The sequence below is a fragment of the Ahaetulla prasina genome, chromosome 2 (assembly GCF_028640845.1).
Source record: "Ahaetulla prasina isolate Xishuangbanna chromosome 2, ASM2864084v1, whole genome shotgun sequence".
Classification (NCBI taxonomy): domain Eukaryota; kingdom Metazoa; phylum Chordata; class Lepidosauria; order Squamata; family Colubridae; genus Ahaetulla; species Ahaetulla prasina.
This window is the reverse complement of record NC_080540.1, coordinates 27,556,842-27,700,513: the sequence shown is the minus strand read 5'-3', so window position 1 is coordinate 27,700,513 and position 143,672 is coordinate 27,556,842. Positions and strand designations below refer to the sequence as shown.

General features: G+C 45.1%; 3 protein-coding genes across 4 annotated transcripts; 1 reads left to right on the top strand and 2 right to left on the bottom strand.

The window, feature by feature from the left end:
* Positions 1-2,275: 2,275 nt before the first annotated feature.
* On the bottom strand, positions 2,276-16,800 carry LOC131190451 (major histocompatibility complex class I-related gene protein-like). The gene is made up of 6 exons (XM_058167774.1): positions 16,671-16,800; positions 14,609-14,700; positions 9,636-9,840; positions 5,635-5,910; positions 4,263-4,550; positions 2,276-2,280 (listed from the first exon to the last, which is right to left on the bottom strand). Exons 1-6 carry the CDS (start codon positions 16,798-16,800, stop codon positions 2,276-2,278), a joined length of 996 nt encoding a protein of 331 aa, XP_058023757.1.
* Positions 16,801-53,089: 36,289 nt separating this feature from the next.
* LOC131190450 (major histocompatibility complex class I-related gene protein-like) lies at positions 53,090-86,868 on the bottom strand. The gene is made up of 6 exons (XM_058167772.1): positions 86,793-86,868; positions 85,812-85,907; positions 63,925-64,176; positions 63,356-63,631; positions 62,758-63,045; positions 53,090-53,163 (listed from the first exon to the last, which is right to left on the bottom strand). The coding sequence occupies exons 1-6, from the start codon at positions 86,866-86,868 to the stop codon at positions 53,090-53,092; spliced, it is 1,062 nt and encodes a 353-aa protein (XP_058023755.1).
* On the top strand, positions 86,639-103,712 carry LOC131192340 (zinc-alpha-2-glycoprotein-like). 2 transcript variants are annotated; one of them, XM_058171394.1, is made up of 7 exons: positions 86,639-86,953; positions 89,601-89,846; positions 92,259-92,534; positions 94,581-94,868; positions 97,102-97,173; positions 99,367-99,509; positions 100,105-103,712. In XM_058171394.1, exons 1-7 carry the CDS (start codon positions 86,881-86,883, stop codon positions 100,375-100,377), a joined length of 1,371 nt encoding a protein of 456 aa, XP_058027377.1. In that variant the 5' UTR covers positions 86,639-86,880; the 3' UTR covers positions 100,378-103,712. The 2 variants fall into 2 exon arrangements, with proteins under 2 accessions (XP_058027377.1, XP_058027378.1); XM_058171395.1 differs by lacking the exon at positions 86,639-86,953 and having other exon boundaries at positions 89,707-89,846; positions 92,102-92,534.
* Positions 103,713-143,672: the final 39,960 nt, after the last annotated feature.

Here is a 143,672-nt window from a genome sequence, read left to right as displayed (position 1 = left end):
GGATCGTCGGAACCTTTTAAAAGCTTTTTTCCCTCTGGTGATCCCAGCTAAGTTGCCTGATCATCACAAGCTTTAAAAAGCATTTTAAAATATTTTTTATAAAAATGTACATGCTTTAAAATCATTTTTAAAATGCTTTTAAAAGTAAAAAAAAAGTTGGCCACACCCACAGAACCCGTAATAATAAATTTTACATTTCACCCTGGGTGTGCTGGTTTTACTCATTAGGAGGGAGGAGGCTGCCTCCTTGCAAGTAGCCTCACCAACCTCCTTTGTGCCTCCCTCCATTCAGTCCTATGGTGGAGGAGGCAGTTCCTCCTCATCCTTCCTGATCGGCTGCAGCTGCAATCCTTCTCCATCCTGGGCTTCTGGCTGGGTCTGTGTGTGAATCCTCCAGCTGCATCTGCGTCTCTCTCTTCCTCCCCTTTCCTCTCCAGCCAGGTGCTCATCCGCTTGTTCCTCTGAAGGATCTGGACTCACTTCTTCCTCCAGCCCTTCCATTCCTGGCTTGGTGGCCTCAGCATCTTCAAGATGTTCCTCTGAAATCTCCACAGCTGGTCCTTCCTTGTTGTCTGAACTGGCATCCGGGGAAGCCCTCGGAGGTGTTTTCTCTCCTTCCCTTAGTTCTGTCTTCTGCCCACACCAACCCTGTGGGGAAAGAAGCAACCAAAGAAGAGAAAGGTTTGCACTGCCCATCACCGGTTTCAACCGGTGTAACAACCGGTTCACTTTGCGCACAAATTTCATGTGCTCATTGCATTTCCGAACAGCTGAGGCAACGGCAATACGCTCTTCCGCATCTAACAGCTGGGCTTAAAAGGTGTAGGAAGGAGGGCCCAGATGTCAGTTGGAGTGAACCAGTTCGCTCTCAGCTCACCATCAGTGCTACCGGATTGCCCAAACTAGGGCGAACCGGTAGGAACCCACCACTGCTGCCCATCCATACAGACAAGAAGGGGTCATCACTTCTCCCCCCAGTGTTTCCTCCTCTTGTCTCTCTCATACCTCCAGCTCATCATCATCAAGAAGCCTTTATTCTAGACGGCCTCCCCTTGCTTTCTCCCCTCCCCTTCCTGGACAGAAACCCCCCATTTTCCCAGGGTGCCCCACTTATTGCTCCCAGCCCCTTTCCTGTTTCAGTCTCCTTCCTCGGAGCTGTAGGGCCAGAGAAGCTGAGCTTTGACTGATTTCCCCTTGTACAGTAGTTGTTCAGAGGGTCCCAAGCTGGAGGGACTGAGCCCTAGAGGAGCCCCAGACAGCCCACCATCCCTCTGTGGCTGCCTTGGACTTTCAGGATGAATTTTCCACCCCAACAATCCTGAAGATGCTGGTTCTCAAGTATTCTCCAAGCCTCTTGTCTCTTAAATAGACTCCAGCAATAGTGAGGGCTCACCTCTGGTGTCATTTTGGGTGGGAGCATCGCCACTGATTGAATCTCATCTTCAGTGCCATAAGTAGGGGAAGAACGAAGTTTTTCTAAAGGACAGTGATCAAAGTGAGTTTTCACTGCCTGATGGAGTTTCTTCCTCTGGTTCAGCCCGTAGCCTGATGGATGGCAGAGAGAGAAGGGAGCTAGTTTATTTCTGGGGCAGCAGCTCCTGCCTGAGATGGATTTAAGCTGAAGACTCCAAAAGGTGGTCAGGTGGTAAAACTGCCTGGATTATAACTCAGCATCTTGATTTGCTTATTATGGATGAAAGGCAAAATTGCTGGCTGTCTAGAGGTGCTGACCATGGGGAAGTAGAAGGGACATTCCTGGGGGTATCCCAAACGACAGCAAGGTTGAACATTCTGAGATTTACAGGAAATGGGAAAAAATGGCTGCACAGTTTCTTCTTCCTTTTTAATTCTCATTCAAAATGTGGGCAGGGGCCTTGTGGAGATCCTGGCTGCAAATGCCAGGGAGGCTCTCTCCCATCGCACCAGATCAATCAACACAAAAAGACACAGAGTTTGGGGTCAAATGAATGCATTGCACTTACGGAACAGGAAGAGAATCAGAACTCCTAGGATGATGATAATCACAGCTGCCACAAAACCATATGACATCATAGCTAAAGAAAGAGAAACGTGGTTCTGCTTAGACAGATCCTGATTTCCTTGACATGGAGATGCTGAGCCATGGAAACATTTCCCAACCTGAACTGACCTCCAGGCAGTGTCTCCCCCTGAAAGAAGCCTCCCTACCCCCTGAGGCTGAAAAGGGCAGAGCAAATGGCCTTGAAGGCACAAAGAAAGAGACACAACCAAAGCAGCAGTCGGATGATGGGGGGCTTCAGCCTGGGCCAAGAAATCAGCTTAAGTACATGGGTCAAACAGGCCCTTCTCTTGTTCACCTGTGTCATGTCCCACTCCTCCGCTGACGGCCGGGTCAGGGAAATTGCCTCTGCAGCTCTGCCCAAAGTCCTAGCAAAGTCCTCAGAGCAGGCAGGAGACCAGTAAGTGACTTCAGCAAGATAAGTTCGACTTTTGCCTGACTCAGAGACTGCCAGAAAGCAGATCCTTTATATAGGCCATGGGGTGTGGCTCCATGACTCAGCACTCATTAAGGCCTGCCCCTTCCTTCCTTCTGTTGCCTCCGCCTATCCAATCTTCTGATGCAAGGGTCACTCCAATCAGCTGTTGTTGGGAGTAAACCCTCCTCAGGCTCACATGCTGAGGAGGAGGGGGAGGGGTCTAGCTGCTCCGTTTGCCTGGGCATGGAGTCAGGGCTGGGGCAGAGAGGTGCTCCTTCTTCTGCAGTTTGTCTGGGCATGGAGCCAGGACTGGGGTCGGGAGGCATACATTCCTCCATGTTCGGGAGCAGATAAGAAGGCCCCGGCTGCTCTGAGGGCGGGCAAGACACAACAACCTGAAGATAAATGGAGGGAGGCAGAGGCATTTTCAAATGTCAAGATTGTACATGACTTTGGTTTCTTATTCCGGTCTCCCTTGTTGGACGGATGTCAGGAAATTGTTATTTGCCTAACTGGTTGGTCAGGCAATATATAAACTAACTATGTCTGTTTATAGAAAGGCATGATATTGCTTTAAGGCTGTGCTGCATCATTGCAAGCATCCTGATTGGTTGAGCTCTGTAGCCAATATATAAAAGGACTACTAAATTATGGCTTGTGGGGAAATTACAGGGACGCTACAGCATTGTAACCTGATGACATGCTGCAACTGTCTCTTGTTCACCTGAAGATAAATGGAGGAGGCAGAAGCATTTTCAAATGTCAAGATTGTACATGACATTCGTTTCTTATTCCGGTCTCCTTTGTTGGACTGACAAAGGGCCAAACTCCCCCCTGCTGAAAAAGGCATTGAACCAGTGGTGGGATTCAGCCGGTTTGCACCACTTCAGGAGAACCGGTCGTTAACTTTCTGAGCAGTTTCCTGATTGGTTGAGCTCTGTAGCCAATATATAAAAGGACTACTAAATTATGGCTTGTGGGGAAACTACAGGGACGCTACAGCACTGTAACCTAATGACATGCTGCAACTGTATATTTGAGCTTTATGATCGTTGCTTGATCATGGCTAGTTACTGATTCCTCAAGATACTGACTGTTGTGAATTGAACTGTGTTTTGCTGAACTGAAAGAAGACCTTGTTTGTTGTGCAAGTCTTTGTTTGGTAAGAAGACTTTGTAACATCCCTAACTGGCTTTATATGTGTATGACCTGGATTGTTTTTGGACTATGTCTTTGCCTTTTCCCTAAAAGTAAAGGAATATCAAATCCCAGTTTGTCTCAAGTGACTGTTACTGTATACAACCAGTCTCAGTCGTTTTCATGCGTAGGGTACTCTGCTCAACAGTCCACAACCTTGGTTGTGAACCCAGATTACCCTTAACAGCAGACAAAGGGCCAACCTCCCCTGCTGAAAAAAGGCATTGAACCTGTTGTGACCCAGGCCCAAGTAGGTAGTAGTAAACGCACTCAGTTCAAAAACAAACAGACTTTATTAGAACAGCTGAGAATTAACTCATTCTGAGTGTCATCCAAACTAAATTAAAACAAATTCCTCCGATGCAGAGTCCTCATCCGGGCCTTCCCCAGCCTCCAGGACTGGCCCGTGTTCTTCCTCAGCCTCATCGCTGTCTGACTCTGTTGCCAGCTCTGCAGGCTGCTGGCAGACCACAACAGAATCATCCAACAAAGGTGAACAATCTACTTGTATTTGTATTGCTTTATTTGTATTGATGTATTTTATTTAATAAATTTATATGCCACCCATCTCACCATGAAGTGACATATTGCAAATGCTGAGCATCTCACCTTTTTCCTCCTTCACAGCCAAGACCAGGGGCTCCTGCAAGCCCTCGTGCTCCAGGTGACACTGAAAATGGTTCCTCTCCTTGGGGTCGATCTCAATGCTGAGCCGGACATAATAAGTCCCATCTGAGTTGGGGGCCACGTTCCTATGGAGGGTCCCATACTCGCAGACCTCTCTGTCCCTGGTCCAGGTGGCCTGGATCTCCTTGGGGTAGAAGCCAAAGGCCTGGCAGATGAGGACCTCTAGGCTGTCATCCACTACCTTGCTGGTCACCTGCCCAACCGGGGGCTCTGCAGAAACAGCAACACCAGGGATTTTGAGAACTTCTGGCAAGGTGATTGAAATAGCAAGACCTCATTTGTTCTTCCTCTCCTTCTGCTCCCTCTCCTTGCCTCATCCTGTGGAAGCCTCAAAAAATGGGGGATTGAAGCTCTTTAGCTTTATTTTTGAAAGGGATACATAGAATTTAGGGTAATGTTCTCACATAGGCCTACGTAATTCTCAATTTAATGGACTGATTGAAATTTAAGCCCCCAAATTGAAATTGTGACAGTTGTTCAGATGGAAATCTGGAACAGACCGATCATTTCCTTCCGACCCAAAGGACCTTAGTTTCTTCTGCTCTGCAAGACTTTCACAGGGAAATAGAAGGAGATCTTCACCATGAATTTCTTCCTCAGTTTCTTTTCTTTTTTTTAAAGTACTTACTTTGGGAGGCACGGAAGGTTATTGTTGTGTCTGTGCCCCCTGAGCCAGGCCCTCTGCCAGAAAGTGACTTGGAAAGTGAGGGGGAAGGGCCCCTAGGACTTACCTCGGGAGCACCAGCTTCCCTGCTCAGCTCCAGGAGCCAGAGGCAGGCCAGGTGGAGGAGATAACGAGGCCTCCGTCCCTTGACTCTTTCCCTCCCAGGCCACACCTCCAGACCCGGCTGAAGGCAATCAGGCCTGGCTGGACCCTAGGTTTCGTAGGCAGGAGAGGCGGGAACAACAGAAGCAGGGGTGGGGCAGGCCTAGGAAGTGCTGAGTCATGGAGCCACACCCCACAGGATATAAAAGCAGCAAGGGCTGCTATATCTCTTCGTAGCAAGCAAATCAACTGCTTAACTAGAGCTGAAGTACTGTTTGTTCCTGGTTGACTCATCAAGAGAGATAACAGAGACACTTGGCAGACGCTCGCTAGTTTGCTGCCAGAGCTGATAGTGCCGGCTAATTAAGTCATCGCACGGACTGAGATGAGGGGGACAGAACAGTTATTTTCCTTCTGTAATGTTATGTGGGATGCTATTCTGCAAATATGGCTGTTTAGGATAGAAACAATATGAGGAATGCAGAGCCTACAGGAGCCTGCTCAATGGAGCCCCCCTTTGCCACTCACCTGTCCTCTGCAGAGTCTTGTTCTTGTAGGACAGGTGTCTCTGCAGCCCCTCAATGCAGGTCTTCTCCAGGAAGGATTTGTTTCTCTCAGACCATCCTGGATCATCCTCCCACTTCTCCTTCACCTTCTGGGCCTGGGGCTGGGCTGCCACCCATCTGAGGGTCTCCTTGTCGAAGCTGATGAAGTCCCATCCATTGTAGCCATAGTGCAAAAATCCTCCTTTGCTCCCGTCTTCCCTGAGCTCACAGCCCAAAACCGCCTGCCAGGTGTGATGCCCTGAAGGAGGCCCAGAGAAGGGTGGGTGTGAATGAAAAGGGTCCAGGATTCCTTTTCCTAGACAGCATTAGAGTCTACCCCTCTACCCACTTGTGGAAAGATACGCAATTTCTCTTTCCCCCCTTTATCACACAGGGAGAAACATCTTTTACTTCAGTTAACTCTGGCTGGCATCAGGCCATGTAGAATTTCTAGCTGAGGGAGATAATTGGGTGTGTGTGTCTTTCCTTTTCAGGAAAGAAAACCTCACAATTACATCCCCTGCAACCACTGGAGGCCATGCATGCTAAATCCGGGAGACTTAGGGGATTTTTAACTAATTGTTTTAATAGATTTTTTAAGGGGAGTTTTAATGGGGATTTTAAGGGAGTTTTAATGGGGATTTTAAGGGAGTTTTAATGGGGATTTTAAGGGAGTTTTAATGGGGATTTTAAGGGAGTTTTAATGGAAATTTTAAGGGGGAGGGAAACCGACGGGTTTGGGTTGGGGTGGGTGGGAGGGTTAGGTGGGTGATGGGGTAGCCCGTCGGGAGGGAAACCAGTTCCAGCGCATGCTCGTGGCGACTATCAAATGGGTTCGGAGGTTATGGGGAGTGTGTTCCTTTGTGTGAGGGTGAGTCCATCTGCACGGTAAGTGGAGGGGCAGATATGGCGGAAGGGGGATCGATCGGTTTAGGGGTCACGCTCGATGTATACAGGCGATCGCGTGCCCCGATCCCCTGACTTCTCCGTTCCCGGATGGTCAAGACCCTCAGAGCCTGGGCCTCGCCTGATGTTATGCAACGCACGGTCCGTGGCCAAGGCCCCTAATACATGATCTGATTCAGGGGTGCCGCGGATATTATAGGCGCACGGAGACCTGGTTGGGCACTGAAGGGGCGTGCCCTGGTTGAGATGTGCCCACCGGGTTTCCGTGCATTCCATCAGCCGAGGCCCAGGGTAGGGGTGGGGGTGGCGGTTGTTATTAAAGAGAGTCTAGAGCCGAGGGAGACCACTGTACCTCAGATTGCCGGGTGTGAATCCTCTTGTGAGGTGGGGTCATAGATGTCAGATGGGCTTGCTGATCGCGTACCTGGCTCCTTGCTGCGTGACAGCCGCCTGCCCGAGCTCCTGGAGGTGCTTGCCGGGTGGCAGTGGAGACCCCAGACTTTTAGTCATGGGGACTTTAACTTGCCATCTGCTGGCTCATCGACAGTAGCTCGGGAGTTCATGGCCTCCATGACGGCCCTGGACCTGACTCAAGTAGTGGATGGCCCTACTCACATTGGGGGAGGCACACTGGACCTGATTTTTATCTCTGGTCAGTGGTTGAAGGATCTGGACTTGGGAGATATAGTCACAGAGCCTTTGTCATGGTCAGATCACTCTCTCCTTCGCCTGGACTTTCTGCCGGCCCCCCAACACCGCAGGGAGACGGAACCTTTCCGTTGGTCCCGCCCCAGGCGCCTGATGGACCCAGAGAGGTTCCGGACGGAGCTTGGGCCATTCCCTGAGGGTCTGGCTCACGGCACGGCAGAGGAACTAGCTGCAGCCTGGGAACGGGCTGCGGCTGGGGCTTTAGACCGTGTCGTGCCTCTGCGGCCTCTGACCCGCGCAGATCCCAACCGCCCTTGGTTCTCCGAGGAGCTGAGGGGGATGAAACGCCGGAGAAGACGCCTAGAGAGTTCTTGGAGGTCCAGCCGTTCAGAGGCTGATCGGACACTAGTTAGATCCTATACTAGGACCTACCTAGTGGCACTGAGGGAAGCGAGGCGTTGGTACGCCTCCTCCTCATTGCGCCGGCAGATAACCGCCCAGCTGCCCCAGCCTGGGTGACCCGCCTCCTTCACCAGGGGGAGCGGGATGACCCGTTGCAGGGACGTGCTGAGGAGTTTAACGGTTATCTATACGATAAAATCGTTCAGCTTCGGGACGGTCTGGACCAAAATTGCGACGATTCAGATGAGGCGTCTGAGGGTGGTCTTGGTGACATTTTCTGGGATGAGTTTGACCCTGTGGCTCCCGAGGACATGGACAGGTTGTTGGGTAGGCTGAATGCCACCACGTGTTTACTGGACCCGTGCCCCTCCTGGCTGGTGCTGGCCACTCAGGAGGTGACACGAGGCTGGCTCCAGGGGATTACGAGCGCTTCCTTGTTGGAGGGAGTCTTCCGCCGCCTTGAAAGAGGCGGTGGTGAGGCCCTCCTCAAGAAGCCTTCCTGGACCCGCTGTTTTAGGTAATTATCGTCCGGTCTCCAACCCGCTCGCGAAGGTTGTAGAGAGTATGGTGGCATATCAGTTTCCCCTGCACCTGGAGGAAACTGTCTATCTAGACCTGCTCCAGTCCGCTTCCGCCCGGTTACAGCACTGAGACGGCTTTGGTCGCGTTGGTGGATGATCTCTGGAGGGCCAGGGATAGGGGTTGTTCCTCTGCCCTGGTCCTATTAGACCTCTCAGCGGCTTTCGATACCATCGACCATGGTATCCTGCTGCGCCGGTTGGAGGGATTGGGAGTGAGAGGCACCGTTTATCGGTGGTTCTCCTCCTATCTCTCCGACCGGCCGCAGACGGTGTTGACGGGGCAGAGGTCACCCGCGGCGCCTCACTTGTGGGTGCCGCAGGGTCGATTCTCTCGCCTTCTGTTCAACATCTATATGAAGCCGCTGGGTGAGATCATCAGTGGCTTCGTGTGAGGTACCAGCTGTACGCTGATGACACCCAGCTGTACTTTTCCACACCGGCCACCCCAATGAAGCTATCAAGTGCTGTCCCGTGTTTGGAAGCCGACGGTCTGGATGGGGAGAAACAGGCTCAAGCTCAATCCTCCAAGACGGAGTGGCTGTGGATGCCGGCATCCCGCACAGTCAGCTGAGTCCACGGCTGACTGTTGGGAGTGAGTCATTGGCCCCGATGGAGAGGGTGCGCAACTTGGGCGTTCTCCTGGATGAACGGCTGTCTTTTGAAGACCACCTGACGGCCGCCTCCAGGAGAGCTTTCCACCAGGTTCGCCTGGTGCGCCAGTTGCGCCCCTTTCTAGACCGGGATGCCTTGTGCACAATCACTCACGCCTTGTGACGCCTCGCCTGGATTACTGCAATGCTCTCTACATGGGGCTCCCTTGAGGGGCATCCGGAGGCTTCAGTTAGTCCAGAATGCAGCTGCGCTGGTGATAGAGGGAGCCCTCGTGGCTCCCGTGACACCTATCCTGCGCAGGCTGCACTGGCTACCTGTGGCCTTCCGGTGCGCTTCAAGGTGTTGGTGAACGCCTTCAAAGCGCCCATGGCATAGGGCCGGGCTATTTACGGGACCGCCTGCTGCTACCGAATACCTCTCACCGACCTGCGCCTCACAGAGAGGGACTCTCAGGGTGCCGTCGGCGCGACAGTGTCGCCTGGCGACGCCCAGGGAAGGGCCTTCTCTGTGGGGCTCCGCCTCTGGAACGAACTCCCCAGGACTCGTCAACTTCCGGACCTCCGAACCTTCGTCAGCGAGCTTAAAACTCACTTATTCATCTGCGCTGGACTGGGTTAGTTTTAAATTTATGGGTTTTAATGGGTTTTATTCTAAATTTTTAACCGTGGCCAATTCAATAAGTTTTTTAATTATATTTTAATCGTATGTATATTGTATTATTTTGTATTTTTACCAGGCTGTGAACCGCCCTGAGTCCTTCGGGAGAAGGGCGGTATAAAAATTTAAATAATAAATAAATAAATAAAAATAAATGGATGACGCTGCCTCTGCTCACCTTCAGCCTGGTGGTTCAGTTTTGATAACTTCTCCAGGCCAGCTCTGAAGATCCATTCAGGGCCCAGAAAGGCCTCCTTCTCCACCTCCTCCTCCTTTATCCAGGGCACCAGAGGCTCCGTCTTCCTGGTGAGGCTGTCAAAGCGGGTGATGGGCTGGTCGTCCAAGTAGCTCCTAATGAGGAACTGCGGTAGCCTCTCGCTGGCCTTTGAGAGTTGCAGATAGAAGTAGGACAGGGAGTATGAGAGGAAGCCTGGAGAGGGAGGAGGGAGAAGGGAAAGTGAGGGGGGTCTACGCTGCAGCTCCATCTCCTCTGACATTTTATTGTCACCCAGCTGCCCTCCTTCTGCTCTGTTTGGGAAGGTATCTTCCCAAACAAAATGGTCAAAATAGGCAGTGCCCTATCATGTTGAGACTCTAGAAAGAGTGCAGAGAAGAGCGACGAAGATGATTAGGGGACTGGAGGCTAAAACATATGAAGAACGGTTGCAGGAACTCGGTATGCCTAGTTTAATGAAAAGAAGGACTAGGGGAGACATGATAGCAGTGTTCCAATATCTCAGGGGCTGCCCCAAAGAAGAGGGAGTCAAACTATTCTCCAAAGCACCTGAGGGTAGAACAAGAAGCAACAGATGGAAACTAATTTTTTTTTTTTTGTTTACATTTATACCCCGCCCTTCTCCGAAGACTCAGGGCGGCTTACAGTATATAAGGCAATAGTCTCATTCTATTTGTATATTTTTTTACAAAGTCAACTTATTGCCCCCCCAACAATCTGGGTCCTCATTTTACCTACCTTATAAAGGATGGAAGGCTGAGTCAACCTTGGGCCGGGCTCGAACCTGCAGTAATTGCAGGCTACTGTGTTCTTAATAACAGGCTTTTACCAGCGTGAGCTAAACCGGCCCTAATCAAGGAGAGAAGCAACCTAGAACTAAGGAGAAATTTCCTGACAGTTAGAACAATTAATCAGTGGAACAACTTGCCTGCAGAAGTTGAAAATGCTCCAACACTGGAAATTTTTAAGAAAATGTTGGATAACCTTTTGTCTGAAATGGTGTAGGGTTTCCTGCCTGGGCAGGGGGTTGGACTAGAAGACCTCCAAGGTCCCTTCCAACTCTGATATTATAATTATAATAATAATAATAATAATAATAATAATTATTATTATTATTATTATTATTATTATTATTATTATTATTATTATTATTATTATTATTATTATTATTATTATTATCAAATCCTGCTCCTGTCAATAGCGGTGTCCCCCAAGGCAGCATTCTAGGACCAACACTCTTCATATTATACATTAACGACCTCTGTGACCATATTATAAGTAATTGTGTTCTCTTCGCCGATGATGTTAAACTATTTAATACCACCAATAATGCAGCTACCCTTCAAAAAGACCTTGACTTTGTGTCAGAATAATCAAAAATTTGGCAACTCCAAATCTCAACCAACAAATGCTCTGTCTTACACGTTGGAAAAAAGAATCAGAACACTAAATACAAGCTTGATGGACATGACCTTGTAGATGACCCTCACCCCTTCAAAGACCTTGGAGTTTTCATATCAAACAATCTAAGTGCCAAAGCCCACTGCAACTACATCGCCAAAAAGACATTAGGAGTTGTAAACCTAATCTTGCACATCTTCTTCTCTGGAAAGATTACACTACTAACCAGAGCATACAAAACATTTGCTAGACCAATTCTCGAGTACAGCTTGAACCCACACTTCATTTCAGACATTAATACAATTGAGCGTGTCCAGAAATATTTTACAAGAAGAGTTCTCCACTTCTCTGAATACAACAAAATACCTTATGCCACCAGACTTGAAATCCTGGGTTTAGAAAACTTAGAACTCTGCCGCCTTCGACATGACCTGAGTATAACTCATAAAATCATCTGCTACAATGTCCTTCCTGTCAAAGACTACTTCAGCTTCAATCACAACAATACACGAGCACACAATAGTTTTAAGCTTAATGTGAACCGCTCCAATCTTGATTGCAGAAAATATGACTTCAGTTCAGTAACAGAGTTGTTAATGCCTGGAATGCACTACCAGACTCTGTGGTCTCTTCCCCAAATCCCCAAAGCTTCAACCAAAAACTGTCTACTATTGACCTCACCCCATTCCTAAGAGGTCTGTAAGGGCCGTGCATAAGAGCACCGTTCCTATCCTAATGTTCCCTTTGGTTGTATTCAATTTCTATGGTTATTTCATGCTTATGCTTATATATATTGTTGTGTTTGATAAAATAAATAAATAAATAAATAAAATAAAGTATCTGCCTTTAAAGCTAAGGAAGAAGCCCCAGCATCCCTTGGCTGACCTTACAAACATCTGGGCAGATCCACCTCTGGTTAAGGTACCTACCCCCCCCCCAGCTTTTCTGGGCCCCCAAGATTCCCAGCCAGCTGCTTGGGTGCCTGACTCAGATCGGAATGTTCCTTGCTAACCACCCAGGGAGTGAGACTGGCACAGGGGAAGGCTGACCTGGAGCTTCCTTGTTAGAATCCTGGCTGGTCTCCAGAGGGGCAGCCCAGCCCCTCCCCCACCCCCACCCCTTTCCCAGCGGACTCTACTTTCTGATCAGTGTGTGGGCTGCATGGAAGGGAGCCCCGCCCCGTTGCCAGCCCAGGAGGGGAAAGAGGTGGGAGAAAACGGGTTGAGGAGGATGAGGGGCACCATTGCCACTCTGGCCTGGCACTCAAATGCAGTTTGGCTGCCCCAAACCACCACTCCCCATCTCATACCACCTCTGTTCTCCTGATGCCCCCCCCGCAGGTCCCACCCCACAACCCGGCAACGCCAGAAGTGGCGCGCCACCTCCGTTCGCCTGCCGCGGAAGCCGCGCTGCCTTGCTCGTCCGTTCGTCCCCCCCTCCACCACTTTCGTTAGATCTGACTGAGTTGCAAGCCGAGCGAACAGAGTCTTGCCTGTCTCCCGCCCCACCCGGTGACTCCCCTCCCAGTCTCTGTGGTCGACCGTCGCATGCTGCCCCTCCCACCCCAGTATCATTGCTTCTGCCTGCCACCTGGTTGGCTGGGGGCTATTTGCCCCTTGCAGCCAAAGGCCCGGTGTCTGGATGAATGGGCAGGGGCGGAGGGCCAGGGGACCATTGACCGTGAAAGGGCCAGCAGAGAAGGAAAGTTGGGTGTAAATGGGCTGAGGCGGGTGGCTGGCGGCAGAGGGAGCACAGCCAAGGGTCCGTGTCTAAAGGTCCCATTCCCCCTCCATGCTGGGAAAATTATAAAATAATAAAACAAAGCTGCAAACTCGTCTACAAAGAGCCCCTCCTTTTCTTCGCCCCTCCGGTCTGTCCCCCAACTCTCCTGATGCAACCGCTTCTTTTCCCATCGCCCTCCAGCCACGCGCGCCTCTTCACCTGCAACCAGGTATGTCAAGGAAAGCCCCGCCACTTTTGTCCCTCCAGGAAAGTCCTGGTGGGTTTTCCCTCCTGAAAAGCCCCTTCCGTCCCCCAACTCTCCTGATGCAACCTTGTTTCTTATTACCCTCTAATTTTCCTGCTCCCCCTCCCCCCACATATAAATCAGACCAGTCCCAGGATAATCCATAACTCACTCTTTCTTTCTTTCTTTCTTTCTTTCTTTCTTTCTTTCTTTCTTTCTTTCTTTCTTTCTTTCTTTCTTTCTTTCTTTCTTTCTTTGTCACAACAGTATATATAAGCATAAGCATGAAAAACTATACTATATAAAGCATATATATAATCGTAAGTATGTAATAACTATATGAAATTGGATACTATCAAAGGGAACATTAGGATAGGAACGGGTACGTTGGTGCTCTTATGCATGCCCCTTACACACCTCTTAGGATCGGGGTGAGGTCAATAGTAGACAGTCTTTGGTTAAAGCTTTGGGGGTTTTGGGAAGAGAGCACAAAGTCAGGTAGTGTATTCCAAGTATTAACAACTCTGTTGCTGAAGTCGTTATTTTCTGCAATCGAGATTGGAGCGGTTCACATTAAGCTTAAATCTATTGTGTGCTCGTGTATTGTTGTGATTGAAGCAGTAGTCTTCAACTGGAAGGACGTTGTAACAGATGATTCTATGAGTTAAATTCAGGTCACGTCGAAGGTGAAGTAGTTCTAAATTTTCTAAACCCAGGATTTCCAGTCTGGTGGCATAAAGTATTTTGTTGTAATCAGAGGAGTGGAGAATTCTTCTTGTAAAATATTAAACTCCAACCTGGCTGAGTTTTCGCTGCCCAAATAGCCTTTCGCTCTCTATTACGCTAGTTTCTCCTAAATACAAATAGGAGTTGATTACCAATGAAATATCAAAAGGTTTTATTTATTTATTTATTTATTTATTTATTTATTTTTATTTATTTATTTTGTCACAATATATGTAACTATCATACAGAAAGGTTATATAGTATATAAAGGTATAAGCATATTCATATATATATATATATATATATATATATATAGGAAGAAGAAAAGAAAAACAATAGGACAGGAACGGTAGGCACGTTTGTGCGCTTATGCACGCCCCTTATGGTCCTCTTAGGAATGGGGTGAGGTCAATAGTAGAAAGTTTTTGGTTAAAGCTTTTGGGATTATGAGAAGAGGCCACAGAGTCAGGTAAAGTATTCCAAGCACTGATGATTCTGTTACAGAAGTCATATTTTCTGCAATCTAGATTAAAGCGGTTGACATTAAGTTTAAATCTATTGGTTGCTCTTGTATTATTGCAATTAAAGCTGAAGTAGTCTTTGACAGGAAGGACATTACTATAGATGATTCTATGAGTTAAACTTAGGTCTTGTCGAAGGCGACGGAGTTCCAAGTTTTCCAAGCCCAGGAAATATATTTATACGACCTAACGAAACACGAAAGGAAAGGAACTTAAGAGGGGGAGAGACCCAGCCCAGGACAGGCTACCCCTCCCCTTTCTTCTTCCTACCCTCCGGGTCGCAAGTCCCTCCAGGCACTCACCGCAGCAGCCCCCACGGAAGGAGGCCCCCAGCACCGCTCCCAGGAGCCAGAGGGATGCCCGTGGCTGCCGCATCGTCCTCCAGCCAGGTGCGCTTTTCACCTGCAACCAGAGAAGTATGCCGAGGTCTGGCAGCTCCTTTTGTCCGTCTCCTTTTGTCCGGCGCTCCGCCCCTCGTGCCCCGCAGCGGTGACCCTCCTGAGCTGAAATTTTCTCCCCACCCCCGCACAAAGTCAGCGGGTCCGCGAAACTACGCCGCCCTTTTTCTGTCTTCCGACGCCCAGGCAAAGAGGCGCGGGGTCTTAGCCGGACGCCGCCCACAAGGCGCGGCGATTCACTCTAGAGGATGGCGACCTGCCAAGTTTAGCCATGCAGACGATCCCCGTGACGCGTGTTGGGTGAACGCAGCCACAGCGATGCCCTCCTTGCTTAATTCTTCTTGCGGGGCCCCCTCCGAGAGACACCTCCCCGCCCATCAACCCGCCGCTTCTTCTGAGGACCTTTTGGTGGCTGTGAGTTCCTGGTGCAATTGGACAGTTCGGGATTCTAGGAGTGGACAATGGGCATTTTAGTCATATGAGTAGAGACTGGAGAACTCCGTGTTCGTTTATTGATAAGACTTTAGGCAAGTGGCCCAAATAAATCTCCTCCCCTCCCCTAACATTCCTCCTCCCCCACACTCCCCTTCACCCTCCCCCTCCCCTCTGTTCCCCTCCCCATCTCAATTCCTGGCAAATAGATGGGGAAGAAATGGAGGTAGTGACAGATTTTATTTTTCTGGGCTCCAAGATCACTGCACATGGGGACTGCAGCCAAGAAATTAAAAGGTGCTTGCTCCTGGGGAGGAAAGCTATGGCAGATTTAGACATTCACGAAACTTCTCGATGTGGTGGCCGCCCATCTGGGGGCATAGCTCATCCAGCTGTTGTGCTATCTAGACGGCATACTGATCATATCATCATCACATCAACAAGCGCTTCTGGGACCTCCAACTCATAATCCGAACCCTTCAAGACCCCAGGTTCACTGGTGGCAGAGACATCACCCTGCCAACAAAAGTGCGTATAGTCAAGGCCATGGTTTTCCCAGTTGCAACTAACGGCTGTGAAAATTGGACCATAAGAAAGGCTGAGCGGCAAAGAATTGAGGCCTTTGAACTCTGGTGCTGGAGAAGACTCCTGCGAAGTCCCTTGGACTGCAAGGCGATCAAACCTCGAGGAGGTCAGTCCTAGAGGAGATCAACCCTGACTGCTCTTTAAAAGGCCAGATCCTGAAGATGAAACTGAAATACTTTGGCCACCTAATGAGAAGGAAGGACTCACTGGAGAAGAGCCTAATGCTGGGAAAGATTGAGGGCAAAAGAAGAAAGGGATGACAGAGAACGAGGTGGCTGGATGGAGTCACTGAAGCAGTCGGCGTGAGCTTAAATGGACTCCAGAGGATGGTAGAGGACAGGAAGGCCTGGAGGAATGTTGTGTCGGACATGACTTCGCAACTAACAAAAAACAACAATTCTTGGATCGTTGTGTACAACAAAAAGGGCCAATCGTGTCATGCCGGATTGCTGTTTATCACGCAGAAGTGAGACTTTTGAGAGAGAGAAGCAGGAAAAGAGGTTCTTGGGCTGGAAGATCCCCAAAAGCTTAGACTGCCAGGTTGTTCCCTTGGCTGCCCCTGGAAACTGTCTAGGGAGGCTCCCAGAAAGACTTGCTTATTTATTTATTTATTTATTTATTTGTCACAACAGTATATGTAAGCATAAGCATGAAATAACAATATATAAGCATATATATAAGCATAAGTATAAAAAAAACTATACGAATTGGATACAATCAAAGGGGACATTGGGACAGGAACGGTAGGCACATTGGTGCTCTTATGCACGCCCCTTACGTGCATAAGTAGTAGGCAGTTTTTGGTTAAAGCTTTGGGGATTTAGGGAAGAGACCACAGAGTCAGGTAGCGCATTCCAGGCTCTGCGCATGCGCAAGATGGCGCGGCGCTGAAGACTGTGCTCCGGCGTTTTAAAACGGCCCCGTGGATGGCGATGCCTGGGCCGCCTGCCTAGCTGCCTGCCCTTCTCGGTCTGGAGGACCATCTCTCGGGCAGCCGTGGGAGAGGTCTTTGGACCTTTTAGCACCCGCGGCTGCTGAGAACGGGACCGGGAAGGTGAGCGGTGGATTGCGGCGGCCATGTTTTCCAGGCCCGGAGGTGGGGCGGTGAATCAGCATTTCCGGGTCGGCTGTTTCGGCCGATTTTCGGCCGGTTTTCCCAGCCTGGTCTTCGGTTTGCTCCTTTGTCGTTCCTGCTCTGCCTTGGTCGGTTTGGACTGCGGGGATGTTTTATCTGTTCCATCTGCCACGATGTCTTCATTTGTTCCATCTGTTGTGATGTCGTGGCTTCTCCGGTTTCCTTCCTGCTGCCATATTTGGACTTGGCGTCCTTCACATCCTCCAGCCTCTCGGAGAGGTTCCAGCCCTTTGGATGGGCTTGGACACTTGGAGGGAGAGGTTTGGAGAGTTCTGGCTCTCGAAATGGCTGGATATACTAGGGGGGTGATAGAGATGGAGGTGACCCCCTGGATGGTATTTCTGGCTAATTCTGGAGGCGGATGCTGGAGGACTGCGGGGAGGCAATGGAGGCATTCCCGATTTGTCCCCATCTAGTCATCCTGCGACTGTTGCAGTACCATCTTGTCCCTTTCTGGCCTTTTGGGATCTCTATGGCCGTTGTTGGTCCTGTTTGGACTAATTTGGGAGTACGTAGGAGACTTGTTTGGGGACGGAGGAGGACACAGTTTGCGACCAAAATACCCCCACCCCCTGTTCCATGATGTCTGGACAAAGATTGGACAGTTTACCATCTAGACTGTCCTCCTGTTTTCCATTCTATATCCATCCTTATTCTGGACTATTATCATATGTTAACATCTTATCCACTTGGAGATGGAGCCTTTTTATCGCCGATTTTTATCTTTGCAGTTTTTCTTCAGTTGTCATGCGCTATTCGTCTTGTGAACTCTTGCGCCTGCGAGGTGCCCCCGCCTCGCAGGAATGGCCCGCTTCGTTACCAAGGGCCGGCCTCAATGACGGGTCTTGGGACCCACAGAGGTGGCATGCGAAGAGAAAGAGCCTTTGGGGTTTTTTAGATAGGACATTTTTAAGGGGTGGGAGGGTTAGGGCGGGTGTTGGGGGTAGCCCGTCGGGAGGGAAACCAGTTCCTGCACGTGCTCGCGGTGGTTATTTAACGGGTTCGGAGGTTATGGGGGGGGGGAATGTGTTCCTTTTTGTGAGGGTGGTTCCATTTGCACGGTAAGTGGGAGGGGCAGATATGGCGGAAGGGGGGGATCGTATCGGTTTAGGGGGGCGCGCGCTCGATGCTTGCAGGCGATCGCGCGCCCCAATCCGTCTGACTTCTCCTGTTCCCCGGATGGTCAAGACCCTCAGAGCCTGGGCCTTCGGCTTATGTTATGCAACGCACGGTCCATGGCCAATAAGGCCTCCCTAATACATGATCTTATTCAGGGGGGCGCCGCAGATCTTATAGGCGTTACGGAGACCTGGTTGGGCACTGAAGGGGGCGTGCCCCTTGTGGAAATGTGCCCACCGGGCTTCCGCGCATTCCATCAGCCGAGGGCTCAGGGTAGGGGTGGGGGGGTGGCGGTTGTTATTAAAGAGTCTAGAGCCGAGGGAGACCACTGTACCTCAGATTGCCGGGTGTGAATCCCTCTTTGTGAGATGGGGTCATAGGTGTCAGATGGGCTTGCTGGTCGCGTACCTGGCTCCTTGCTGCGTGACAGCTGCCCTGCCTGAGCTCCTGGAGGTGCTTGCTGGGGTGGCAGTAGAGACCTCCAGACTTTTAGTCATGGGGGACTTCAACTTGCCATCTTCCGGTTCGTCATCGACAGCAGCTCGGGAGTTCATGGCTTCCATGACAGCCTTGGACCTGACCCAAGTAGTGGATGGCCCCACTTACATCGGGGGAGGCACACTGGACCTGATTTTTATCTCTGGTCAGTGGTTGAAGGATCTGGACTTGAGGGATGTAGTCACAGAACCTTTGTCATGGTCAGATCACTCTCTCCTTCGCCTGGACTTTCTGACCGCCACTCAACACCGCAGGGAGATGGAACCATTACGCTGGTTCCGTCCCAGGCGCCTGATGGACCCGGAGAGGTTCCGGACGGAGCTTGGGCCGTTTCCTGAGGGTCTGGCTCACGGCACGGCTGAGGAACTAGTCGCGGCCTGGGAACGGGCTGCAGCTGGGGCTTTAGACCGTGTCGCGCCTTTGCGGCCTCTGACCCGGCGTAGATCCCAACCGGCTCCTTGGTTCTCCGAGGAGCTGAGGGGGATGAAACGCCGGAGAAGACGCCTAGAGAGTTCCTGGAGGTCTAGCCGTTCAGAGGCTGATCGGACACTAGTTAGATCCTATAGTAGGACCTACCTAGTGGCACTGAGGGAAGCGAGACGTTGCTACGCCTCCTCCCTCATTGCGTAGGCAGATAACCGCCCAGCCGCCCTGTTTCGGGTGACTCATTCCCTCCTTCACCAGGGGGAGCGGGATGACCCATTGCAGGGACGTGCTGAGGAGTTTAACGGTTATCTATATGATAAAATCGTTCAGCTTCGGGACGGTCTGGACCAAAATTGCGGCGATTCAGATGGGGCGTCTGAGGGTGGTCTTGTTGACATTGTTTGGGATGAGTTTGACCCTGTGGCTCCCGAGGACATGGACAGGTTGTTGGGTAGGTTGAATGCCACCATGTGTTTACTGGACCCGTGCCCCTCCTGGTTGGTACTGGCCACTCAGGAGGTGACACGAGGCTGGCTCCAGGCGATTACGAGTGCTTCCTTGTTGGAGGGAGTCTTTCTGGCCGCCTTGAAAGAGGCGGTGGTGAGGCCCCTCCTCAAGAAGCCTTCCCTGGACCCGGCTGTTTTAGGTAATTATTGTCCAGTCTCCAACCTTTGCTTTGCAGCGAAGGTTGTTGAGAGTATGGTGGCATATCAGTTTCCCCTACACCTGGATGAAACTGTCTATCTAGACCCATTCCAGTCCGGTTTCTGGCCCGGCTACAGCACTGAGACGGCTTTGGTCGCGTTGGTGGATGATCTCTGGAGGGCCAGGGATAGGGGTTGTTCCTCTGCCCTGGTCCTATTAGACCTCTCAGCGGCTTTTGATACCATCGACCATGGTATCCTGCTGCGACGGTTGGGGGGATTGGGGGTGGGAGGCACCATTTATCGGTGGTTCTCCTCCTATCTCTCTGACTGGTCGCAGACGGTGTTGATAGTGGGGCAGAGGTCGGCCCCAAGGTGCCTCACTTGTGGATAGATTCAGGTGGGATGGCGGAGACAAGTCTTGAGAATGTTATCTGGGCTGAGTTCGATCCTGTGACTCCTGAGGACATGGACAGGTTGTTGGGTAGGTTGAACTCCACCACATGTTTATTGGACCCGTGTCCCTCCTGGATGGTGCTGGCCACTCAGGAGGTTACACCAGGCTGGCTCCAGGAACTTACCAACGCTTCCTTGTTGGAGGGTGTCTTTCCCGCCGCCTTGAAAGAGGCGGTGGTGAGGCCCCGCCTCAAGAAGCCCTCCCTGGACCCGGCTGTTTTAGCGAACTATCGTCCAGTCTCCAACCTTTGCTTTGCAGCGAAGGTTGTTGAGAGTATGGTGGCATATCAGTTTCCCCTACACCTGGATGAAACTGTCTATCTAGACCCATTCCAGTCCGGTTTCTGGCCCGGCTACAGCACTGAGACGGCTTTGGTCGCGTTGGTGGATGATCTCTGGAGGGCCAGGGATAGGGGTTGTTCCTCTGCCCTGGTCCTATTAGACCTCTCAGCGGCTTTTGATACCATCGACCATGGTATCCTGCTGCGACGGTTGGGGGGATTGGGGGTGGGAGGCACCATTTATCGGTGGTTCTCCTCCTATCTCTCTGACTGGTCGCAGACGGTGTTGATAGTGGGGCAGAGGTCGGCCCCAAGGCGCCTCACTTGTGGATAGATTCAGGTGGGATGGTGGAGACAAGTCTTGAGAAGGTTATCTGGGCTGAGTTCGATCCTGTGACTCCTGAGGACATGGACAGGTTGTTGGGTAGGTTGAACTCCACCACATGTTTATTGGACCCGTGTCCCTCCTGGATGGTGCTGGCCACTCGGGAGGTTACACCAGGCTGGCTCCAGGAACTTACCAACGCTTCCTTGTTGGAGGGTGTCTTTCCCGCCGCCTTGAAAGAGGCGGTGGTGAGGCCCCGCCTCAAGAAGCCCTCCCTGGACCCGGCTGTTTTAGCGAACTATCGTCCAGTCTCCAACCTTCGCTTTTTAGCGAAGGTTGTTGAGAGTGTGGTGGCAAATCAGCTTCCTCAACACCTGGAGGAAACTGTCTATCTGGACCCGTTCCAGTCCGGTTTCAGACCCGGTTACAGCACCGAGACGGCTTTGGTCACATTGGTGGATGACCTCTGGAGAGCCCGGGACAGGGGTTGTTCCTCTGTCCTGGTTCTATTAGATCTCTCAGCGGCTTTTGATACCATCGACCATGGTATCCTGCTGCGACGGTTGGGGGAATTGGGGGTGGGAGGCACCGTTTATCGGTGGTTCTCCTCCTATCTCTCTGACTGGTCACAGACGGTGTTGACAGGGGGGCAGAGGTCGGCCTCGAGGCGCCTCACTTGTGGGGTGCCGCAGGGGTCGATTCTCTCGCCCCTTCTGTTCAACATCTATATGAAGCCGTTGGGTGAGATCATCAATGGCTTCGGTGTGAGGTACCAGCTGTACGCGGATGACACCCAGCTGTACTTTTCCACACCGGGCCACCCCAACGAAGCTATCGAAGTGCTGTCCTGGTGTTTGGAAGCCGTACGGGTCTGGATGGGGAGAAACAGGCTCAAGCTCAATCCCTCCAAGACAGAGTGGCTGTGGATGCCGGCATCCTGGTACAGTCAGCTGAGTCCGCGGCTGACTGTTGGGGGCGGGTCATTGGCCCCGATGGAGAGGGTAGCTGCGTCGTCCTGGATGAATGGCTGTCTTTTGAAGATCATTTGACAGCCATCTCCAGGAGAGCTTTTTACCAGGTTCGCCTGGTTCGCCAGTTGCGCCCCTTTCTAGACCGGGATGCCCTATGCACGGTCACTCACGCCCTCGTGACGTCTCGTCTGGATTACTGCAATGCTCTTGAGGGGCATCCGGAGGCTTCAGTTAGTTTAGAATGCGGCTGCGCGGGTGATAGAGGGAGCCCCTCGTGGCTCCCATGTGACACCTCTCCTGCGCAGACTGCACTGGCTACCTGTGGCCTTCCAGGTGCGCTTCAAGGTCTTGGTAACTATCTTTAAAGCGCTCCATGGCATAGGGCCGGGCTACCTACGGGACCACCTGCTGCTACCAAATACCTCTCACCGACCCGTGCGCTCCCACAGAGAGGGACTCCTCAGGGTGCCGTCGGCTAGGCAGTGCCGTCTGGCGACACCCAGGGGAAGGGCCTTCTCTGTGGGGGCTCCCACCCTCTGGAATGACCTCCCCCCAGGATTTCGTCAACTTCCGGACCTCTGAACCTTCCGTCGCGAGCTTAAAACACATTTATTCATCTGCGCAGGACTGGATTAGATTTTAAATTTATATTGGTTTTAATGGGTTTTATTATTTATATTGTTCTTTTAAAGATTTGGCTGTGTAGAATAAGTTTTTTTAACTGTTATTTTATTCTGTATTTATATGTACCTTTTTATTTGCCTGTGAACCATCCTGAGTCCCTAGGGAGATAGGGCGGTATACAAATATGATAAATAAATAAAATAAATAAATAAATAAAATTAACAACTCTGTTTTCTGAAGTCATATTTTCTGCAATCAAGATTGGAGCGGTTCACATAGGGCTTAAATCTCTTGTGTGCTCATGTATTGTTGCAATTGAAGCTGAAGTAGTCTTCAACAGGAAGGACGTTGTAACAGATGATTCTGAGTTAAGCTCAGGTCATGTCGAAGGCATTCTAAATTTTTTAAACCCAGGATTTCAAGTCTGGTGGCATAAGGTATTTTGTTGTACTCAGAGGAGCGGAGAACTCTTCTTGTAAAATATTTCTGGACACGCTCAATTGTATTAATGTCCAAAATGAGGTGTGGGTTCCAGACAGGCGAGCTGTATTCAAGAATTGGTCCTTCCTGGAAGCAGGCAGGAGAAATCAGCAAATGTGGAAGAGAGGCGATCTTAAGGCAGACATTCTCTGGCCCTTGGAAAGAAGCCACGGGAGTCCTCCAAGGGGGATTGTGAGCCCAGGGGATTTCCTTCCTACCCCTTTTGTACAGGGCTCTCTGTATTTGTGGAAGCATTGATTCATCCAAATGTCCCAAATATGGGAAATATTGTTAGCTATACATACATTTTGAATGAAATGGGGGCGTTCAAAACTAAGCAAGAAATGTGTGAGCAAGGGATCGATATTGTATAGTTACTTATTGGGTATAAAGTTTAAAGAGGAACAAGTAAAAGAAACAATGATAGCAAGAGCGAAAATTTTTGGCTACACAATAGAATTAGATAAAGGGCAGAAACTATAGGAAAAGAATTATAAATTAACGATGTTGACTGTATGACTGTAACTTTGTTGCTGGCAATCCTTATGATTTATATTGATATATTGATCATCAATTGTGTTGTAAATGTTGTACCTTGATGAATGTATCTTTTCTTTTATGTATACTGAGAGCATATGCACCAAGACAAATTCCTTGTGTGTCCAATCACACTTGGCCAATAAAAAATTCTATTCTATTCTATTCTATTCTATTCTATTCTATTCTATTCTATTCTATTCTATTCTATTCTATTCTATTCTAAAGATAACTTGTATAAGATGTTTTACAGATGGCATCTACCACCGGCAAGACTGGAGAAGATGTTTATAGGTAAGTCAGCTAAATGTTGGAAATGCCACCATTGGATTCCTGGATCTTACTATCATATGTGGTGGACATGTGTAGAAGCAAAAAATATTGGACAAAAATAGACATGGTTGGAGAAGATGATAAAGCAATGCATTGAGTTAAAGCCAGAAATATTTTTGCTGGGGATTTTACCTGAAACTAAAGAGAATATCTATTTAATTATCCATGTATTAACTGCAGCTAGAATTGTATTGGCACAACATTGGAAGAGTGAAGTGATTCCTACTGATGAGAAGGAAAATATTAGAATGTGCAGAAATGAATAGATTAACATTAATAATTAAAGAGAAAGAACATAAGATACGGGAAGTATTTTATCAATGGTTAAAAGGGAAATTGGAAATGAGGGAAGAAGACTAAAGAAGAATAGAAAATATGTTAAGATAGAGGTATAAACAAGATGATAATTGTTACTATTATGATGAGGAAGAAAATTAAGTTTACTGTTAGTATTGTATTTTTATTAGAAGATGTGTTAAGAGGAAACTGAATAGGTTAATAATGTTCAATTGCTTAATATACTGGAATTTTAAGATTAGAGAATTAATATTATGTGAATGATGTTGTAAATGTTGAAAGCTGTTGCACAGAGATATTTGTACGTAGACGACACACTGTTTAAGAAAATATAAAATGTTTATATGTTGAAAAATAAAAATGTTTTTTTAAAAAAGCATTTATTTTCATTTCTCCACACAAGAACCCTGCAAGGTAGGCTGAGCTGAGAAATGAAGTTCTAGGGCTGAGAGTGAACTTCAGCCTCAGTGTGCCCAGGCCATGCAGCACCCGGCAGGCATCGCCTGGGCCTGGAATCTAAACCAGATCAGGCTTGTCTCCCGCTTGCAGGCTGAGATCCTGGAGGAGGAGATAACGCTCAGGTAGAATCAGATCCCTCTCAAACGTCTGAGAAGGAAACAAATTCTTGGCACATGGGCAGCCTTTTTTTTCCCCCTCCAGGAAAAGCAGCAAAACTATTGAATTCCTTTGGCGCTAATAAAAGATTAATATATTCAGACTTTCTCCCCAATAATTATATTTTCTATCAAAAGTTAAAATACTAAATCCAAAAGGAAAGGAAACAAGAAAACAAAACAAAATGTGTATAAAAAGAAAAGAACAGATATCACACTGATACCCCCAGTTTAATACTGAGAAGTATCTTTCAACAATAAAAGTCCCCCCACTCCTTTGCAAAGCAGCTACACCATTTATGAACTCCTTCCTGCTCTATTTACTCAACCAAGTCGACCTGCCAACTCACTCCTGTAAAAAAAAAAGTGATTGATCCATTTGTCCTGACCTCAGACTCTTTTCAAAGGTCAGCATCTTAGTTCAGTGACGTAAGATGCTGAGCTTGTTGATGGAAAGGTTGGCAGTTCAGTGGTTCGAATCCCTAGTGCCCTGTAACGCTCCCGTGACTTGTCCCAGCTTCTGCCAACCTAGCAGCTCGAAAGCACATAAAACATGCAAGTAGAAACATGCAAGTAGAAAAATAGGGACCACTTTTGGTGGGAAGGGAACAGCGTTCCATGCTTTAGTCATGCCGGCCACATGACCCACGGAGATGTCTTCGGACAGCGCTGGCTCTTCAGCTTTGAAATGGAGATTAGCACCACCCTCTAGAGTCGGGAACAACAAGCACATATGTGCAAGGGGAACCTTTACCTTTTACCTTTTTAAGACTCTTTTCAAGGGGTGTGTGTGTGAGGGAAGAGATCCCATCCCGTCACTCCCACTCCCCTTGGGTGCGGCCAAAGCCTGAAGGTCTGAGAGCATCCGGACTCCCCGCAGGCTCTCCGGCTGCCCTCGCTCACTCTCTCCGGCCTCCTACGATATTCTAATATTTTGAGTTTCACCTGTATAAAAGGTTTTTTTATTTTTTAACAAACATACACAAACAAACAAACTGCATTTTTTCTGAACAGAGCATTGGTCCAGTCACAAATGTGTACAGCTTTTAGTTATCTCCCAACATAATTTATATATTTCACATAATTTATATTCTTTCTCTCTAATTTTTATTTTCTTTTCCTTAATTCTGTTATACAACTAATCTTATTTTTCGCCCTAATTTCTAATCATTAACCAATTTTTCTTTTTTTCTCTCCTCTCATTACTTCCTCCAAGTTAAAACCCTTTAGTTTCAAATCAATCATTTTTCTAATATTTAACCCTAATTCTAAATCATCCTATTCAAATATTTTCTCATTACTCCCTTTTCACAACATAATATAGTTTCACGTATTTTCCCTAAATTCCATTATTCCAAACACAAAAATAAATATTCATACAATTTTATATATACAACTGACCCAAATATTACAATCAAATACCTTACTGCAATTCACTTAATTATATAAAATTAAAATCATTCATTTTGGGACTTCTGGCAGTGATGTCATTGTGGAGCAGGGTGAGGGAATGGACTTCTATCCTTAAACCCTGAAAAATCTTCGCTAAGAGCCTGCTTTTAGATTATTACCGATCTTGGAGGGATCGATAAACTAACCAGAGCATATAAAACATTTGCTAGACCAATACAGCTCGAGTGTTTGGAACCCATATCCAGAAATATTTTACAAGAAGAGTTCTCCGCTCCTCTGAATGCAACAAAATACCTTATGCCACCAGACTTGAAATCCTGGGTTTAGAAAACTTAGAACTCCGCCGCCTTCGACATGACTTGAGTTTAACTCATAGAATCATCTATTACAATGTCCTTCCTGTCAAAGACTATTCAGCTTCAATTCAAATAAGCCTGTTATTAAACACAGCTGCTTGCAATTACTGCAGGTTCTAGTCCCACCAGGCCCAAGGTTGACTCAACCTTCCATCCTTTATAAGGTAGGTAAAATGAGGACCCAGATTGTTGGGGGGGGGCAATAAGTTGACTTTGTATATAAATATACAAATAGAATGAGACTATTGCCTTACACACTGTAAGCCGCCCTGAGTCTTCGGAGAAGGGCGGGATATAAATGTAAATCAATTAAAAAAAAATTGCAACAATACATGAGCACACAATAGATTTAAGCTTAATGTTAACCGTTCCAATCTTGATTGCAGAAAATATGACTTCAGTAACAGAGTTGTTAATACTTGGAATGCACTACCAGACTCTGCGGTCTCTTCCTAAAATCCCCAAAGCTTCAACCAAAATCTGTCTACTATTGACCTCACCCCATTCCTAAGAGGTCTGTAAGGGGCGTGCATAACAGCACAAACGTGCCTACCGTTCCTGTCCTATTGTTTCCTTTCGTTATATCCAATTAATATAGTTATTACATACTCATACTTACATATATGCTTATATATTGTATAGTTATTTCATGCTTATGCTTATATATATTGTGTGACAAAATAAAGAAATAAAATAAAATAAATAAAGAGGAAGCTCCGTAGGTGCTGGGGGTGGAAAGTAACCACCTAAGTAGTCAGGAGAAGCACTCTTAAACTGGCAGAGAGGAAGTTGGTCTTTATGCCTGGCCTGGAGCGATGACAGCTGCATAAGTGGGAAGAATAGAGTGAAACGCAGCAGCAGCCGTTTGACAGATGAAAATCCCCAGAAGGTGAGAAGTGTGCAATAAAGAGACGGGCGGGGAAGAGAAAAGGCAGAGAGAGTGTGACACAGCGTGTCTGGGAAGGTGGATAAAATGGAGTGAAGATTATAAGTTGATTGGTTGCCATTGTACAGGAATAATGGTAGAATTAAACAAGTTGGAATGGTGTAAAGTCGGGGCTGCTCGGTAACCACTCCCGAAGGGAAAGGGTAAGGAAAGAGGAGTAAAGAAGGAAGAAAGTTGGTAGGCAGGTGGGTAGGTAGGAAAGAAGGGAGGGAGAAGAAAGGATAGGAGGAGAAGAAGGAGGAGAAGATAGAGGGTTAGAAAGGATGGTAGTGAGAAGTGGGAAAGAGGAGGGGAAGTAGGAAAGCGAGGAGAAGGATGGTGGGGAAAGTAGAAGAAGGATGAGAAGGGTAGAAAGGATTAAGGGAGGGAGTGGCGGTCGAGTAGCCCGGATTGAGCATAATTTGAGTATAGGATCGATTGTTGTATAAGTGATTGTATTGTACACTGGTCAAATTGTGGGAATTATTATGGAAAAAAAATTTTTGCCCTTAAAAAAAATAAAATAAAAAAATGGAGTGAACTGGAGATCGGAGAGATAAAATAGACTGAGAACAGTGCACAGCAGCTTGGAGCCCAGATTGAAATCCACAAATCGCAACGATTGGTGACTTAAAGGAAAACGAGCGGGAGAGAATAAAAGGAGATGAAGAGAATTTGAAAACAATAAATAAGGACTGATTAGAACTAAAGATTAAAATTTGAATCGGAAAATAAGAGATTAAAAATACTGGCTAATGAAATATGATTTGGCAAGACAAAGGATTTGTGAAACTTGAACTTTGATGGACAAACCCTGGTGCAAAACGGAATAGTGGATTGATTGGAGTTATAGAAAAGGGGGGAAAATAAAAAGAGGAGAAGAAGCAGAAGAAGAAATAAGAGGAGCCATCTGGTGAAATTGCGGATATATTAAAAGCTGAGTTTGAAGGGGAAATTGGAAAAAAGACTGATGTAGTATTGCAACACATAGGATCTAAAACAAAAAAAAAAAAAGGAACAGATGATAAACCAAATAGAACTGAATGTATTAATGAACTGAATTAAGTCGATTATTGGACTAACTGGAAAAATATTGAATTTATATTGACAACTCTATATATTTATATTTATGTTTAGTAAAGAAATATAGTTAAAGGTAATTTAATTATAAAAATATATATAAGTATAATATGTATAAGAAAGTGTTAAGAATAAAAGTATATTAGACAAGTTTGGGAGAAGAAAGGGGACAATTGTATAAAGAACAATAGAGATACAAAGATTGTAAAAAATAAGATATATTTATGTATTTAATATATATTTTTTAAATTGAATTTATATCTCGCCCTTCTCCGAAGACTCAGGGTGGCTTACAATGTGTTAAGCAATAGTCTTCATCCATTTGTATATTATATACAAAGTCAACTTATTGCCCCCAACAATTTTATTTATTTATTTTTTATTTATTTATTTTATTCGATTTTTATACCGCCCTTCTTCCGAAGGACTCAGGGCGGTTTACAGCCAAATAAAAATTCACAATATACACTTTAAAACAAAACTAAAACAAAACATATTACAAGATGGCCAAAATTTAAAACAGTTTAAAACCCTAAAATATAAATAGCCCCAGTTAAAATTTAGTAAAACTTCTAAGCCAGTCCCGCTTGAATAAATAGGTGCGTTTTCAGCTCACGGCAAAAAGTCCGAAGATAAGGCACTTGACGTAAACCAGGAGGAAGTTCATTCCAAAGCGTAGGAGCTCCAACAGAGAAGGCCCTACCCCTAGGGGCCACCAGCCGACATTGTCTGGCGGACGGCACCCTGAGAAGGCCCTCTCTGTGTGAGCGTACGGGTCGGTGGGAGGCATAGAGTAACAGCAGGCGGTCCCGTAAGTACCCGGGCCCTAAGCCATGGAGAGCTTTAAAGGTGGTAACCAGAATCTTAACGCGCACCTGAAAGACCACAGGAAGCCAGTGCAAACTGCGCAGGATTGGTGTTACATGGGAGCAACGAGTTGCTCCCACTATTACCCGCGCAGCTGCATTCTGGACTAGCTGCAGCCTCTGGGTGCACTTCAAGGGCAGCCCCATGTAGAGAGCATTGCAATAATCCAAACGGGAAGTGACAAGAGCATGAGTGACCGTGCATAAGGCATCCCGGTCAAGGAAGGGGCGCAACTGGCGAACCAAGCGTACTTGGTGAAAAGCCCTCTTGGAGACGGCAGCCAAATGATCATCAAACGACAGCCGCCCATCCATGACCATGGTATCCTGCTGCGCCGGTTGGAGGGATTGGGAGTGGGAGGCACCGTTTATCGGTGGTTCTCCTCCTATCTCTCCGACCGGTCGCAGTCGGTGTTGACAGGGGGGCAGAGGTCGGCCCCGAGGTGCCTCACTTGTGGGGTGCCGCAGGGGTCGATCCTCTCGCCCCTTCTGTTTAACATCTACATGAAGCCGCTGGGTGAGATCATCAGTGGTTTCGGTGTGAGGTACCAGCTGTATGCGGATGACACCCAGCTGTACTTTTCCACACTGGACCACCCCAACGAAGCTATCGAAGTGCTGTCCCGGTGTCTGGAGGCCGTACGGGTCTGGATGGGGAGAAACAGGCTCAAGCTCAATCCCTCCAAGACAGAGTGGCTGTGGATGCCGGCATCCCGGTACAGTCAGCTAAATCCGCGGCTGACCATCGGTGGCGAGTCATTGGCCCCGATGGAGAGGGTGCGCAACTTAGGCGTCCTCCTGGATGAACGGCTGTCTCTAGAAGATCATCTGACGGCCGTCTCCAGGAGAGTGTTCTACCAGGTTCGCCTGGTACGCCAGTTGCGCCCCTTTCTGGACCGGGATGCCCTATGCACGGTCACTCACGCACTCGTGACGTCTCGCCTGGATTACTGCAATGCTCTCTACATGGGGCTCCCCCTGAAGGGCATCCGGAGGCTACAGTTAGTCCAGAATGCGGCTGCGCGGGTGATAGATGGAGCCCCCCGTGGCTCCCGCATAACACCTATCCTGCGCAGACTGCACTGGCTACCTGTGGCCTTCCGGGTGCGCTTCAAGGTTTTGGTGACCACTTTTAAAGCGCTCCATGGCATAGGGCCGGGCTATTTACGGGACCGCCTGCTGCTACCGAATACCTCTCACTGACCCGTGCGCTCTCATAGAGAGGGACTCCTCAGGGTGCCGTCAGCGAGGCAATGTCGTCTGGCGATGCCCAGGGGAAGGGCCTTCTCTGTGGGGGCTCCCACCCTCTGGAACAAACTACCCCCCGGACTTTGTCAGCTTCCGGACCTTCAGACCTTCCGCCGCGAGCTTAAAACATACTTATTTAATTGCGCAGGACTGAGTTAGATTTTAATTTATGGGTTTTAAATTGGGTTTTATTTTTATATTTTTTAATTATCGGGCTTTTAGAATAAGTTTCTTAATTGTTTTTATATTGTATTTATGTGTTTTTTAAGTGCCTGTAAACCGCCCTGAGTCCTTCGGGAGATAGGGCGGTATATAAATATGATCAAATAAATAAATAAAATAAATAAATAAGAGGACACCCAAGTTGCGCAATCTGGGTCCTCATTTTACCTACCTTATAAAGGATGGAAGGCTGAGTCAACCTTGGGCCTGGTGGGACTTGAACTTGCAGTAATTACAAGCCGCTATGTTAATAACCGACAGACTTAGTCTGCTGAGCCACTAGAGGCCCTAGAATACTCTGTGTGAAAAATATTTAAAAAAGAGAATACCTAGATATACTTTCTTATATGTGAAGGAGGGAGAATTTTTCCCAAACGATAAAGATGACAACTACAGCAACTATCACTAAAGTAGGTTAAAAAAATAGCGACAATCCCTTCACCTATTACAGATTTTAAAATAATTTACAAATTCTGTGACAACAATTTAGAGACTCTATCAACTGCAAACCTTACTATTCACCTCTGAATTTTCTTCATTTCTTCTAATTGCTGTTTATGTCCCACCACAAGCCTGTGTAAACAAGGCATTACGAACTCTAGCTGACCAAATCATGGAGGCTGAAGCCAAACACCCTGATTCACTGGCCATTGTTTTGGGAGATCTAAACAAGGCAAACTTAAGGAAAGAGCTACCAAAATACTTTTAGCATGTCAATTGTCCCACCAGAGGCAAGAATACTCTAGACCATTGCTACACAACACTAAAAAATGCCTATCGGTCTTTACCACGTGCAGCTGTAGGACACTCTGATCATTGCATGATTCACTTTGTACCTGCTTACAGGCAAAGACTTAAAGCCACAAAACCAATAATTAAATCAGTGAAAACCTGGACGGAGGAATCAGAATTAAAGCTACAGGCATGTTTTGACTGCACTGATTGGAATATTTTTAAAGATACCTCTGCAGACCTGGATGAACTCACAGATACTGTAACATCATATGTCAGCTTCTGTGAAGACCTATGTGTACCTACAAGGAACTTGCGAATACACAGTAATAACAAACCTTGGTTTACACCTAAACTTAAGCAGCTGCGACATCGTTTCATAGTTCCCATCACCAATCTCTTTCCACTTATGACTGTATGACTATAACTTGTTGCTGGCAATCCTTATGATTTATATTGATATATTGATCATCAATTGTGTTGTAAATGTTGTACCTTGATGAACGTATCTTTTCTTTTATGTACACTGAGAGCATATGCACCAAGACAAATTCCTTGTGTGTCCAATCACACTTGGCCAATAAAATTCTATTCTATTCTATTCTATTCTATTCTATTCTATTCTATTCTATTCTATTCTATTCTATTCTATTCTATTCTATTCTATTCTATTATTTTCTTAAACATTGATCAGAGGCAAGCTGACAATATCTTTTTTCAAAAAGTTGAGAAACAGAGAGGAAAAGAGGAAGTGGCAGAACCTACAAGCCTGCAAATGGGCAAGAATCAAGTGATCCAGCTGCATTCCCACTCATCCCACCAATCAGAGCCAGAGCACCAACCACAACCTGTTGTGACCAACAACTTGGCCCACCTTACAGCATGACATTGGAATGTTTTTAAGGCTGCAACTGGTGCAGTTGTGAGTCCAGGAGAACCCCTAAGTTGTGGACCAGATCTGTCTGGAGTAGTCAGAACTAATGTAGAACTAATCCAGATCTGTCTGGAGTAGTCAGAACTATCCAGAACTGGGGGACTTCCGGTTTGGCACCGTAGGTGATGGCGGTGATCTTTACGATCACCAACCTCTGGATTATGTGGAATCGCTAGGACAGCTTAAATCTGCTGTCCAGCGGTTCGGAAAACCCCCTCTTCGGGAGAAGGAGAAGGTGGTGAGCTGAGGGCAGAGGTTGAATTTCCCTAAAGCCCCTGAGAAAAAAGGGGTTTGAAGGGTTAAGTTCCCTCCAGTAACCCGAAGTGCTCCAGATCCGAGGATTCTTCTGCTTTGGTGGAACCAATCACCACGACCAAACGCCGAGATTTATTTTGGACAATAAAGGATTATACCGGACAGAACGAAAGTGGGAGAACTTTAAGCAAGTAGCCAAGCTGATTCCCCGATACTTTGTAACAAGCTTGAAAACAGCAAGAAAATGGAGTCGAATTGTTAACAAGTTAACGAGTGGAAAGCGAAAGTGATACTTTCAGTGTGCTCTGCAGTTGGTAATTGCATGTTACTTGCTGCTTTAACTCTTTGCTGCCTGCTGATAGAATCTAGGAGATTTTTAAATATTGCTTTAAAAGACTGTGTTTCTCAGAGTTAAGAAGATTTAAAGTGAATATTAAGTTGGAAATAAATAAATAAATAATTTTATAGAAGATGGCAGCCAAACAATTAAAGTCTACTGTAACAAAGAGCTCTGGAACTTTATCAGCTGGTGCCTCCAGCTCATACAGCAGAGACTAGAACATTGAATTTAGAGGCGCAAGAGAACTTAAAAGGCTTTATAGAAGAAAAATTTAAAGTAATAACTGATGAGATGTCTGAAATGAAAGAGCAGATATCAGAAATTCAAGTGGGAAATAAAGAAGTTAAAGAAGGATTTGTAATGGCAGTACAAAGTTTGGCAACAATGTGATTTTATTAGAAGAGGAGGTTGAAGAATTACAACATAATTTAAAATTAGAAAATAAAATGGATGAATTTCAAAGTAAAATGGAAAAGACAGGATGAAATAGTTTTGATACAATACAGAAATATGGAATTTGCTCTTAGAATCGAGGTTTGAAAGAAAATAAGGAAGAGAATTTAAGGAAATTTTTCTGAAGTATTTGCTGAGATATTAGCAGCTCGTCCAGCAGATGTGGCTTATCAAATTGATAAAATATATCGTGTGAATTCTTGGATAGCAAGGCAAAAAGTTGCCAAGGGATGTTGTTATTTATTTTACAAACAGAACAGTGAGAAATCAGATTTTGCAAGCTTCATATAAGGGGAGAAGATTCAGATTGCTGGTCAAGATATTTTGATATTAAAGGAAATTCCACCAAAATGTTAAGGGCTAGGAAGGAATTTGCCTTCCTGGTGAATGAACTTAAAAACATCAGATTGAATATAGATGGGATATTCCAACTGGTATAATAGTATATTATGCAGGAAAGTACATCGTCTCAATACAGTTGGAAAAGCAAGAGAATTTTATGTTGAGGTATTAAAGTTGGAAGTCTTCCATTGGAAGCTAGAAGAAGGGAGGCTGAAGTGAAGGAAAGAGAAGTGAAGCAGGTACAAGAACAGATTGTGATGGAAGAAGATTTATTACAAGTGTTGGAAATACCTACGACGGGTTTAGATTCAAAAGAACAAAGGCTGACAAGAGCTGCTGCTAAACGCAAGGAACAAGAGATGAAGGCACAACAACAACTGGCATCTTCTACTACGGAAACAGTGGGAGGTGCATGGCCTATAGTAAAATGTGATCTGTTGGTGTTCCAAAAGTTTCCTTTGGCCGATAATGGCAATTAAACTATTATCTTGGAATGTTAATGGCCTGAATTCACCGCAGAAGAGAAGGAAAGTATTTCATTATTTGAAACAATTTAAAAATGACATTACCTGTTTACAAGAAACACATATTAGATCTTTAGACCAGAAATATTTGATAAACTCAAAATTGGGGGTACATTTTGTTGCCTCCTCTTTGGAAAAAAAAAACGGTTTAGTTATATACATAAAAAAGGACATATCAGCAAAATTAAATATATTACAGCTTCAAACGTTAAATTATATAAAAATAATTATGAGGTATTGTGGCAGAAGAGATAAAAGATCAAAAGACAACAATGATTATAATAAAACATATAAGAAATGAGAATGGTATGTTAAAAAAAGAAGGAAAAATGATAGAGTGTTCAAATCTTAAAAATAAACTTTTGAATGATAGAAAAGAATTGGAAATATGGAAGAAAATGAAAAGAGATTTAACATTGACTTAAAAAAATGAATTGTGAATGTAAAAAATTTGAAAATTTTGATATATAGATTATTTTTCATTGAACTAGAAATAAGGTTAATTGATTTGTTATATTGATGGAAAGAAATGGAGAGTTAAGAAGTTAAACTATCCTTTTGGGAAGAATCCTATAAAATGAATGTTTGAGGTTTTATTTTATTTCAAATGAAGGTGCTTAAGAATGATATCAAATTACAGGAATGGCAATTAAAATTGTATGATGGGCAAAACCAAGAAATTAAAAATAATGGGATACAAGAAAGGGGGTCTTAAATGAACTTGAAATTGTATTATGAAGCATTGTTTTATCATTAATTTCTGATTGATTAATTTAACTGAGGAAAGAGTTTTGAATACAGAAGGGTATGGTTTGTTATATGGTGGAGCCTATATATTATATGATAAGAAAGTAGATAAAATATTTAAAATAATATAATTAGAAATGCATTATTGAGGGTTTGGAGGAAATATCAATATAAATTAGATGAAAGATTCCAATATGGGCAATAGACATGATAGAAAATATAAATATATATCAAAAGATGGAGGAAGTTATAAAGAACTTCTTATGGAAAAGAATTAAAAAGAGAAAAGATAAGAAGGAAAAATTATAGGTTCCAATATGGACAATTACAAGCTAGATGGAAATTAGATCAAAAGATAGGTGTTACAACTGAGGATAATTTGTTAAAACAAATGAGAGATCAAGGCCAAACAGCATATTGAGGTTGTATAATGTATTATTAGAAATAGACTGAGTAACTAGTTAAGATATGATTAATACAAAATTTTCAGCAACCAATAATGTTGAAACTTGGGAAAGAATTTGGGTGAGGAATGTTAAATTTACAGAAATATGAGAAAATTTTTATAAGATGTTTTATAGATGCATTTAGACCCCAAAAAGTTGTCATGTATGTATCCTAATGTACAGGCTAAATGTTGAGATGCACAGAAGATGATATTACCATATATGGTGGACTTGTAAAAAGTTGCATTTTGATTAAAGTATGGTGGATCATGCAGAATATTTTGAAAAAGAAAATTAAGTTTACTCCGCAGTTCTTTCTACTAGGAATTATTATGGACTGTACAGCTATAGAGACTAAATTGATTTTGAACTTAATAACAGCCGCAAGACTTTTAATTGCTCAGTATTGGAAGAAAGAAGAATTACCTTCAATTGAAGAATGGACACTCAAAGTATCAAATCTGGCAGAGATGGCAAAAATCTCCGCTTACTTGAAAGACTATACACTAGAAAAATATATTTTAGAATGGAAAATGTGGATTGATTATATTCAAAATAAGTATCAGTTAAAAAAATACCGAATAGTGTTAAGTTCGGGAAGTAATGAGGCAGGAGACCAAGGTAGTGACAACAGCTCTTTAATATAGGGTGAACCCAGCAAACAGGCTGGGGAAAAACCTCTCCTTTTATACTGTTTCACCGGCGGCTTCAACCAATCAGCAACGTGCTTGTTTCCCGCCAAAACATTTAAAGATACATAACACTCCTCCCCTCCCAGAAAACACTTTACCTATATTTACATATTATTTACATGTTATTTTTCGACGTAGTCACGCAAATAACTTGGGCGTCTCCTGATTCTTTCTGACCTGCGCGGTTCAGTCCTTGGGAGTGGGTTGAGCTGGTCGGAGGGGTTGTTTGCTCCTCCCAGCTCTTTCTCTAGGCCATCCGGCCCTGGATTACTTGCCGGCTTTTTCTCTAGGCCATCCGGCCGTGGATTATTTGCAGAGCAGTCCCTGCTGTTTTCTACGGGAACCTGATGGCGTCGCTGGACTTCTGGTGGCTCAGCTAAGTCTTGCGCCTCTTCCGGGTTTAAACCAGCTGCGGGTTCAAATAGTGTGTGGTCAGGGTCTGTTTCAAATAGCTCGGATTGTTCAGCTATTCGTTTTCGTATCTGATCTATGTGTCGCCTCCATACTCGGTTGTCTTTTAACTCAACCAAGTATGACTTTGGACCGTTTACTTTTATGATTTGCCCTGCTAGCCAACTTGGGCCGTCCCCATAGTTGCGTGCCCACACTCGGTCACCTATTTCCATTTCTCTAGTTTTCCCAAGTTCCCCCTTGTAACCCTCTGGTGTGTAGTGGGGATTTAAGCGGTCAAGTGGGCACCGGAGCTTCCGTCCCATTAGCAATTCGGCTGGGCTTCTGCCTGTTGCAGTGCTGGGGGTTCTATGCTGGACGGCCAGAAACAGGTCTATCTTTGTTTGCCAGTCGCCTGGCTTGAGTCTTGACAATGCCTCTTTTGCGCTCCGGACGGAACGCTCTGCAAGGCCATTCGACGCAGGGTGGAAAGGCGCAGAGAGGGCATGCCGGATGCCCTCATCTGCCAAGTATTCCTCAAACTGTGTTGCCGTGAATTGCGGGCCGTTATCGGATACTAGCGTGTCGGGCAAACCGTGGGTTGAAACAGGTGCCGTAGGGCTGCGATTACGGCCTTGGCTGTCATGGACCTCATGAGTATGATTTCCAGCCACTTGGAGAAAGCGTCTACTACCACTAGGAAAGTTTGGCCGTGGAAGGGGCCGGCAAAATCAATGTGGATTCTTGACCAGGGCCCTTGGGGTTTTTCCCATTCCCTGACCGGGGCCGTTGGGGGTAGTGGTCTGGATTCCTGACAGGCCAGGCATTTCCCTACCCTCTCAGCAATTTCTGAGTCCATTAAGGGCCACCAAACATAGCTTCTCGCTAACCCCTTCATCCTTACGATCCCTGGGTGACCCTCGTGGAGGAGGTCCAATACCTTTTCCCTCAATTTCTCCGGGATCACCACTCAATCCCCCCATAGCAGGCACCCCCCTTGAGCCGATAGTTCCCTCCGCTTCTTCACAAACTCTTTAAAACGCTCGCCCGGCGCAGCGGGCCACCCTCTTTGTACCCAACCAAGTACAGTTCTCAAGACAACGTCCCGGTAAGATGCCCTAGCCACCTCCTTAGATGTGACTGGGCCAGAGTCCAGAGAGTCAATTAATAGTACGGGTGTTCCTGGAGTGGGGTCCTCGATTGCCCCTGGAAGTGGGCATCTGCTTAATGCGTCCGCATGCCCCAACTCTTTTCCTGGTCGATGCTGCAGTTTGTAGGAGTAAGCGGCCAAAAAGATAGTCCATCTGGTCAGTCGGGGTGAAAGTGCCACAGGCGTTGGGCGGTCGCCAGCCAATAACCCTAACAGTGGTCTATGGTCTGTGACAATTTCAAAGTCTCTGCCAAACACGTATTCATGAAACTTCTTTACCCCTGACACTATAGCTAGGGCTTCCTTATCCAACTGACTATAGTTCCTCTCAGTTGAGGACATTGTTCTGGAGTAGAATGCGATTGGGGCTTCTGTGCCATTTGGGAGTCTGTGGCTGAGCACAGCCCCCACTCCATAAGGGGAAGCGTCACACACTAACACTAATGGCATTTTGTTGTGGTACTGAATTAGCAAGCTATCGCTCGAGAGTAGGTTTTTTACTGCTTCGAAAGCTTTGGCTTCTGACTTCCCCCAAGCCCAAGCAGCCTTCTTTCCCAGTAACTTATGTAGCGGTTCGGCAACGGTTGCCTTGTTTTTCAAAAAAACCGCGTAAAAGTTCACTAGACCCAGGAAAGCCTGTAGCTCTGCTTTGTTTTTTGGCGCTGGCGCCTTTCTTATCGCCTTGACCTTGCTCTCAGTGGGGTGAATTCCCTCTTTGTCTATTCTGTAGCCCAAGAATTCTACGGATTCGACCCCTATTTGGCATTTGTTCTCTTTGAGCTTTAAACCGGCTGACCGGAAAATGCTCAGAACTTTTCTCAACCGCTCTCCCAATTTCTCCAGATTTTCTGCCGATACCAAAACATCATCAAAGTAGGGAACTACTCCGGGGAGCCCTTGCAGGAGTCGCTCCATTAAATTTTGAAATAGACCTGGTGCCACACTCACCCCAAACTGTAAACGGGTACATTTGAAAGCCCCTCTATGTGTCACGATTGTTTGGGCTTCGGCTGTGGCTGCGTCTACGGGTAGTTGTTGATAGGCTTGTGCCAGATCTAATTTGGCAAAAACTTGCCCTTGCCCCAGCGAGTGCAGCAAGTGTTGCACTACGGGAACTGGGTAAGCGCTCTTTTGCAAGGCTTTGTTTAACGTTGCCTTGTAATCAGCGCAGATTCTCACTGACCCGTCTGGTTTCACTGGGGTGACGATTGGCGTCTCCCATTTGGCATGGTCGACTGGTACCAGTATCCCCTGCCCTATGAGCTTGTCTATTTCCTTATCAATTTTGGGTTTAAGGGCAAAAGGTACCCTTCTTGCTTTTATCCGGATGGGGGCTACCTGGGGGTCTAAATTGAACGAGATAGGGGTCCCCTTATACTTGCCCAGGCAGTCCATGAACACATCCTCGAATTCACTCATCAGTGCATCTTTAAGGTGAATGTCACTTCTGTAGATGCCAGTCACTCCCATGCCCAATGCCCGGAACCAGTCTAGTCCCAACAAACTCGGCAGGGTCCCTTCGATGGGCAGGGTCTTCTTGTGTGGTCCGTACTCGACGCGGACAGAGGTGGTCCCTCGAACAGGGATGCGATTCCCTTGGTAGTCGTGGACTCGTAGCCGTTGTGTTTGCAGTTTGCGGTTTGCGACTTTTGGCAAAGCTTTCGCAAAAGTGTCCCAGGACATGATTGTGATCGCTGACCCGGTGTCCACTTCTAGTCGGCATGGCACTCCTTCTATTCTGGGTTTGGTGAAGATTTTCTTCTCCACCCTGGTTGCGGCGCGGCCTATTACCACGGTCGTTCGTTTCAAGTTCGCGCCTTTTTTGCTTGAGCCAATCACGGGTCGCCTTGCCGATCCCGCGCTCTGATTGGCTGGTTTGAATTTTCGGCGGGAAGGTTGGGGTGCTCGACAGACTTGAGCTAGGTGCCCCTTCTTCTCGCACCGCCGACATGTAGCGTCCTTGAATTTGCATTGTTGACGCGGGTGTTGTCCTCCGCAACTTCCGCATTCCTCCCGGTCGTCTTTTTCCACGTTGCACGACAAACCCTTCCTCATCCTCGCCGCCTGAATCGGTCTGGATCTCTTCTTGGTGCACCGTTGATTTGTGCTCGCCGTGTTAGTGGCTTCTGCAGGGTCTCCGCCGCTGGTGGACATTTCATGCGCTCTGGCTTGTCCAGGCGTTTGCCAGCGTTAGATTGCTTTTCGATAGCAGCCGCCCGCAAACGCATGTCTCTGACCCCACGGATGAGTTGTTTAGCAGCGCCTCGTCCAGGTCTCGGTACCCACAGTCTTTGGAGGCTTTCCGCAGGGCGGCCATGTAGTCGCTGATGGATTCGCCTCAGCTGTCGGCGCCTCCAAATTCAAAATGCCGCACGTATTTGGACGGCGTTGGCGAAATGGTTTTTAGCAGGGTTTGCAGAGTTTGCCACGATACCGATTGTACCGGGCGCTGGCTCTGCCAGGGCTTCCGCGATGTCAATGACCTCGGACCGCAGTGGCTCAAGAAATATGCCCGTTTGCGGTTGTCTGGAACTCCTTGCAGTTCGCTTGTTTAGGAAGCCAAACGGGTCATGTACGTTCCCCATTTCTCTCTGGCTGGGTCAAACGGTGCGGGCGGAGTGTAACTGGCCATCTCCGCGTTTCTGTCCTGGGTTTGCTGGGTTCGGTTCTTCCGTGCTTCAGCTCGGTTCTGGTGCTCCTTAGCCTTGATATCCCACCCTCGTCGCCAGTGTTAAGTTCGGGAAGTAATGAGGCAGGAGACCAAGGTAGTGACAACAGCTCTTTAATATAGGGTGAACCCAGCAAACAGGCTGGGGAAAAACCTCTCCTTTTATACTGTTTCACCGGCGGCTTCAACCAATCAGCAACGTGCTTGTTTCCCGCCAAAACATTTAAAGATACATAACAAATAGCATATGAGTAAATTTAGGAAATATTTTGTATTAGATATATTTTTGAAGGAGAGGGGAATTGAGAGTGTGACTAAGTGTGGTGTGACTAGAGTTTACAATTCAGGAATTATTTTAGATTATGATTGTTAGTTTTGATACCCTGCATTTTGTTCTGGGAAGTCGGGGTGGGGGGTGGGGGGTATGGGGAGGGAATTGGGGGTTTGGTAGAGATGGAGTGATGGTTAATGTACAGGGATTATTGAAGATGTATAAATATAATTAGTGCAGGGTCGGGTCTGCCCAGTTACCATTTTAGAACGGTGGGGAGGGAGAAAAGAGAGAGTAGGAGGTAGGAAAGAGGAGAAGAGGAAGGAAGAGGGGTAGAAGAGGGAGAAGGAAGGTGTAGGGTGGAGGGAGGAGAGGATGTAGATAAGAGAAGGAGAGGAAGGTCTGGAAAGTAGAAGAAGGTAGAAGAGGGAAGAGTGTTAAAAAGGGGGGTGGTGACTGGGCAAGCCCGACTAATTGTATATAACTGTACATTGGATGAATTACTTGATATGATTGTAAAAATAAAACTTTTTATAGAAGACGAATACACAGTAACAACAAACCTTGGTTCACACCTAAATTTAAGCAGCTACGACATTCCAAAGAGGAAGCCTACAAAAAAGGTGATAAAATGCTGTACAATGAGGCCAGAAATGCACTAACAAGGGAGATCAGAGCAGCAAAAAGAAGCTACTCTGAAAAGCTAAAGAATCAGTTTTCAGCAAATGAACCAGCAAACATGTGGAAAACTCTTAAAAATATCACCGGCTATGGCAAACCTCCTTCCCAGGCTGAAGGTAATCAACAACTGGCAGATGACCTGAATGAGTTTTACTGCAGGTTTGAAAAGAAGCTACAGCCACCTACCTCCACAACCCCCATCTCAGACACACCAACAACAGCCAAGCCTCCTACAACTGACCCCATTTCATTGGGTTCACAACCCCTAGTGATCACAGAAAAGGAAGTGCAGGACCTATTTCACAGACAAAAGCCAGGAAAAGCTCCAGGCCCAGACAAGATAACTCCTTCTTGCTTAAAAGTCTGTGCTGATCAATTGGCCCCCATCTTCACCCATATGTTCAATAAATCACTAGAGATGTGTTATGTTCCTTCTTGCTTCAAATGCTCTACCATCATCCCAGTGCCGAAGAAGCCCACCATCAAGGAACTGAATGACTACAGACCAGTTGCTTTAACATCTGTAGTCATGAAAACCTTTGAAAGGCTAGTGCTTTCCTACCTGAAAACCATCACGGATCCGCTGTTAGACCCCTTGCAATTTGCATACCGAGCAAATAGATCAACAGATGATGCTGTTAATATGGCTCTGCACTACATCCTACAACATCTTAAGTCTCCAAAGACCTATGCAAGGGTCCTTTTTGTAGACTTTAGTTCAGCATTCAATACCATCATTCCAGACATTCTTCTAACTAAGCTAAACCAGCTACAGGTACCGGAACAGACTTGTAAGTGGATCACAAGCTTCCTAACAAACAGGAAGCAACAGGTAAAGCTAAGCAAGATCACATCAAATACCTGTACAATTAGCACAGGGGCCCCCCAAGGCTGTGTGTTCTCCCCACTTCTCTTCTCTCTGTATACCAATGACTACATCTCCAATGATCCATCTGTTAAGCTACTGAAGTTCGCAGATGACACAACAGTGATTGGTCTCATTCGAGACAATGACGAATACGCATATAGACAAGAGGTTGAACGACTAGCCTTGTGGTGCAACCAAAACAATCTGGAACTGAACACACTCAAAACCGTAGAAATGGTGGTAGACTTTAGGAGAAACCCTTCCATACTTCCACCTCTCACAATACTTGACAACACAGTATCAACAGTAGAAACCTTCAAATTTCTAGGTTCTATCATATCACAAGATCTCAAATGGACAGCTAACATCAAAAACATCATTAAAAAAGGACAACAAAGAATGTTCTTTCTGCACCAACTCAGTAAGCTCAAACTGCCCAAGGAGCTGCTGATCCAGTTCTACAGAGGAATTATTGAGTCTGTCATTTGCACCTCTATAACTGTCTGGTTCGGTTCTGCAACCCAACAAGAAAAACAGACTTCAGAGGATAATTAGAACTGCAGAAAAAATAATTGCTACCAACCTGCCTTCCATTGAGGACCTGTATACTGCACGAATCAAGAAGAGAGCCGTGAAAATATTTGCAGATCCCTCGCATCCTGGACATAAACTGTTTCAACTCCTACCCTCAAAACGACGCTATAGAGCATTGCACATCAGAACAACTAGACACAAGAACAGTTTTTTCCCGAAGGCCATCACTCTGCTAAACAAATAATTCCCTCAACACTGTCAGACTATTTACTGAATCTGCACTACTATTAATCTTCTCATAGTTCCTCTTTGTAAAAAGTTTTATTTTCATTTTCCAACAACCTATTCAATATACAGTCTCTTATTCAACATTAATCATTAATTTTCATTTGTTACTTATTCGGGCCTGCCCAGCTACCACTTCTTTCCTTAACAAACCTTTCCTCCTCCCTTCTCTACTTTTTTCATCCTTCCTCTCCTTCGCTTTTCTACGTCCTCTCCTCTTTCCCTACTCTTCTCTTCCACCCTTTCTAACCCTCTCTCTTTCCCTTTCTTCTTCCTCTCCTTTCCCTTTTCTACCTCTCTCTTCCTACCTACTTTCTTCCTTCACTCCTCCTCTCCTTTCCATTCCTTCTGAAATGGCAGCTGAGCAGCCCCGCTTTCATTTCAAATTATTTCTATTTCTTAATTACATATCTTCAATCATTCCTTTACATTGATCCTTCATCTCCCCCCCTCCCCTTCCTCCTCCCCTCCACCCCGAGACTTCCCAGAACAAAGTACAGGGTATAAAATTAACAATCATAAATTAAAATACAACATAATTCAAATCCATAGTCACTCCTCTCTCTAAGACCTTAACTCCCCTTCCAGAAACAAAAAGGTACATTCTTCTTCCAGTCCATTATTATATCAGTCCATTCCACTCCTATAATCTTCAGAATCTTCCAATTAAATTAATATTTCCAGTTCATCAATAATATCCAATCTTCATCAATCAAGACCAAAACGATATTCCATCTTCCAGTATTCATCAGAAATTCTTCTATAATATATCTTTCTTCCTTAAACAGTGTCCCAAATATAATTCATATTTCCAGCTTAAATTCTTAAATTTTTATCCAGTCTCCAAAAATAAACAATATTCTATCTTCTCATATCTTTAATATCACTTACATAAATCAAATAACATTACTAATATTAATATTTCTTCAATTTACCTTACATCTGTCAAATAACATTATTAAAATTATAACTTATATCCAAAATATATCAATTATAACAATTAAATTCTATTTAACCAAATACCAACATTACATCCTCCAAAAGTTGAACAATATTCCATCTTCCCATTCCTTTATACCTCACGTATATCAAATAGTAACACCTTATACCCAAAATAAGTCAGTTGTAAAAATTAAACCCTATATATATATTTTTTTCTAAAAAATACCATCAAAATCACATCTTAAGCATTTCTCCTTGTCTTCTGTCTTACAATTTCCTTACACATTTTCAATCTCCAAAAATATCACTTACATAAATCAAATAACATTGCAAATATTAATATTTCTTCAATTTACCTTACATCTATCAAATAACATTATTAAAATTATAACTTATATAACTTATATCCAAAATATATCAATCATAACAATTAAATTCTATTTATCCAAATACCAACATTACATCCATAAATTTTTCTATCTGTCCTCCAAAAGTTAAACAATATTCCATCTTCCCATTCCTTTATACCTCACATATTTCAAATAGTAATACCTTATACCCAAAATAAGTCAGTTGTAAAAATTAAACCCTATATATATATATATATATTAAAAAAAAGAAAATACCATCAAAATCACATCTGAAGCATTCTCCTTCCCCTTGTCTTCTATCTTACACATTTTCTTACACACTTTCTTACACATTTTCCACCATCTGCTCACCAATCAGCTTAACATCTAACAATAAAGAATTTCCAATTTTTAATATATTGGTGTAAAAATCTCTTGTTTAAAAACTTATTAAGAAAGGAACTCCAAAAGTTCCTATAAAATTTTTTTTCCATATTTGAAATGAAGAAGTTTACAAGATTTTAATAGTTCTGTTTGCTTAAAAGCCATTCATAAACTATAAAATCTACCAAAAAGAGAGAAAAAAAATTCAATAAACTTTTCTCTTAAACATTGTGATAAAGAAAAAGGTAAAAAGAGAAAAAAAAATCATTAACAATTCTTGTTCATTCCATTTAAATAAATAGCTTGTTATATTCTTCTTCCTTTGTCTTTTTTCCATATTTGAAATGAAGAAGTTTGCAAGATTTTAATAGTTAGTTCTGTTTGCTTAAGAGCCATTCATAAACTGTAAAATCCACCAAAAAGAGAAAAAAAAATTCAATAAACTTTTCTTCTTAAACATTGTGATAAAAAAAAGGTAAAAAGGTAAAAAGAGAAAAAAAATCATTAACAATTCTTGTTCATTCCATTTAAAAAAGTAGCTTGTTATGTTCTTCTTCTTTATATTTTCACTTTCCTTTGTATATTGCAAACACCATTTTAAATCCACTCAAGTTGAAAGTTAGTTCAAAGGAAAGCTATTTAAGAGCTGAAGTTACGTTTTATTACTTGCAAATTCTTGCTAGTCCTCCTACTTTGTTCTGTCTGTGTTGAATTCTCTTTAGAAATAAATCTTGGCACAGAGGTGGTCGCGGCTTCTCGTTCTGTATAAACAGAAGCACCCTGGGCACGGAGCTTCGTCAGGCTAAAGGGGAGCTCTCACCCTTCGATCCCCTGGTTAAATTCCAGGGGCTCCTGGGGAGCTCTACCCAAAACCTGACCACTCTTCCCTCCCCCTTCTCCCGGGGGAGAAAATTCCAAACCGTTTGACAGCCCATTTACGCTGTCAGGGACGGTTTGACGAAACCCAGGGCAGACGATCCCAAAGGAACGTCCACGAAGCCTGCGTTGCCAACCGGAAGCCCCGATCTTCTCATAGTTCCCATCGCCAATCTCTTTCCACTTATGACTGTATGACTATAACTTGTTGCTGGCAATCCTTATGATTTATATTGATATACTGACCATCAATTGTGTTGTAAATGTTGTACCTTGATGAACGTATCTTTTCTTTTATGTACACTGAGAGCATATGCACCAAGACAAATTCCTTGTGTGTCCAATCACACTTGGCCAATAAAATTCTATTCTATTCTATTCTATTCTATTCTATTCTATTCTATTCTATTCTATTCTATTCTACAGCTTCACCAACAAGTCAAAAATCAAGAACGACCGTAAATTGGCAAAGATAAATCAGATCCGGCAATGATCTTGCAAAACATGCAAATAATGTTACAAACAATACAGGAAATAATGAATAAAACTCAACTCGGATCGTTGGAACCTTTTAAAAGCATTTCCCCCCCCCTTCTTGCGATCCCAGCTAAGTTGCCTGATCATCACAGGCTTTTAAAAGCATTTTTTAACAACCTCTTTTGCCAAAGAGATTGTAGAAAAAATGCTTTTAAAAGTAAAAAAAAAAAAAAGTTGGCCACGCCCACCCAGTTGCATTACCACCACCCCACCAAGCCACACCCACAGAACCCATAGTAACAATTTTTACATTTCGCCCCTGGTGTGCTGGTATTACTCATTAGTAATGCAACTGAGTAGCCTCCTCAACCTCCTTTGCGCCTCCCTCCATTCAGTCCTATGGTGGAGGAGGCAGTTCCTCCTCATCCTTCCTGATCAGCTGCACCTGCAATCCTTCTCCATCCCGGGCTTCTGGCTGGATCTGTGTGTGAGTCCTCCAGCTGCATCTGCATCTCTCTCCTTTCCTCTCCATCCAGGTGCTCATCCGCTTGTTCCTCTGAAGGATCTGGACTCACGTCTTCCTCCAGCCCTTCCATTCCTGGCTTGGTGGCCTCTTCAAGATGTTCCTCTGGGCCCCACTCTGAAATCTCCACAGATGGTCCTTCCTTGTTGTCTGAACTGGCATCTGGGGAAGCCCTCGCAGGTGTTTTCTCTCCTTCCCACAGCAACCCTGTCTTCTGCCCACAGCAACCCTGTGGGAAAAGAAGCAACCAAAGAAGAGAAAGGTTTGCACTGCCCATCAGTGGTGGGTTTCAATTGGTGTAACAACCGGTTCACTTCGCGCACACATTTCATGTGCTCATTGCATTTCAGAACAGCTGAGGCAATGGCAATACGGTCTACCGCACCTATCAGCTGGGCTAAAAAGGAACGAATATAGGTAGGTATAGGATGTGTAGGCATGAAGGCATGAAGGCCCAGACGACAGTTGGAGTGAACCGGTTCGCTCTCAGCTCACCATCAGTGCTACCTGCTCGCCCGAACTGGGGCAAACCGGTAGGAACCCACCACTGCTGCCCATCCATACAAACAAGGAGTCATCCCTTTGTTGTGACCCAGGCCCAAGTAAGTAGTAGGAAACTCAGTCAGTGTAAAAACAAACTTTATTAGAACAGCTGAAAATTAACTCGTTCTCAGCATAGTCCAACTAAATTAAAGCAAATTCCTCCCAACACAATTCCTCAGTCCTATCACCAGCCTTGGTCCAATTAGGCAAACTGCCAAAGGCCTTTCTTGGCAAGAGTTCAGAAGACACCGATATGAAACAAATGCAACAAGACAGAGCTATCAACATTGTTTTCTAACAAAGAGCCCAAACGCCGTTGCTGGTCTTTTAAGCCTTATGGGAGGGGCCAATCATCTCTTGACCCTACTCCCGAGTCGTCCTCTTTACTTGAGCTGCTCTTGCCTTCTGGCAGCTCTTCTCATGCGTGCATTAGGAACAGGCTCCTCCTATTCCTCTGCATCACTACTGTCAGCTTCTGAAGGCTCCGGAGTCCACATATCACTCCCCGATGGCCCTGGCCCCACCTCTGCCTCCAACGCAGAGCCCTCATCTGGGCCTTCCTCAGCCTCCAGGACTGGCCCATATTCTTCCTCAGCCTCATCGCTTTCTGACTCTGTTGCCAGCTCCGCAGGCTGCTGGCAGACCACAACATTATCTGTGTCCTTAAGGTCACCTGAGTAGTGCAAATGTTCCTGTAGTCCACAGTTTTTCTCTGGAACTCCCTTCCTACTCCCGCACATTGCCAGCTCCACAGGCTGCTGGCAGACCACAACACACTTCTCCCCCCAGTGTTTCCTTCCTCTTGTCTCTCTTATACCTCCAGCTCATCATCCCCAAGAAGTCTTTATCCTAGATGGCCTCCCCCTATTTTTCCAACCCACCATCGCTTTCTCCCCCTCCCCTTCCTGGACAGAAACCCCCAATTTCCCCAAGGTGCCCCCCCCTTCCGGCTCCCAGCCCCTTTCCTGTCTCAGTCTCCTTCCTTGGAGCTGAAAGGCCAGAGAAGCTGAGCTTTGACTGGTTTTCCCTCATACAGTAGTTGATCAGAGGGTCCCAAGCTAGAGGGGCTGAGTCCCAGAGGAGCCCCCGACAGCCCACCATCCTTCCATGGCTGTCTTGGGAAGACTTTCAGGATGAATTTTCCACCCCAACAATTCTGAAGATGTTGGTTCTCAAATATTCTCCAAGCCTCTTGTCTCTTAAATAGACTCCAGCAATAGTGAGGGCTCACCTCTGATGTCATTTTGGGTGGGAGCATCGCCACTGATTGAATCTCATCTTCAGTGCTATAAGGAGGGGATGAACAAAGTTTTTCTAAAGGAAGGTGATCAAGGTAAGTTGTCATTGCCTGATGGAGTTTCTTCCAGTAGTTCAGCCCGTAGCCTGATGGATGGCAAAGAGAGAAGAGAGCTAGTTTATTTCTGGGGCAGCAGCTCCTGCCTGAGATGGATTTAAGCTGAAGACTCCAAGGGGCCCAGGTGAAGCTCAATTGAGGAGTCACTTCCTACATCTCACATCTCTTGCTCTGAGCCAAGCAAGCAGTGACTCCTGCATGGCTGGACCTTCCCTTCTGTCCTTGTCTGTCCCTCCAGTATGATTGCAAGCAGGGGCAGAAAATATGGGTCCGCTCCAGGGGGGAAATGTAATATTTGTTACTACTGGTTCTGTGGGCGTGGCTTGGTGGGGGGGCGGGTAATGTGACTGGGTGGGCGTGGCCAACTTTTTTTTTGTTTACCTTAAGAGCATATTTTCTACAACCTCTTCGGCAGAAGAGATTGTAAAAAAAATGCTTTTAAAACCCTCTGATGATCAGGCAACTCAGCTGGGATCGCCGGAGGAGCCGAAGAGGTTGTAGAAAAAATTCTTTTAAAAGGTTCTGATGATCCCAGCTGAGCCACACGATCATCAGAGGCTTTTTTTTTTACTTTTAAAAGCATTTTTTCGGCCAAAGAAAAATGCTTTTAAAAGTAAAAAAAAACAAAAAAACACCTCTGATGGTCACGCGGCTCAGCTGGGAATGAGAGGGGGGCCAGGGATTTTTGCTACCAGTGTTGTGTCTCGTTCGCTTTCCCCGCAGCCGGGCCCCTCTTATCTCCTTCCGGACGCTGAGGAATGTCCTGGCATGCCTCCAGGCCCCAGCCCTGGCACCATGCCCAGACAGGCCGAGGAAGAAGAAGTGCTTCCAGCCCCCAGCCCTGGCTCCATGCCCAGGCAAACGGAGCAACTAGACCCCTCCCCCTCCCCCACAGCATGTGAGCCTGAGGAAGGTCAATTACCAACAGCTGGAGCCTGGAGCGACCCTCGCTTCAGGAGAATTGATAGGCGGCCTCAACAGAAGGAAGGGAGGGGCAGGCCTGGATAAGTGCTGAGTCATGGAGCCACACCCCATGGCCTATATAAAGGATCTGCTTTCTGGCATTCTCTGAGTCAGGCAAAGTCTACCTTATATTGCTGAAGTCACTTCCTGGTCTCCTGCCTTGAGAACTTTGCTAGGACTTTGGCAGAGCTGCAGAGCACGCCTGATTGGACTTCCTGACCCGGCCATCAGCGGAGGAGTGGGACACGACAACCAGTTCTCCGAACCACCTGCCGCCATCACTACCGGATCGGGTGATCCGGTCAGAACTGCGAGCATTTCACCCCTGGTCCCCTCTCTCCACAACCCCCACCTTCTACCAGAGCTTCCCTGAAGGTCCTTCTTGCCAGGCGAGAAGGCACTGGGATCATCATCAGGGCAAGATTATAGCTTTTCTGGCATTTTAGAGATTATTTATTGGACTTTTCTGAACCCCTGATATTTGATATTTGCTCTGCAGAAGAAAGTCCACGGAAGCCAAAGAGGCTCCCTCTTAAACAACAGCAAGGTTGAAGATTTACAGGACATGGAAAAAATGGCTGCACAGTTTCTTCTTCCTTTTTAATTCTCATTCAAAATGTGGGCAGGGGCCTTGTGGAGATCCTGGCTGCAAATGCCAGGGAGGCTCTCTCCCATCGCACCAGATCAATCAACACAAAAAGACACAGAGTTTGGGGTCAAATGAATGCATTGCACTTACGGATCAGGAAGAGAATCGGAGCTCCTGGGAAGATGATAATCATAGCTGCCACAAAACCATATGACATCATAGCTAAAGAAAGAGAAACGTGGTTCTGATTAGCATCAGATTCTGATTTCCTTGACATGGAGATGCTGAGCCATGGAAGCCTTTCCCCACCTGAATTGGCCTCCAAGCAGTGTCTCCCCATGAACGAAGCCTCCCTCCCCTCTGAGGCTGAAGAGGGCAGAGCAAATGGCCTTGAAGGCACAAAGAAAGAGACACAACCAAAGCAGCGGTCAGATGATGGGGGGGCTTCAGCCTGGGCCAAGAAATCAGCTTAAGTACATGTGTCAGACAGGCCCTTCTCTTGTTCACCTGAAGATAAATGGAGGGAGGCAGAAGCATTTTCAAATGTCAAGATTGTACATGACTTTGGTTTCTTATTCCGGTCTCCCTTGTTGGGCGGATGTCAGGAAATTGTTATTTGCCTAACTGGTTGGTCAGGCAATATATAAACTAACTATGTATGTTTATAGAAAGGCATGATATTGCTTTAAGGCTGTGCTGCATCATTGCAAGCATCCTGATTGGTTGAGCTCTGTAGCCAATATATAAAAGGACTCCTAAATTATGGCTTGTGGGGAAACTACAGGGACGCTACAGCATTGTAACCTAATGACATGCTGCAACTGTCTCTTCTTCACCTGAAGATAAATGGAGGGAGGCAGAAGCATTTTCAAATGTCAAGATTGTACATGACATTCGTTTCTTATTCTGGTCTCCTTTGTTGGACTGACAAAGGGCCAAACCCCCCCTGCTGAAAAAGGCATTGAACCAGTGGTGGGATTCAGCCAGTTCGCACCATTTCAGGAGAACCGGTCGTTAACTTTCTGAGCAATTTGGCAAACTGGTTGTTGGAAGAAATCATTAGGCAGAGAACCGGTTGTTAAATTACTTGAATCCCACCACTGCATTGAACCTGTTGTGTCCCAGGCCCAAGTAGGTAGTAGTAAATGCACTCAGTTCAAAAACAGACTTTATTAGAACAGCTGAGAATTAACTCATTCTCAGCGTTGCCCAAACTAAATCAAAGCAAATTGTTCATAACACAATTCTTCAGTCTTATCACCAACTTTGGTCTAATTAGGCAAACTGCCAAAGGCTTTTCTCAGCAAAAGTTCAAAAGCAGAAGATGCCGACGAGAAATAAACACAGCAAGACAAGAAGCAAGACTATCAAGGTTGTTTTCTGACAAAGAGTCCAAACACCGTTGCTGGTCTTTTAAGCCTTATGGGAGGGGCCAATCATCTCTTGGCCCTACTCCCGAGTTGTCCTCTTTGCTTTAGCTGCTCTTGCCTTCTGGCAGCTCTTCTCATGCATGCACTAGGAACAGGCTCCTCCTGTTCCTCTGCCTCACTACTGTTAGACCCTGGAGGCTCTGGAGTCCGCACCTCACTCCCCGATGGCCCTGGCCCCATCTCTGCCTCCGACACAAAGCCCTCATCCAGGCCTTCCCCAGCCTCCTGGACTGGCCCGTGTTCTTCCTCAGCCTCATCGCTGTCTGACTCTGTTGCCAGCTCTGCAGGCTGCTGGCAGACCACAACAGAACCATCCTACAATGGTGAACAATCTACTTGCATTTGTATTGCTTTATTTGTATTGATGTATTTTATTTAATAAATATATATGCCACCCATCTCACCACAAGGTGACGTATTGCAAAGGCTGAGCCTCTCACCTTTTTCCTCCTTCAAAGCCAAGACCAGGGGCTCCTGCAAGCCCTCGTGCTCCAGGTGACACTGAAAACGGTCCCTCTCCTTGGGGTCGATCTCAATGCTGAGCCGGACATAATAGGTCCCATCTGAGTTGGGGGCTACGTTTTTATGGAGGGTCTCATACTCGCAGACCTCTCCATCCCTCATCCAGATGGCCTGGATCTCCTTGGGGTAGAAGCCAAATGCCTGGCAGATGAGGACCTCCAGGCTGTCATCCTCTACCTTGCGTGTCACCTTCCCTACCAGGGGCTCTGCAGAAACAGCAACACCAGGGATTTTCAGAATCAGAGATTTGTAGCAGAAATGCTTTTAAAAGTTAAAAAAAAAAAGTTGGCCACACCCACCCAGTCACATTACCCCCAAGCCACGCCCACAGAATCAGTAGTAACAAATTTTACATTTCACCCCTGCACGGAAGGTTATTTTCCTTCTGTAATGTTATGTGGGATGCTATTCTGCAAATATTTTAAAGGTGGCTTGGCTGTTTAGGATAGAAACAATATGAGGAGTGGGGAGCCTCCAGAAACCTGCTCAATGGAGCCCCCCTTTTGCCACTCACCTGTCCTCTGTGGAGTCTTGTTCTTGTGGGACAGGTATCTCTGCAGCCCCTCAATGCAGGTCTTCTCCAGGAAGAATTTGTTTCTCTCAGACCACCCTGGATCATCCTCCCATTTCTCTTTGAGCTTCTGAGCCTGGTGCTGAGCTGTCTTCCATCTGAGGGTCTCCTTGTCGAAGCTGATGAAGTCCATCCCATCGTAGCCATAGTGCAAAAACCCTCCTTTGCTCCCATCTTCCCAGAGCTCACAGCCCAAAACCGCCTGCCAGGTGTGAACCCCTGAAACAGTCCCAGAGGATGTTGGTGTAAATGAAAAAGGTCCAGGATTCTTCCCACTTGTGGAGAGATACGTGATTTCTCTTTCCCCCCTTTTTATCACACAGGGAGAAACATCTTTTACTTCAGTTAACTCTGGCTGGCATCAGGCCATGTAGAATTTCTAGGAGAGGGAGATTATTGGGGGTGTGTGTGTGTGTTGGGGGTCTGTGTGTCTTTCCTTTTCAGGAAAGAAAACCTCACAATTACATCCCCTGCAACCACTGGAGGCCATGGATGATGCTGCCTCTGCTCACCTTCAGCCTGGTGGTTCAGTTTTGATAACTTCTCCAGGCCAGCTCTGAAGATCCATTCAGGGCCAGAAAGGCCTCCTTCTCGCCTCCTCCTCCTCCATCCAGGGCACCAGAGGCTGCATCTTCCTGGTGAGGCTGTCATAGCGAGCAATGGGCTGGTCGTCAAGTAGCTCCTAATGAAGAACTGAGGAAGCCTGGCTGGGCTCTGCCAGTTGCAGGTAGAAGTAGGACAGGGGTGTGAAGAAGCCTGGAGTGGGAGGAGGGAGAAGGAGAGTGAGGGGTCTCGCTGCAGCTCCATCCTCAGGCATTTTATTGTCACCCAGCTGCGCTCCTTCTACTCGGTTTGGGAAGGTATCTGCCTTTAAAGCTAAGGAAGAAGCCCCAGCATCCCTTGGCTGACCTTAAAACATTTGGGCAGACCCACCTCTGGTTAAGGTACTTACCCCCACCCTCCATAGCTTTTCTGGGCCCCAAGTTTCCCAGCCAGCTACTTGTGCTAGACTCAGATCAGAATCTCCTCGCCAACCACACAGGGGTGAGACTGGCACAGGAGGCTGACCTGGAGCTTCCTGTTAAGAGTTAGAGACCTGGCTGCTCCAGAGAGGCAGCCCAGCCCTCCCACCCTCCAGTCCTTTTCAGGGACTCCACTCTACTCTCTGATCTGTGTGGGCTCCATGGAAGGAGCCCGCCCGTTGCCAGCCCAGGAGAGGAAGAGGTGGGAGAAATGGGTTGAGGAGGAGGGGCACCATTGCCACTCCGCCTGACACCCAAAAGGCAGTTTGGCTGCCCCAGCTCCCCATCTCATACCACCTCTGTTCTCCTGGCCCCAGGTCCCTCCCACAACCCCGCCAGAAGTGGCACGCCACCGCCTGCTGGAAGCCGTGCTGCCTTGCTTGTCCGTCTGTCCGTCCCCCCTCCACCACTTTCTCAATTTAAATTTTTTTATTTCCATTTTCCAACATCAACTCATCACATCATGAGTTTAAGAAACATCAGATATATTGTAGATGGGAAGTTCCAAGGATTTTCCCCTGGGAGCTTCCGGTGGCTCCGCTTCATTAATGGCGGGCTATTTCAGACCGCCAGTTCTGTGTGATTCTGTAGAACTGTTTAGACAGCGTTAATCTGCTGTCAAGCAGCTTGTAAATCTCTTCCCTCGGGCAAAGAGGGGGAGGTGAGCATTCGGGCTGAAGTAGAGCCCCCAAGCAAAGCCCCAGGAAGATTTCTGGTGATTTGTTGGGAACACTCCTTCTATAGCCCGAAAAAAGCTCCAGAATCCAGAACGCTTCTGCCAAATGGCAAAACAAATCACAGCGTCCATCTCCGTGACTGAAATGGATTACTGAAGGATGGCTAATGTGGACAGAGCTGAAAACAGGAGCGTTGGCATTTGATTGTAAGATGATTTTAACTCCCTGACAGAGAAGGTATTTGTATTCAAGAGTGGAGATGATGAAAGATGGCGTTTTGTGTACTGGAAGTGACAGTTAAACTAAGCGAAAGCTAAGGAAATGCTTATTACAATTGCTGGCGTGGAACCTTTAAGAAGAATATAACAAGATATTTTTTTAAAAATGGAATTTTTTTAAAATCTCTTTTTTTTATTATCTTTTTCTTACAGTGTTTAAGAAGAAAAGTTTACTGATTTTTTTTCTTTCTTCTTCTTCTTCTTCTTCTTCTTCTTGGTATTACTTAGTTTAAAAATGGCCTTCAAGCAAAGAGATTTAACCACTTCTAAAATATTGGAAATTTCTTCACTTCAGATATGGAAATTGAAAGAAGATATTAAAGAAAGTCTAAGGAATTTTTTACAGGAGCTTATGGAGGCTCATCTTTCAGAAATAGATCAAAAATTTAATGAAATGGAGAAAGAAATACTGGATTTTAAAGATATGGTGGAAGAGCAGAGGAGGGAGATGAAAAAAATAAAGGAATCAGTTACCCCATTATTGTTAACTAGTATTCAGACAGAAGAAAGACTGAATGAACTTAACCAAATTAATTTAGATTTGCAAAGGAAAATAGACGAAGTTCAAATTGATTTGAATTTAGAAAATAAAATAGATGATATTCAGGTTAAGGTAGATAGGGCAGATGAAGAAAGGGTTATATTACAATATAAATTAATGGAATATGCTATAAGGGTAAGGGGTTTAAGAGAATGTAAAGAGGAAAATTTGAAAGAGATTTTTATTCAGGCCTTTGTCAGATAGAGGGAGTGGAACCAGAAGATTTTGAAGTTAATATTGAAAAAATTTATCGTGTTAATTCTTGGCTGGCAAGGCAGAAGTGTTTACCGAGAGATGTGGTTATTTATTTTACAAATAAGAAGATTAGGTATGGAATTTTGCAAGCATTTTATAAAATAAATTTCAAATATTAGGACAAGATATAATAATGATGAAGGAAATTCCTTCTAAAATGTTAAGAAAGAGAAAAGAATTTGCCTTTTTAGTGGATGAGCTTAAGAAACATCAGATATATTTTATATGGGAGGTTCCAGCTGGTTTAACAGTGAATTTAACAGTAATTTCTCAATACAGTTTTTAAAGCACGAGATTTCTACACTAATGTATTAAAGATTGGGAACCCTTTATTAATAGATGTTAAGTTGAATGGTGAATAGATGGTGGAAAATGTAAGACAGAAGAAGGGAGGAGAATGTTTAATTCTATTATATATGATTATGGTTAATTTTTGTAAATGATTTATTTTGGATATAAATGTGTAATTTTAGGGGTACTATTTGATATATTTGAGGTATAAAGGAATAGGAAGATGGAATATTGTTTAACTTTGGAGGATAGATAGTAAAATTTAGGAATTTGGATTAAATATTATATTTAAGAGATGGATGTAATGTTGTTATATGGCTAACTAGAATTTAATTGTTATAATAGATATATTTTGGATAAGTTATAGGTGTAATTTTAATAATGTTATTTGATATAAGCAAGGTAAAGTGAAGATTTTAATTATTACAATTGATATATTGGATATTTGTAATATTATTTGATGTATATAAATGTCAAAGATATGAAAAGATGGACTATTGTTTACCCATGAAGGTTGGACAGAAAAATTTAAGAAATTAAGTTGGAAATATGAACTATTCTTGAGAGACTGCTTAAGGAAGAAAGACATTTTAGAAGAACCCTTGGTGAATATTGGAAGATGGAACGTTGTTTTAATATTGATTGATGAAGGTTGGATATTAAAAACTATGTACTTTATTCAAGAACAAACACCAACTCAATCGGAAATTTCTGAGAACTCTAGGAGTGGAATGGTTTGATATATAATGGATTGGAAGAAATGTATTTTCTTTGTTTTGGAAGGAGTGGAGGTTTTAAGGTGACTATGGATTATGATTTGTGTTATATTTTAATTTTGTTGTTAGTTTTATACCCTGTATTCGGTTCTGGGAAGTCCTGGGGGTGGGGAGGAAGGGAGGGGAGGGGGATGAGGTAGAAAATGGATTGATGGTTAATGTACAAAGATGATTGAAGATGTATAATTAATGTAAGATCGGAGCTGCCTGGCTACCATTTCAGAATGATGGGAAAAGAAGGAAGAGAAGGAGGTAGAAAGAGAAGATGAGGAAGAAGAAAGGAAGGAAGAGGGATAGAGGAGAAGAAAGGAGTAGGGAGGAAGGAGGAGGATGTAGATAAGAGAGGGGAGGATGGTTGTGGAAAGTAGAAGAAGGTAGAGAAGGGAAGAGAATTAAAGGAAGGGGGTGGTGACCGGGCAGGTCCGATTAATTGTATATGATGGTACATTAAATATGTTATTGGATATGAAAAAAAAAAAGAAACATCAGATATATTGTAGATGGGAAGTTCCAATGGGTTTGTCATTGAATTTTAGAGGCAGAAAGTATTTTCTTAATTCAGTTACGAAAGCAAGACATTTCTATATTAATGTTTTAAAGAGTGGGAATCCTTTGTTATTAGATGCTAAGTTAAATGGTTTGGAAATGATGGAAAATGGAATAGGAGAGGGGAGGAATGTTTAAGATGCAAATATGATGATTATGGTTAATTTTTTTAATTGATTTGTTTAGGATACAAATTATAGGATTTTTGTTATTTGCCATTTGTATGGTATAAACCTATGGGATGATATTATTTAACTGTGAAGGATGGAAAGTAAAATTTATGAATTTAGATAATGTTGTGGATGTAATGATTTTAATTGTTTACTGTTATATTGTGGATGTAGCTTAAATGATTATTTGTTTTAATTGACACGTTTATAGATAGTAAAAGCTCCCTCCACCACTTTCGTTAGATCTGAATGAGTTGCAATCCGAGCCAACAGTCTTGCCTGTCGGCCGCCCCCCCCCCCCCCGTGACTCCCCTCCCAGTCTCTGTGGTCGACCGTCTCATGCTGTCCCCCACACCAGTATCATTGCTTCTGCCTGCCACCTGGCATTGAACACCCCCTAGAATGCAGCCCCCCAAGACTGAACTTATGCAGAGAGAGAAACGGAGAAAGTGGGAAGGGCAATAAGTTATCTGGGTGAATGGGCAGGGGCGGAGGGCCAGGAAGCCATTGGCAGTGAAAGGACCAGTGGAGGAGGAAAGCTGGGTGTAAATGGACTGAGGCGGGTGGCTGGCGGCAGAAGGAGCGCGGCCAAGGGTCCGTGTCTAAACGTCCCATTCTTTCTTCATGTTGGGAAAAATTATAAAATAATAAAACAAAGCTGCAAAGTCGTCTACAAAGAGCCCCTCCTTTTCTTCGCCCCTCCGGTCTGTCCCCCAACTCTCCTGATGCAACCGCTTCTTTTCCCATCGCCTTCCAGCCACGCGCGCCTCTTTATTTTTTATTTTTATTTTTATTTTTATTTATTTGTTATAACAATATATGTATATAGGAAGATATGTATCATACAAAAAAAGATTATCTAATATATAAACACATATATGAGTAAATATAAGGAGGTATAAGCATATATGTATATAGGAAGAAGAAAAGAAAAAACAATAGGACAGGAACGGTAGGCACGTTTGTGCGTTTATGCACGCCCCTTATGGTCCTCTTAGGAATGGGGTGAAGTCAATAGTAGAAAGTTTTCGGTTAAAGCTTTTAGGATTATGGGAAGAGACCACAGAGTCAGGTAAAGTATTCCAAGCACTGATGATTCTGTTGCCAGCTCCGCAGGCTGCTGGCAGACCACAACATTATCTGTGTCCTTAAGGTCACCTGAGTAGTGCAAATGTTCCTGTAGTCCACAGTTTTTCTCTGGAACTCCCTTCCTACTCCCGCACATTGCCAGCTCCACAGGCTGCTGGCAGACCACAACACACTTCTCCCCCCAGTGTTTCCTTCCTCTTGTCTCTCTTATACCTCCAGCTCATCATCCCCAAGAAGTCTTTATCCTAGATGGCCTCCCCCTATGTTTCCAACCCAACATCGCTTTCTCCCCTCCCTTCCTGGACAGAAACCTTCCGGCCCCAGCCCTTTCCTGTCTCAGTCTCCTTCCTTGGAGCTGAAGGGCCAGAGAAGCTGAGCTTTGACTGGTTTTCCCTCATACAGTAGTTGATCAGAGGGTCCCAAGCTAGAGGGGCTGAGTCCCAGAGGAGCCCCCGACAGCCCACCATCCTTCCATGGCTGTCTTGGGAAGACTTTCAGGATGAATTTTCCACCCCAACAATTCTGAAGATGTTGGTTCTCAAATATTCTCCAAGCCTCTTGTCTCTTAAATAGACTCCAGCAATAGTGAGGGCTTACCTCTGATGTCATTTTGGGTGGGAGCATCGCCACTGATTGAATCTCATCTTCAGTGCTATAAGGAGGGGATGAACAAAGTTTTTCTAAAGGAAGGTGATCAAGGTAAGTTGTCATTGCCTGATGGAGTTTCTTCCAGTAGTTCAGCCCATAGCCTGATGGATGGCAAAGAGAGAAGAGAGCTAGTTTATTTCTGGGGCAGCAGCTCCTGCCTGAGATGGATTTAAGCTGAAGACTCCAAGGGGCCCAGGTGAAGCTCAATTGAGGAGTCACTTCCTACATCTCACATCTCTTGCTCTGAGCCAAGCAAGCAGTGAGTCCTGCATGGCTGGACCTTCCCTTCTGTCCTTGTCTGTCCCTCCAGTATGATAGCAAGCAGGGGCAGAAAACATGGTTCCGCTCCAGGGGTGAAATGTAAAATTTGTTACTACCGGTTCTGTGGGCGTGGCTTGGTGGGGGGGCGTGTAATGTGACTGGGTGGGCGTGGCCAACTTTTTTTTTGTTTACCTTAAGAGCATATTTTCTACAACCTCTTCGGCAGAAGAGATTATAAAAAAAATGCTTTTAAAACCCTCTGATGATCAGGCAACTAAGCTGGGATCGCCGGAGGAGCCGAAGAGGTTGTAGAAAAAACGCTTTTAAAAGGTTCTGATGATCCCAGCTGAGCCACACGATCATCAGAGGCTTCTTTTTACTCTCAAAAGCATTTTTTTTTTTGGCCGAAGAGAAAATGCTTTTAAAAGTAAGAACAAAACAAAACACCTCTGATGATCACGCAGCTCAGCTGAGAATGAGAGGGGGCCAGGATTTTGCTACCAGTGTTGTGTCTCATTCGCTTTCCTGCAGCCGGGCCCTCTTATCTTCTTATACCTGCAACCAGGTATATCAAGCAAAGTCCCGCCACTTTTGTCCCTCCAGGACAAAAATTCCGCTATTTTCTCCTAAATATAAATGGGAGTGGATTACCAATGAAATACCAAAAGGTTTTTTATACGAGACCTAACGAAACACGAAAGGGAAGGAAGGCCAGGAAAGGAACTTAGCGGGGGAGAGACCCAGCTCAAGACACGGCCCCCCTCCCCTTTCTGCTTCCTCCCCTCCGGGTCACAAGTCCCTCCAGGCACTCACCGCAGCAGCCCCCCCGCAAGGAGGCCCCCAGCACCGCTCCCAGGAGCCAGAGGGATGCCCGTGGCTGCCGCATCGTCCTCCAGCCAGATGCGCTTTTCACCGGCAACCAGAGAAGTATACCGAGGTATGCCTAAAGCCCCGCCCCTTTTGTCCCTCCCCTTTTGTCCCGCGCTTCGCCCTACGCGCTCCGCAGCGGTGACTCTCCTGAGCTGAACTTTTCTCCCCCCCCCCCGCACAAAGGCTGCGTGGCCCCGCAACTACGCCGCCCAAGGAAGGGGCGCGGGGTCCAGCCGGGCCCTCTTATCTTCTTCCGGACGCTGAGGAATGTCCTGGCATGCCTCCAGGCCCCAGCCCTGGCACCATGCCCAGACAGGCCGAGGAAGAAGAAGTGCTTCCAGCCCCAGCCCTGGCTCCATGCCCAGGCAACGGAGCAACTAGACCTCCCCTCCCCACAGCATGTGAGCCTGAGGAAGGTCAATTACCAACAGCTGGAGCCTGGAGCAACCTCGCCCAGGAGAATTGATAGGCGGTGTCAACAGAAGGAAGGGAGGGGCAGGCCTTGATAAGTGCTGAGTCATGGAACCACACCCCATGGCCTATATAAAGGATCTGCTTTCTGGCATTCTCTGAGTCAGGCAAAGTCTACCTTATATTGCTGAAGTCACTTCCTGGTCTCCTGCCTGCCTTGAGAACTTTGCTAGGACTTTGGCAGAGCTGCAGAGGCACGCCTGATTCGGACTTCCCTGACCCGGCCATCAGCGGAGGAGTGGGACACGACAACCAGTTCTCCGAACCACCTGCCGCCATCACTACCGGATCGGGTGATCCGGTCAGAACTGGGAGCATTTCACCCCTGGTCCCCTCTCTCCACAACCCCCACCTTCTACCAGAGCTTCCCTGAAGGTCCCTCTTGCCAGGCGCGAAGGCACTGGGATCATCATCAGGGCAAGATTATAGCTTTTCTGGCACTTTAGAGATTATTTATTGGACTTTCCTGAACCCCTGATATTTGATATTTGCTCTGCAGAAGAAAGTCCACGGAAGCCAAAGAGGCTCCCTCTTAAACGACAGCAAGGTTGAAGATTTACAGGATATGGAAAAAATGGCTGCACAGTTTCTTCTTCCTTTTTAATTCTCATTCAAAATGTGGGCAGGGGCCTTGTGGAGATCCTGGCAAATGCCAGGGAGGCTCTCTCCCATCGCACCAGATCAATCAACACAAAAAGACACAGAGTTTGGGGTCAAATGAATGCATTGCACTTACGGACCAGGAAGAGAATCGGAGCTCCTGGGATTATGATAATCATAGCTGCCACAAAACCATATGACATCATAGCTAAAGAAAGAGAAACGTGGTTCTGATTAGCATCAGATTCTGATTTCCTTGACATGGAGATGCTGAGCCATGGAAGCCTTTCCCCACCTGAATTGGCCTCCAAGCAGTGTCTCCCCATGAACGAAGCCTCCCTACCCCCTGAGGCTGAAGAGGGCCTTGAAATGGCCTTGAAGGCACAAAGAAAGAGACACAACCAAAGCAGCGGTCAGATGATGGGGGGGCTTCAGCCTGGGCCAAGAAATCAGCTTAAGTACATGTGTCAGACAGGCCCTTCTCTTGTTCACCTGAAGATAAATGGAGGGAGGCAGAAGCATTTTCAAATGTCAAGATTGTACATGACTTTGGTTTCTTATTCCGGTCTCCCTTGTTGGGCGGATGTCAGGAAATTGTTATTTGCCTAACTGGTTGGTCAGGCAATATATAAACTAACTATGTATGTTTATAGAAAGGCATGATATTGCTTTAAGGCTGTGCTGCATCATTGCAAGCATCCTGATTGGTTGAGCTCTGTAGCCAATATATAAAAGGACTCCTAAATTATGGCTTGTGGGGAAACTACAGGGACGCTACAGCATTGTAACCTAATGACATGCTGCAACTGTCTCCTGTTCACCTGAAGATAAATGGAGGGAGGCAGAAGCATTTTCAAATGTCAAGATTGTACATGACATTCGTTTCTTATTCTGGTCTCCTTTGTTGGACTGACAAAGGGCCAAACCCCCCCTGCTGAAAAAGGCATTGAACCAGTGGTGGGATTCAGCCAGTTCGCACCATTTCAGGAGAACCGGTCGTTAACTTTCTGAGCAATTTGGCAAACTGGTTGTTGGAAGAAATCATTAGGCAGAGAACCGGTTGTTAAATTACTTGAATCCCACCACTGCATTGAACCTGTTGTGTCCCAGGCCCAAGTAGGTAGTAGTAAATGCACTCAGTTCAAAAACAGACTTTATTAGAACAGCTGAGAATTAACTCATTCTCAGCGTTGCCCAAACTAAATCAAAGCAAATTGTTCATAACACAATTCTTCAGTCTTATCACCAACTTTGGTCTAATTAGGCAAACTGCCAAAGGCTTTTCTCGGCAAAAGTTCAAAAGCAGAAGATGCCGACGAGAAATAAACACAGCAAGACAAGAAGCAAGACTATCAAGGTTGTTTTCTGACAAAGAGTCCAAACACCGTTGCTGGTCTTTTAAGCCTTATGGGAGGGGCCAATCATCTCTTGGCCCTACTCCCGAGTCGTCCTCTTTGCTTTAGCTGCTCTTGCCTTCTGGCAGCTCTTCTCATGCATGCACTAGGAACAGGCTCCTCCTGTTCCTCTGTCTCACTACTGTTAGACCCTGGAGGCTCTGGAGTCCGCACCTCACTCCCCAATGGCCCTGGCCCCATCTCTGCCTCCGACACAAAGCCCTCATCCAGGCCTTCCCCAGCCTCCTGGACTGGCCCATATTCTTCCTCAGCCTCATCGCTGTGCAACTCTGTTGCCAGCTCCGTAGGCTGCTGGCAGACCACAACAGAACCATCCTACAATGGTGAACAATCTACTTGCATTTGTATTGCTTTATTTGTATTGATGTATTTTATTTAATAAATATATATGCCACCCATCTCACCACAAGGTGATGTATTGCAAAGGCTGAGCCTCTCACCTTTTTCCTCCTTCAAAGCCAAGACCAGGGGCTCCTGCAAGCCCTCGTGCTCCAGGTGACACTGAAAACGTTCCCTCTCCTTGGGGTTGATCTCAATGCTGAGCCGGACATAATAGGTCCCATCTGAGTTGGGGGCTACGTTTTTATGGAGGGTCTCATACTCGCAGACCTCTCCATCCTTCATCCAGATGGCCTGGATCTCCTTGGGGTAGAAGCCAAATGCCTGGCAGATGAGGACCTCCAGGCTGTCATCCGCTACCTTGCGTGTCACCTTCCCTACCAGGGGCTCTGCAGAAACAGCAACACCAGGGATTTTCAGAATCAGAGATTTGTAGCAGAAATGCTTTTAAAAGTTAAAAAAAAAAAAAGTTGGCCACACCCACCCAGTCACATTACCCCCAAGCCACGCCCACAGAATCAGTAGTAACAAATTTTACATTTCACCCCTGCACGGAAGGTTATTTTCCTTCTGTAATGTTATGTGGGATGCTATTCTGCAAATATTTTAAAGGTGGCTTGGCTGTTTAGGATAGAAACAATATGAGGAGTGGGGAGCCTACAGAAACCTGCTCAATGGAGCCCCCCTTTTGCCACTCACCTGTCCTCTGCAGAGTCTTGTTCTTGTGGGACAGGTATCTCTGCAGCCCCTCAATGCAGGTCTTCTCCAGGAAGAATTTGTTTCTCTCAGACCACCCTGGATCATCCTCCCACTTCTCTTTGAGCTTCTGAGCCTGGTGCTGAGCTGTCTTCCATCTGAGGGTCTCCTTGTCGAAGCTGATGAAGTCCGTCCCATCGTAGCCATAGTGCAAAAACCCTCCTTTGCTCCCATCTTCCCAGAGCTCACAGCCCAAAACCGCCTGCCAGGTGTGAAGCCCTGAAAGAGACCCAGAGGATGTTGGTGTAAATGAAAAGGGTCCAGAATTCTTCCCACTTGTGGAGAGATACGTGATTTCTCTTTCCCCCCTTTTTATCACACAGGGAGAAACATCTTTTACTTCAGTTAACTCTGGCTGGCGTCAGGCCATGTAGAATTTCTAGGTGAGGGAGATAGTTGGGTGTGTGTGTGTTGGGTGTGTGTGTGTGTGTCTTTCCTTTTCAGGAAAGAAAACCTCACAATTACATCCCCTGCAACCACTGGAGGTCAAGGATGACGCTGCCTCTGCTCACCTTCAGCCTGGTGGTTCCGTTTTGATAACTTCTCCAGGTCAGCTCTGAAGATCCATTCAGGGGCCAGAAAGGCCTCCTTCTCCGCCTCCTCCTCCTCCATCCAGGGCACCAGAGGCTGCATCTTCCTGGTGAGGCTGTCATAGCGAGCAATGGGCTGGTCGTCCAAGTAGCTCCTAATGAAGAACTGAGGAAGCCCCTGGCTGGGCTCTGCCAGTTGCAGGTAGAAGTAGGACAGGGAGTGTAAGAAGAAGCCTGGAGTGGGAGGAGGGAGAAGGGAGAGTGAGGAGGTCTACGCTGCAGCTCCATCCCCTCAGGCATTTTATTGTCACCTAGCTGCGCTCCTTCTACTCGGTTTGGGAAGGTATCTGCCTTTAAAGCTAAGGAAGAAGCCCCAGCATCCCTTGGCTGACCTTAAAAACATTTGGGCAGACCCACCTCTGGTTAAGGTACTTACCCCCCACCCTCCGTAGCTTTTCTGGGCCCCCAAGTTTCCCAGCCAGCTACTTGTGCGCTAGACTCAGATCAGAATCTCCCTCGCCAACCACACAGGGAGTGAGACTGGCACAGGGGAGGGCTGACCTGGAGCTTCCTGTTAAGAGTTAGAGACCTGGCTGCTCTCCAGAGAGGCAGCCCAGCCCCTCCCCCACCCTCCAGTCCTTTCCAGGGGACTCCACTCTACTCTCTGATCTGTGTGGGCTCCATGGAAGGGAGCCCTGCCCCGTTGACAGCCCAGGAGAGGAAAGAGGTGGGAGAAAACGGGTTGAGGAGGAGGGGGGGCACCATTGCCACTCCGGCCTGACATCCAAAAGGCAGTTTGGCTGCCCCAGCTCCCCCATCTCATACCACCTCTGTTCTCCTGACGCCCCCCCCCAGGTCCCTCCCCACAACCCCGCAACGCCAGAAGTGGCACGCCACCGCCTGCCGCGGAAGCCGTGCTGCCTTGCTCGTCCGTCCGTCCGTCCCCCCTCCACCACTTTCTCAATTTAAAATTTTTTATTTCCATTTTCCAACATCAACTCATCACATCATGAGTTTAAGAAACATCAGATATATTGTAGATGGAAAGTTCCAATGGGTTTGGCTCCGCTTCGTTAATGGCGGGCTATTTCAGACCGCCAGTTCCGTGTGATTCTGTAGAGCTGCTTAGACAGTGTTAATCTGCTGCCAAGCGACTTGTAAATCTCTTCCCTCGGGCAAAGAGGGGGAGGTGAGCATTCGGGCTGAAGTAGAGCCCCCAAGCAAAGCCCCAGGAAGATTTCTGGTGATTTGTTGGGAATGCTCCTTCTATAGCCCGAAAAAAGCTCCAGAATCCAGAACGCTTCTGCCAAATTGCAGAACAAAATGCAGCGTCCATCTCCGTGACTGAAATGGATTATTGAAGGATGGCTAACGCGGACAGAGCTGAAAATAGGAGCATTGGCATTTGATTGTAAGATGATTTTAACTCCCTGACAGAGAAGGTATTTGTACTCAAGAGTGGAGATGATGAAAGATGGCGTTTTGTGTATTGGACGTGAAAGCGAAGCTAAGCGAAAGATAAGGTAATGCTTATTACAATTGCTGGCGTGGAACCTTTAAGAAGAATATAACAAGATATTTTTTTAAAAAATGGAATTTTTTTAAAAAATCTCTTTTTTTTATTATCTTTTTCTTACAGTGTTTAAGAAGAAAAGCTTATTGAAATTTTTTTTCTTTTTTCCCCCCTTTTCTTCTTCTTCTTGGTATTACTTAGTTTAAAAATGGCCTTCAAGCAAAGAGATTTAATCACTTCTAAAATATTGGAAATTTCTTCACTTCAGATACGGAAATTGAAAGAAGATATTAAAGAAAGTCTAAGGAATTTTTTACAGGAGCTTATGGAGGCTCATCTTTCAGAAATAGATCAAAAATTTAATGAAATGGAGAAAGAAATACTGAATTTTAAAGATATGGTGGAAGAGCAGAGGAGGGAGATGAAAAAATTAAAGGAATCAATTACCCCATTATTGTTATCTAGTATTCAGACAGAAGAAAGATTGGATGAACTTAACCAAATTAATTTAGATTTGCAAAGAAAAATAGACAAAGTTCAAATTAATTTGAATTTAGAAAATAAAATAGATGATATTCGGGTTAAGGTAGATAGGGCAGAGGAAGAAAGGGTTATATTACAATATAAATTAATGGAATATGCTATAAGGGTAAGGGGTTTAAGAGAATGTAAAGAGGAAAATTTGAAAGAGATTTTTATCCAGGCCTTTGCTCAGATAGAGGGAGTGGAACCAGAAGATTTTGAAGTTAATATTGAAAAAATTTATCGTGTTAATTCTTGGCTGGCAAGGCAGAAGTGTTTACCGAGAGATGTGGTTATTTATTTTACAAATAAGAAGATTAGGTATGGAATTTTGCAAGCATTTTATAAAAATAAATTTCAAATATTAGGACAAGATATAATAATGATGAAGGAAATTCCTCCTAAAATGTTAAGAAAGAGAAAAGAATTTGCCTTTTTAGTGGATGAGCTTAAGAAACATCAGATATATTTTAGATGGGAGGTTCCAGCTGGTTTAACAGTGAATTATAAAGGAAGAAAGTATTTTCTCAATACAGTTTTTAAAGCACGAGATTTCTACACTAATGTATTAAAGATTGGGAACCCTTTATTAATAGACGTTAAGTTCAATGGTGAATAGATGGTGGAAAATGTAAGACAGAAGAAGGAGGAGAATGTTTAATTCTATTATATATGATTATGGTTAATTTTTGTAAATGATTTATTTTGGATATAAATGTGTAATTTTAGGGGTACTATTTGATATATTTGAGGTATAAAGGAATAGGAAGATGGAATATTGTTTAACTTTGGAGGATAGATAGTAAAATTTAGGAATTTGGATTAAATATTATATTTAAGAGATGGATGTAATGTTGTTATATGGCTAACTAGAATTTAATTGTTATAATAGATATATTTTGGATAAGTTATAGGTGTAATTTTAATAATGTTATTTGATATAAGCAAGGTAAAGTGAAGATTTTAATTATTACAATTGATATATTGGATATTTGTAATATTATTTGACGTATATAAATGTCAAAGATATGAAAAGATGGACTATTGTTTACCCATGAAGGTTGGACAGAAAAATTTAAGAAATTAAGTTGGAAATATGATATTCTTGAGAGACTGCTTAAGGAAGAAGGACATTTTAGAAGAACCCTTGGTGAATATTGGAAGATGGAACGTTGTTTTGATATTGATTGACGAAGTTGGATATTAAAAACTATGTACTTTATTCAAGAACAAACACCAACTCAATCGGAAATTTCTGAGAACTCTAGGAGTGGAATGGTCTGATATATAATGGATTGGAAGAAATGTATTTTCTTTGTTTTTGGAAGGGGAGTGGAGGTTTTAAGGAGTGACTATGGATTATGATTTGTGTTATATTTTAATTTTTGTTGTTAGTTTTATACCCTGTATTCGGTTCTGGGAAGTCCCGGGGGGGGGAGAGGGGGAGGGGGGGGGGGGGGGGGATGAGGGTAGAAAATGGATTAATAGTTAATGTACAAAGATGATTGAAGATGTATAATTAATATAAGATCGGAGCTGCCTGGCTACCATTTCAGAATGATGGGAAAGAAGGAAGAGAGAAGGAGGTAAGAAAGAGAAGATGAGGAAGAAGAAAGGAAGGAAGAGGGATAGAAGAGGGAGAAGAAAGGAGTAGGGAGGAAGGAGGAGAGGATGTAGATAAGAGAGGGGGAGGATGGTTGTGGAAAGTAGAAGAAGGTAGAGAAGGGAAGAGAGATAAAGGAAGGGGGTGGTGACCGGGCAGGTCCGATTAATTGTATATGATGGTACATTAAATATGTTATTGGATATGAAAAAAAAAAGAAACATCAGATATATTGTAGATGGGAAGTTCCAATGGGTTTGTCAGTGAATTTTAGAGGCAGAAAGTATTTTCTTAATTCAGTTACGAAAGCAAGACATTTCTATATTAATGTTTTAAAGAGTGGGAATCCTTTGTTGTTAGATGCTAAGTTAAATGGTTTGGAAATGATGGAAAATGGAATAGGAGAGGGGAGGAATGTTTAAGATGCGAATATGATGATTATAGTTAATTTTTTTAATTGATTTGTTTAGGATACAAATTATAGGATTTTTGTTATTTGCCATTTGTATGGTATAAACCTATGGGATGATATTATTTAACTGTGAAGGATGGAAAGTAAAATTTATGAATTTAGATAATGTTGTGGATGTAATGATTTTAATTGTTTACTGTTATATTGTGGATGTAGCTTAAATGATTATTTGTTTTAATTGACACGTTTATAGATAGTAAAAGCTCCCTCCACCACTTTCGTTAGATCTGAATGAGTTGCAATCTGAGCCAACAGTCTTGCCTGTCTGCCGCCCCCCCCCCCCCCGCTCCCCGGTGACTCCCCTCCCAGTCTCTGTGGTCGACCGTCGCATGCTGCCCCTCCCACCCCAGTATCATTGCTTCTGCCTGCCACCTGGCATTGAACACCCCCTAGAATGCAGCCCCCCAAGACTGAACTTATGCAGAGAGAGAAACGGAGAAAGTGGGAAGGGCAATAAGTTATCTGGGTGAATGGGCAGGGGCGGAGGGCCAGGAAGCCATTGGCAGTGAAAGGACCAGTGGAGGAGAAAAGCTGGGTGTAAATGGACTGAGGCGGGTGGCTGGCGGCAGAGGGAGCACAGCCAAGGGTCCGTGTCTAAACATCCCATTCCTCCTCCATGCTGGGAAAATTATAAAATAATAAAACAAAGCTGCAAACTCGTCTACAAAGAGCCCCTCCTTTTCTTCGCCCCTCCGGTCTGTCCCCCAACTCTCCTGATGCAACCGCTTCTTTTCCCATCGCCTTCCAGCCACGCGCGCCTCTTTATTTTTTATTTTTATTTTTATTTATTTGTCATAACAATATATGTAGGTATCATACAAAAAGATTATATAATATATAAACACATATATGAGTAAATATGAGGAGGTATAAGCATATATATAGGAAGAAGAAAAGAAAAAACAATAGGACAGGAACGGTAGGCACGTTTGTGCGCTTATGCACGCCCCTTATGGTCCTCTTAGGAATGGGGTGAGGTCAATAGTAGAAAGTTTTTGGTTGAAGCTTTTAGGATTATGGGAAGAGACCACAGAGTCAGGTAAAGTATTCCAGGCACTGATGATTCTGTTACAGAAGTCATATTTTCTGCAATCTAGATTAAAGCGGTTGACATTAAGTTTAAATCTATTGGTTGCTCTAGTATTATTGCAATTAAAGCTGAAGTAGTCTTTAACAGGAAGGACATTACAATAGATGATTCTCTGAGTTAAACTTGGGTCTTGTCGAAGGCGACGGAGTTCCAAGTTTTCAAAGCCTAGGATTTCAAGTCTGGTGGGGTAAGGTATTTTTGTTGTTTTCAGAGGAATGGAGAACTCTTCTTGTACCTTATCTTCTTATACCTGCAACCAGGTATATCAAGCAAAGTCCCGCCACTTTTGTCCCTCCAGGACAAAAATTCCGCTATTTTCTCCTAAATATAAATGGGAGTGGATTACCAATGAAATACCAAAAGGTTTTTTATACGAGACCTAACGAAACACGAAAGGGAAGGAAGGCCAGGAAAGGAACTTAGCGAGGGAGAGACCCAGCTCGAGACACGGCCCCCCTCCCCTTTCTGCTTCCTCCCCTCCGGGTCACAAGTCCCTCCAGGCACTCACCGCAGCAGCCCCCCCGCAAGGAGACCCCCAGCACCGCTCCCAGGAGCCAGAGGGATGCCCGTGGCTGTCGCATCGTCCTCCAGCCAGATGCGCTTTTCACCTGCAACCAGAGAAGTATGCCGAGGTCTGGCCGCTCCTTTTGTCCCTCCCCTTTTGTCCCGCGCTTCGCCCTACGCGCTCCGCAGCGGTGACTCTCCTGAGCTGAACTTTTCTCCCACCCACCCCCCAAAGTCTGCGTGTCCCCGAAACTACGCCGCCCAAGGAAGGGGGCGCGGGGTCCTAGCCGGGCGCCGCCCACAAGACGCTGCGATCCACTCTAGAGGATGGCGACCTGCCAAGTTTAGCCACGCAGAGGACGCGGGTTGTGTGAACGCAGCCACAGCGATGCCCTCCTTGCTTAATTCTTCTTGCGAGGCCCCCTCCGAGAGACACCTCCCCGCCCATCAACCCGCCGCTTCTTCTGAGGACCTTTTGCTGGCTGTGACTTCCTGGTGCAATTGGACAGTTCGGGATTCTAGGAGTGGACAATGGGCATTTTAGTCATATGAGTAGAGACTGGAGAACTCCGTGTTCGTTTATTGATAAGACTTTAGGCAAGTGGCCCAAATAAATCTCCTCCCCTCCCCTAGCGTTACCCCTCCCCCACACTCCCCTTCACCCTCACCCTCCCCTCTATTCCCCTCCCCATCTCAATTCCTGGCAAATAGATGGGGAAGAAATGGAGGTAGTGACAGATTTTATTTTTCTGGGCTCCAAGATCACTGCACATGGGGACTACAGCCAAGAAATTAAAAGGTGCTTGCTCCTGGGGAGGAAAGCTATTTAGACATTCACGAAACTTCTCGATGTGGTGGCCGCCCATCTGGGGGCATAGCTCATCCAGCTGTCTATCTGTGCTATCTAGACGGCTTACTGATCATATCATCATCACATCAACAAGCGCTTCTGGGACCTCCAACTCATAATCCGAACCCTTCAAGACCCCAGGTTCACTGGTGGCAGAGACATCACCCTGCCAACAAAAGTGCGTATAGTCAAGGCTATGGTTTTCCCAGTTGCAACTAATGGCTGTGAAAGTTGGACCATAAGAAAGGCTGAGCGCCAAAGAATGGAGGCCTTTGAACTTGGTGCTGGAGAAGACTCCTGCGAATCCCTTGGACTGCAAGGCGATCAAACCTCGAGAAGGTCAGTCCTAGAGGAGATCAACCCTGACTGCTCTTTAAAAGGCCAGATCCTGAAGATGAAACTGAAATACTCTGGCCACCTAAGGAGAAGGAAGGACTCGCTGGAGAAGAGCCTAATGCTGGGAAAGATGGAGGGCAAAAGAAGAAGGGGACGACAGAGAACGAGGTGGCTGGATGGAGTCACTGAAGCAGTCGGCGGAAGCTTAAATGGTCTCCAGAGGATGGTAGACGACAGGAAGGCCTGGAGGAATGTTGTGTCGGACATGACTTCGCAACTAACAAAAAACAATACTTGGATCATTGTGTACAACAAAAAGGGCCAATCGTGTCATGCCGGATTGTTGTTTATCACGCAGAAGTGAGACTTTTGAGAGAGAAACGCAGGAAAAGAGATTCTTGGGCTGGAAGATCCCCAAAAGCTTAGACTGCCAGGTTGTTCCTTTGGCTGCCCCTGGAGACTGTCTAGGGAGGCTCCCAGAAAGACTTGTTTATTTATTTATTTCTTTTATTTATTTATTTGTCACAACAGTATATGTCAGCATAAGCATGAAATAACTATATATAAGCATAAGTATAAAAAAAACTATACGAATTGGATACAATCAAAGGGGACATTGGGACAGGAACAGTAGGCACGTTTGTGCTCTTATGCACGCCCCTTACAGACCTCTTAGGAATGGGGTGAGGTCAATAGTAGGCAGTTTTTGGTTAAAGCTTTGGGGATTTAGGGAAGAGACCAGAGAGTCAGGTAGCGCATTCCAGGCATTAAGAACTCTGTTACTGAAGTCATATTTTCTGCAATCAAGATTGGAGCGGTTCACATAAAGCTTAAATCTCTTGTGTGCTCATGTAATGTTGCGATTGAAGCTGAAGTAGTCAGAATAGAATAGAATAGAATAGAATTTTATTGGCCAAGTATGATTGGACACACAAGGAATTTGTCTTGGTGCATATGCTCTCAGTGTACATAAAAGAAAAGATACGTTCATCAAGATACAACATTTACAACACAATTGATGGTCAATATATCAATATAAATCATAAGGATTGCCAGCAACAAAGTTATAGTCATACAGTCATAAGTGGAAAGAGATTGGTGATGGGAACGATGAGAAGATTAATAGTAGTGCAGATTCAGTCAATAGTTTGACAGTGTTGAGGGAATTATTTGTTTAGCAGAGCGATGGCCTTCGGGAAAAAACTGTTCTTGTGTCTAGTTGTTCTGGTGTGCAGTGCTTTATAGCGTCGTTTTGAGGGTAGGGGTTGAAACAGTTTATGTCCAGGATGTGAGGAATCTGTAAATATTTTCACGGCCCTCTTCTTGATTTGTGCAGTATACAGGTCTTCAACAGGAAGGACGTTGTAAGAGATGATTCTATGAGTTAAGCTCAGGTCATGTCGAAGGCATTCTAAATTTTTTAAACCCAGGATTTCAAGTCTGGTGGCATAAGGTATTTTGTTGTACTCAGAGGAGTGGAGAACTCTTCTTGTAAAATATTTCTGGACACGCTCAATTGTATTAATGTCCGAAATGAGGTGTGGGTTCCAGACAGGCGAGCTGTATTCAAGAATTGGTCCTTCCTGGAAGCAGGCAGGAGAAACCAGCAAATGTGGAAGAGAGGCGATCTTAAGGCACACATTCTCTGGCCCTTGGAAAGAAGCCACGGGAGTCCTCCAAGGGGGATTGTGAGCCCAGGGGATTTCCTTCCTATCCCTTTTGTACAGGGCTCTCTGTATTTGTGGAAGCATTGATTCATCCAAATGTGGGAAATATTGTTAGCTATAAATACATTTTGAATAAAATGGGGGAGTTCAAAACTAAACAAGAAATGTGTGAGCAAGGGATCGATATTATATAGTTACTTATTGGGTATAAAGTTTAAAGAGGAACAAGTAAAAGAAACAATGATAGCATGGGCGAAAATTTTTGGCTACACAATAGAATTAGATAAAGGGCAGAAGCTGTAGGAAAAGAATCATAAATTAACAATGTTGACTGTATGACTGTAACTTTGTTGCTGGCAATCCTTATGATTTATATTATTATTATTTATTATTATTTTATTTGATTTTTATACCGCCCTTCTCCCGAAGGACTCAGGGCGGTGTACAGGCATAATAAAACCAACAATACAATATACAAATTTAAAATACGATTTAAAAAACTTATTTTAAATTAGCCCAATGATTAAAATTTACCATACTAAAAAACCCCGTTTAAAATTAATAAATTTAAACAATAAAATCCCATTTTAAGCCAGCCCCGCGCGGATAAAAAGATGAGTCTTGAGTTCGCGATGAAATGTCCGAAGGTCGGGTATTTGGCGTAAACCCGGGGGAAGCTCGTTCCAGAGTGTGGGAGCCCCCACAGAGAAGGCCCTTCCCCTGGGGGCCGCCAGCCGACATTGTTTGGCGGACGGCACCCTGAGAAGTCCCTCTCTATGGGAGCGTACAGGTCGGTGGGAGGCATGTGGTAACAGCAGGCGGTCCCGTAAGTACCCAGGTCCTAAGCCATGGAGCGATTTAAAGGTCATAACCAACACCTTAAAGTGCACCCGGAAGGCCACAGGCAGCCAGTGCAGTCTGCGCAGGAGCGGTGTTACATGGGAGCTACGCGTAGCTCCCTCTATAACCCGCGCAGCTGCATTCTGGACTAACTGAAGCCTCCGAGCGCACTTCAAGGGGAGCCCCATGTAGAGAGCATTACAGTAAATATTTGTTGCAATATATATTTGTTGCAATATAGCCATACGGATTCCATCTGAGAGATCGCCTATGTGCTAGATTAGCATGGGATTCTCCCAGCTAGTTGAATCACATAGGTAGAAACTTCTTTGATGTTAAAGTCACATCAGAGGAGCAGGATATTTACCTCTATGGTGTGAAGATGCATTTACAGTTTTACATCCCGTTTTCTTTACTTGATAAGATCTTCCTCACAAAGATCTAAGGAATCCCTTTATGTGAAGATCAATTGGTATGCAAGGTTAGGATGTCACAGGATGTATTGCTATGTTTTGCTACATGATCGATATACAAGATTTTGTTTGATGTATTGCTTTCTGATAGACTCTCTTTGATGTGTGTGCCTTCTGATGTTATTGTCTTTTATGCAAATGCTTTCCTGTAAGAATCCTAATAAAAGGAGAGGCTTAGATTTTGTTCTGGGCTCTCATCCCAACGAAAACTTTGCTTCTGGCTCATTGCTTCATGAGAGACCACTGCAACTGGTGACCCTGGACGTGATTACCAAGATTTTGCTAAAAGAATACTTCTCTCAATGCGATCCTGCAAAAGATCTTTTTCTTTCAGCGTGATCCCATCAAGGATACGCTCCCAAAAGATCTTTTCTTTCAGCGTGATCCCACCAAGGATACGCTCCCAAAAGATCTTTTCTTTCAGCGTGATCCCATCAAGGATACGCTCCCAAAAGATCTTTTCTTTCAGTGTGATCCCATCAAGGATACGCTCCCAAAAGATCTTTTCTTTCAAAGAGATTCTACCAAAGGATACGTTCCTGGCACATCCTTTGACCTCCCATCCTTACCGCCTGGGATAGGCTTGGTGCACCTCATCCGTTCATCGCTGGCGAACAACGGACCTTTCGTAAGTATGGGAGGGAAATTCTCTAAGGCTCAGGAGAAACATTTACGTGAGCTGAGGGAACTAACCAAATCAAATTTATTCTTTTTTAACTATGCGGACAAGGAACAAGTAACAAAAGGAAAACTGAAGGATTTGTTAAAATATATTTGGCATCATTGTCTTTCTTATCCTGAGGCAGGCTCTTTAAAACCAGCAACGTGGAGACAGATTGGCAAATATCTCCATGCATCCCCACGAGCCCCAGCCTCTATCTTAAGTACCTGGAAAATAATTATGGAAATCCTAGCAGCTCAGAATCAGTCTCTCCTTGAGCCTTTGAAACAACCTTCACCACATGAAAATGCTGCTACTAAATTGACCACTCCTGCCCTGGAGGATATCCTTTCCCGTCCTTCGGAGCCCCTTTTTGATACTAACTCTTCAAGTTCCTCATCTTTGCCCTCCCCCCTGATAGCAGAAAATCCTCCTGCATCCAAAACCCCTTGTGTTTCCTCCCCCCTCCCCCCTCCTCCTATTTACCCTTCTATCAGTGCAGTGTCAGAAGAAACCTTCACGGAGGGTAATGAAAGAAAAAAAACTGATCTATTCCCCCTCTCTGTGTCCTCTTTTTCCCCCCACCTTTCTGAACTCTCAAAACATACTGAGCTAAAAATTAACCCTGTGCCTGCTGTCCCTTCAGCCCCTTGCCTCCCACCTCCAAAGCATATACCTGCTTCTTCCATCCCTGCTTTGAAAACTGCCTCCTTTCCCCTGCCTGCCTCCCTCCCCCCAGAGCGCCTCTCCCTTTCCCCCATGGGTATGGTCACTCAGACTATAGCCCAACCAATTTGGTTCAATTACTTCCCTATATTTGAAAACAAGCCGGAAAAGGTGCTCAAAGTGACTACATGGAAGAAATTGGCAACCTATTTCCATGAAAGTCCAAGAGCCCCTGCAAAAATTCTGTCCACGTGGCTCATGGCCCTTGAATGCCTCATTTTACATGAAAAAGGACTTGCAGATGTCACTTAGAAAGTTGTCAGGACCTCCTCCTTATCAAAAAATGACTCAAAAGGATCCACAATCACATTCATGACTTAAACTGCTGAGTTTTCTCACTTGAGGGAAGAAGATTTAAAGAGGCAACTTCCCCAGGTCTGCAAATGTTGTTTGATGATATGTGTGCGAGTGTATGTATGCAGGTAATCATTTCCAGACCTGCATAAGAATTGTAGAGATAATTGTGATGCTTGATTTGCATGGAATGTGTGTATGTGCAAAACTCATTGAGAAGGTGTGAGATTTCTGTGTTGTCTTTTGGATTTGCAAGAAATGTGTGTGTGTGTGTGTGTGTGTGTGTGTGCGCGCGCGTGCGTGTGTATCTAGAGTGTTTTTACAAGAAATATGTGCCTGATTGCAATATGTGTGTGTGTATCTGAGCCAGGTTGGGAGGGTGAGAGAAAGGAGGGGCTGGAATACAGCCATTTCCCCCTCAGGGTGGACTTTTAAATTTTTTTTTTCTCTCTGTCCTCGCTGGCTTATCTTAACTACTTCCCCCCCCCCTTGTTGAGCCAGGGGAGGGGGTGGGTGAAGAGGGAAAACCATTCATCTCCCCCACCTTTTTTTCTCTGCTGTGCCTGTCTGAGAAGGGAGGGACAAATATGCAGATATATTTTCTTTTCAACCCTGAAAACAATTTTGATTTTGATTTTTAACCCTGCATACAATTTTGATTTTTGATTTTAATTTTTAATTTCTGCCTGATATACATTTATAAATGTTTTCAAAGCACAGAGTTGACTCAAAATGTGTCATTTAGCTTTGTATTTTTGAAGCTGTTAACATACATAATAAGAGTTGAAAGGGACCCTTAGAGGTCTTCTAGTCCAACCCCCTGCCCAGGCAGGAAACCCTACAGCATTTCAGACAAATGGCTATCTTCTTATGTATGGATGCAATTTTTTTTAAGCAGAAATCTTTTTTTTGGGAAATGCACTCAGGTTTTCCACATAAACAGACTCACCCAAAAGCTTACAAAATGTTTTTCTTTTTTGAATCAGACTCAAGGTGCCTCCTATTTGCTGTTTGTATTGTTTATCTTTATTTTTTAGCAGCACAAGATGTGCCCTGGTTTAGGAACTATTTCAGAGATAAATTAGAAAGTTACAGGATGTGAAGAGAGATTTAGAAGGATGATCAGATACTGGTACTGTGAAGGATTTAATTCGTTAATGAAGTTGAAATAAAAGTTTAATGTTAGGAGTTAGGAGTTAGAAAAGTTTGTTTTTGGCAGTTTTTGATAGTATGGATTTGTTAGTGAACAACTTCCACACATGAATAAAAAGGGGGGGAGTTGGGCTTTTGTTGATTGTTTATCTTTTTCTCTGTCTTCCACATAGTACCTTTGTTAAAAAACAAAACTGAGATTTGTGTGTAAACCCACCCACCCCAAGTTGTGTCATCTCTTCTTTGTCCTTGCTTTTGTGTGGGTATGAATTTTAAAAGTGCTAGAAAGAAGAAAAATGACTTTTTGCCCAGGATGGACCGGCTACCTAGACAGGATGAAGAACAGAGTTCAACTTTCTTTCTTCTCTGTACTTTTGTTTAAATGATTTTACCTGTTCATCTCCTGAAGCATGTGAATCCAGCTACCTTTTCTCATATGGGAATATATTATACCAGTTTATCTGTTTAAATGCTAATCTGTTGTTGTTTCTTTTCAAGTTCTACCTGCAAGCTATCTATTCCCCCTTGGCCCCCTCCCTAATCCTCCAACGATGCCTTTTCTCACCCAGAAAGGGAGGAGGAGGGGATCCCTTCTCATGTCTTTTAGTCCTGCAGATGACTTCAACCTGTGGAAGTCGAATACATGGGTCAAGATGCTTTCCCCAAAAGAGACACTTCCCAATAAAGAAATGGACATGTAATGAGTAAACATGTAACGATCAAAAGACTTTTTTCAATTCCCAGAAGACAGTTTGGTTCTTTCTTGTTTTATGTATTCATGTAAGGACTGTATTTGAGATTTCTGTCAGCAGCTGCCATCCAAATCAATGGTGAGACTTTGTGGGTCCCTGGCCGACATATCCGTCCCTACCATCAAAAAACAAAAACAGGGGACCTTCCCCCATCTGACACCATTGACATTTCTCTGCTGCAGAGTCATACCGGCAATTGACTCTCTTCCTACAAGAGACATCTACCGCTCCTTTGGCCTTCTCTTCCTCCAAGAGGGTGGATTGTTTGTGGCTCCAAAGGAAGAATGCTGCTTCTATGCCGACCATTCTGGCATTGTACAGGACTCTATGAATAAACTAAGGGACTTAACTTTGAAGATGCCTTTTCAGGATGGTTGCCTAAATTACCTGGTTTACAAGCTATTATAGTTTTAATTGGTATGATTGCATTAGGATGTATAATTTTACTTTGTATTCTACCTATTTTTGTTAAAACAATTTCTAAAAGTCTATCTTTACTAGCAGAAAAGAAAGCAACTGCACAAGTCATGGCATTGTGGCATAAGCATGATCCTGCCCGTTACCAATTGCTGACCGTAGAGGAACTCAAAGATGATTACATCTTGCCTGCACCTAAAACCTTTTGCCTGGATGATGACTCAGAAATAGACAAGGATAGTATGGCTAATAATGAAACCGACTGATTGTCTGGCCTTAAAAAATAAAAAAGGAAGAGATGTTGCAATATAGCCATACGGATTCCATCTGAGAGATCGCCTATGTGCTAGATTAGCATGGGATTCTCCCAGCTAGTTGAATCACATAGGTAGAAACTTCTTTGATGTTAAAGTCACATCAGAGGAGCAGGATATTTACCTCTATGGTGTGAAGATGCATTTACAGTTTTACATCCCGTTTCCTTTACTTGATAAGATCTTCCTCACAAAGATCTAAGGAATCCCTTTATGTGAAGATCAATTGGTATGCAAGGTTAGGATGTCACAGGATGTATTGCTATGTTTTGCTACATGATCGATATACAAGATTTTGTTTGATGTATTGCTTTCTGATAGACTCTCTTTGATGTGTGTGCCTTCTGATGTTATTGTCTTTTATGCAAATGCTTTCCTGTAAGAATCCTAATAAAAGGAGAGGCTTAGATTTTGTTCTGGGCTCTCATCCCAACGAAAACTTTGCTTCCGGCTCATTGCTTCATGAGAGACCACCGCATATATTGACCATCAATTGTGTTGTAAATGTTGTACCTTGATGAACGTATCTTTTCTTTTATGTACACTGAGAGCATATGCACCAAGACAAATTCCTTGTGTGTCCAATCCCACTTGGCCAATAAAAATTCTATTCTATTCTATTCTATTCTATTCTATTCTATTCTATTCTATTCTATTCTATTCTATTCTATTCTATTCTATTCTATTCTAAAGAGAACTTGTATAAGATGTTTTACAGATGGCATCTACTACCGGCAAGACTGGAGAAGATGTTTATAGGTAAGTCAGCTAAATGTTGGAAGTGCCACCATTGGATTCCTGGATCTTACTATCATATGTGGTGGACATGTGTAGAAGCAAAAAATATTGGACAAAAATAGACATGGTTGGAGAAGATGATAAAGCAACACATTGAGTTAAAGCCAGAAATATTTTTGCTGGGGATTTTACCCGAAACTAAAGAGAATGTCTATTTAATTATCCATGTATTAACTGCAGCTAGAATTGTATTGGCACAACATTGGAAGAGTGAAGTGATTCCTACTGATGAGAAGGAAAATATTAGAATGTGCAGAAATGAATAGATTAACATTAATAATTAAAGAGAAAGAACATAAGATACGGGAAGTATTTTATCAATGGTTAAAAGGGAAATTGGAAATGAGGGAACAAGACTAAAGAAGAATAGAAAATATGTTAAGATAGAGGTATAAACAAGATGATAATTGTTACTATTATGATGAGGAAGAAAATTAAGTTTACTGTTAGTATTGTATTTTTATTAGAAGATGTGTTAAGAGGAAACTGAATAGGTTAATAATGTTCAATTGCTTAATATATTGGAATTTTAAGATTAGAGAATTAATATTATGTCAATGATGTTGTAAATGTTGAAAGCTGTTGCACAGAGATATTTGTACGTAGACGACACACTGTTTAAGAAAATATAAAATGTTTATATGTTGAAAAATAAAAATGTTTTTTTAAAAAAGCATTTATTTTCATTTCTCCACACAAGAACCCTGCAAGGTAGGCTGAGCTGAGAAATGAAGTTCTAGGGCTGAGAGTGAACTTCAGCCTCAGTGTGCCCAGGCCATGCAGCACCCGACAGGCATCGCCTGGGCCTGGAATCTAAACCAGATCAGGCTTGTCTCCCGCTTGCAGGCTGAGATCCTGGAGGAGGAGATAACGCTCAGGTAGAATCAGATCCCTCTCAAACGTCTGAGAAGGAAACAAATTCTTGGCACCTGGGCAGCCTTTTTTTTCCCCTCCAGGAAAAGCAGCAAAACTATTGAGTTCCTTTGGCGCTAATAAAAGATTTATTAATATATTCAGACTTTCTCCCCAATAATTATATTTTCTATCAAAAGTTAAAATACTAAATCCAAAAGGAAAGGAAACAAGAAAACAAAACAAAATGTGTATAAAAAGAAAAGAACAGACATCATATTGATACCCCCAGTTTAATACTGAGAAGTATCTTTCAACAATAAAAGTCCCCCCCTCCTTTGCAAAACAGCTCTACAATTTATGAACTCCTTCCTGCTCTATTTACCCAACCAATTCGACCTGCCAACTCTCACCTGTAAAAAAAAACAAAAAGTGATCGATCCATTTGTCCTGACTTAAGACCCTTTTCAAAAGGTCAGTGGCTCAGTGGCTAAGATACTGAGCTTATCGATTGAAAGGTCGGCAGTTCAGTGGTTCGAATCCCTAGTGCCGCATAACGAGGTGAGCTCCCGTGACTTGTCCCAGCTTCTGCCAACCTAGCAGCTCGAAAGCACGTAAAACATGCAAGTAGAAAAATAGGGACCACCTTTGGTGGGAAGGGAACAGCATTCCATGCTTTAGTCATGCTGGCCACATGACCCACGGAGACATCTTCGGACAGCCTGGCTCTTGTGCTTTGAAACGGAGATGAGCACCGCCCCCTAGAGTCGGGAACAACAAGCACATATGTGCGAGGGGAACCTTTACCTTTTACCTTTTTAAGACTCTTTTCAAGTGGGGGATGAGGGAAGAGATCCTGTCCCATCACTCCCACTCCCCATGGGCGCGGCCAAAGCCTGAAGGTCCGAGAGGGATCTGGACTCCCCGCAGGCTCTCCGGCCACCCTCACTTATTCTCTTCGGCCTCCTCCATCTCCGCTTGGGGCCTCCCTGCAACTCCGACGCTGTCGTGTCCCACTCCCCCTCCAATGGCCGGGTCTGGGAAGTCTGTATGAAGCATGGCCATGAAGCCTCTGCAGCTTTGCCAAATTCCTTTCAGATTTCTCAGGCCAGGCAGGAATCCAAGGTGTGACTTCAGCAAACCAGATGAGACTTTGCTTGACTCAAGGAATGCCAAAAAACAGATCCTTTATATAGGCCATGGGGTGTGGCTCCATGACTCAGCACCTATCCAGGCCTGCCCCTCCCTTCCTTTTGCTGACATTGCCTCTCAATTCTCCAGAAGTGGGGATCCGTCCACCGTGAACTCCCTTCCTCCTGATCTGCTGCCGGCAATTCTAGCATGTGGCTGGCTTCGTGCTCACATGCTGTAGGAGTGAGGTTTGTTTGTGCATTCCTGACATTCTGTCCGGGCATGGTGCCAGGGCTGGGGGCTGAAGGCAAGCCAGGCCGTTCCTCTTCATTATCAGACTCTGAATCGGATAGCAGGAGATGGGAGGGGCCCGGCTGAGGAGAGGAGGGCGGGCGAGGCACAACAGACGCCTAGCCTGGCACTTCTTCCCCCCTTGTACAGGGGCGCGGCGGTTTCTCCATCCCCCTGCAGCCTCCGTTTCCACGCCGCCATCGCAGGGCAAGAACTGGGAATCGCGGAGCGTCCGCCTGGTTGCCACCCTTCCCGTCGCCCGACTCTGCGCCTTCCTTCAGGGCTTCCTCTGGAGGGAAGACTTTCGTGCCTCCCTCCCACCCCTCATTCCCCCCCCCCCCGACCTTCAGCTCCTTATTCGGGTTTTTTTTAAAAAAAATTGAATTAATATCCCGCCCTTCTCTGAAGACTCAGGGCGGCTTACACTGTGTTAAGCAATAGTCTTCATCCATTTGTATATTATATACAAAGTCAACTTTTATTCCCCCCAACAATCTGGGTCCTCATTTTACCTACCTTATAAAGGATGGAAGGCTGAGTCAACCTTGGGCCTGGTGGGGCTTGAATTTGCAGTAATTGCAAGCAGCTGTGTTAATAACAGACAGAGATTCTGGGCAGCAACCTCGCCAAGGCAGCCCTGCCACCGTTTGGGCCAGGGGTGAAATCTAATTTTTTTGCTACTGGTTCTGTGGGCGTGGCTTGGTGGGCATGGCTTGGTGGTGGGGTCATGTGACTGGGTGGGCGTGGCTATGCAAATGGGGATCAAAAGGCAGAAACTCATTAGCAATGTCCTGCTGGAACAGGGTTGGATTAGATGACCTCCAGGTCCCTTCCAGCCCTGGGTTATCCTCTGAAGCTGCCTCTAGTGCCAGGTTTGTACTTCTTCCTCCCTCCCTCCCTCCCTCCCTCCCTCCCTTCCTTCCTTTCTTCCCTGCCTCCTTTCTCTCTCTCTCTCTCTTTCAAAAACGAACCCCTCTCACACCCAGTTTTTCCTCCCAGCAGGTTCCCAGTGGCTTCCCAGTGGCATGGCTTAGTGGGCGTGGCTTGGTGGACATGGCATGGGAAAATAATGTAAAATCTCCATTCACTCCCCACTCCAGGGGAAGGTTACTGCAAAATCCCCATTTCCTCCCGATCAGCTGGGACTTGGTAGGCAGAGAATAGATAGGGGCGGGGCCAGGTTTATTACTGGTTCTCTGAACTACTCAAAAATCAGATTCTGCTGAAAACCCACTTCTACTGCAGGCCCCCCACTGTTCCCACAGGCCTCGTAACCTTGCCTTCCTCCCATGGCTGGTGGTAGAGGGGAAAGCATGCCACAAGGAACGTTGTTGTTAAGGAGGACGGCTCCTCGGCCCCAGCCATGCGTTATCAAGCCCAGGCTATTGCAATAGCTTTTCACTCCAAGCAACCTGGGCTTGAAAACGCATGGCTGGGGCTGAGGAGGGGGTCCTCCTTAACAACCTCCAAAACTGCTCCAAGCCTGGGGTCCTCGTGGGCGCCTTCAACCTGGTTGCTTCTTTGTGCCTGGCTTTCCGGATGGGTCCCCAAAGCGCTGTGCTGCCAAAGACGCTCCCCCAGCAAGAGAACGGAGGAGAGAAGAAGCAGCTGCTGATTTGCTAAAAATGCCAACACAGTTCTGGGCTGCATAAACAGAGGGATAGAATCAAGATCACAGGAAGTGTTAGTGCCACTTTATAATGCCTTGGTAAGGCCACACTTGGAATACTGCATTCAGTTTTGGTCGCCACGATGTAACAAAGATGTTGAGACTCTAGAAAGAGTGCAGAGAAGAGCAACAAAGATGATGAGGGGACTGGAGGCTAAAACATATGAAGAACAGTTGCAGGAACTGGGTATGTCTAGTTTAACAAAAAGAAGGACTAGGGAACACATGATAGCTGTGTTCCAATATCTCAGGGGCTGCCACAAAGAAGAGGGAGTTGGGCTGTTCTCCAAAGCACCTGAGGGTAGAACAAGAAGCAATGGGTGGAAACTAATCAAGGAGAGAAGCAACTTAGAACTAAGGAGAAATTTCCTGACAGTGAGAACAATTAATAAGAGGAACGACTTGCCTGCAGAAGTTGTGAATGCTCCAACACTGGAAATTTTTAAGAAAATGTTGGATAATCATCTGTCTGAGATGGTGTAGGGTTTCCTGCCTGGGCAGGGGGTTGGACTAGAAGACCTCCAAGGTCCCTTACAACTCTGTTGTTATTTATTTATTTATTTATTTTGTCACAACATCATACAAAAAGATTATATAGTATATAAACATATAAACATATATAGGAAGAAGAAAAGAAAAACAATAGGACAGGAACGGTAGGCACGTTTGTGCGCTTATGCAACGCACCTTATGGTCCTCTTAGGAATGGGGTGAGGTCAATAGTAGAAAGTTTTTGGTTAAAGCTTTTAGGATTATGAGAAGAGACCACAGAGTCAGGTAAAGTATTCCAAGCACTGATGATTCTGTTACAGAAGTCATCTTTTCTGCAATCTAGATTAAAGCGGTTAACATTAAGTTTAAATCTATTGGTTGCCCTTGTATTATTATTATATTTATTATAATTATTGTATTATTGTTGTTATATTATTATTATTATTATTATTATTACTATTATTATTACATGGAGCGTTGTTCTCCGGTGACCTGTTTTATCTCCCCACCCCACACCCCGCTCTCTTGCCGACAGAGCGAGCGAGGCTTTGGGTCCTGTAAGTGTAAGTCCCATCCGGAAAGCCAGGCAGAGAGAAACAGGTTGAATGCTGGTGAAGTGCAGTGCTGTGCAAAACTGTCTCTCTCTCCCAGCGAGAGAGCGGGGGAGAGAAAACAGGTCGCCAGAGAACACCTGTTTTGGGGCTTTTCGCCAGCTGTTTTTTTTCTCTCTCTCTCTCTTCCTTTTGGACAGTTGGGCTGGCAGAGCAACGAGCGCAACCTGCGGAGGAGGCTTCCCTCCCCCCTCTTCCTCTCGCCCCTCCCCCCCACCGGCTGTGGCAGGAACGGGAAGGTGCGCACGCATGAGGGGAGGGGGAGGGGAGCCTCCGCCGCCTGGCTTTCCAAAAGGAAGGGGGGAAAAAAAACAGCTGGCGAAAAGCTCCAAAGAGAGCACGCACGGCTGCAAGGCTTTCCCAGAGTGAGAAGAGACGGAGGCAGGGAGCGAGAGAGAGAGAGAGAGAGAGCGAGCCGGGGTGGGGGGTCCTCTTCCCCCGGGAAACGAAAGCAAACAGAAATATAGCTCTTTCTGAAATAGAATAGAATAGAATAGAATAGAATAGAATAGAATAGAATAGAATAGAATAGAATAGAATAGAATAGGAGAGCATTTCACCGAGGCAGTCTTCGTCGGCGCTATCTTGAAGAACATCTTGAAGAAAGCTGAGATCAGGGAAGGCACAGGAAAGAGAAAGCGGCGCGGGCAGGGGAGCGCTTCCCCATGCGGTCCCCTTCTTTCTCTTGGCCTCCGCCGACAAGGGAGGAGGAAGGCCAGGCTTGGGGGATGGCCCCCACCCTGCAAGATTTCCCCCGCCGTTCTCTCCCAGCAACCTCTGATGTTGGCAACGGCAAATGTACCAGACGGAATGCTGTTGCCGTGCAAAGCCAAGGGCAGGGACGCTTTGCTCCCGCACTAAGGGTCGGGCCATGCCACTACGGTGACAGGGTGACAGGGAACCACGGCAGAGGGCCTAAAGAGCCACATGCGGCCCCGGAGCCGCAGATTGCCGACCCCTGGACTAGACATGCCCAGTTCCAGCAACCGTTCTTGATATGTTTTAGCCTTCACTTAGCAACAAATATGTTGGGCTCAATTGTGGTTGTAAGTCAAGGACTACCTGTATTATTATTGTTGTTGTTGTTGTTGTTGTTGTTGTTTTCATCATGGAGGTAACTTCAGAGCTCAACCTCTTTTCACCCACCTCTTTCCTCTCCTGGTCTGGGAAATGGGGGGGGGGGCTATCTACTTTCACACTCCTCAGAAAATAAGAGTTTCCTGGCAAGAGGCCGAGGTTGGGGGAGGGGCTGGGTTGCCTCCAGGTCAACCCCCTCCCTGTGCCTGGGACACTCCCCATGGCTGGCAAGGGAGATCCTGATGGGAGTCAGGCACACAAGCAGCTGGCTGGGAATCCCTGGAGTCCAGAGGAGATGTAACCAGATGTGGGCCTGCCCAGATGTTTTTAAGGTCAGCCAAGGGACGCTGGGGCTTCCTCTTTAGCTTTAAGAGAACCAACCTTCCCAAGCAGAGCAGAAAGGTTGACTCAGCCTTCCATCCTTTATAAGGTAGGTAAAATGAGGATCCAGATTGTTGGAGGCAATAAAGTTGACTTTGTATATAAATATACAAATGGATGAAGACTATTGCTAACATAGTGTAAGCCGCCCTGAGTCTTCGAAGAAGGGCGGGATATAAATGCAAATTAAAAAAAAGAAAGAAAGAAAGAAAGACCCTGACAGTGGGATGGGGCAGATTTCAGTTGTCCCCTTCCCCAGTTAGCCTCCTTGTCCTGGGGGTAGCAGATGACCTGCCTCAGTCTCCTCCTCCTCCTCTCTCTTCCTCCCCTTCTCCTCCTCCTCCTCTCTCCTTCCCCTCCTCCTCTCTCTCCTCCTCCTACTTGCTCTCCAGCAATTCTTCAGCCACCAACAGGGCTGCTCCTGGCTGGTTTCTGACACTTTCAGGTAGAAATAGCACAGGGAGCGCCTGGGAGAACCTGGAAGAGGAAGGGGGTGAGGGCAGAATTAGAGGGGGTCTGGTCTGCACCGCTATCCCTCCCCCCATATTAGCCTCCACTGTACTGAATGCTAAGATCTTCTTTTTATTGGGTCGGTGTCTCTGTTGGGATGTTTTTTTTTATTTCTTTTTGTCACAACAGTATACACAAACAATTGTTGTAGATAAAACAACATATTTTGAAGAAAATATATACATATATGTAAAAAAAATATGCATCAACTATATCAGTTTGATATGATGAAGGGAACAATAGGACAGGAACAGTAGGCACTTTTGTGCTCTTATGCACGCCCCTTATAGCCCTCTTAGAAATGGGGTGAGGTCAATACTAGACAGTTTTTGGTTGAAGATTTTGGGATTTTGAGTAGAGACTATGGAGTCAGGTAACGAGTTCCAAGCATTAACAACTCTGTTGCACAAGTCATATTTTCTGCAATCAAGTTTGAAGCGGTTGACATTTAGCTTGAATCTATTTTTTGCTCTTGTAATATTGCGATTGAAGCTGAAGTAGTCTTTTAGTACTTTTAGTAGTTTTGCCAAAAAGAAGAGCCGGGGTGGGGAGGGGGAAAGGGGTCGCTCCGGAGGAGTCGTGCAAGAAGAATTAGGAGGGAGGGGCTCACTCTGGCTGCGTTCTCACACTAGGCGTAACCAGGTCGTTCGCAGGCTAAACGGGGCTGTCCGGGAGCTTAAGAGGATCGCTGCGTGTTGTGGGCGAAGTAAGACTAGGCGCCTGTGATGGGGCGTGATAGAAGCGCGGAGTTTCGTTTTCGTCCCTTGCTGTTTATTTTTTCCGTCTCTCGGGGAGTTTGGGCGGGACATCAGCTGAGCTCGGAGCGGAGGACAAAGCTCCAGGTCAACGCACTGCAACCGTTGGCTTTCAGTCTCTGGGTGCGAAGTGAGGGGGGGGGGTCTTCGATCGCAGGTACGAAGGTGCGCATGGCCGGAGGGTGATGCCGCTGCACCGGACGCCCCTCTTGCTCCTGTGGGCTGGGCTGGGGTCCTTCGTGCCGGGGAGCCGCTGCGGTGAGTTTCTGGAAGGGTTTGAGACCCCACATTCACCCTCCGTGGGAAGTTTCTTTTCCCACAGGAAACAGTCTCCCGTCCCTCGTCCTTCGCTCAGCCTTGCTTAAGCCCTTCTTGTATTCTAATGGTAATTCCTCTTGGTATTTGAGCAAGGAAGTAAACGAGGAACGGCGAACTTTCAGATTCAGAGTCTTTAGCCTTTGGTTAAATTCACTTCCTCTATTTTTTTAATTCTTTTGTTTTATTTCCTGCTTTCAACATATGAACGAGGTTACACGTGCACAATACGAGGAAGGTTTGAACAAATCGTGGCTTTTGTGGGACATGATAACATTTGGTGTTTAATTTGCCGTCAATTCTAAGTAAAATTATAAACACTCAGTGAAAGTCACAAATGTTTACAAGTCAGGCAGACTCCTCCTCCTCCTCCTCCTCCTCCAATCAGGCAAAGGTTGAGCCTACAATCAGCTGCCCCTTGAAGAGTAAACAAACTCAGGATGACGTGTCTTTCTGTGTGTAGTACAGCAAACCTATTGCACCGTGTCAATTTATTGCACATTATGATTATGATTATGATTTTATTATTTTTCGTATTTTTATACCGCCCTATCTCCCTAGGGACTCAGGGCGGTTCACAGCCAGATAAAATACATATAAATACAGGATAAAACATACATTAAAAAACTTATTCTAAATGGCCAAATAATTAAAATAGCAATACACATAATAAAATCCCCAATTAAAACCAATTCAAAATTTAAAAATCTAGTCCAGTCCTGCGCAGATAAATAGATGTGTCTTAAGCTCGCGGCGAAAGGTTCGGAGGTCAGGAAGTTGACGGAGTCCTGGGGGAAGTTCGTTCCAGAGGGTGGGAGCCCCCACAGAGAAGGCCCTTCCCCTGGGCGTCGCCAGCCGACACTGTCTGGCCGACGGCACCCTAAGGAGTCCCTCTCTGTGAGAGCGCACGGGTTGGTGAGAGGTATTCGGTAGCAGCAGACGGTCCTGTAAGTAACCCAGCCCTATGCCATGGAGCGCTTTGAAGATAGTTACCAAAACCTTGAAGCGCACCCGGAAGGCCACAGGTAGCCAGTGCAGTCTGCGCAGGAGAGGTGTCACATGGGAACCACGAGGGGCTCCCTCTATCACCCGCGCAGCCGCATTCTGAACTAACTGGAGCCTCCGGGTGCTCCTCAAGGGGAGCCCCATGTAGAGAGCATTGCAGTAATCCAGACGAGACGTCACGAGAGCGTGAGTGACCATGCATAGGGCATCCCGGTCTAGAAAGGGGCGCAACTGGCGAACCAGGCGAACCTGGTAAAAAGCTCTCCTGGAGACGGCCGTCAAATGATCTTCAAAGGACAGCCGTCCATCCAGGAGGACGTCCAAGTTGCGCACCCTCTCCATCAGGGCCAATGACTCCCCCCCCCCCGCCCTGCAAGTCAATCGTACTATGTTGCTGTAAAGTTTATTTTTTGTTTAGGAGACTGACAGCCCATGGATAAAAACTGTTCTGAATTCAGCTTGTTTGTGCGGCTGCCTGTGCTTCTGTAGGAAGTTAGCATCCACCCGTCTCCTAGAAGAATGAAATATTTTAGAAAATATTAAAAAGGGGAGAATCATATATTTCCCTGGATGAGAAATGGAGAAACATGTTTTAAGGACAAAGCAGCTCCCTGGAGCTTCCTGCCTCCCTCCACCTTTGTCAATGGGCCAGAGGCGGAAACTCATTTTTCCTACCTTTGTCAATGGGCCAGAGGCGGAAACTCATTTTCCCCACCTTTGTCAATGGGCCATCATCTGCAACACAATAGGACCCATCTAGCAATAGAAACTCACCACATGGCACCTGGGAAGATTACACAAGCCAGAAGGGCTAGCTAAGACCCCCTACCCCCTGGGAGTCTGACAACCAATCAGGATACTCTTCCTGTGCCCCAGGAAGTTCAAAACTCAGAGAAAGCATAAAGCCAGGGCGTGCTCAGCATCTTGTCTCGTTTCTGTTCAGGAACTCAAGCCATGTGATCCTGACCACCATTAAACCATCTTTCCAAGCAGTCTCCATGTTTCCAGTGTCTTTTTCCCCACTTGGAACTGAAGCCGGATGCACATTTCTTCCAACACTATGTTGTTGTTGTAAAGTTTATTTTTAGTTTAGGAGTCTGACAGGCCATGGATAAAAACTGTTCTGAATTCAGCCTGTTTGTGTGTCTGGCTGTGCTTCTATACCTCCTTCCGGATGGTAGGAGAATAAAGAAGGGCTGACCAGGGTGTGAGTTGTCCCTGAGGATTTTCCTCGCTCTTCTAAGGCAGCAAGCGGACCTGAAGTCTCCATACTCCAAACCCTGCTCTGAAACTCCAAGCAGCTCCTGTCCTGCTGGTCCTCTGGGCAGTGGGCATGTAGGGTGAGATGGCGGTCAGGTCCACAAGCAGCTGTATTTACCTGGAGGTCTCCCTCACCAGATGTGCCCAGCTGTCTCCAAAGTCAGCCAAGAGTTGTTTGGAAACTTCTTTCAGGGTTGATAATCTCATGACTGGAATCCTCCAAAGTTGGTCTCCTGTTTGAGAGCTGCTTTGCATGATAGCATCGAGGGAGGAGCTGGAGCTACAGACCCTCCTAATTCTGTCCTTCAATCTCTTCCCATTCCAGGCTCCTCCAGGCACTCCCTGTGCTTTTCCTACCTGAAGGTGTCAGAATCCAGCCGGGGGCTGCCCCAGTTCCTCTCCATGGTCCACCTGGATGATCAGCCCATCGCTCGATATGACAACCACACCAGCAAGATGGAACCTCTGGTGCCCTGGATGGGAGCAAAGGAGGCAACAATCCCTGTGGCCCTTGAAAGGGCATTCAGGGCTGACCTGGAGCAGCTATCAAAACTCAGCCGCCAGACTAGAGGTGAGCCGAGGCAGATCTGCCTTCAAGCCCCAAATTCTCCCTCCAATCTTACTTTTTGCCTCTTGTCACTTTAATTATCAGGAGAGGCCAGCAGGCAAAATCCGGAAGGTGTTTTTGCCAAACGTCCAAAAGTTTTGGAAAAAGCAGCTTTTTTTTTTAATTTGCATTTATATCCTGCCCTTCTCCAAAGACTCAGGGCGGCTTACATTGTGTTAAGTAATAGTCTTCATCCATTTGTATATTATATACAAAGTCAACTTATTGCCCCCAACAATCTGGGTCCTCATTTTACCTACCTTATAAAGGATGGAAGGCTGAGTCAACCTCGGGCCTGGTGGGACTTGAACTTGCAGTAATTGCAAGCAGCTGTGTTAATAGCAGACAGACTTAGTCTGCTGAGCCAACAGAGGCCACTTTGGGACAACCATGACATGGATTGATTGAGAATCTTCAGAGTGGGCAAAGAATAGAAAGTGGCTAACTGGGGGCTTGGATGGTTTTCATGATTTGGAAAAGAAAATATCATTTAACTACCAAGGGCTGCAAGGGGCATAATAGTGAGAGATCCTTTCCTGTAAAGGAAAGAAAACACGCTTACCCCTTCTCTCTCATGGTCTTCATGATCTGGCCCCAGCCCAAAAGATTAAGTGCAGTCCCTGATCACAGAAAAGATCCCCTCCCTGTTGTGGTCTGCCAGCAGCCTGCAGAGCTGGCAGCAGAGTCAGACAGTGAGGAGTCTGGTGTCGGCGTTCCAGAAAACCCCCTTCCCAAGTAAAGACTCCGAAGCGAGCATCTTTCAAAGTTCTTTTACTAGGGTAGGTAAACTGGCACATCTGGGAAAATCCGAATCTGAGAGCTCCGGGTTTTCCCTCAGCAAATCAAAAACCCCAAAACCGCCCCCTGACTCCTCTGCCGATCACAGGCTCCAATCGCCAACCGTCCCATCTTGAGACAGCACTCTGACTACTCCTTCTCCAGATGCAGGATCGGCCTGACCTTGACCGGCAGGAAGAATGTTATTGTGTCTAATGGGCCCCTCTACTAATTCCCCTTCCTACTTTCCCACACATGAGAAAGTGGCAGCACGGCACCTTCCAGCCTAATATGGCTTCCAAAGCTGACAGGGAGGAATATGGGCCAGTCCTGGAGTCTGGGGAAGGCTCTGACGAGGGCTCTGCGTCAGAGCCAGAGATGGGGCCAGGGCCATTTGGAAGTTATGTGTGGACTCCAGAGCTTCCAGAGTCGGACATCAGAGAGGCAGAAGAACAGAGAGAGCCTGTTCCTAGTGCACGCATGCCCGCATGCGCAGAGCTGCCAGAAGGCAAAAGCAGTTAAAACAAAAGGGACAACTCAGGAGTAAGGCTTGGAGATGATTGGCCCCTCCCATAAGATATAAAGGAAGAGCAAAGGCATGTAGGCCTTTGCAGGAAGAAACGTTGTGGATGGTGTCGGTTTGTACTTCGAAGCTCCGTTTTTGACTCTGTGTTTCTGTGTGGCCTTGCCAAGATAATTGCCAATTAGGTCTTTGGCAGTGTGTCAAAGAATATAAAGGTGGGTGTTTACCAGCCTTATCTGAAGGACTGTGCCAGACTTCTGTTGGACTATTTATAAACTCTTGGTGATTCGGCATTCTGCTGTGAATGAAAGTATTCACAGCTGCTAAAATAAAAAAAAGGGGTTGTTTTTTTAATTTGAATTTATATCCCGCCCTTCTCCGAAGACTCAGGGCGGCTTACATTGTGTAAGGCAATAGTCTCATCCATTTGTATATTATATACAAAGTCAACTTGTATTGCCCCCCCAACAATCTGGGTCCTCATTTTACCTACCTTTATAAAGGATGGAAGGCTGAGTCAACCTTGGGCCTGGTGGGACTTGAACCTGCAGTAATTGTAATTGCAGGCAGCTGTGTTAATAACAGACTGCATTAGCCTGTTGAGCCACAAGAGGCCCAACTAATTGTTTTGGGACTAATTGTGTGTTTTTTACTATATCAGGAAGCCTAGATCAGACCATTCCCATTGAAAGAAAGAGGGGATCCATTTTCCCTCACTTGGTGGGGTTGTAGTTCACTTGCTAGGTCGCGTCCAACTTTTGACAAGCCCATGGACCACAGCACACCAGGCCCACCCCCTGTCTTCCACTGTCTCCCAGAGTTTGCCCAAACTCAAGTTCACTGTGTCAATGACCTTGCCTAACCATCTCATCCTCTGCTGTCCCCTTCTCCTTTTGCCTTCCGTCTTTCCCAACATCAGGTCTTTCCCAAGGAGCCCTCTCTTCTGCTCTGGTGGCCAAAATATTTGAGCTCCAGCTTCAGCTGGTGGGATGAGGGGAAAGAAAACACTTGAATGGCAGTTTGCAGGGTATCTAAGGGAGAGGAATACTCTCCCTCACCATCTGGGGATCTTTCAGGTCTTCACACCTGGCAGGCGGTTTTGGGCTGCGAGCTCGGGGAAGACGGGAGCAAAGGAGGGTTTTTGCACTACGGCTACGACGGGATGGACTTCATCAGCTTCGACAAGGAAACCCTCAGATGGGTGGCAGCCCAGCCCCAGGCCGAGAAAGTCAAGGAGATGTGGGAAGATGATACAAGGAGGTCCCAGAGGAATATAATCTACCTTGAGGAGACATGCATTCAGATGATGCAGAAATACCTGCCCTACCAGAAGGAGTCTCTGAAGAAGACAGGTGAGTGACTAAATGGGCCCTGGTGGTACAATTTTTTTTCTGGGCTCCCTCCTCTCTCCCTCCCCCATATTTTTCTACCCTACTGAGGCAAGTCAGGCTTCATACGCCTGACAGGAAGAGATCTGGCCATTTACCAAATCAAACTGCAGATGGACAGCAGGGGAAATCGCCTTCAGTGCCCCCGAAAATAAGTTTTTCAAAGAGAAAAACAACCAATGAAACTAATTAAGCATTTCCATGCTTAATTTCCATGAGGAAACCTTGCAAAGCAGAAGAACGTCTCAGTTCTCACATCCTGCGTTTGGGGCTGAAGCAAAAAGTGATTTTTTTTAAAATTTCCATCTGGAACAACTTGAACAAATTCAATGTGGGATATGAAAACTAAATCAGCCCCCAAACAATACAATTAGATCTACAAAAAGATCTTGACAGACTTGAACATTGGGTGCTATCTAACAAAATGAAATTCAACAGTGAAAAAGGTAAGGTTCTACATTTAGGCAAAAAACCCAAAATGCACAGATACCGTATATGTGGTACCTTGCTCAATAGTAGTACCTGTGAGAGGGATCTTGGAGTCCTAGTGGATAACCATTTAGATATGAGCCAGCAGTGTGCAGCAGCTGCTAAAAAGGCCAACACAGTTCTGGGCTGCATAAACAGAGGGATAGAATCAAGATCACGTGAAGTGTTAATGCCACTTTATAATGCTTTGGTAAGACCACACTTGGAATATTGCATTCAGTTTTGGTCGCCGCGATGTAAAAAAATGATGAGACTCTAGAAAGAGTGCAGAGAAGAGCAACAAAGATTAGGGGACTGGAGGCTAAAACATATGAAGAACGGTTGCAGGAACTGGGTATGCCTAGTTTAATGAAAAGAAGGACTAGGGGAGACATGATAGCAGTGTTCCAATATCTCAGGGGTTGCCACAAAGAAGAGGGAGTCAATCTGTTCTCCAAAGCACCTGAGGGCAGAACAAGAAGCAATGGGTGGAAACTGATCAAGGAAAGAAGCAACTTAGAACTAAGGAGAAATTTCCTGACAGTTAGAACAATTAATAAGTGGAACGACTTGCCTGCAGAAGTTGTGAATGCTCCAACACTGGAAATTTTTAAGAAAATGTTGGATAACCAACTGACTGAGATGGTGTAGGGTTTCCTGCCTGGGCAGGGGGCTGGACTAGAAGGCCTCCAAGGTCCCTTCCAACTCTGTTGTTATATTATATTATATTAATTATTTTGGTATGTGTCCCTTTCAAAAAATAAAGCTAAAGAATTCAATGCCCCCATCTCTGAGGCAGTGGTGAAATTCAAAATTTTTCGCTACCGGTTCTGTGGGCGTGGCATGGTGGTCATGTGACTGGGTGGGCGTGGTTTGGTGGTCATGTGACCGGGAAAACCAATTATCACGCTTTACACACAAAATGTCACAAAAGCTACACAACTGACTCACACACAATGCAAAAGCAGCCTGGACTTCACACAAAATGGCCCCTGCAACAAGCAGGAACAGAGTCACAGAGAGCTCAAAAAGAAAACAATTACATTTTACACAAAAATACAGGTTCAGGCAATAGGTAGTAAAAAAAGTTTCAAAAAGTAAAAAAAAAAAGATCACGAGACACAGCTGATTAACACAGATGATCTTGGAACCCTTTTTAAAAAAACTTTTTAAAGCATTATTTTACTACCGATTCGCCCAAACCGATAGTAAAAAAAACAAGAATAGAATATTCTATTTTTTTACCGAAGTAAAAAAAAATGCTTTAAAAAGTTTTTTAAAAGTTCCAACAATCAGATGTGCCATCCGATCTTGGGAACTTTTTTGTTTACTTTTTAAAGCATTTTTTTTATTACCAGTTCAGGCAAACCAGTAGCATTTTCACTACCGGTTTGGGTGAACCAGCCCGAACCGGTAGCATTTCACCCCTGCTTTGAGAGTCCCAGAAATTCAGAAGAGGAAAGGGAGCAATGGGAGAGGATGACCAAATGAGGACTTCTCTACTATTAAATCCCAGGAACTCAGATTTTGCTGTTTCTGCAGAGCCTCCGGTGGGGAAGGTGAATTGTAAGGTGGTCGATGACAGCCTGGAGGTCCTCATCTGCCAGGCCTTTGGCTTCTACCCCAAGGAGATCCTGGCCACCTGGACAAGAGACGAAGAGGTCTGCGAGTATGAGACCCTCCATAGGAACGTGGTCCCCAACTCAGACGGGACCTATTATGTCTGGCTCAGCATTGAGATCGACCCCAAGGAGAGGGACCGTTTTCAGTGTCACCTGGAGCACGAGGGCTTGCAGGAGCCCCTGGTCTTGGCCTTGAAGGAGGAAACAGGTGAGAGGCTGAGAAGTTACAAAATGTCATCTCTTGGTCAGATGGGATATAAATGTATTAAATAAGTAAAGGAAATAAACATCAATGTAACAGTAGGTTGTTCACCAATGTTGGATGGTTTTCTGCTGTCATCTAAAATTTTCAGAGGGAAAGGAGGAAGTTTAGGATTGTGTTTCGTGATGGTAAAGGAGTGATTATTGAGAGGGGAGTTGGAACTGGAAGCTGTAAGAACAAAGGTGTGAAAATAGAATAGAATAGAATAGAATAGAATAGAATAGAATAGAATAGAATAGAATAGAATAGAATAGAATAGAACAGAATTTTTTATTGGCCAAGTGTGATTGGACACATGAGGTATTTGTCTGTGGTGCATATGCTCTCAGTGTACATAAAAGAAAAGATACATTCATCAAGAATCATAAGGTACAACACTTAATGATAATCATAGGGAACAAATAAGCAATCAAAAAACAATCTCAATATAAATTGTAAGGATACAAGCAACAAAATTAAAGTCCTACAGTCATAAGTGGGAGGAGATGGGTGGTGGGAACGCTAAGATTAATAGTAGTGCAGATTTAGTAAATAGTTTGACAGTGTTGAGGGAATTATTTGTTTAGCAGAGTGATGGCGTTCGGGAAGAAACTGTTCTTGTGTCTAGTTGTTCTGGTGTGCAGTGCTCTATAGCATTGTTTTGAGGGTAGGAGTTGAAACAGTTTATGTCCAGGATATGAGGGATCTGTAGATATTTTCAGGGCCCTCTTCTTGATTCGTGCAGTATACAGGTCCTCAATGGAAGGCAGGTTGGTAGCCATTGTTTTTTCTGCAGTTCTAATGATCCTCTGAAGTCTGTGTCTTTCTTGTTGGCTTGCAGAGCCAAACCAGACAGTTATAGAGGTACAGATGACCGACTCAATATGATATGAAGATAAAAGATATGAAAGATACAAAATGTTGTTTTGCTTTCTGGCAGATTTATCTGATGGGACAGTTGCACCTGGTCATTCAATGCCCCTTTCAGCAGGGGAGGCTACGCTTTTCTCAGCCCAACAAGACAAAAATCCAATGTCAGCTACTTCAGAGCTATTCTTTTTGCAAAACTATATTTGACCTATTGCAATCCGCACATGCTTCCTTCTCCCTCCATTTACCTTCAGGTGAACTAGAGAGGGATCAGTCTGATACATTTGCTTAACCTGATCTTTGCCCAGGCTGAAGCACTGATGAAATGTAAAATTTGTTGCTACCGGTTCTGTGAGCGTGGCTTGGTGGGAGGGTCTGTTACTGGATGGGCGTGGCCAACTTTTTTTTAAACTTTTTTAAAGCATTTTTTACTACCTAATCGCCACAACCGGTAATAAAAAAATGCTTTAAAACAGTAAAAAAAAAAAAGTTCCGACAATCAGCTGTGCTGCACGATTGTTGGAACCTTTTTTTCCCTTGTTTAAAGCATTTTTTTTTACTACTGATTCGCCCAAACTGGTAGTTTTTATCACTACCGGTTCATGCAAACCGGTAGCATTTAACCCCTGGTCTAAAGCCTCTGGGCCCTCTGCACCTTTGGAGGGGAGGGACTTCCCTCAGATGGGGGCACTTCCTGGAGGCCAGTGCTGTTGAGCCCAGCTCCGGCTCGACACATGACGCTACAGGGATCCGGATCATGGGACCAGCCCCTAATCAAAGATCCAAAGGGATGACATATCAAGGATTTTTTTCAAGGGGTGCAGGGATCTGCATTTGGGAAGAATGGGCAGGGAATCAGCACACTGGCGGCCGGGATAGAGGGAGATGAGAACTGGGCGTTAGGAAGAGCTGCTTTAGTTCCGGGATTTGGTAGATGATGTGGCAGCTGAGGCTGTCAGACGAGGAGGGAGAGAGTGGCCGGGCGTCCAATCAACGGAGCAGTTCAGCCATGGGGCGGGGCATGAGCAACACAGGATGTTTAAAAAGGGGCTGAGAGGCAGAAGCTCTCAGCGCTGACTTTGTACAGAGAGACCTCGACTTTTACTGAGACCCGGGTTTGTAGCCGACCCAATAAACGAAGTCACTATCAGAAGGAAAACCAAGTTGGCTTGTTCCTTCTCGCGGCGTCTGACACAACTGTGGCTGAGCTAGCCGAGAAGTGCAGGTTGGGAAACGCTTCCCTTGATCAGCATCTCCACTTCGGGGAACTCAAGCATCTGTCTAGTCAAACAGATTCTCCTATTCTTCTCTTCTATTTCTCCTTCTTTAGCTAGACCACGGTGGAGTCTTTTCGGAATTGTCGCCGTCATGATCTTGGGACTTTGGATTCTCTTCCTGAGATGTAAGTGAAACAAACTCATCCACTGACTCAGCTCATGTCCTTCTGTGTTGACTGAGCTGGTTTGGGTGGGGACAGACCTTCTCTGAGAGTTGCAGCCAGAATCCCTGTGAGATCTTCCCTACAGACAACGTTTTGAACACGGGTGAGAAAGGAAGAAGCAGCTATGCAGCCACTGTTGCACTTCCTGCAAATCTCAATGCATTCCTGTTGTCTGGGAGAAAACCTCTTTGGCCTTAGCAGACTTTCTTCAGAGGAGCAAATATCAGCAGCTCAGGAGTCCAGGAAAAGTCCCTGAAATGATCTGAGAACTACTAGAAAACCCATAATCCTTTCCCTGAAGAAGACCTATTTGCCATGTCACCTGGCAAAAGGAAGCTTTGATGGAAGGGGAGGTCCATGGAGGGGAGGGGACCAGGGCCTCTGCCCCTGCTAGTAAATCACACCTGGGGACAGGCAAGAGCAGGGAGGAAGGTCCAGTGGTGGAAGTTCCTGCTGCTGCTTCTGCTCCCACTCAGAGCAAGAGACGTGAGAGGGAGGAAGGATGCAGGACGTGTCTCCTCAATTGAGTTTCACCACGTTTTTTTTTTTTATTTATTTACATTTATATCCTGCCCTTCTCCAAAGACTCAGGGTGGCTTACAGTGTATAAGGCAATAATCTCATTCTATTTGTACATTTACAAAGTCAACTTATTGCCCCCCCAACAATCTGGGTCCTCATTTTACCTACCTTATAAAGGATGGAAGGCTGAGTCAACCTTGGGCCAGGCTTGAACCTGCAATAATTGCAGGCTGCTGTGTTCTAATAACAGGCTTCTTACAGCCTGAGCCACCACGGCATCTCAGCACCTCCTTGTAATATTCTCAGCAAGAATTTGGAAGTGCTTTGCCATTTCCTTCTTCCTGGATGGACTTTCTGATTGGCTTGTGATTCTCTGATTTGTCTGAAATGGTATAGTGCCGTGATGGTGAACCTATGGCACGCGTGCCACAGGTGGCACGTGGAGCGATATCTGTGGGCACGCAAGAATTGCCCTAGCTCAACTCCATCGCACATGTACGTGCCGGCCAGCTGATTTTCGGGCCTTCCTGGCCCATCAGAAGTCAGGAAATGGGCCTTTTCTGGCCTCTGGAGGGTCTCTTGGGGGTGGGGGTGGGGAAGGCCATTTTTACCCTCCCCAGGCTCCTAGAAAGCCTCTGGAGCCTGGGAAGAGGGAAAACGGGCCTACCGGGCCCACCTTGCCATTACGTGCCAAAAGCAGTGGAAGCATGTGTGTGTCACACGCACAGGCACAGGGGGACAGGGCGCATTGAATTATGGCTTTGGGCACATGTGCGCATGGCCCCGCCCCCTGCTTTTGGCACTCGGCAGCAAAAAAATTACTCATCACTGGTATAGGGTTTCCTGCCTAAGCAGAGGTTTGGACTAGAAGACCTCCAAGGCAGTGGTGGGTTTCAAATTTTTTTACTACCAGTTCTGTGAGTGTGGCTTGGTGGGCATGGCAGGGGAAGGGAACTGTAAAATCTCCATTCCCTTCCCAATCCAGGGGAAGGATACTGTAAAATTCCTCCTGATCAGCTGGGACTTGGGAGGCAGAAAAGAGATGAGGGCGGGGCCAGCCAGAGGTGTTATTTACCCATTCTCCGATCTACTTAAAATTTCCACTACCGGTTCTCCAGAACTGGTCAGAATCTGCTGAAACCCACCTCTGCTCCAAGGCCTATTCCATTCCCTTCCATTCTCCTATGCCCTATCCCCATTCCATATTCTATTCTATTCTATTCTATTCTATTCTATTCTATTCTATTCTATTCTATTCTATTCTATTCTATTCTATTCTACTTTCTATTCTACTTTCTATTCCATTTTCTATTCTCTAACCCAGCCAGACCCAGCTTAGCCTTCCAAGATCAGTCAAAGTTGCTGGTTCTTAGATCTGGCAAGGTTAAGATTGGGTCACAAAAGTTGTGACATTTGAATTAAGAACTTCTGATTCCAGAGTTTATGGCAAACATCGTCTGTCTTGTAGCAGTAACAAGAATCCAAGAGGTTTAGCATCATTGTTGTAGAGTAATTGATGGGGATTCAGTGCAGATTCCTAGGGAGGCGTTCAGAATAAATCCTTCTCCAGCTCAGCCAGGAGCTGCTGCCCCTGAAATAAACGAACTATCTTCTCTTTTTACCATCTGTCAGGCTGGTGGAAGAGACTCAGAAAAAATCTATATCAGGAAGTAACATCCTTGCATCTTCCACAAATCCATCTTTCTCCCTCTATGGATGGTACAGAAGATGAGATGAAATCACAGACTTTGCCCCAACCTAAAACAACATCAGAGGTGAGTCTGAATTTGAAGAGACAAAACTCCGGACTTGGAATGTACCTGAGAACCAAGACCCTCAGGGGGGTTGGGGTGGGGAATTAAATTGTTCCAAAGTTGTCATGTGGGGATTGTGGGGGTTCCTGGGCCTCCTTCTCTGATGGGCCACTCTGCAATGGAAGATGCAGCTCAGCTCAGCCTCTCTGGGGCCCATCAGCTCCAAGGGAGGAGTGAGAGATGGTGAAGGACCCAGGAGCAGGAATTGGGGCACCTGGGAGAAATGGGTTTCTGTCCAGGAAGGACTGGAGAGGAGGGGAGGGGGAGAAGGAAAAGGGCAGCTGGAAAAGCATGAAGGGGACTCCTTGGCCATGATAAGCTGGAGGCATTAGAAAGCCTGGGGGAGAAGTGAGGTGTTGTGGCTCCGGCCCCCCACCAGCAGCTCTTTGTCCAGAGAGAGTTATCCTTCCTTCTTCTTTGGCTGCTTCTCCTCCTGCCTGTGGAGGTTGCAGTGGGGGAGGGGGGAAAGAGAGCTGAGGGGAGGAGAGAAGAAACACGCCCCTCCCCCCATGCAAACGGTGGTGTTGACATTCTTCATTTTTTTCTCTCTTTGAAGCACAAGGCATCCGATGGACCGCGGAGGATAGGGCGTGATCTAGAAATCACTGTGTTGTCATTGCACAGGCAAGAAGGAAAGGAACCTCCAGCATGGAAAACTTGGACGTGTTATCCGAAAGCCAAGATCAAAGCAAGATCTAAGTCCAAACCAACGAAAGCCCTCCAAAACATCCGAAGTAAACCAAAAGACCCAGCAGCCCTAGAAGGAGAACCAGGATTCATCTACAACGTCATACACTGTAAGGACTGCAACAGCCAGTATGTAGGATAAACAGGCAGAAGACTAGCAAAGCGCATCCATGAACACCAACCGGCGGTCAGAAGACGAGATGAAAACCCCTTAATTTCATAATAGAGGGATAGATTCAGTGGTGAGATTCTGTTGTGTCTTGCCCGCTTTCACCGCAGTCGGGGCCTTCTTATCTGCTTCCGAACGCTGAGGAATGTCCTAGTATGCCTCCTGGCCCCAGCCCTGGCTCCATGCCCAGACAGGCTGAGGAGGAGGAAGCACCTCCAGCCCCCAGCTCTGGCTCCATGCCCAGGCAAACAGAGCAATAGACCCCTCCCCCTCCCCCACAGCATGTAAGCCTGAGGGAGGTCAATTACCAACAGCTGCCGACTGGAGTGACCCTCGCTTCAGAAGAATTGATAGGCGGCGGCGACAGAAGGAAGGGAGGGGCAGGCCTGGATAAGTGCTGAGTCATGGAGCCACACCCCATGGCCTATATAAAGGATCTGCTTTCTGGCATTCTCTGAGTCAGGCAAAGTCTAACATATCTTGCTGAAGTCACTTTCTGGTCTCTTGCCTGCCTTGAGAACTTTGCTAGGACTTTGGCAGAGCTGCAGAGGCATGCCTGATTCGGATTTCCCTGACCCGGCCATCAGCAGAGGAGTGGGACACGACAGATTCAGCCAGTTCGCACCACTTCGGGAGAACCGGTGGTTAACTTTCTGAGCAGTTTGTGAACTGGTTGTTGGAAGAAATCATTAGGGCAGAGAACCGGTTGTTAAATTATTTGAATCCCACCACTGGATAGATTCAACCATAGTTTCAATTGGGAAACTGTGAATACCGTTAGATCAAGCCAAATCCACAAAAAAGGAAAAGAAGGGGCGGGGGGGGGGGGAGAGAAATGCCAGATAATTCCTGGAGCCCTGGCACTCGGACAAATTGGCCATCAAGAGGTACACAGAGATAAACAACATCTGCATACCATTCAAAAGAGACAATAAAGAAGTCCAAAAGGAAACAAAAGACTAGAACACCACCTATCCAGCAATCAACACCGACAGTATACCGAACAGAAATTAACGCCAAGGTTAACATTAGACCGACAATCAAGTAAACAACGTCCCAAACAAGCAATTACCAATGCAGACAAAGAAGCTCACAACAGCTTAATCAAGGAATCTCCAAGAACACGCCCACCAACTGACAGGGGAAACCATATAAAAATAAGAGCAAATCCAACTCCCTTCTGGCACTGATGATGTTACCTGGTTTGGTAATGAAATGTCTGCAAGTCAGAGAGCACCCAGCAGAACACTGCAGGAGGTGTTCAGCACCTGGCAACCCCTCTGTCGTGTCCCACTCCTCCTCCTCTGATGGCCGGGTCTGGGAAGTCTGTATCAAGCGTGGCCATGAAGCCTCTGCAGCTTTGCCAAATTCCTGTCAGAGTTCTCAGGGCAGGCAGGAATCCAACCAGATGAGACTTTGCCTGACTCAAGGAATGCCAAAAAGCAGATCCTTTATATAGGCCATGGGGTGTGGCTCCATGACTCAGCACTTATCCAGGCCTGCCCCTCCCTTCCTTTTGCTGACGTCGCCTCTCCATTCTCCGGAAGCGGGGATCTGTCCACTGTATCTTTTCGTCCTCCTGCTCAGCTGCCGGCAATTCTAGCTCGTGGCTGGCTTCGTGCTCACACGCTGTAGGGAGGTTTGTTTGCTCAGTCTGTCCGGGCATGGTGCCAGGGCTGGGGGCTGGAGGCATGCCAGGCCATTCTTCTTCACTATCAGTCTCTGGCTCAGATAGCAGGAGATGGGAGGGGCCCGGCTGAGGAGAGGAGGGCGGGCGAGGCACAACACCCTCCTTGTGAGGAGACGAACATATCCAAGGCCATGAGATTTTCCTTGACTGGGACCCCAACCTGTTCTGTTTTTCCGTGGAATTGCCTTATGTCTATAGTTGAGCAGAGATTAATGATGGTGCTCTCCAGCTTTGTCATGGAACCATCACTGGAACCCCATTTTGATATCCAAAATCTGAATATCTGGAGAACATTTAAACTGAACATGACTGGTGGATTCATTTTGATGGACCCACTATTCGTGCCAGTGTTAAAATTGAGCCAGTTGCTTGGCGAGGTAAGACAAGTACACTTTAGGTCAAAGAATAGCCCTCAACTGGCTTTTAATCTCTTTAAGGCAATTTGCTTTGCCCACAACTTGGGCGAGGAGTGAAAGGAGGGGTGTGTGTGTATGTGGGACCTTATATTTTATTGTGACGTAAGGAATCCAATAGAATAGAATAGAATAGAATTTTTATTGGCCAAGTGTGATTGGACAATAGCTAGGCATTGTTGTGGTCTATCAGCAGCCTACAGAGCTGGCAATGGAGTCGGACAGCGATGAGGCTGAGGTGAGGCCAGGGCCATCGGGGAGTGAGGTGTGGACTCCAGAGCCTCCAGACACTGATAGTAGTGAGGCAGAGGAACAGGAGGAGCCTGTTCCTAATGCACGCATGAGAAGAGCTGCCAGAAGGCAAGAGCAGCTCAAGCAAAGAGGACAACTTGGGAGTAGGGCCAAGAGATGAATGGCCTCTCCCATAAGGCTTAAAAGACCAGCAACGGCGTTTGGGCTGTTTGTGGGAAAACAACGTTAATAGCCTTGCTCCTTATCTTGCTGCATTTATTTCTTGTCGGCGTCTTCTGCTTTTGAACTTTTGCCAAGAAAAGCCTTTGGCAGTTTGCCTAATTAGACCAAGGTTGGTGATAATACTGAAGAACTGTGTTATGAAGAATTTGCTTTGATTTAGTTTGGACGATGCTGAGAATGAGTTAACTCTCAGCTGCTCTAATAAAGTCTGTTTGTTTTTGAACTGATTTTGAACTACTACTACCTACTTGGGCCTGGGTCACAACAGTGCTTTTCAAACTTGTATAAAAGGCGGTCCTCTGTGGAGCGGGGTGGGAGGGAGCATTTTGGAATTTGCTTCTTCATATTACAAAAGTATGGCAAAAGACCTTTAAAAATAGTTGTTTATGGAGCGACTGGACAAAAGGATGTGCGGAAAACCAGTTTCCTGAGGAAGGATCATTTCAGTTAAAAAGATCATATATTTAAATAAGAAAATGTCAAAGAATGGGTCTAACAAACATGTGTGCCTGTTTTGCACAAATTCTTATTGCTGTAATACATCTATCAGTATTCAACTGGGGGGAGGGACAATGTATGTAAGTGGGTTGTTCTCGTTTGTATTTTTTTGATGCACAATTTTTTTAAAAAAATTTTTTGTCTAGTTTTGATTTCTCTTTGTAAGTCTTTTTTTAAAAGTTTCTATTGTAATTTTTTTTGAATCAAATAAAAATTAAAGAACAGGTTTAACAAACAGGTGCGGGGAAACTTACTATCGGTGGGAAGGGAGGGTCATTTTAAAGAAACCCCAGAGCAAGGGCCAGTTAGAGCAGCGGTCTCCAACCTTGGTCCCTTTAAGACTTGTGAACTTCAACTCCCAGAGTCCCTCAGCCAGCAAAGCAAAGCTGGCTGAGGAACTCTGGGAGTTGAAGTCCACAAATTTTAAAGGGACCAAGGTTGGAGACCCCTGAGTTAGAGCCAGGAGGAGCCTGGAAAGGGAAGAGGGTGAAGGGCAGAATTGGGGAGGGGAGGATCTGCAGCTCCAGCTCCTCCCTCCAGGTTGTTCTAAAACAGTGGTTCTCAACCTTTATAGTGCTGCGACCCCTTTAATACAATTCCCCACCATGTGGCGACCCCAACCATAAAATTATTTTCGTTTTGAATTTATTGCGCCTGAAGCCGTATTGGCTAGCGATCTGAACTGCTTGCGATTGCCTTGAGGACAGAGGCATTAAAGTGGAGACTCCTCCCCTATTAAGTTTATTGCGCCTGAAGCCAGATTAGGCTAGCAATTGGGAGTGATTGCAGCTGGTTTGAGAGGGAGACCTCAGAGCAAAGATTTCTCTCTTTTTTAATTCATCGCGCCTGAAGCCAAATTCGGCTAGCGATTTGAAGAGCCTTCAGCTGGCTTGTGGAGTCAACCATTGGAGCGTGATTCTTCCACTCGCAAGTATACTTCCCATATTTCCGATGGTCTTAGGCGATCTCTGGCAAATCGTCATTCGACCCCCAATGGGGTCCCGACCCACAGGTTGAGAACCGCTGTTCTAAAAAGACTGATTTCACAGTTTGGGGCAGCTGGATCGCAGCCAGAAGAGGCCACCCTCCATCAAAGTCCTCCCCTAGAGACTTTTCTGATTGGGGTGGAAGGTATCTGGAGGAGGACTCTGTGAGGGGGAAAATTAATGGGGACCCACAATATTGGTGGTTGTTGTACCCTTTGCATGCCCTTCTAAGCACAGTAGAGTTGTGGGGGGGCAGGGCTGAGATGGGTTCAATATTAATATTCATTTTCTGATGAATGCATAGGATATTCTGGGTATTTTGGTGTATGGTTCCTCTTTTTCTACACTGCAGTTCCCTATGTCAGCGAACTTTGTCTAAACAAGGGTTGCTGAGGCTGTGGGAAATAGGGAACTGAGCAAAACCAGTGCATTGCTACAGAACAACTGAAGACTGATGAGTTCCCTATCTATCCCCTTGTCATTGATGAAGATGTTGAAGAGTACTGGACCTAAAACAGAGCCTTGGGGTACTCCACTGGATACTTCCCTCCATGTAGATGCGATTCCATTGAGGACTACTTGTTGAGTGCGGTTGGTCAGCTAGTTATGAATCCACCTGGTGGTGATGCTGTCTAACCCACATTTTTCTACTTTATCTAGTAGTAGGTTATGGTCTACTTTATCAAATGCTTTACTGAAGTCCAAGTAAATTATATCGACAGCATTCCTCTGGTCCACTAATTCTGTCACTTTGTCAAAGAATGCAATAAGATTAGTCTGGCATGATCTGTTTTTGACAAACCCATGTTGGCTTTTGGTTATTACTTTGTTTGCTTCTAGGTGTTCACTGATTCGTTAATAAGTGGTTAATAAGAGAGGCAACTGACTCAGTTGCTATGACAATAAGGAAAGTCATGTGCTTTGTGGTTTTAAGGTATATAAGACGAAGTTGGACAATGGGAGGGGGCCAATCGGCCTCAAGCCGCCCCTTTGGACTGCTTGTCCAATTGACCCTCATTGCAACGTGACTATGAGGTAAGTGCTTTATGGACGTTATGCTCTTAAATTTAATATACCTCTGGATCCTAAGTGAGATGCTTTATGGTGTGCTGTCTGTTTCAATTTCTAATAAATGCAGCTACGCTCGTAATCAGTTTTTTCCCCTGACAGATCAGCCTTTGGACAGGACTGGAGGTGGGGGGAGGAGGAGGTGGACAGAGCTCTGAGCATTCTCCTTTTACTTTCACTTTCACTTTCACTCCTGGCTCAGAAATAGGAATGGGAAAAACACCTCAGTGAAGCCCAAGGAAAGGAAGCAGTTTTCTTGCGAAGGAGGCATTTCAGAGAGAGGAGAGGCAGCCCGGGACAGCACCCCCCTTTCCCTCCCTGCTTCTCCCCTTTCCCCCATTGCAAGACTCACTAAAACTCAGCGAAGGGCTTTAGAGCCTGCGGGGAAGAGCTGGTCCTTAATGGTGAGGATCGGCAGGGATCCAAAGTGCCAAATTTGCCTCACTTTGTGTCTTGCCTAGATTCATTTCTGCATTTGGCGCTGAAGGTAACTGCTGGACTAGCAGGGTCAAGAGCCCAGAAAAGGTGGAGTGAAAAAAGTGGGAAGGCCTGGCAGGTGAGAAAGGGAAGGATTTTATTTTTAATTGCCTGGATTTAAAGAATGCCCGATTCCAGACCTCTCTTGTTTACAACCCAGGCAACCCATCGCCTTCCTCGGGAGTTCCAGAAAAGCTCCCCATCATCCTGTAAGAAGCACCCCCTCTTTAGGTACCCCCTCCTCAAAGAATTTCCCCTTCAAAAAAGACTTAACGACAAAAGAGGCCTCTACAGTTCCCTGAAATTAAGAAACAATCCATGCCTCTCCATTGGTGTCCCTATTGGTGATAGCACTAAACCATCTCAGGCACCATTTACGCGTCTAAAGCAGCGGCCCCCAACTTTTTGGGCACCAGGGACTGGAGAGAGGTTTTTCCGTGGACTGGCGGGGATGTGGTTCTAAATAGAATAGAATAGAATAGAATAGAATAGAATAGAATAGAATAGAATAGAATAGAATAGAATAGAACAGAACAGAATTTTTTATTGGCCAAGTGTGATTGGACACACAAGGAATTTGTCTTTGGTGCATATGCTCTCAGTGTGCATAAAAGAAAAGATACCTTTATCAAGGTACAACATTTACAACACAATTGATGGTCAATATATCAATATAAATCATAAGGATTGACAGCAACAAAGTTACAGTCATACAGTCATAAGTGGAAAGAGATGGGTGATGGGAACAATGAGAAGATTAATAGTAGTGCAGATTTAGTAAATAGTCTGACAGTGTTGAGGGAATTATTTGTTTAGCAGAGTGATGGCCTTCGGGAAAAAACTGTTCTGGTGTCTAGTTGTTCTGGTGTGCAGTGCTCTATAGCGTCGTTTTGAGGGTAGGAGTTGAAACAGTTTATGTCCAGGATGCGAGGGGTCTGTAAATATTTTCACTAAATATTACGGGAAGGAGGAATAGCATAACATGGTGGGGGAAGCTCTTCTTCCTCTTCAGTCACTTTGGCTAGTTTGTTTCTTTTTCTGAAAGTGACAAGGGGGCAAATTTTAGAAGAGGATGTTGAAGTGAGCCCACATGCTCTCTGAATGTCTGGCTGACAAAGGAGATTGAAAAAGAAACCTACACAGAGTTCCTCTTCAGTTCGCCTGATGGTAGCAAATTTGTTGATAAAATCCAAGTCAAGGCTGCCTTCAGGAGGCCAGGTTCCTACGTTAGAACCAATTTAGTAGGTTGGCCAGATGAATTTATAGAGGGTTTTCAGCTTTTCAATTTTGGGGGTAGGGGTTGAAACAGTTTATGTCTAGAATGTGAGGGGTCTGTAAATCTTTTCACAGCCCTCTTCTTGATTCGTGCAGTATACAGGTCCTCAATGGAAGGCGGGTTGGTAGCAATTATTTTTTCTGCAGTTCTAATGATCCTCTGAAGTCTGTGTTTTTCTTATTGGGTTGCAGAACCGAACCAGACAGTTATAGAGGTGCAAATGACATACTCAATAATTCCTCTGTAGAACTGAATTAAGAAACAATCCTTGCCTCTCCGTTGGTGTCTCTATCGGCGATAGCACTAAACGGTCTCAGGCACTATTTACACATCTAAAGCAGCGGCCCCCAACTTTTTCGGCACCAGGGACTGGTTCCGTGGAGAGAGGTTTTTCCGTGGACCGGAGGGACTGTGGTTCTAAATGCTGCCTGCATCTCAAAGATGAGGCTTTGCTTATTTGTGTGGCCCAGCCTGTGGCATGCTGTGGCCCAGGGCCGATCCATGGACCCCAGCTCTAAAGAACTCAAGCAGCTAGGCACCTGAAAAGTATCTCTTTGTTTCATTCGTGAGTACCCAAAGCCACAAACAGACAGCCGACAGGCTTTTACAAAGCAGACCGTTAAAAGACCCTTTTAAATTTATATTCCCATCTGCCTTCAAAGGCACGATATAATACACATTTAAAGAATATTCATATTTTACAACCCAAAATATTTCAATTTCAAAGGCCCGGCTCTAGAATGATATTGTCATGTCCCACTCCTCCGCTGATGGCCGGGTCAGGGAAATCCGAATCAGGCGTGCCTCTGCAGCTCTGCCAAAATCCTAGCAAAGTCCTCAGGGCAGGCAGGAGACCAGAAAGTGACTTCAGCAAGATATGTTTAGACTTTGCCTGACTCGGAGAATGCCAGAAAGCAGGACCTTTATATAGGCCATGGGGTGTGGCTCCATGACTCAGCACTTATCCAGGCCTGCCCCTCCCTTTCTTCTGTTGCCTCCGCCTATCAAGTCTTCTGACGCGAGGGTCACTCCAGTCTGCAGCTGTTGGCAATTGACCTCCCTCAGGCTCACATGCTGTGGAGGAGGGGGAGGGGTCTAGTTGCTCCGTTTGCCTGGGCATGGAGCCAGAGCTGGGGGCTGGAGATACTTCCTCCTCTTCAGCCTGTCTGGGCATGGAGCCAGGGCTGGGGCTGGGAGGCATACTAGGACATTCCTCCATGTTCGGAAGCAGATAAGAAGGCCCCGGCTGTGGTGAGATCGGACGAGACACAACAGATATAAAAATCCATGCACCCATCGGCTTTATCCCAAAAGGTGCTTCTTCAGCTTCTCTTGGATAAGAAGTGACACGTCTTCAAAGAAAAAAAAAACCAGAAAGTCCCGTTGCCTCCTGAAAAAAAGCCCCTTTGGGACATCCATGACCTGGATGATGGAGAATCTCCATAGACTTTTAGCCATGCACTTTGGAATGAACATCCTTTGAATGGTGTGGGAGTAGGAAGGGAGTTTCAGAGAAAAACTGCAGACTACAGGAACATTTGCACTACTCAGGTGACCCTGAGGACACAGATAATGTTGTGGTCCACCAGCAGCCTGTGGAGCATGGGCCAGTCCTGGAGGCTGGGGAAGGCCCAGATGAGGGCTCTGTGTCGGAGGCAGAGGTGGGGCCAGGGCCATCAGGGAGTGATGTGCGCACTCCAGAGCCTGACAGTAGAGAGGCAGAGGAACAGGAGGAGCCTGTTCCTAATGCACGCATGAGAAGAGCTGCCAGAAGACAAGAGCAGCTAAAGCAAAGAGGATAACTCGGGAGTAGGGCCAAGAGATGACTGGCCCCTCCCATAAGGCTTAAAAGACCAGCAACGGAATTTGGACTCTTTGCCGGAAAGCAACGTTGATAGCTTCGTCTTGTTGCATTTGTTTCGTATCGGTGTTTTCTGAACTTTTGCCAAGAAAGGCCTTTGGCAGTTTGCCTAATTGGATCAAGGTTGGTGATAGGACTGAGGAATTGTGTTGGGAGGAATTTGCCTTAATTTAGTTGGACTACGCTGAGAATGAGTTAATTCTCAGCTGTTCTAATAAAGTTTGTTTGTTTTTACACTGACTGAGTTTCCTGTTACCTACTTGGGCCTGGGTCACAACAGATAAACCTCCAGGTGGCCTCAATGACTCTTTAAAAGGATGCAAATAGCTAGCTGTCTGCAAGGAAGATAAATCCTTCCATTCCCCACCATCCAGTCAGAGCTGAAGAAGCTTCTTGGATGAGAAGTGAAACATCTTCAAAGAAAAAAACCAAAAAGTCCAGTTGTCTCCTGAAAAAACAACCTTGGGACAACCATGATCTGGATGACTGAGAATCTCCATCGACTCTCTTTATTGTAGGCTAAACATGGCAAAGCAAAGTCATTGAGTTTAACAAAGGTGTGGATTATGGAGAGAGCCATTCAAACAGTGAAGGAATTGCAGGAAGCTCTGTAAACAAATATATATTTGATTGTTAATTGAAGATCCCTGCATACCAGAAAGATAAGCATGACATATTTCTTCCTCAGGGTTAACGAAAATCTGTTTAGTTTGACAGAAGAACTCGGTGTGTGTATTTGAATTTGGTTCAGTTTCTTTTCTAGCCTCAGTTCTTCTCCCTGCACATTTTTTTCCTGATAGTTAAACCAAATTGAGATAGCTACAACCTATGGAGCTGGAGGAGAAAGATGCTGGAGAGGGAATTCAAGATGGGCTGTCCTTGTGTCCTTTGCTTGAAGCCATCGGTGTCTTGGGCTGCCTTCTTTCTTTTTCCCAGCAGCTCTTGTGGGTTCAGCAACCTCAGACAGTGAAACCACCAAGTGGGTGGTTCAACCCTGAACAGCAATGAAAGACTCAATAGACAGGGAGAAACTGCAGGTGTTCATCCCTGGAGCTTCTGAGAATAGCAACTGTATTTTTGAGCAGCTTCTGGGAAGATGACTGGAGGGGCTAATAAGATCTTGGGGGGATTGTGTTAGAGGGTGGGGGGAAAACCACCATTTCTGGGCCTCTGCCCTCCTCTACTCACAGGCAGGGCAGAGAAACCCAGGCAGAGCCCATTGGAGGGGTGGCCCTGTGGACCCTCTTGGCCAGGGTGGTTTTCTAAGTTCCAAGCAGCACTTGGAATTGCGCCCAGGACCCCATTGGAGGCCATGCAACTCCTTCCCCAATGCAGGAAGCAATGTTGCTGCATCGTCTCATGCCAGCTTCTGTCGAGATGCTTTTTTTGTACAGTTGCAGTTTCTGCACAGTTTTCCAGGGGAGAGCCCACAACAGTAATCTTAAGGTAAAGGTAAAGGTTCCCCTCGCACATACGTGCTAGTCGTTACTGACTCTAGGGGGCAGTGCTCATCTCCGTTTCAAAGCCGAAGAGCCAGTGCTGTCCGAAGACGTCTCCGTTGTCATGTGGCCGGCATGACTCAATGCCAAAGGCGCACGGAACGCTGTTCCCTTCCCACCAAAGGTGGTCCCTATTTATTCTACTTGCATTTTTTACGTGCTTTCGAAACTGCTACGTTGGCAGAAGCTGGGACAAGTAACGGGAGCTCACCCCGTTACACGGCAGCACTAGGGATTCGAACCGCTGAGCTGCCGACCTTTCGATCAACAAGCTCAACGTCCTAGCCCCTGAGCCACTGCATCCCTCATAGTAATCTTACCTGGGGGTAAATCACAAGGGTGTGGAGCAAGGGCTGGGGCTCTCCCTCAAAAAAAGTGAGGGGGGGGATATGGTGTAGCAGCTAAATTTGGGCAAAAGGATCCCTGGCCAGGATTTCAATCAGGAGGACTTCTCGAGGTCTGGGTGGCCCTGACAATGGGAGAGGGCAGATTTCAATTGATCCCTTTCCCAATTAGCCTCTCCTCCTCCTCCTCCTTGCTCTCCAGCAATTCTTCAGCTTCAATGCTTTAATGAACTGGGTTTTCTCCTGGCTGGTCTCTGACACTTTCAGGTAGAAATAGCACAGAGAGCACCTGGGGGAGCCTAGAAGAAGAAGGGGGTGAAGGCAGAATTAAGGGTGGGTGGGTGTCTGGCTTGCACCTCTATTCCCCGGGTATTTATTTATTTTTTATTCATTTTATTTGTCACAACATTATATATAAGCATAAGCATGAAATAACTATACGATATATAAGTGTTCTGTCCTCCTCTGCCTCCGTCTGAATGATGGCTTAATTAATTAATTAGCTATCAGCTCGGGCGGCAAAAGAGCCAGCGTCTGCCAAGAGCCCTCGTTATTTTCCACAACACTGGTGAGTCACGAACTTCAGTTCTAGTCAATCAGTGGATTTGCCTGTTACAAAGAGACACACCAGCTCTCGCTGCCTTTATATCCTGTGGGGTGTGGCTCCATGACTCAGCACTTCCTAGGCCTTATTATTTCTTCCACCTGGCCTGCTTCTGGCTCCTGAAGCTAAGCCAGGGAAGCCGGGGCTCCCGAGGTAAGTCCTGACAGCTCTTCCCCCTCACTGTCCAAGTCACTTTCTGGCAGCACGCCTGGCTCCAAGTCACTTCCGGGCATGGGGCCAGGTTCGGGGGCTGGAGTCACAACTGTCAAGGTTCCAGAAAAACCTCTTCTGCATAAAAAAAACTCAGAAGCCATTGTTTTCCAGAGTTCTTTACTAGCATGAGGAAACTGGCACACGATGAGTGAAATTCCAAAACTGAATTTCCGGATTCTTTTCCCCAGTTATACAAACCCCAAGAGTCCCACCCCCCTGACCCCTTTGATGGTCACATGGTCCCACGTTCTCCCAGTTCATTCGAATATCTTCTTGCCACTCTTCCTGCAGATGTGAACACCATCCGACCTTGACCGCTTGAAAAATGTTACCATACCCCTCAGCCCCCCTTCCTCCCCTCAGGGGAAAAATGTGGCAGCGTCTGGAACCCTAAAGTCTAATATGGTTTCCAGGCCTGACAACAACAATAAGCATATATATATAAAACCATAAGTATGTGCTAACTATATGAAATTGTATACAATCAAAGGGAACATTAGGACAGGAACGGTAGGCACGCTGGTGCTCTTATGCATGCCCCTTACAGACCTCTTAGGAATGGGGTGAGGTCAATAGTAGATAGTTTTTGATTAAAGCTTTGGGGATTTTGAGAAGAGATCACAGAGTCTGGTAGTGCATTCCAGGCATTAACAACTCTGTTTCTGAAGTCATATTTTCTGCAATCAAGATCACATGAAGCTTAAATCTATTGTGTGCTCGTGTGTTGTTGCAATTGAAGCTGAAGTAGTCTTCAACAGGAAGGACGTTGTAACAGATGATTCTATGAGTTCTCAGGTCATGTCGAAAGCGGTGGAGTTCTAAATTTTCTTAAGCCCAGGATTTCAAGTCTGGTGGCATAAGGTATTTTGTCAGAGGAATGGAGAACTCTTCTTGTAAAGTATTTCTGGACACGCTCAACTGTATTAATGTCCAAAATGAGGTATGGGTTCCAGACAGGCAAGCTGTATTCAAGAATTGGTCTAGCAAATGTTTTATATGGTTAGTAGTGTAGTGTTTCTGGAGAAGAAGCTACGCAAGATTAAGTTTACAACTCTTACAGCCTTTTTTGCGATGTAGTCGCAGTGGGCTTTGGCACTTAGATCATTTGATATGAAAACTCCAAGGTCTTTAATGGGGTGGGGGTCATCTATAAGGTAGTGTCCATCTATAAGGTATATTGTCCTCCACTGTGGTGTTAGAAGAAATGTCCATCTGGGTTCAGTTCCAAGTGGGGAAAAAGACACTGGAAACATGGAGACTGCTTGGAAAAATGGTTTAATGGTGGACAGAACCACATGGTTTGAGTTTCTGAACAGAAAAGGGACGAGACACTGAGTGTGCCCTGGCTTTATGCTTTCTCTGAGCTTTGATCTTTCTGGGGCACAGGAAGAGTATCCTGATTGGTTGTCAGACTCCCAGGGGTGGGGGTCATCTATAAGGTAGTGTCCATCTATAAGGTATATTGTCCTCCACTGTGGTGTTAGAAGAAATGTCCATCTGGGTTCAGTTCCAAGTGGGGAAAAAGACACTGGAAACATGGAGACTGCTTGGAAAGATGGTTTAATGGTGGACAGGACCACATGGTTTGAGTTTCTGAACAGAAAAGGGATGAGATACAGAGCGTGCCATGGCTTTATGCTTTCTCTGAGCTTTGATCTTCCTGGGGCACAGGAAGAGTATCCTGATTGGTTGTCAGACTCCCAGGGGGTGGGGGTCTTAGCTAGCCCTGCTGGCTGATGTAATCTTCCCAGATGCCATGTAGGGAGTTTCTGTTGCTAGATGGGTCCTATTGTGTTGCAGATGATGGTCCATTGACAAAGGTGGTGGGTGGTGGGAATTGGGCTTCTGCCTCAGGCCCATTGACAAAGGTGGGGGGGGCAGGAAGCTGCTTTGTCTTTAAAACATGTTTCTCCATTTCTCATCCATGGAAATATATTCTGCTTTTTTAATATTTCCTAAAGTATTTCATTCTTCTAGGAGAGGGGTGGGTGCTAACTTCCTACAGAAGCAATGACTTACTGAATGTTAAGATCTTCCTTTTATTGTGTTGGTGACTCTTTTTTTTTATTTCATTTTGTCACAACAGTATGCACAAGCATCAACATAAAACAAAAACACATCATTGAAGCATATGTATGAGCAAAAGTATGCAATAACTATATTAATTTGATATAATGAAAGGAAACAATAGGACAGGAACGGTAGGCACTTTTGTGCTCTTATGCACGCCCCTTATAGTCCTCTTAGGAATGGGGTGAGGGTGCGCTCTCACAGAGTGGGACTCCTTAGGGTGCCGTCAGCCAAGCAATGTCGGCTGGCGGCCCCCAGTGGAAGGTCCTTCTCTATGGGGGCTCCTACCCTATGGAACGAACTTCCCCCTGGACTTCGACAACTACCTGACCTTCGGACCTTTCGCCACGAGCTTAAGACCTACTTATTTTTCCGCATGGGACTGGCATAGAATTTTTAGATGTTTTATGGGTTTTAATTTTTAATTAGTTTTTTTGGGATTTTAAATGTATTTTAAATTTGGCCCAAATTTAGATAAGTTGTTTAGCTATTGTTTTATCTGTATTGTGTGTATTTGATTGTTGTTTTTATATGGCTGTTCACCGCCCTGAGTCCTTCGGGAGAAGGGCGGTATACAAATTAAAATAATAATAATAATAATAATAATAATAATAATAATAATAATAATAATAATAATAATAATAATAATAATAGTAGTAGTAGTAGTAGTAGTAGTAGTAGTAGTAGTAGTAGTAGTAGTAGTAGACAGTTTTTGGTTAAAGCTTTTGGGATCTTGAGAAGAGACCACAGAGTCAGGTAGTGTGTTCCAAGCGTTAACAACTCTGTTACAAAAGTCATATTTTCTGCAATCAAAGTTGGAGCGGTTGACATTAAGTTTGAATCTGTTGTTTGCTCTTGTATTATTGCGATTGAAGCTGAAGGAGTCTTCAACAGGAAGGACATTGCAATAGATGATTCTGTGAGTTAAACTTAGGTCTTGTCGGAGTCAGCGGAGTTCTAAGTTTTCTAATCCCAGGATTTCAAGTCTGGTGGCATAAGGTATTTTGTTGTTTTCAGAGGAGCGGAGAACTCTTCGTGTAAAATATTTCCGGACGCGTTCAATTGTATTAATGTCTCTGTTGGGATGTTCTGCCAAAAAGAAGCCCCAGGGTGGGGAGGGCGAAAGAGGTCACTCCAGAGGAATCTTGCAAGAAGAATTAGGAAGTGGCTACTGTGGTTTCCTGGTCCCACAGAGTCTGTTGTGTTGTGGGCTGTCAGACTAGGCGCCTTCCTCTTTGCAAAAACTGATAGTGGAGAGGCTGTCAGTTTCTGGATATCACTTGGTGTCTTCAGTCGCAGGTCCGAAGCACAGTCGGAGGACGATGCCGTTGCACCTGACGCCCCTCCTGCTCCTGTGGGCTGTGCTGGGATCCTTCATGCCGGGGAGCCACTGCGGTGAGTTTCTGGAAGGCTTTGCGACTTGGTGGGAGGCAGCGGAAAGCGACTGGTGGGGGGGAGGGAGACGCCTCTCCTGCCTGGGTCTCTTACAAAAAAGGGGAGGGTTTTAACCAACTACCTTATCCCACCAGACTTGAAATCCTAGGCTTAGAAAACTTGGAACTCCGTCACCTTCGACAAGACCTAAGTTTAACTCACAGAATCATCTATTGTCATGTCCTTCCTGTTAAAGACTACTTCAGCTTTAATTGCAATAATACAAGAGCAATCAATAGATTTAAACTTAATGTCAACCGCTTTAATATAGATTGCAGAAAATATGACTTCTGTAACAGAATCATCAGTTTTTGGAACACTTTACCTGACTCTGTGGTCTCTTCCCATAATCTCAAAAGCTTTAACCAAAAACTGTCTACTATTGACCTCACCCCATTCCTAAGAGGACCATAAGGGGCGTGCATAAGCGCACAAACGTGCCTACCGTTCCTGTCCTATTGTTTTTCTTTTCTTCTTCCTGTATATATATATGCTTATACCTCCTAATATTTACTCATATATATGTTTATATACTATATAATCTTTTTGTATGATACTTATATATATTGTTGTGACTAAATAAATAAATAAATAAATAAACTCAAAAACCCCAGAAGGAAAAAGCCCAAGAAATTCTTGAGGGGAAAAAAGGGGTCTTTGACCAGAACTCTGAGCTTTTCCCCAGCCCAAGAAATTCTTTTTTTCAAAAAGAAGAGTATGGCCAGACCCGAGCTTGAGTCAGGACAATCCCCTTAGAAAGAAACAAAAACAATGGGCAACCATACTGGTAGCCTGTTTGGAATGAGTAACCTCTGTGGCTGAGGGGCCTCTGTGGCTCAGACTGCTAATGCAGTCCGTTATTAACAACAGCTGCCTGCAATTACTGCAGGTTCTAGTCCCACCAGGCCCAAGGTTGACTCAGCCTTCCATCCTTTATAAGGTAGGTAAAATGAGGACCCAGATTGTTGGGGGGGCAATAAGTTGACTTTGTATATAAATATACAAATAGAATGAAGACTATTGCTAACATAGTGTAAGCCGCCCTGAGTCTTCGGAGAAGGGTGGGATATAAATGCAAATAAATAAATAAATAAATAAAAAACCTCGTTGTAAGAATAGAGCCGTGTTCCCCTCTGGACTGTGTATCGAGTCACTAGGGACACGTTACGACCTATTGTAGCAATCAAAGTTGTTTTTAAAAAGGAAAAGCTGAAAACCCTCTGTAAATTCATCTGGCCAACCTACTACATTGGTTCTAACGTAGGAACCTGGCCTCCTGAAGGCAGCCTTGACTTGGATTTTATCAACAAATTTGCTACCATCAGGCGAACTGAAGAGGAACTCTGTGTAGGTTTCTTTTTCAATCTCCTTTGTCAGCCAGACATTCAGAGAGCATGTGGGCTCACTTCAACATCCTCTTCTAAAATTTGCCCCCTTGTCACTTTCGGAAAAAGAAACAAACTAGCCAAAGTGACTGAAGAGGAAGAAGAGCTTCCCCCACCATGTTATGCTGTTCCTCCTTCCCCTAATATTTAGTGAAAATATTTGCAGATCCCTCGCATCCTGGACATAAACTGTTTCAACTCCTACCCTCAAAATGACGCTATAGAGCACTGCACACCCGAACAACTAGACACAAGAACAGTTTCTTCCCGAAGGCCATCACTCTGCTAAACAAATAATTCCCTCAACACTGTCAGACTATTTACTGAATCTGCACTACTATTAATCGTTTCATAGTTCCCATCACCAATCTCTTTCCACTTATGACTGTATGACTATAACTTGTTGCTGGCAATCCTTATGATTTATATTGATATATTGATCATCAATTGTGTTGTAAATGTTGTACCTTGATGAACGTATCTTTTCTTTTATGTACACTGAGAGCATATGCACCAAGACAAATTCCTTGTGTGTCCAATCACACTTGGCCAATAAAAATTCTATTCTATTCTATTCTATTCTAGACACAAGAACAATTTTTTCCCGAAGGCCATCACTCTGCTAAACAAATAATTCCCTCAACACTGTCAAACTATTTACTAAATCTGCACTACTATTAATCGTCTCATAGTTCCCATCACCAATCTCTTTCCACTTATGACTGTATAACTGTTGCTGGCAATCCTTATGATTTATATTGATATATTGACCATCATTTGTGTTGTAAATGTTGTACCTTGATGAACGTATCTTTTCTTTTATGTACACTGAGAGCATATGCACCAAAGACAAATTCCTTGTGTGTCCAATCACACTTGGCCAATACAAAATTCAGTTCAATTCAATTCAATTCTATTCTATTCTATTCTATTCTATTCTATTCTATTCTATTCTATTCCTATGACTATCATTCCTATCATTAAGTGTTGTACCTTAGAATTCTTGATGAACGTATCTTTTCTTTTATGTACACTGAGAGCATATGCACCAAGACAAATTCCTTGTGTGTCCAATCACACTTGGCCAATAAAATTCTATTCTATTCTTTTCTATTCTTTTCTATTCTATTCTATTCTATTCTATTCTATTCTGAAGAAAATGCTGTGCCCTTACTGGCTCAAGTGCCTCCTGCAGCATCCCAGCCTGCTTCGCAGGAACAGGCACTTCCAACAGCACCTCAGCCCGCTTGATCCGGTACTCCCATCAACACCACAGCTGTCCCAACCTGCTCCACAGGATTCAGCACCCCAAGCAGCTCATTCTTTGTATCCGGATCCTTTCGATTGGAAAGTGGGACTTCCACCTTGCAGGGAATTCCCCCCAAAGCTATGTAGAATTTGTTCAATATGCGATGGCTACTTACTGACCTAATGTGCCTGATATTTTTACTCTCCTGTTGACACTCTTGTCTACTGAGGAAAAACAAGTTCTTAAGGCCACCATGGCGTACTATAAGGCTGGTAGAGAACATGGCATTCAAACTAATCACGATGCCCCAGCCTGATGGCCACAACCCCTGGTTCCTTTTAGCCCCAGCTATTTTATTTATTTTTATTTATTTATTATTCAAATTTTTATACCGCCCTATCTCCCGAAGGACTCAGGGTGGTTTACAGCCTTATAAAAACATAAAAAACGTAAGAATAAATACAAGTTAAAACAACATTTTAAAAAACTTATTACATTAGGCCAAATTTAAAAATATCGATTAAAATAATACAAAACCCCATTTAAAACTAATTTTTAAAAACTAAACCCTAGGCCAGCCCCGCACAAATAAATAGATGTGTCTTAAGCTCGCGGCGGAAGGTTCGAAGGTCAGGAAGTTGGTGCAGTCTGGGGGGAGCTCGTTCCAGAGGGTGGGAGCCCCCACAGAGAAAGCCCTTCCCCTGGGTGTCGCCAGTCGGCACTGCCTGGCGGACGGCACCCTAAGGAGTCCCTCTCTGTGGGAGCGTACGGGTCGGTGGGAGGCAGTCGGTGGCAGCAGGCGGTCCCGTAGATAGCCCGGCCCTATGCCATGGAGCGCTTTAAAGATGGTAACCAAGACCTTGAAGCGCACCCGGAAGGCCACAGGTAGCCAGTGCAGTCTGTGCAGGAGAGGTGTCACATGGGAGCCACGAGGGGCTCCCTCTATTACCCGCGCAGCTGCGTTCTGAACCAACTGAAGCCTCCGGATGCTCTTCAAGGGGAACCCCATGTAGAGAGCATTGCAGTAATCCAAGCGAGATGTGACGAGCGCATGAGTGACTGTGCATATGAGCTATGAGGTTGACCCCAACACAGAGCTATGAGGTTGATCCCAACACAGAGCTATGAGGTTGATCCCAACACAGAGCAGGGTGCCTTCATCCTCCAGATAACCAGGGATTTTATCCTTCAAGGACTAAACCTGGGTGTCCCAAAAAACAGTAAACTTTCACTGCATTCATCAGATCCTTCAAAATCCCAAAGAATCCCCCACTGATTTTCTGAATCACTTTTTTTAAAAATTTGAATTTATATCCCGCCCTTCTCCAAAGACTCAGGGCAGCTTACACTGTGTTAAGCAATAGTCTTCATCCATTTGTATATTATATACAAAGTCAACTTATTGCCCCCAACAATCTGGGTCCTCATTTTACCTACCTTATAAAGGATGGAAGGCTGAGTCAACCTTGGGCCTGGTGGGGCTTGAACTTGCAGTAATTGCAAGCAACTGTGTTAATAACAGACTGCATTAGTCTGTTGAGCCACCAGAGGCCCATCCCTTGAAGGATGGGTTCGGGAGGGTTTTGTTTTTTTTAATTTCTTTTTGTCACAACAGTATACACAAACAATTGTCATAGATAAAACAACGTATCTTGAAAATATATATATATAAGTAAAAAAAATATGCGTCAACTATATTAATTTGATATAATGAAGGGAACAACAGGACAGGAATGGTAGGCACTATTATGCTCTTATGCACACCCCTTACAGTCCTCTTAGGAATGGGGTGAGGTCAATAGTAGACAGTTTTTGGTTGAAGATTTTGGGATTTTGAGTAGAGACTATGGAGTCAGGTAATGAGTTCCAAGCATTAACAACTCTGTTGCAGAAGTCATATTTTCTGCAATCAAGTTTGAAGCGGTTGACATTTAGCTTGAATCTATTTTTTGCTCTTGTAATATTGCGATTGAAGCTGAAGTAGTCTTTTATAGGAAGGATATTGCAATAGATGATTTTGTGTGTTAAACACAGGTCATGTCGAAGTCGATGGAGTTGTAAGTTTTCTAATCCCAGGATTTCAAGTCTGTTGGTATAAGGTATTTTGTTGTTTTTGGAGGAGTGAAGAACTCTTCTAGTAAAATATTTCTGGACTAGTTCTATTGTATTTATGTCAGAGATGTGGTATGGATTTACTGGTATGTGGTATGGTTTACTGACCTTGATCCTGATCGTCCAACCAATGATGTTTTGCTGAAAATAACTTTCGTAGGTCAAAGCACCCCCGACATAAGAAAGAAATGGCAAAACTGGAAACCCCGACTGCTAGGGGCTTAGAAACCCTTGTTCAGACAGCTTTCACTGTTCATGCCCAGAGGGAGAAAGAGGAAGAAAAAGAAGACAGGAGAATACAAAAGCAAGTCATTCTTTTAGCAGCTGCTTTGAGTCCCCAAAAAAGAGTGAGGGGAACTTCAGCTAACCTCAGGAGTACCTCCATCCAGAGAGATCAGTGTGCCCGATGTCATCAATTTGGCCATTGGAGGAGAGCATGCCCCCTTGAACAACAAGGTCCCAGTCCAGCCGAGGACGAGGACAACACTAGGCGGGGAGGCTTCAGGCCAAAACCCCAGCTCCTTCACCCCTCATGTCAGCCCAGACCCCTGAATTTTATCCTGAAAATTATCGACGGGGCTCTGGAAGGCCAATTGCTTCCTCAGACCTTCTGATGGAGCTAAAAGTGGGGGACAGATCTCACTCAGAAAATCATACAAAAGATACGCAATACTTAATACTCCATATACTTACAGCAGCATGCATAGCTTATGCTCAAAACTGGAAAAAAGAAAACCCACCAACAGAGGAAGAATTAATCAAAAAGCATACTAGAATATGCTGAGATGGACAAACTTACAAAAGAAATTCAGGAGAAAGAAGAAACAGATTACTATAAGATTTAGCACAAATGGTACGAATGGTTAGAAAATAGGCAAGATAAGAAAACTGAATAACAAAGTAAAATGTAGATGAAATAAAGAACAATAGATGAATAAGAGTAAAATAAGATAGAATTAAAATATGTATAAATAATAGGAATGGACTGCCTTGAAATAGCTGATAAATAGTGATATGTATATGTTAATGTTGTATGTCTTGTCTTTTGTCTTTAATATGTATAAAATAAAAAATTTTATTAAAAAAAGAAAAGAAAAAAAAAGAAAATGACTTTGCCCAGGTTGGTCTGGCTACCTAAACAGGGTGAAGAACAGAGTTCAACTTTCTTTCTTCTCTCTCCTTTTGTTTAAATGATTTTACCCGTTCGTCTCCTTCCTGAAGCATGTGAATCCAGCTACCTTTTTTCATATGAAATATCCCCTTATTGTATCAGTTTGTCTGTTTCGTACCTGTTGCATTACTGATGTGTTGTTGTTTCTTTTCAAGTTCTGCCTGCAAGCTATCTATCCTCCCCCACTCGACCCCCCTCCCTAATCCTCCAGAAAGGGAGGAGAGGACCTTGTTCTCATGTCTTTTAGCCCTGCACAGATGACTCGGATCTGTGGGAGCAGAACATGTGGGTCCAGATGCTTCCCTCAGAGGAGACACTCCATCCATTTGAGCCAGTAATTGGGTTTGGATCCAACCTCCACTGAAAGTCATCACAGCAACCTTCCCAAACCTGACATGAAAGAAAAGACCCTGAAATGGACAAGTAATGAATAAAAGACTCTTTTCAATCCTCAGAAGAAAGCTGGAAAGACTATGGTGGGAGGGTGGAAATTCATTTTAAGGTTTTCTTTCTTGTTTAATGTACTCATATAAGGATTGTATTTGAGAGCAACTGTCACAGCAAGTCCTGAACACCTTAGATTTCTGTCAGGTGGGAGAGAAATTTGTCCCATGAAAGAATTTAATAAGTGCCAAGTGATTCCTGGAGACCAACTGAGAATGAACATTTTCAAAAATGTACTCATGATGATATGCATGAGTTTTGTTTGGGATTTTTCTCCTTGCAGGAGAAACAATTTTTGTCTTTCTGACCTGATTTTTTTATTCCATCTTTTATTCCATCTGAAGATCCTAAAAGCAGCTGTGCAACTTCACATTCTACAGATTGTGTTGGTTTTGTGATCGTAACTGTATCACTGAATGCTGTTGTTATTATTGTTGTACTTGTGAACTGATACCGGAACAGTGCAACACTGTGATTGTTGAAATGTGCAAGGGATTGCTCCTATAGAAACCTGACATGAATACAGTAGTCCTAGGAGATAGTGATATCATAATCCCCAAAGATATAAGATGTGTTGATTTAATGCAATGGTTCAACATTTGAAATTTTCTTATGCATAGGACAAATGGGAGAAATAGATAATGCAATGGTAAGTGTGAAAAATCATACATTACGAGCAAGGGTATTAACCTGACACAACCTAGTAACCCGTTTGAAAATATAACTAGAGTGAGTGGGTTATGGATGGATGTGGTAACTCTTGACTGGCATGCACCAGATGGCTTCTATTGGAAATTTTGCCTATGTGCAATTGCCTAGCCGCTGTTATGAAGCATGTGTGTTAGGAACTGTGAAATTCCCTACTCACCTTAGCAGAGTACAATCTTCCCCAATACCCAGTTCAAGCTGTCTTCTGGGGATTGAAAAGAGTCATTTAGTCTTTACTTGTACACCTCAGGGTCCTTTCTTTCATATCTGCTGGGTGGCATGCTTGGTGGTAAGGCTGGGCAATCAGATTTGGGAAGATGTCATGTCCCACTCCCACTCCGACGAACGAGTCAAGGAAATCCGTAACAAACTTGGCAACGAAGCATCTGCAGCTTGCCAAGTTCCTTCGAGGTTTATCAGGGCAGGCAGGAGTCCAAGTTGTGACTTCAGTGATAGAGTCCGATATCAGCAAACTAGATAAGACTTTGCTTGACTCAAGGTTGGAATGCCAAAAGCAGGTCCTTTATATAGGCTGTGGGGTGTGGCTCCATGACTCAGCATTTATTCAGGCCTGCCCCACCCTTCCTTCTGCTGGCGTCGCCTCTCAGATCTCCAGAAGCAAGGGTCCTCTCACTCTGAATTGTCTTCAGCTGGATCTGCTGTCAGCATCTGGGAAAGGGAGGGGTCAGAGGGAGTAGGCCCGGGTAATTCCACCACCTGGCTGGCTTCCTCCTCTGATGGCTGAGCCAAAGGAAAACACACTGTATGAGTGAGGTTTATTGGGCTTCTCCTTTCACTCCTTGAATCCTCTCTGGGCATGGGGCCAGGGCCGGGGGCTGGAGTCATGACAGGCCTTTCATCTTCATTATCAGACTCGGAGTCTGATAAAAGGCCCGGTTGGAGACGGGAGGGGCCCGGCTGAGGAGAGGAGGGAGGACGAGTCACAACAGAAGGTCTGTTCCACTCTGGTTGCTGTGATGACTTTCAGTGGAGGCTGGATTCAAACTCAATTCCTGGCTCAAACAGATGGAAGGTCTCATCTGGCGGCAGCATCTGGAATCACGTGCTCTGCTTCCACAGTTGCAGAGTCATCTGTGCAGGGCTGAAAGACATTAGAACAGGATCCCCTCTCCCCTTTCTGAGTGAGGAATGGCAATGTTGGAGGATGAGTCCTTCGGGAGAAGGGCGGTCTAGAAATTTAAATAATAAATAAATAAATAAATAAATAAATAAATAAATAAATAAATAAATAAATAAATAAAATAAATAAACTGAGGCAGAACCTAGAGCCAGATTTGGCTTTTGGTATGTAGGGTCAGATGGGGGTGGGGGGTCAGCTCCACAAGCAGCTGTGTGAACCCAGAAGTCCCCCTCACCAGATGTGCCCAGCTGTTTCCAAGGTCAGCCAAGAGTTGCTTGAGAACCTCTTTCAGAGTTAATCTCAGACTGGAATCTGCAAGACAGCTGGTCTTTTGTTTGAGAGCTGCTTTTCATGATAGCATCAAGGGGAGGAGCTGGAACTGCAGGATCTCCCCCCCAATTCTACCTTTCACCCTGTTCTCTTTCCAGGCTCCCACAGGCAGTGCCTGTGCTATTCCAACGTGAAGGTGTCAGAATCCAGCCAGGGGGTGCCCGGGTTCCTCTCCATACTCCACCTGGATGATCAGCCCATCGTTCGATACGACAACCACACCAAGAAGATGGAATTTCTGCTGCACCGGATGGAAATGGTGGAGGAAACGATGCCCGTGGTCCTTAAATGGGCGTTCGCGGCTGACCTGGAGCGGCTATCAACACTCAGCCGCCAGACTGAAGGTAAGCAGAGGCAGATCTGCCTTCAAGCCCCAAATTCTCCCCCCAATCTTACTTTTTGCCTCTTGTCACTTTAATTATCAGGAGAGGCCAACAGGCAAAATCCGGAAGGTGTTTTTTTCCAAACGTCCAAAAGTTTTGGAAAAAGTAGCTTTGGGACAACCCTGACCTGGATTGACTGAGAATCTTCAGATTGGGCAAAGAATAGAAAGTGGCTGACTGGGGGCTTGGATGGTTTTCATGATTTGGAAAAGAAAATATCATTTAATTACCAAGGGCTGCAAAGGGCATAATGGTGAGAGGTCCCACCCCTCCAAGATCTCTCTCATAGTCTTCATGATCTGGCCCAGGGGTGAAATCTAAAAATTTTCCCTACCGGTTCTGTGGGCATGGCTTAATTGGTGGGCGTGGCTTGGTGATCAGGTGATCAGGTGGGTGTGGCCAGTAAATAATAAACAAAGTACACAAAACAACAAGGGGTACCAAAAACCAACTTTCACACTTTACACATACACACAACACAACACAACTGACTCACACGCAATGTAAAAGGAGCTGCACTTCACCCAAAATGGCCCCTGCAACAAGCAGGAAACTCACACAGCCACAAAAAGCTCAAAAACCAACTTTCATTTTACACACACACAACACAACTGACTCATACACACAACACAACACAACTGACTCACACACACACAAAATATCACATATAGCTTTGTGAGATTTTGTGTTTTGTGTAGTTAGAGTGAAACACTACAGAAACACACCAAATCTCAGAAAGCTGCACAAATATTTTATTATTTTATTTTATTTTATTTTATTTATATTTTTAGATAAAAGCAGCTGCACTTCACCCAAAATGGCCCCTGCAACAAGCAGGAACCTCACACAGCCACAAAAGCTCAAAACCAACTTTCACACTTTACACATACACACAACACAACTGACTCATACACAATGTAAAAGGAGCTGCACTTCACCCAAAATGGCCCCTGCAACAAGCAGGAACCTCACACAGCCACAAAAGCTCAAAACCAACTTTCACACTTTACACACACACACACACAACACAACTGACTCACACACACACAACACAACTGACTCATACACAATGTAAAAGGAGCTGCACTTCACCCAAAATGGCCCCTGCAACAAGCAGGAACCTCACACAGCCACAAAAGCTCAAAACCAACTTTCACACTTTACACATACACACAACACAACACAACACAACTGACTCATACACAATGTAAAAGGAGCTGCACTTCACCTGCAAAATGGCCCCTGAAACAAGCAGGAACCTCACACAGCCACAAAAAGTTCAAAAACCAACTTTCACATTTTACACACACACACAACACAACACAACTGACTCACACACAATGTAAAAGCAACTGTACTTCACTCAAAATGGCCCCTGCAACAAGCAGGAACCTCACACAGCCACAAAACTATTCTCTGTCTCTCTTCCCCTCTCCCTATTTCCCCCTCTCTCTCCCCTCTGTGTCTCTCTCCCTCTGTCTCTCTCCCTCTCCCCCTCTCTATGTATCAATCTGTAGATTCTCTCTATGTCTCCCTCTGTCTGTCTGTCTCTCTCTGTGTGTGTGTGTCTCTCTCTCCCCCCTCCCTTTGGGTGACTGTCCTCCTCTTCCCCCACTCCTTTCGTAACTTCCTGGCTGGCTGTGGCTGTGGGAGCATTCTCAGGCACAGGGAGACTCCAGCCTGAAGTGGCAGGGAGCGAAGGCTGCCTTATGTGCAGCTGTGTGGCACAAAGGCAGGTCCAGGGCAGCTTCGCTCCTGCACTCTCCGGCAACCCCTGTCGTGTCCCCCTCCCCCTCCGACGACCGGGTCTAGAAAGTCCGTATCAAGCGTGGCCACGAAGCCTCTGCAGCTTTGCCAAATTCCTTCCAGGTTTCTCAGGGCAGGCAGGAGTCCAAGTTGTGACTTCAGCAAACTAGATGAGACTTTGTTTGACTCAAGGTTGGAATGCCAAAAGCAGGTCCTTTATATAGGCTGTGGGGTGTGGCTCCATGACTCAGCATTTATCCAGGCCTGCCCCTCCCTTCCTTCTGCTGGCATCGCCTCTCAGATCTCCAGAAGCGAGGATCCTCCCACTTTGAATTGTCTTCTGCTGTTTGAGAAAGGGAGCGGTCAGAAGGAATAGGCCTGAGTAATTCCAATCCATGGCTCACTTCCTCTGATGGCTGAGCCAAAGGAACACATGCCGTATGAGTGAGGTTTGTTTGTTCATTCCTGACATCCTGTCCAGGCATGGGGCCAGGGCCGGGGGCTGGAGGCATGACAGGCCGTTCATCTTCATTATCAGACTCGGAGTCTGATAGCAGGCCCGGGAGGAGATGGGAGAGGCCCGGCTGAGGAGAGGAGGGAGGACGAGGCACAACAACCCCCTTCCCCCTCCTCTTCTCAGGATGCCTGGGACAGCTGTGGCTGAGTTGGGAGTGTGCGCACAAGTGGGGAGACCCTCCTCAAGCAAGCGCCAAAGCTCAGGAAAGGAGTCCTATTGTGTTGCAGATGATGGTCCATTGACAAAGGTTGTGGGGGGGGGGCAGGAAGGTGGGAGCTGCTTTGTCTTTAAAACATGTTTCTCCATTTCTCATCCAGGGAAATATATTCTGCCTTTTTAATATTTCCCAAAATATCTTGTTTTTCTAGGAGAGGGATGGATACTAAGTTCCTACACTCTCTTTTAAAACGATATTCAGGTTTACTAGCTTTTACCATTCCTAAACTGGTATGCAAGCTGGAGTCTAGCTCCAGATAAGAAAAGAATTTGTTAGTACAACTTGGGGCCTGGGTTACCTCTTTTGTGAACCCTAAGCAACATTTTCCCTTAAATTACACCTCTTCTTTAAAATGTCAGACCTCATTTTAATGAACATGTGTGATATTGTGGGATGCAAATATGTAACTGTCAGACTGTCTCTGATTATATTTAGGAAAGAATACACCTTGACTTCATTTGAAAATAAAGAAAAGTACTTTTACTAAATACATCTGGACTACAGCCATGTAAAGTTGAATCTGAGACAAAATATGGCTAACATTCCATATCCCCTCGTTAGTCCCTCCTCCCCACAAAAGGTCAGGCAGCTCCTTCCAATGCCAGCTCCTTCTTGCCCCACCGTGGTAATCTTCTTCCGAAGGTCTCCGGTTGTTTATCATCTCAGGAATGCAGGGTTCGTTGGAAAGCCCATGCGTTTGGCGTTCATGCTGATTTCAAACCTTACCTCCCCCCTCCCTTCTCCTTTTATGTCAGACGACACTCTTAAAGAGCCCTCTTCTGTTAACCTGAATAGGATAGTAATACATCTTAAGTCCATGAGCTATTTTACATTAAACCTAATGACATTGCAATCTAGCTAATGAATATAGATTGTACAAATAGAAGTGAGGATTGGCGTGGAGGCTGACAGTAACATGTTTGACTATCTGTAACTGATTTCCTATGCAAAGGGGAGGTTACTTTTATTCTGTCCAATCAACTTTCTTCTTGCGTTTTCTTTGTTAACTATAAAAAGGAGGGAAACATGAAGCTTGAGGTTCTCTCTCCTTTTTACACAGAAAGTGACCCCACTTTATCAGGGTACCCTAATAAACAGTAGAAACCTTTAAATTTCTAGGTTCTATCGTATCGCAAGATCTAAAATGGACAGCTAACATCAAAAACATCATCAAAAAAGGACAACAAAGAATGTTCTTTCTGCGCCAACTCAGTAAGCTCAAACTGCCCAAGGAGCTGCTGATTCAGTTCTACAGAGGAATTATTGAGTCTGTCATTTGCACCTCTATAACTGTCTGGTTCGGTTCTGCAACCCAACAAGAAAAACACAGACTTCAGAGGATAATTAGAACTGCAGAAAAAATAATTGCTACCAACCTGCCTTCCATTGAGGACCTGTATACTGCACGAATCAAGAAGAGGGCCGTGAAAATATTTACAGACCCCTCGCATCCTGGACATAAACTGTTTCTACTCCTACCCTTAAACGACGCTATAGAGCACTGCACACCAGAACAACTAGACACAAGAACAGTTTTTTCCCGAAGGCCATCACTCTGCTAAACAAATAATTCCATCAACACTGTCAAACTATTTACTGAATCTGCACTACTATTAATCTTCTCATAGTTCCCATCACCAATCTCTTTCCACTTATGACTGTATGACTATAACTTGTTGCTGGCAATCCTTATGATTTATATTGATATATTGATCATCAATTGTGTTGTAAATGTTGTACCTTGATGAACGTATCTTTTCTTTTATGTACACTGAGAGCATCTGCACCAAGACAAATTCCTTGTGTGTCCAATCACACTTGGCCAATAAAATTCTATTCTATTCTATTCTTTAAATGATCTTCCGACTCAGTTGCTTATTGGGAAGGTAAACTGAGGCAGACCCTAGAGCCAGATTTGGCTTTTGGTACGTAGGGTCAGATGTGGGGGGGGGGGTTTAGCTCCACAAGCAGCTGTGTGAACCCAGAAGTCCTCCTCACCAGATGTGCCCAGCTGTTTCCAAGGTCAGCCAAGAGTTGCTTGAGAACATCTTTCAGAGTTAATCTCAGACTGGAATCTGCAAGACAGCTGGTCTTTTGTTTGAGAGCTGCCTTTCATGATAGCATCAAAGGGAGGAGCTGGAGCTGTAGACCCCCCCACACACACACAATTCTACCCTTCACCCTGTTCTCTTTCCAGGCTCCCACAGGCAGTGCCTGTGCTATTCCACCGTGAAGGTGTCAGAATCCAGCCAGGGGCTGCCCGTGTTCCTCTCCGTACTCCACCTGGATGATCAGCCCATCGTTCGATATGACAACCACACCAGGAAGATGGAATATCTGCTGCCCCGGATGGAAATGGTGGAGGAAACGATGCCCGTGGCCCTTGAAAGGGCGTTCGCAGCTTACCTGGAGTGGCTATCAACACCCAGCCGCCGGACTGAAGGTAAGCAGAGGCAGATCTGCCTTCAACCCCCAAATTCTCCCCCCAATCTTACTTTTTGCCTCTTGTCACTTTAATTATCAGGAGAGGCCAGCAGGCAAAATCCGGAAGGTGTTTTTTCCAAACGTCTAAAAGTTTTGGAAAAAGTAGCTTTGGGACAACCCTGACCTGGATTGATTGAGAATCTTCAGATTGGGCAAAGAATAGAAAGTGGCTGACTGGGGGGTTGGATGGTTTTCATGATTTGGAAAAGAAAATATCATTTAACTACCAAGGGCTGCAAAGGGTATAATGGTGAGAGATCCCACCCTCCAAGATCTCTCTCATAGTCTTCATGATCTGGCCCAGGGGTGAAATCTAAAAATTTTCCCTACCAGTTCTGTGGGCATGTCTTAATTGGTGGGCGTGGCTTGGTGATCAGGTGATCAGGTGGGCGTGGCCAGTAAGTAATAAACAAAGTACACAAAACAACAAGAGGTACCAAAAACCAACTTTCACACTTTACACATACACACAACACAACACAACTGACTCACGCGCAATGTAAAAGGAGCTGCACTTCACCCAAAATGGCCTCTGCAACAAGCAGGAAACTCACACAGCCACAAAAAGCTCAAAAACCAACTTTCATTTTACACACACACAACACAACTGACTCATACACAATGTAAAAGCAGTTGCACCTCATCCAAAATGGTCCCTACAACAAGCAGGAACCTCACATAGCCACAAAAAGCTCAAAAACCAACTTTCACACTTTATAAACACACAACACAACACAACACAACTGACTCACACACACACACACACACATACAAAATATCACATATAGCTTTGTGAGATTTTGTGTTTTTGTGTAGTAGAGTGAAACTCTACAGAAACACACCAAATCTCAGAAAGCTGCACAAATATTTTATTATTTTATTTTATTTATATTTTTTTAGATAAAAGTGGCTAAATTTAAAACTTCCTTAACTTTAAATTGCTATGTCTAAAAAAAAAAAACTCCTAAAAAAAACCCCAATTAACTTTTTTGAAAGCTTTTTTTTTTTTTAAATTTGCATTTATATCCCGCCCTTCTCCGAAGACTCAGGGTGGCTTACACTATGTTAGCAATAGTCTTCATTCTATTTGTATATTTATATACAAAGTCAGCTTCCCCCCCACTTACTTACCCAATTGAAGGGACAAGGCAGGCAGACTGAGTTGCTCTCCGATGAGATGGATTGCAGGCAGGCAGATTCAGTTGCTAGCTGAGGCAATTGATTGCAGCAGCCGAAGCAAGGCAGGAATAACAAATGAGCCCGAAAGAAGCAGCAAGCTGCCAAGTAGGGAAGTGGGGACCGGGTGATAGGGTGGACATGGGCGGCGGGGGGGAATTTTTGCTACCAGTTCTCCGAACTACTTGCCCCCATTGCCACCGGATCTCGTGATCCGGTTCGAACCGGGAGCATTTCAGCCCTGATCTGACCCTATCCAAAAGAATAAGTGCAGTCCCTGATCACAAAAGAGATTCCTGCCCTCCGTAATAAAGAGGGCAGGAAAGATCCATTTTCATCACTTTCATTGCATCAATGACCCTATCTAACTATCTCATCCTCTGCTGTCCCCTTCTCCTTTCCCCTTCCGTCTTTCCCAACATCTGGGTCTTCTCCAAGGAGTTCTCTCTTCTCATTTGTTTATTTTTATTTATTTTATTTTATTTATTTGTCACAACAGTATATATAAGCATAAGCATGAAAGTAACTATATAAGGGACACGGTGGCTCAGGGGCTAGGACGTTGAGCTTGTCGATCGAAAGGTCAGCAGCTCGGCGGTTCGAATCCCTAGCGCTGCTGTGTAACGGGGTGAGCTCCCGTTACTTGTCCCAGCTTCTGCCAACCTAGCAGTTTCGAAAGCATGTAAAAATGCAAGTAGAAAAAATAGAGACCACCTTTGGTGGGAAGGTAACAGTGTTCCGTGTGCCTTTGGCGTTGAGTCATGCCGGTCACATGACCACAGAGATGTCTTCGGACAGCGCTGGCTCTTCGGCTTTGAAACGGAGATGTCTTCTGGGGGGTGGGGCAGAACAGATACTCTAGTCACGCAATTTCATGATAGATTCCCTGAGAAACCTAGAGGTCCTCCTCGAGGGGGGAGAGGGGGTTAGGAGAGTGTGTACTGGGCGTTAACCCCATCTTTTGCATTTTTGTCTGTTTTATTTTCCAGGGTGTGATTTCTTCTGCAGGGGGGGAAGCCTGCCAGCTTTGAAAGCCATACTAGGCCGGAAGCTTCCGCGCTGCCACTTTTTCATGTGTGGGAAAGAAGGAGCGGGGAGGGGGATTTAGTAGAGGGAGCCATTAGACATAATAACATTCTTCCTGCTGGTCAAGGTCAGGCCAAGACTGCATCTGGAGAAGGAGTGATCGGAGTGATGTCTCGAGATGGGACGGTTGGCGATTGGAGCATGTGATCGGCAGAGGGGTCAGGGGGTGGTGGTTTTGGAGTATGTTTCTCTGAGGGAAGACCCGGATCTCTCAGGTTCGGATTTCCCCACTTGTACCAGTTTACCTATCCTAGTAAAGGAACTTTGAAAGATGCTCGTTTCGGAGTCTTTACTTGAAGAGGGGGGTTTTCTGGAACGTTGACACACGGGTTCTTACATTTTCCTTCATTACCTACATGGATTCCCACCGAAAAACTATTCCACAGAGGAGCCCAATTCCTCCGATTCTCTTCTGGGACTCTGCTAGAAGGAATAAATGTGAAGAAAATAGAGGTACCAGAATGGAGAGTGAACCCCTCCCCCCACCTTTTGGGGATATGACCAGGATCAAACTTTGCCTAATCCTATCAGACTGAAATGGGCCCTTGGCAAGGGCCAAGGAGAGTGCAGTGTCGTTTTGGTAACTTTGTTTTTCTTACTACAAATGAACCCTCTTTTGTGGGGAACACCAGAACTCTTGATCCCAACATGGTTTCCTTAGCAGAAGGAAGAAGGCTGTGGGCTGCACTTCTTTTACAGTTGCTGGAACTGCTTCCCAGGTCAGCCTCCCATTCTGATTGTTCGTGGTGGTCTCCCATCCCAGCCATTCAAAGACAAACCAACAAAGGACATACTACCACATCTGGTGGACATGTCCCAAAGTGAGAGATTATTGGTTAAAAATTAAAAAAAAATGGTTAGAGGAAATGACAGGGGGGGAAAAATTGATATGGAACCTGAACTATTTCTTTTGGGGATTATAAAAGAAAAAAAAATGAGTAAAGAATTTCAATACCTCATACTTCGCATAATTACGGCTGCCAGAATTTTATTTGCCCAAAATGAGAAACAAAAATATGCTCCATCAAACACGATGATTATAAAAAAGATGCTAAAGTGTGCAGAATCAGATAAATTAACGATGAAATTTAAAGATAGAGAGGAAACGATTTATTATGAAACATGGAGTAGGTGGTACAATTGGCTGAAAAAGAAACCTAAAATTAATGTATAATGTATAGTATAAGAGAAGATATTATAGTGAAATGAAATTAATAATAATAATAATAATAATAATAATAATAATAATAATAATAATAATAATAATAATAATAATAATAATAATAATAATAATATCAGAGTTGGAAGGGAACTTGGAGGCCTTCTAGTCCAACCCCCTGCCCATTTTCTTAAAAATTTCCAGTGTTGGAGCATTTACAACTTCTGCAGGCAAGTTGTTCCACTGATCAATTGTCAGGAAATTTCTCCTTAGTTCTAAGTTGCTTCTCTCCTTGATTAGTTTCCACCCATTGCTTCTTGTTCTACCCTCAGGTGCTTTGGAGAATAAAGTATAAAGTATAGTAGATATGTATTTATAGGGATGGCTTAATGGGTAAGACACTGAGCTTGTTCAGCGGTTCGAATCCCTAGTGCCACATAACAGGGTGAGCTTCTGTTACTTGTCCCAGCTTCTGCCAACCTAGCAGTTCGAAAGCAGGTAAAAAATACAAGTAGAAAAATAGGGACCACCTTTGGTGGGAAGGGAACAGCGTTCTGTGCACCTTTGGCATTGAGTCGTGCCAGCCACATGACCACGGAGATGTCTTCGGACAGCGCTGGCTCTTCAGCTTTGAAACAGAGATGAGCACTGCCCCCTAGAGTCAGGAGCAACTAGCACGTATGTGCGAGGGGAACCTTTACCTTTACCTTTAGATATGTATATAATGTAGTAATTATAAGAATGAATAAGTAACAAACAAAATGTATCTGTGTATAAATTGGTCAAAAGATAAAATGGATTTTTTTTGTACAAGTTTTTATTGTTTTTTTAATTTTCCCCCCTTCCACACAACCATAATTTATGAACAGAGTATTTACATTTTCTTATCATAAACAATTCAAAATATTCAAATAAAGTTTTCTTAATGACAATTTTAGCCAAAATGTCTCTTTTTTCCCCATAGTTTTTTATTCCTTTCCTAATATTTCTTTGCATATTTTATTGAATCACATCTATTTTCATCCTTCATTTTCTAATTTCTCTATTCTTATTCATATTCATTCCCTTTCATTCTTTTTTTGTATTTGACTATTTTAATTTTTATACTTAAAATATTTTCGGGGTTGTTTTTCCTCCCTTCCTTTTCACAGCAACCTCTTCCTCTCCTTCCTCTCCTCACACTCCTCTCCCTCCTTCCTTTCTTACCTACTTTCTTCCACTCTTCTCCTCCTCCTTTTCTATTTCAAAAATGGAAATTTTTAAAGATGCCGGTATCGGAAAGCTGTAAAAATGTAACAAAGTTTGTTTTCAAAGAAGAAAATGTTGAATAAAAATAATTTAAAAAACAAAACAAAAACAAAGACAAACCGAGGCAGCTCTCCTTATTGGAGGGGCCCATGCAGAGTTGGAATTCACTCATCTTCCCTAACGGTTCGCAAATGTGAATGCGTTCATGCGCAGTAGTCTCGCATTACATCTGGATGGGTGGACGGAGCCTTCTGCAGTCGCCGCTACCAGTTCGTACAATCTGGAGCAAAGTGCCTGAATCTCACCACTGGGCCAGTGGTGGGTTGCTACTGGTTCTCACCAGTTTGGGAGAACCGGTAGTAAAAATATTTAGTAGTTCGCAGAACCGGTCATAAAAGATGGCTGGCCACACCCCTGAATCGGTCGCCGGTCGCTTGCCCCGGCCACCCTGGCCGCGCATTACTGTGGAACCGGGGGGCAGATAGAAAATTTTACTACTAACAGAGATACAAAAGTGGGCGGTAGGTATAAAAAGGTTGACTACCCCTGTCATATATGATATCACAGTTCTATTTTTCCATCACCAATGAAGCCATTCAAAGCTGGTCAAGCCCAATAATACTAAATCGTGCTTAACTTGTACTTAATTACCATGAATTAAGCAACAGCGAGGAAGGACTTTTCCATTTCCTTTTTCTTCATCTCTCGCTTGTTTGCCAGCTACGGCAAGCACTAGAGATGTGCTGTGTTCCTTCTTGCTTCAAACACTCTACTATCATCTCAGTGCCGAAGAAATCCTCCATCAAGGAACTGAATGATTACAGACCAGTTGTTCTAACATTTGTTGTTATGAAAACCTTTTCAAAAGCTAGTGCTGTCCTACCTGGGAATCATCATGGATCCCTTGTTAGGCCCCTTGCAATTTGCATACAGAACAAATAGATTGACAGATGATACTGTTAATATAGCTCTGCACTACATCCTACAACATCTTGAATCCAGCGGTGGGTTTTAAATTTTTTTACTATCAGTTCTGTGGGCGTGGATTGGGGGTCATGGCATGGCTTGGGGGCATGGCAGGGAAAGAATACTGTAAAATCTCCATTCCCTCCTCACTCCAGGGGAAGGATACTGCAAAATCCACATTTCCTCCCCATCAGCTGGGACTCAGGAGGCAGAGAATAGATGGGGGTGGGGCCAGTCAGAATTTTTACTACCAGTTCTCCGAATTACTCAAAATTTCCGCTACCGGTTCGCCAGAACTGGTCAGAACCTGCTGAAACCCACCTCTGCTTGAATCTCCAAAGACCTACGCAAGGGTCTTCTTTGTAGACTTAACTAACTAAGCTAAACCAGCTAGCGGTACCTGAACACACTTGTCAGTGGTTCACAAGCTTCCTAACAGACAGGAAGCAGCAGGTGAAGCTAAGCAGAACCACATCAGATACCTGTACAATTAGCACAGGGCCCCCACAAGGCTGTGTGCTCTCTCCACTTCTCTTCTCTCTGTATACCAGTGACTGCATCTCCAGCGATCCATCTGTTAAACTATGAAGTTCGCAGATGACACAACAGTGATTGGTTTCATTCGAGACAATGACGAATCCGCATATAGACTAGAGGTCGAATGACTAGCCTTGTGGTGCAACCAAAACACCCTCTTTTGGCTCTGCATGGGAAGGTTCATGCCTATAAACCTGAGAAGAGAGCCCCACCACCATCCCTTGGCTGAGCTTGGAAACATCTGGTTAAGATGCTCCAGCAGCTCCTCTGGGACCCTGGGGTTCCTGGCCAGCTTCTTGTGGGCCTGACCCTGACCACAGACCCCCAGAAACCATAAAGAGAGCCAAGTGGATGTTATTTGCCTAAGGGTTAACAAGCAAGTTGGAGACCTGGCCACTTTTTACAAAGGCAGGATGGAGAGCATTTTAACAAACTGCATCCCTGTTTGGTTTGGTGGCAGCAGTGCCTCAGATAGAAAGTCCATACAGAGAGTGCTGAGGACAGCCAAGAACATTATAGGAAACTCAAGAACATTATAGGAAGCTCCCTTCCCGTTATCCAGGATGCTGCTTGTAAGTGCTATGTCCTTAGAGCTTGAAGCATTGTTAGAGACCCCACACACCCACTTCATGTTCTGTTTCCTTTGCACCCCTCTGAGAGGAAATTTCGAAGTATTTCTGGATGATAGGGACACTTGTTCATTGCCGGGGAAGGGCAGTGCTGGAAGGAGGCGCAGTGCTGAAATTTGAAACTTCTGTTTTTGCTTTCACTTTCTGCTTTCCCAGAAATACAAGGACTGATTCCAAATTAAGCACTAAAGTGTTCGGGCAAAGCGCTAGGGGAGGAATAGAATAGAGTAAAATAACAGAGTTGGAAGGGACCTCGGAGGCCTTCTATCTGTTGTGACCCAGACTCAAGCAAGTAGCAACAAACGCAGTCCTTAATGAAAATAAACTTTATTCAGGCAGCTGGGAATTGACCCATTCCCAGCGTCGTGAAACTCAAAAGAAAGCAAAGGCTTCTCACACAAAACAGTCTGTCATTATTTCCAACCTCATCAATTTAGATAATTGCCAAAGTCCTTTGCAGATCAGCGTCTCGAGCAGAGAATGGAGAGCTGCCAAGGTCTTCTCAGAGAAACATCCAGAGCAGAGAATGGGACGAGCGCAGCTCCAATGTTGTTTTCTGGCAAACTGAGACACCGATGCTGGTCTCCCTTATGGGAGGGGCCAATTATCTCTTGGCCCTACCCCCGAGGTGACCTCTCTGCTTGAGCTGCTCCTGCCTCTTGGCAGCTCTCCTCATTCGGGCACTAGGGACAGGCTCTCCCAGCTCCTCCTCCTCCTCGCTAATACTAACCCTACTCTTGGCCTCTGGAAGCTCTGGAGTCTGCACCTCACTCTCACTACTCTCAGGCCCTGGAGGCTCTGGAGTCCACACCCCATTTCTCAATGGCCCTGGCCTCGCCTCCGCCTCATCACTGTCCAATTCCGCCACCAGCACCATAGGCTGCTGACGGATCACAACACTATCTAGTCCAATCCCCTGCTTGGGCAGGAAACCCAATACCATTTCAAACAAATGGCTGTCCAATCTCTTCTTAAAATCCTCCAGTGTTAGAGCATTTACAACTTCTGGAGGCAAGTTGTTCCACTGATTAATTGTTCTCACTGTCAGGCAATTTCTCCTTAGTTCTAAGTTGCTTCTCTCCTTGATTAGTTTCCCTCCATTGCTTTTTGTTCTGCCTTGTGGCAACTGACAAACCCTGAGCTATCGTGTCACCCTTAGTCCTTCTTTTCATTTAACTAGACATAGGAAAGGAAAATGTTTCCTTTTGGGAAAAGAGCTTGGGACGGAGGGGGAATTGGGGGAGAGAAAAAAACCCAGCCCAGGGCAAGCGCTCCCCCTCCCTTTCTGCTCCCTTTCCCTCAGAAAGCTCAAATTGCCCGAGGAGCTGCTGATCCAGTTCTACAGGGGAATTATTGAGTCTGTCATCTGCACCTCTAGAACTGTCTGGTTTGGCTCTGCAACCCATCAAAACAGAAATAGACTTCAGAGGATAATTACAACTGCAGAAAAAACAATTGCTACCAACCTGCCTTCCATTGAGGACCTGTATACTGCACCAGTCAAAAAGAGGGCTGTGAAAATATTTACAGACCCCTCACATCCTGGACATAAATTGTTTCAACTCTTACCCTCAAAAGGATGCTATAGAGCACTGCATAGCAGAACCACTAGACACAAGAACAGTTTTTGCCATCACTTTGCTAAACAAATAATTCCCTCAACACTGTCAAACTATTTACTAAGTCTGCACTACTATTAATCTCCTCATCGTTCCTATCACCCATCTCCTCCCACTTATGACTCTATGACTGTAACCTTGTTGCTTGTATCTTTACGATTTATATTGACTGTTTCCTAATATGATTTGATTGCTTATTTGTACCCTATGACTATCATCAACCTTATGATTCTTGACCAAGGTAGCTTTTCTTTTATGTACACTGAGAGCGTATGCACCAAAAGACAAATTCCTTGTGTGTCGAATCACACTTGGCTAATAAAGAATTTTAGTCTAGTCTATTCTTCCCGCCTTCCCCGGCTCGCAAAGCCTTCCAGAAACTCACCGCAAAAGCGTTCCTGCCCGAAGGACGCCACCACAACCCCTAAGAGTAAAAGGGGCGCCCGGGACAGCGACCCCACCCCTCGCGCACCTCCAGCCCAGTTCCCCCAAGGATACGCCTCCCTGCTCCGTTTTACATCTCTGCCCGGTTTGGGTCCACAAGAAAACAGCACCACGTTGCTCCCAAATGGGAGGTTAGCGCTCAAATAACCTGGTTCCGCCTGCTGAGTAAACGCACACAGCCACCGCGATGCCCTCCTTGCTAATTCTCCTTGTGAGGCTCTCCGATCGCCCTATAGGGCTTTGGGGGACCTTTTAACAGAAGGTGTCGATGGTATGAAAGGGTTGGTGGCGTGTTTGGGCAGGGTCAGTGTAATGTATCTTTAAAAGTTTTGGCGGGAAAATAGCACGTTGCTGATTGGTTGAAGCCCCCGGTTAAAGTGTATATAAGGAGAGGTTTTTCCCAGCACTGGCTGCTGGGTTCACCATATAGTAAAGAGCTGTTGTCACTATCCTGGTCTCCTGCCTCGTTATTGCCCGAATCTAACACTGGCGACGAGGATGGGATTTCGAGGCTAAAACACCAGGAAAGAGCTGAACGCACTACGAGGACCGAACCCAGCAAACTCAGGGCGGAACGCAGCGATGGCCAGCTACACACCGCCCGCGCCGTTTGACCCATCCAAAGAGAAATGGGGGACATACATGACCCGCTTCGAGAGTTTCCTCGAGAGCAGAACTGCAAGGAGTTCCAGACAACAGAAAAAGGGCGTATTTCCTGAGCCACTGCGGTCCCGAGGTCATCGACATCGCAGAAGCCCTGGCAGAGCCAACGCCGGTACAATCGGTATCGTGGCAAACTCTGCAGAACCTATTGAAGAACCATTTCGCGCCAACACCGTCTAAATATGTGCAGCGTTTTGAATTTGGAGAGCGCAGACAGCAAGAGGGCGAGTCCATCAGCGAATACATGGCCGCCCTGAGGAAAGCCTCCAAATATTGTGGGTACCGAGATTTGGATGAGGAACTGTTGGAGCAACTCATCCGTGGGGTCAGAGACATTCGTTTGCGGAGGCGGCTGCTATCCAAAAGCAACCTAACGCTGGCAAACGCTCTGGACGAAGCCAGGGCTCATGAGATGTCCACCCAAGCGGCGGAAACCCTACAAAAGCCGCTCACACCAATGGCGAGCGCGAAATCAACCCCGGTCCACAGTGAAGAGGTCCAGGCCGAATCGGAGGGGGAGGACGAGGAAGGAGTCTTCCACACCAGGAGGCCGGAGAAAGACGACCGGGGTGACTGCGCGAGTTGCGGAGGGCAACACCAACGACAACAATGCAGATTTAAAGATGCAACATGTCGGCGATCACGAAGGAAGGGCACCTAGCACAGGTCTGTCGAGCTCCCCAACCTTCCGCCAAAAATTCAAACCAGCCAATCAGAGCTGGAGGCAGCGGCGCGAGTGGTCAGTTTAAAAAAGGCGCGAAACTTAACCAAACGATCGTGAGAGTGGGTCACGCATCAACTCGCCTAGAAAAGAAAATCTTCACAAAAGCGAAGATTGAGGGGGTGCCATGCCGACTGGAGGTGGACACCGGCTCATCGATCACGATCATGTCCTGGGACAACCTCGTGAGAGCCTTACCCGCCATCGCAAAGCGCAAGCTGCAACCACAAAGACTAAAAGTACAGGACTACCAGGGGAATCGCATCCCTGTTCGAGGGGTAACGTCCGTCCACGTCGAGTATGGACACTACAAGAAAACTCTGCCCATCACCATCGTCGATGGGACCCTGCCGAGCTTGTTGGGACTGGACTGGTTCCGAGCATTGGGCATGGGAGTGACCGGAATCTTCAGAAACGAAGTCGACCTCAAAGACGCACTCACGAAGGAGTTTGGGGACGTTTTCAAAGACTGCCTGGGCAAGTACAAGGGGACCCCTATATCCTTCAACTTAGACCCCCAAGTTGCCCCTATCCGCCTAAAGGCTAGGAGGGTCCCGTTCGCCCTTAAGCCCAGGATTGACCGGGAACTGGACAAGCTAGTTAACCAGGGAATTCTAGTGCCAGTTGACCATGCTAAGTGGGAGACCCCTATAGTCACCCCAGTCAAACCGGACGGATCGGTCCGGATTTGCGCTGACTACAAGGCAACGCTTAACAAAGCGTTGCAAAAGAGTGCTTACCCCGTTCCGGTGGTACAGCACTTATTGCACTCAATGGGGCAAGGGCAAGTTTTTGCCAAGCTAGACCTGGCCCAAGCCTATCAACAGCTGCCCGTAGACAGCAGCACAGCCGAAGCGCAGACAATTGTGACTCACAAAGGGGCTTTTTTTTTTTTTTTTTTTTTGGCTGCGGCTCTTTTTTATTCAAAAAGTTTTACAAAATTTCCCTTTCCCCCTCCTCCCCTCCCTTCACAACCCCTCCCCTGACTTCCCGGAACGAACACAAGGTATAGTTAAAGATAAAACAAACATATGCTAAAAATTTTCGTCCCAACTTAATTATACCCTACAATCATCAGTTCTAACTTCCCCCCAAAGCAATCAAACATAATACATCATAATCATTCAAAAACAGTCTGATAACTCTTGGTCTGATATCTACGTTGAATATAGTCAATCCATTTTTTCCATTCCTTTAAGTATCTTTCTTGCGTATTGTCTTTCAAAAAAGCTGATATCTTCGCCATCTCAGCCAAATTGGCAACTTTCAATATCCATTCTTGTATTGTTGGTACTTCTTTTTTCTTCCAATATTGTCCTATTAATAATCTTGCTGCAGTTATTAGATTTAAAATCAATTTAGTCTCAATTACTGTACAATCCGTAATAATTCCCAACAAGAAAAATTGCGGCAGGAACTTTATCTTCTTTTTCAGAACATTTTGTAAAATCCACCAAATTTTTATCCAAAAGGCCTTTATGTCCTTACAAGTCCACCAAATGTGAAAGTATGTAGCGTCATCACAATTACATCTCCAACATTTTGCTTGCATTTCTGGATACATACACGATAATTTTTTAGGATCTAGATGCCATCTATAAAACATTTTATAAAAATTTTCCCTCAGATTCTGTGCCTGCGTGAATTTAACATTTCTAACCCAAATTTTTTCCCACGTTTCCAATAATATTGGCTCCTGAAAGTTTTGTGCCCACTTTATCATACAGTCCTTTACCAAGTCCCTTTCAGAATCTATTTCAAGTAACACATTATACAATCTCTTTATGTGCTCCTGAGACTGATTTCTAATTTGCTTTACCAAATTTCCTTCGTTCTGCTCTATACCAATTTTCTGATCTCCCTTCCATCTAGCACGTAATTGCTCATATTGAAACCAAGTATAATTTTTCCCTTCCTCTCTTAATACTTGCAGAGATTTTAACTGCAAATTACCTCTTTCAGTATACAAAAGATCTTTATATGTAATCATTTCCTGATTCTGTTCTATGTTTATATTTTCTACTGTATGTCTAGGACATGCCCATATAGGAACCTTATAATTTAGTTTATAAGAGTATTTTTTCCAAACACGCAGAAGGGCATTTCTTAGCACATGATTTTAAAGGCCTTATCCACTTTTTGTCATAAATTAAATATGCATGCCATCCATATAACAAATCATAACCTTCTATATTCAAAATTCTGTCCTCTGTTAAATTAAACCAATCACTTATTGCAGAGAGCAGCTGCTTCATAATATAATTTAAAATTAGGCATTTTAAACCTCCCCTTTCCCGAGAATCTTGAATTATTTTCATTTTAACCCTAGCTTTTTTACCTTCCCATATAAATTTATTAATTCCCTTCTGCCATTCCTCAAGATTCTTATCTTTCTTAATTATTGGTATCATCTGAAAGAGGAATAAAAATCTAGGTAAAACATTCATTTTAATAGCAGCAATTCTCCCCAGCAAAGATAATTGCAATTTTTTCCAAACAATCAACTCCTTCTGAACTTTTTGCCATAAAACCTCATAGTTATTCTTATACAATTTCACATTTGATGACGTAATATAAACCCCTAAGTACTTAACCTTCTTTACAATTTCAAATCCTGTTACTTCCTCTAGTTTTTCTTTCTGTTGTCTGGTCATATTTTTTATTATCACTTTTGTCTTTTTCTGATTTACCTTAAACCCTGAGACATTCCCATATTGATCAATTATTTCCAACAAAGATTTACTAGAATTTATAGGATTTGTTAAGGTAATCACCAAATCATCTGCAAAAGCTCTTAACTTATATTCATACTGTCTAACCCTAATTCCCTCTATCTCTTTTACTTCTCGTATTTTATCCAATAATGGTTCTAGAGTTAAAATAAACAATAATGGTGATAAAGGACATCCCTGTCTTGTTCCTTTCGCAATCTTAAAAGGTTCTGTTAAGCTACCATTGATTATAATCTGTGCTGTTTGCTCTCCATAAATTGCCCTAATTATTCTTAAAAAACCATCTCCAAATTGCATCTTTTCTATACATCACTGGAATCACCTCAGCTTCCACACCCATTTGAGTCTCTTGAATTCTTTTTTCTATTATTTCTATTTCAAATTTCAGCACCGTAGAAAGAAAATCTTTGGCCTTAAGCACTGTGTCAATACGATAACGCCTTCCTTGATAATACACTGTCAAGCCAACTGGAACCTCCCATCTAAATTGAATCTGGTATTTCTTAAGTTCTTGTGTAAAAAATGTAAAGTCTTTTCTATCCCTTAACATCTTGGGAGGGATCTCTTTCAAAACCTTCAACTCCTGTTCCCCTATTTTCAAGTTTTTCTGAAAAGCAACTTGCAAAATTTGATTCCTCACTGTTCTTTTCAAAAAATAAACCACGATGTCTCTAGGAAGTTTCTTTTGCCTAGCAATCCAAGAATTAACTCTATAAATTTTGTCAATTTGATAAGCAACCTCTTGTGGATCAAGTTCAATAAATTCAGCCAGAGCTTCTGATAAAAATTTTTTTAAATCTTCCCCTTTTTCCTCATTCAAACCCCTAATTCTCAGAGCTCCTTCCATCATTCTATACTGCATCACCACCACTTGATCTTCATTTTATCCAATTTGATTTGCATTCCCCATTCTATTTTCTATTTGTTGATTTGACTGAACAATTTCTTGCACCTCCTCCTCCACTCAATCTTTTGCCAAACCTTGAAAAGCCATCAAAATATCTTCTCTTATTTTTTTATTATTCTCTTTTATTTCTTCTCTTATTTTCTCATTATTATCCATAATCTCCTTAAACCTTTCTTCAGACACTTTCCCTTGCTCTTTAATCAGATCTTCTAAAGCTAATTCAGAACCCCTTCTGCCCCCAGTCTTAGGTGGTTTAGTAGCCATTTCAGTTTTAAAATTCACAAAATATAAGTCTAGAAACTTGTCTTTTCCCCTTTAATTATAGGAGAGCTCAGTTCACTTCATTAAAATCCACACATAACATTCTTATCTTCTTAGTTGCACAGACTGTTTAAAATTCCATTCAGCAGTTTCACTCCCGTTCAGGCGCCATCTTTATGAGTCAATTAAAACAAAGGGAAAAAAAATTCCTCTTTTTTAGAAAGTAGAAGTCAGGAAATCAAAAATACTTGCAATCCAATAATTGTCCGCTTGCATTCATTCCGTCTGCTTAAAGAGATCCATAAAGATAAGACAATTAGCAGAGA

Coding starts and splice junctions, on each gene's coding strand:
- LOC131190450 (XM_058167772.1), bottom strand. CDS start 86,868: ATGCGCACCTTCGTACCTGCGATCGAAGACCCCCCCCCCTCACTTCGC. Junction 85,908..86,792: donor ACTGAAAGCCAACGGTTGCA/GTGCGTTGACCT, acceptor TTCCTCTTCCAG/GTTCTCCCAGGCGCTCCCTG. Junction 64,177..85,811: donor GAAGAATTGCTGGAGAGCAA/GTAGGAGGAGGA, acceptor CTCCCACTCCAG/GCTTCTTCTTACACTCCCTG.
- LOC131190451 (XM_058167774.1), bottom strand. CDS start 16,800: ATGGCCGCCGCAATCCACCGCTCACCTTCCCGGTCCCGTTCTCAGCAG. Junction 9,841..14,608: donor CTTCCGTGGGGGCTGCTGCG/GTGAGTGCCTGG, acceptor CAACTCTCAAAG/GCCAGCGAGAGGCTACCGCA. Junction 5,911..9,635: donor ACTGAACCACCAGGCTGAAG/GTGAGCAGAGGC, acceptor GGCCTCCTTCAG/GGCATCACACCTGGCAGGCG.
- LOC131192340 (XM_058171394.1), top strand. CDS start 86,881: ATGCCGCTGCACCGGACGCCCCTCTTGCTCCTGTGGGCTGGGCTGGGG. Junction 92,535..94,580: donor GGAGTCTCTGAAGAAGACAG/GTGAGTGACTAA, acceptor CTGTTTCTGCAG/AGCCTCCGGTGGGGAAGGTG. Junction 97,174..99,366: donor TTGGATTCTCTTCCTGAGAT/GTAAGTGAAACA, acceptor ACCATCTGTCAG/GCTGGTGGAAGAGACTCAGA.